Source organism: Mus caroli, unplaced genomic scaffold (genome assembly GCF_978045245.1).
Source record: "Mus caroli unplaced genomic scaffold, Mus_caroli_1 scaffold_5, whole genome shotgun sequence".
NCBI lineage: Eukaryota > Metazoa > Chordata > Mammalia > Rodentia > Muridae > Mus > Mus caroli.
Window position 1 is genome coordinate 35617391 of NW_028227260.1, and position 144179 is coordinate 35761569.

Below are 144179 nucleotides of genomic sequence, written 5' to 3' on the forward strand. Positions count from 1 at the left end.
TATTGGTGTTGCAGCTGTTATAGTGGTTATTTCTGTCCTCTGGACAGTAATGAAGATTTAGCCTGCAAGAGGAAGCTCTTCAGTAACATTTCCAAATAAAACTAGAAGAAATACCAATAGCGAGTGATGTAGAAATGAGAGCACAGAAGCACAATTACTATGAAATCCTGGAAATGATCATAACCCCTAAAATGTAACTGCTGAAACTTGAGACAATGAAGTGACTGGAAAGCTGCACTGAGAATTCAAACTCTGTACAAAATAAGATTCAGTTGTTTCAAAGAAGGTACAAAGTAGCAGGTGAAGGAATGTAGCTAAGGAAATAGAGATGCAAACTAGAAACATAAATGAGAACATCAGCAAGAAACTGAATTTGAAAACAAAGAATAAAAATATTAGAACTAAAAAAATCAAAGAAAAAGCAGGTGGAAAAGTTCACCAGCAAACTGCACCACTTAATCTAATGAATATTGGGGCTGGAATAAAGATCCAAGGAAACTCTCCATTTAAACATTACTATCATACAAAGAAATAAATAATAATGTGAAACTCTGAGAAAACTTAGCTCAGGTTAGGACTTGCTCACAGCATGCTCACAGCCTTCAGCAAAATTATTATGATCAAACTAGTTTCCTATCAGTGCCAAGAGGAGCTTCAGGATACAGAAATCAATAGATGTAATTCAGTCCTTAGACATATTTAGAGGAGAGATTGAAGGATTATATGAAAAATGAAACAGTGGAAAAAAGTATGCTTGCTTTAAAAGGTCACATTCCCCAAAATGGAAGGATACACAGAAAAGGGCTTGAGAAAAGCTAGCGTTCTGCTTGTGACAGCAGTCCTGAAGTGTCTCAGAGCACACCTCAACATAAAATGGTTCTACATAACAAACTTGTAAAGCACATTATACTGAACTGTGAAAGCAGAAACCATTTTATCTAAAGTCAATGGATAAGAGACTAGGATCAGCTCTCTAAACCCCTGTATTCTGCTTGAAGGTTTTGCCTACAGCAGTAATGCAAAATGAGGAAGTAAATGGGCTATAAACATAAAGGAGAAGGTTAAATAATCTCTCTATGGGTAAATGATAAGCTACTACAGTTAAGAAGAGTACCAACAGTTGAGCACAAGCACTAAGATGTGCTTTAACACTTTCACCAAGAAAAGCAGTATGCACAGCAACATAAAAGTCTGTCCAGTTCATATTCACCAGAAACTTTGGTACTAGAAATTAAGCAGAAATGCAATCCCATGCAGTGTTTTCAAAAACTTAAAACACTTATAAAGAATCCAAACTAAGGGAGCTAAGTACTTGAACAGTGTAAACTTTAAAACACTGAAGAAACTCAAAAAGACATTGGCAGAGTGAAAGGCTTCCCACTACATAGAACAGCAAAACGACCGTGTTACTGAAAGTTACCTACAGAAGCAATGCAATGCCTTGCAAAATCCCAATTATATTTAGCTCAAAGGAACACAACGGCTCAAAATAAGTAGACAAGAACAAAAGACTGTAGGGAGCCAAGTCATCCCCCTGCAAAGGCAATGCTGGAGCAACCACAGCACCTGCTCTCAGGCTGCAGAGCCATAGAAACAAAAATGAATGTTATTACAAGAGACAGAGCTATGTGGACCCCCGTCAATAGAATAGATGACTCAGAAATAAAACTATACAGCCACGGCCACTTATGTTTTTTTTTAAGTATGCCAAAAATTTATATTGAAGAAAACTGTTTCAACAAACAGAGCTGGTTAAAGTGGATAAAGAAGCCGAGAGACCCTAATGCAGGATGAGATGTACTGAAACCTCTGTAACACTACATGAGGGAAAAGTTTAAGATATCAGCATATTAAAGCCTTTCTAAACCGGGACCCTTGGTGTCTAATCAGCTCAGAAAATAGCATGAACTGACAGATTGGAAAAACCAAAACAAATCAAAGCAACAAGAAATAAATAAATAAATTAATTAATTAATTAATACTGTACAAAAGTATTCCATATCTACACAGTTCAGTCCTTACTGTTCTAAAGGACCAAGTCATAAAATCCATCCTACCACGTTAATGTAGGTTGAGGTTGAACTTCAATACCTCGTGCCACAGTCGTTGAAGTGTCACCAAGTCCTTCTCAGGAATATAAATTCGTGAAGGCTATATGGAGAACCTTAAACGGGCAGTAGGAAAGGATTAGTCCCATGAGTGAAGTTCAGAGAAACCGTTTCCTCAAAACAAATGAGAGCAGATTCAGAACCATTGAGCGATCCATTCGGATCACAGATTAATCCTTCTACTCTGGCCATTCAGCCCCCAAACACGTTTAACTTATTTAAAGAGACTATTGTAGTTTACCCAAGCAGTTAAGTCCTCTGACTTCCCATGTCCTCCACTTTGGCAGCCCCTCGTTATCCGCGAGGCTTTCCCCATAGCAGGGGCACCATTGTCTTAATGGCAACTGCTCCTGTAACTGCCACGGCTGTAATTTAAAGAAGCAACTGGAGAATTCTCATTGGCTACTCAGCGTCAGCTGACTCGTCTCTAGATCCTTCCGCTAAGCCTCACCATGGGCCGCATTGACAGCACATTCAGAGTATGTGTCCGTCCACCTGCCAAGATAGTCTTAGATTTAAAACCAACCAACCAAACAACCAAAAACAGTTTCCCCTCAAACTTAAATAAATCTATGAGTGAGGCATAACCACCACCTAGCCACGGATTATTCCAGGAGTCAAGTTCAGATAACGCACCATCAGAATTAGTGGCCACTAAGTTTTTCTTTTGAACTCATGGATCACTTATTGGAAAAACAGAATTCTACCTTAGCATACTATTTTCTCTTAACAAAAACTTGCCAAGGTGCCTGCAGTCACACAATTTGGGATGCTGGAGAGATGATCTCTTCTTATTTGAAACAAAACTAAGCAGCAAAGAGACAAAATATTTACCAAAGGAAAACCACGAAGAATGACAACAGACAGTAGAAATAAACAAGGATTAAAAATACATGTTTTGATCTCTGTACAGAGAAACCATTATAATATTTTTATTTTTTAAGATATTTTCTTTATTTACATTTCAAATGTTATCCTCTTTCCTAGTTTCTCCTCAGAAACCCCCCTATTCACTTCCCCTTCCCCTTGCTCCCCGCCATTATAATATTTATATTGATATCTCAAGGAGAGAATATCTACTCATGTTAAAATATTGCTATCAATAAAGATAAAAACCCCTAATTACGTAATATCCAATTTTTACCCTAGAATGCTGATTTTACTCTTCTCTATTTTTTCTTTTTCACATTATCATGCAATTTACTCATATCCTACTATCTACTTTATTACAAATGTCCAAAATGAAAGAAAAAATGCTCTGAGCATTGTAGAATATTGAGTTTCAGCTCAAGAGGTTTGAGAGAGTAATCATTTGAGCAACCGAGTTAGAGGCCCTTCTAGTTATATTTTAGTAATGAATATTCTGTACCATTGTATGTATTAAGTATATAGTTTTCTGTTTATTTTGTGGGGACATAATATGAGGAGATTTTTTTTTTTGAATCTCAGAAGAATCTTTGTACTTTAGACTTTTAAAATGGTCTGAAGGTCATATTAGCCTCTTATCCCATGACGTCCCACAAGGTCATCCTCTGCTACATATGCAGCTGGAGCCATGGGTCCCTCCATGTGTATTCTTTGGTTGGTGGCTTAATCCCTGGAACTTCTGGGGGTACTGGTTAGTTAATATTGATGTTCCTCCTATGGGGCCTCAGACCCCTTCAGCTCCTTGGGTCCTTTGTCTAACTCCTTCATTGGGAACCCTGTGCTCTGTCTAATGGATGTCTCTGAGCATCCACTTCTGTATTTGTCAGGCACTGGCATAGCCTCTCAGGACACAGCTATATCAGTCTCCTGTCAGCAAACACTTGTAGGCATTCACAATAATGTATGGTTTTGTTGGTTCTTTATGGGATGGATCCCCAGGTGGGGCAGTCTCTGGATGGCCTTTCCTTCAGTCTCTGCTCCACACTTTGTCTCTGTAAGTCTTCCCATTGGTATTTTGTTCCCCCTTCTAACACTCTGGTCTTCCTTCTTCCTGAGCTTGGTGTGGTCTGTGAATTTTACCATGGGTATTCCTAGCTTTATTTCCTAATATCCACTTATCAGTGTCTCTGAGGTTTCTTAAGACCAGTTATCTATTCATCCACAATTTTGTGGAACATATTTTCTATTTCTTTTACCATGTTTTCTTTCCTCCTTAATAATTATTTTCCAGAGCCACGGTGTTTTCATTGTGTTCCAGATTTACTGGTTGCTTTGTTCCTTGTGTTCTGGTGGGTTTTTTGTTGTTGTTTGTTTTGTTTGATTTTGGTGTGTGTGTGTGTGTGTGTGTTTAAGTAATTTTGTTTGATTAAGTAATGATTTTTTTCTACCCTAATATATTCTTCACTATGAGATGTTTTGTTACTTTCAGACACACATAGACACACACACATACAAACACACATACACACACAAATTATTATTTTAGGTTGAGTTTACATCTCAGTTTCTATCTCAATTTTTTTTTCATGCATTGAACTTTTTCATTACCTTATTTAACTGTTTTTTTTTTCATTGTCTTCATTCAGACATTGGTTCCTATCATCTTTGAGTTCCTTGGAAATATTGAAAATTGCCATTTTGAAATTCTTATATACCAGCTATGTTGCTTAGAATATTAGTCTGTTAAGTGTTGATTTGAGAAAAATGTATATTGTCTTGGCTATTCATGCAGTTTCTGTTTTGCGACAGGATCTACTCATTTAGAGTTAGGATGCTTATGGTATTTCTTGGTGTATATTTCTTGTCTCAATTTTGGGGGTGAGTGTGTTTGGATACTTACTGTTATCCCACTTGTCAGTTTATCATCTAGCTGAATGACCCTTGGTTTTCATCACTGAGCTACTCTAGGGCTCTCGTTTCAGACTACACGTGATTTCTGCTTTGTATTGTGTTATTATCTATGTATTACTTATTTTTATATTGCTATGATAAAACACTGTGAAAACTGCAACTTGTAAATATAGATTATTTGGACTTATCATTCCAGAGGTACATGAATTCCTGGTTGGAGAATGAAGGGATGGCAGGTGAAAGTTCACATCTTGAACTGCATACATGAAACAGAGTGGATTCTGAATGGTACAAGTTCTTAAACTCATTCATCATAACTCTAGTGGCATACCTCCTGTTGGAGAGTGGTTCTGATGCTTTGATTCAATCAGGAATCTGTGTGTCCAAATGCTAAAGGTCCTTGTCCTCAATTGGTTTTTGATCAATCAGTATATTTGCCAGTGGCCAATGACTGGGCAAAGGAGATGGGATGGGACCCTTAGAGTTGAATGAAAAGGGAGCAGAGAGGAGGAGAAGGAGAAATTTCCATGAAGTGGTGGGATATGGATGGATGTAGGAGCTGCAGGAAATAAAGCCAATGAGCTATGTAAAAAATTGGATAAGTGACCAATGGCAATGTCCCCAATTGTGCCTGGGGTAGCAGGGGACAGTTTTGGAATGCCCAGGTTTGAAGTAGCCAAGGCATTTTAAAATTAACAGGCTTCTCTGTGTGTGTGTCTGTGTGTCTGTGTGTGTTTGTGTGTGTGTGTCTGTGTGTGTGTGTGTGTGTGTGTGTGTCTGTGTCTGTGTGTGTGTGTGTGTGTGTGTATGTTTATGTGTGTCTGTGTGTTCCATTTGAGTGTCCAGATACCTCCTGGATGGGTGCACACGTGATCTACCAGTAAGTACCCCAAATCTCCAGAACACCTCCTCCATTGAAATTATACCCACTAAGCCTCTGACAAAGAGTAGCACCAGCTTGGGATCAAGTATTTGTGACTAGAGAGGATGATTCTCATTCAAACCTAATAGATAAACAAGGAAACAGAGTGGGGTGGCTTTGAGTGTCTCCAACTGAGCTCCTGGGTTGGGCTCCAGGCATCTCCAGGGCCCAGACACTGCATGGTATCATCGGAATCTGGATCAGGGGATTCCTTCCTGGAGGTCCAACATTGACTCCAGGTTTTTATTTCATGCTGTTCCAGATTAGTTGAGTGAAATGGCTGACAGTTCAGGAAGGGAAGGTGCTGACTTGCCCTTGGATTCTGACCTGAAGTTTTTGTTTAGATTTTAAGTCTGACTCACAGCTATCCTAATGCAACTTCATGAGATAAATGGGATGACTGACAGATGATCAGGTGAGTAGGAAGGAACTTGGCTCAGGGGTCTCTCTATATAGTTCTGGGCCAGGATCCATGCATTGTCAGGGCCCATTACTGGTGGTTGGGTGAGCATTGGGCAGGGAAGTGGGGTTGAGGGATCTTTAATTACAATTCTGGATTGAGTTAATCTTGTGAGGCCCTATGGTAGATGGGGTGTATGACATGGACAAATGAACTGACCCAGAGCTCCTACCCAATGTTCTGGTTCAACTGTGTTTGGCATACTGGGTAGAGTGGTAGATAAGGGATCAGGAGCAAATTTCCCTATCTGTTCAGTTTCAATCTTAGGTACTACTAAGTTTAAGATGTGTGCAAATTTTTGAGTAGCATTTCAAGTGATTATATATTTTCATGTGGAGCTACTGGGAGGGCATGAGGGCCTAATTTATAACAGATCCCTAGAGAATCTACCTATTATACCTGATAGACCTGAATCCACTGACTCTGCAATTAAGGCTTTGAGGATGAATTTGCCACACTGTACTGATAAGGAATAGAATGGGAGGTAATGCAGATAGTAACTATTAGTTAAGATAACTAATACCCAACATATCGATCTGTTTCGTTCTCCTAGATTTTCTATTGTCACAAATCCTAAAAGTCATCTATGAATTCAGAACTCAGTAGATTACCAAGATCTCACTGAACTTCAGAGTCAGTAATATCTATGTCTGAATCTTATTATTTGCATGCTAACTCTACTGTGCATTCACCTAAATTAAAATTCCTGTTAGCAGTCAGACGGGTTACAATGTATCTTTCAAAAGCCAAGGAATTTTATGCTTATTGAAGAATGTGGTTCACTGGCAGGGGTTGAAGAGAACTGGTTCTCATACATTTCACAATGATTATAACTTTCTATGAAGACTTACATATAAGAGGTTAAGATTCAAGAGGGAAGAGCACGTTGGAAAAGTACCAAGTTCTGCAAAGCCAAGGACCACCTCGGTATGTAGTAGTACAAAAAACATTTGGTTAATAATGGTTAACAGAAACATTGTTCAGACTTAAGAACTCTGGCCTTTATTCCTTGTGGTGTTGTTCCAAGTGTGACTTGGATGTTCATAAAACATTATCAGCTGAAGAGCTGATTATCTGGAAGGGGCGTGGAAGAGAGGATTGAAAGAAGCCATAGTGCTTTCATTGAGTTGACTATGCATAGTAGTCCATAGTCATTTAATATTCATTATTTTATTTATTTATATTCTAGTCATTGCCCTCCCATCTCCACCCACAGTTCCTCATCCCCCGATGTTCATCCCACCAGATGTCCCGCTTCACTGGGGCCTCAAGTCTCTGGGGGATTAAGCATATCTACCAATGAGGTCAGACCAGGCAGCCTGTTGCTATATATGTGCCAGAGGACTTGGCCCGGGCCCTTTATGCTCCTATTTGGTGGTTCAGTCTCTGGGAACTTCCTGGGATCTGGGTTAGTGGAGACTGCCAGTCTTTCTATTGGGTCTCCCTTCCCTTCAGCTTCTTCAAGCCTACTCCTAATTCAACCATAGTGGTCCTGACTTCAGTCCAAGGGTTGGGTGTAAGTCTGTCTCAGTCAGCTACAGGAAGGGCCACTCAGAACAGCCACGTAGACTCCTGTCTGTAAGCACACCATAGTATCATCAGTAATAGTTTTGGTCCTTAGTGCCCCTCCCTGCCCCGGACATGAGATGGATCCCAAGATGGGTCAGTTATTGCTCCATCTTTCCTCCTGTCTCTTCTCCATTTTTGTCCCTGCAGTAAATTCTGGGTCAGAAATTTTGACTCTGGGTTAGTAATCCAGCCCATCCTATTGATGCCATCTCTATGTACTGGTGGTGGATTCTTTGAGTTCCCTGTCCCCTGTGTTGGGCATTTTGGCTAAGGTTACTCTCACTGAGTCCTGAGAGTCTCTCACTTTCTGACCCTTTGGTAATTTCTAGAAAGTCCCCCTAACTTACACCCTTTCGCCTGGACCTCTGGGCTTCTCTATTGCCACACACCCCTTCTCCATTACCTGTTTCTGTTCCTCCTTTCCCTTTCCCTCCACTCTCACACCCAGGTCCCTCCCTCCCTCTGCCTTCTCTGATTATTTCCTTCTCCCTTCTAAGTAGGATTGAAGCATCCTCACTTGAGCCATTCTGCTTGTTACATTTCTTATGATCTGTAGGTTGTATCCTAAACACTTTCTACATATTTCCTAGTATCCATTTCTCAGTGAGTACATACCATGCATTTCCATTTGAGTCTGAGTTACTTCATTCAGGATGACATTTTCTAGTTCCATCCATTTCTTGCAAAATTCATGATGTCCTTGTTTTTAGTAGCTGAGTAGTATTCCATTGTATAAATAAACCACATTTTCTGTATCCATTCTTTGGCCGAGGGACATCTGGGTTGTTTCCAGTTCTGGCTATTATAAATAAGGCTGCTATGAGCATGGTAGAGCATGTGTCCTTGGGTATGGTGGGGAGTATTTTAAGTATATATACTTAAGAGTGGTATAGCCCAGTCTTCAGAGAAAATTTCCAATTTTCTGAAGAACTTCCAGATTGATTTCCAGGCTGGTTGTTCCAGTTTGCAATTCCACTATCAGTGAAGAAATGTTCTTTATCCACATCCTTGCCAGCATCTGCTGTCAGTTGAGTTTTTCATCTTAGCATTCTAATTGGTAGGAGATGGAATCTCAGGGTCGTTTGCATTTGCATTTCTCTGTTGACTAAAAATTTTTAACATTTCTTTTTGTGCTTCTCTGCCATTGGAGATTTCTCTGTTGTGAATTTTCTGTTTAGCACTGTACCCCATTTTACATTTTTTGGAGATTACCTTCTTGAGTAATTTATATATTTGAATATTAGCTCTTTAACAGAAGTAGGGTTAGTGAAGATTTTTTTCCCAGTCTGAAGGTTGCTCATTTGTCCTATTGACTTTGTCTTTTGCCTTAGCCAATGAGTTCCAGGTTGTTTCCCTATTTCTATTCTATTACTTTTAGTGTATCTGATTTTATATTTAGGTTCCCTGATCCACTTGGACTTTACCTTTGTGCAAGGTGATGTGTATATATATATATATATATATATATATATATATATATATATATTCAGCCTATGAATGAATATATATATTCAGCCTATGAATGAATATATATATATATTCATTCATGAATATATATATGTATATATATATATATATATATATATATATATATATATTCAGCCTACATACAGCCAGTTAGACCAGCAACATTTATTGAAGATGCTTTCTTTGGTTCACTATAGGTTTTAGGCTTCTTTGTCAAACTTCAAGTGTCCATAGGTGTGTGGGTTACTTCTGGTTCTTCGATTATATTTAATTTTTTGTCCTGTCTGTCTCTGTACCAATAACCATGGTTTATTTTTTCTTAATCACTATTGCTTTATAGTTCAGCTTGAGTTCAGCTATTGTAATTTCCCCCTGGAAGTTCTTTTATTGTTGAGAATTGTTTTGGCTATCCTGTTTTGTTTTGTTTTTTTCCTATGAAGTTGAGAATTTCTTTTTCCATGTTTGTGAAGAATTGTGTTGGAATTTTGGTGAGGATTGCATTGAATCTGTAGATTGCTTTTGGTAAGATGGTTATTTTTACTATCTAAATCCTACCTATCCATGAACATGGGAGATCTTTCCGTCTTCTGAGGTCTTCTTCAATTTCTTTTTTCAGGGATTGGAAGTTCTTATCATATAGATCTTTTACTTGCCTGCTAAATTTGGCAAGATACTTTATACTATTTTTGTCTATTGTTAAGGGTGTTGTTTCTCTAATTTCTTTCTCTGCCTGCTTCTCATTCGTATAAAATGAGGATATTGATTAGTTTAAGTTAATTTTATGTCCTAGCACTTTGCTAAAGTTGTTTATCAGCTCTAGGAGTTGTCTGGGAAAATTTTGGAGCTCTATTATGTATACTCTCATATTATGTGCAAATAGTGATACTTTGACTTCTTCCTTTCCAATTTGTATCTCCTTGATCTCCTTTTGTTTTGTAATTGCTCTAGCTCGATCTTCAAGTACTATATTGAATAGATAGAGTATGGGCAACCTTGTCTTGTCCTGGATTTTAGTGGGATTGCTTCTAGTTTCTCTCCGTTTAAGTTGATGCTGGCTGTTGGTATTGTATATATTGCTTTTATTATGTTAAGTGTGTGTATGAATTCATGATCTCTACGTTCATAGACATTCTTACAAAATAATTTTAATTGGTACCTTGGTTGATAATGTTATATTGCTGTGAAAAGACATCATAACGGACACATATTAATTGGGACTTACATACAGTTTCAGTGGTTTAGGCATTGTCATTGTGGGGTGCTTTGGCTGCATGCTGGCAGACATGGTTTTGGAGAAGTTGCTGAGAGTTTTACATTCAGACCTTCAGTCAGTAAAAAGATAGAGAGAGACTGGGACGGGCTTGGGCTTTTGAGAGCCCAAAGTACACACTTTCTCTAATAAGAGCACACCTCCTACTCCTCTCAAATACTGCCATTTCCTGGTGACCAAACATTCAAATATATGAGCCTATGGAAGCCATTGTTATTCAAACTACCACAGTTAGTAAATAATGTATATTTGTAAATTATTTTTAATTAATTCTTTTTTATTAGATAATTTTATTTACATTTAAATGTTATCCATTTTCCTAGATTCCCCACTGAATATCCCCATCTCTTCTCCCTTCCCCCTGTTCTGCAACCCACCCAGAACCATTCCTGGTCCTGGCATTCCCCTATACTGGGGCACAGAACCTTCACAGGACCAAGGACCTCTCCTCGTATTGATGACCTACTGGGCCATCCTCTGCTACAGATATAGCTAGAGCAACAAGTTCTACCATGTATTTTCATTGATTGGTGGTATAGTTCCAAGGAGCTCTGAGGGTACTAGTTAGATCATATTGATGTTCCTTCTATGGGGCTTCAGTCCCCTTCAGCACCATGGGTATTTCTCTGGCTCCTTTATTGGAGACCTTGTACTTAGTCCAATGGATGACTGTGAGCATCCACTTCTGTATTTGCCAGGCACTGGCAGAGCCTCACAGGAGAAGCTATATCAGGCTCCTGTCAGCAGACTCTTGTTGGCATCTGCCTAGTGTCTGGGTTTGTTGGTTGTTTATGGGGTGGATCCCCAAGTGGAGCAGAGTATGGGTGGTCATTCCTTCAGGGTCTGCTCTGAACTTTGCCTCTGTAACTGGATCCATGGGTATTTTGTTCCCCACTCTAAGAAGGAATGAAGTATCCTACCTTTGATCTTCCTTCTACTTGAGTTTAATGTGTTTTGTAAATTGTGTCCTGGGTATTCTAAATTTCTGGGCAAATATCCCCTTATCAGTGAGTGAATATCATGTGTATTTTTTGTGAATGAGTTACTTCACTCAGGATGATATCCTCCAGATACTTCCCTTTCCCTAAGGATTTCATAAATTAATTGATTTTTAATAGCTGAGTAGTACTCCATTGTGTAAATGTACCACATTTTCTGTATCCATTCTTCTGTTGAGGGACATCTGTGTTCTTTCCAGCTTCTGGCTATTATAAATAAGGCTGCTATGAACATAGTGGAACATGTGTCCTCATTACAAGTTGGAACATCTTCTGGGTATATGCCCAGGAGTGGTATTGCTGGTTCTTAAGGTAGTACTATGCCCAATTTTCTGAGGAACCACCAAAATGATTTCCAGAGTTGTTGTGCCATTTTTCCCTCCCACCAGCAGTGAAAGAGTGTTCTGCTTGCTCCACATCCTTTCCAGCATGTGCTATCTCTTGTTTTTTCTATATTAGCCATTTTAATGGGTATAACAGGAATCTCAGAGATGTTTCATTTGCATTGCCCTGATGACTAAGGACTTTGAACACTTCTTTAAGTGCTTCTTGGCCATTTGAGATTCCTCTGTTGAGTACTGTGCACCATTTTTAAATTGGGCTATTTGGGTTGTTCATGTTTAACTTCCAGCTTATTTCCTGCGTCCATTTGCTTGGATTTGTGGGTGGATATTGTTTGAATTTGGATTGGTCTTGAAATATCGTGTTTTATCCATGTATGGTGATGGAGATTTTTGTTGGGTATAGTAATCTAGGTCATCTTGAAATATCTATATCTCGCTGTCTCAAGGTATGATGGTGGAGAGTATTCCAGGGTATATTAGTCTAGGTTGACACCTACGGTTTTTTATAGGTTACAAAATATCTTACTAGACCCTTATAGCTTTCAGAGTCTCTGTAGAGATATTGGATGGAATTATGATAGACCTGCCTATGTATGTTAACTGGCCTTATAACCATTTGCCCTGGGCCAGCTCCCTGTCATCTGCCCTATCCAACACTAACGTCCTAGGCAGCCACCCCATCTTGAAGAGACATGGTCTCAAAATGGCTCTGCATAAGACATTCATGGCTCCCTGCTATCTTCAGGAAAATGGACAGAATACTCAACTTCTGTCCCAGGCCTACTCTGGGTGTCTTGTCACTGCCCAGACCCCCAATCCCTTCCAAGGAAGACTCTGCAACCACAGGGAACTTCCTGTCCATTGGAAGACAAGACTGGCCAACTTGACCCATCAGTTCATGCCTGGGTAAAATAGTTTTCAGTCCTATGCTATTTCCTTTATCCTTGAATATGCAGGAAATGTTAACGTAGAAGATGGCAACCTCTGCACACAGGAATAATACCCTGTGACAAAGACACACAGACGAAGGAGACAACGGGCAGGTCATATATAGATGAGGAAGGGTGAGGAGTAGAGCCAGAAAAGGCCATTTTGGCAAGTTGCTAGTGCTTCCAGGGGACAGTCAGGTAAATAGTAGAGGCAAAGAGACCCCACTGAGAAGATTATCAGCTGGGCAGCAAGTATACAGGCACTGAGGAGGTAGCACTTTACTGCAGGGTCTTCAGAGAGTCAGTGTAGTTACTCTGGGATGGAGGAGGGTGCTGCAGAAGCCATGCTCAGAACAAGACAGGCTTCTAGCAACAGCCTTGTGGACTGATCTGGAGAACTCAGATATTTCAAGAAGCTACTAGTGGTTCCTGGAACACAAAAATTCCTTCGTGTGTATGCTTGCAAAGATGACAAGCATTGTCCTCCCAAACATCAAACAACATACAGTCATCAAATCCCCGCCTTCCATGCCCACTTTAAGGACAGAGGTGAAGTAACCTGCCCAGGACACCATAGCAGGTAAAAACCAAAGCCTCATTCATGGCTTTGTTCTCCACAAACAGTGACTTTCGCCTATAGAGTATGGGCTTAGTTTGGTTAGAGTGACATCACATTATTCACTGAAACTCAGGGACCAGCCAGGATAATGACTGGGCAGAGGATCCAAATGTGCCGTGTCCTTACAAACTTCGATGTTGTGGGACTAACTTACGTATGCAGACACTCACCCCTTACTTACTCATACCCACCCATTAACACAATACATTCAGCTCATTCAATAAATGTACTGTAGCCAGACTCATTTCTTGATCATTGCAGAGGATGCTGGAAAGTACACTGATATGCTTAGGCAGGAGCCTTTAGACAAAGACAGGTGAGAGAGAATCCCAGGGGTGGCTAAACTCAATGGAGGCATCTCTTATAGGCATGCTCAGAGGGCACTCCCATCTGGGTGGGGTGACCACTCTCTCCACCTTTCAGACCACTGCTTTCATTCACATGTGTCTCAGGGACACTAGAGACCCTTTAACTACCCATTTCCTGTGCTCCATATCCTGATTCCAAGGAGAAGATGATGTTGCCGGGTGATGTCACCTCACAAATTCATGTACAGTGATTCAACTGACCTGCATGCCGACCTAGATCCTGAGGCTCTGCTGGACTCTGTACCCCAGAGGCCTGCAGACAGGCAGGAAATAGTCAGAGAGCCTGGAGCCTCTCTTGGAGCTAAGGAAAACAGGGAATGGGACTATGACCTAAAAAGGAAGGCTGATACTCTAAGGCCAAGTTCTTATGACCAACAAACAGAGTGTCCCAGGCAATGGGTATATCAGGAGGTCAAAGGGAGCCCCACCGCTCTGAGAGTATAGAAATGTCGGGGACTTGCCTGACCATTCGTTCCCTGTAGTAATGGTAATCTGGTGATATATGGAGTAGTGGTTGGATCCCACAGATGCTAGGCACTTCCATCCTAGGAGTCTCTTGGCTTTATATCATTTTGGAAGATCTGTGTGATTCACAAACTGTAATCGTGGTGGACCGACTTAGAGTCTCATTTAAATGAGGCTTCAAGATCCATGGAAGCCAAGAAGTCCTGACTTCTGTCCAGGAAGGTCAATGGGAAATGGGAGACCTAGAAGGAAGTGGGGGTAGAGGATAGTGGAGGGGGCAGCACAGTTAGACTCTGAGCTATCTGTTGTTTAACCTACAAATGCTCAGACTGACCCCCCCACACACACACACACATAGAAAACGAGAGTACAGAGCAGGGCATGTCTTGCTCCTGAGCATAGATCCACCAGATTCCTTAATCCCATCACTTCCTACAGACTGATTTTCACATTCCTCAGACATGATCTGCTGGCTCAAGCCTCTTACCAGAAAGGAGTTGAGGAAATGCATGAAGGACCCCATTTTGGACTTCTGAGTTCAGATCCTGCACAGGGATTTGGATTTGCATTCTCCAGCTGTGCAGAACTATCTGAAAGGAGGCTAGTGAGTGAGGGATGGATGCGCAGAGCATTCCAGCTGTGCAGAACTATCTGAAAGGAGGCTAGTGAGTGAGGTATGGATGCACAGAGCGTTCCAGCTGTGCAGAACTATCTGAAAGGAGGCTAGTGAGTGAGGGATGGATGTGCAGAGCACTCCAGCTGTGCAGAACTATCTGGAAGTGGGCTAGTGAGTGAGGGATGGATGCGCAGAGCACACCAGCTGTGTAGAAGGATCTGAAAGGAGGCTAGTGAGTGAGGGATGGATGCACAGAGCACTCCAGCTGTGCAGAACTATCTGAAAGGAGGCTAGTGAGTGAGGGATGGATGCGCAGAGCATTCCAGCTGTGCAGAACTATCTGAAAGGAGGCTAGTGAGTGAGGGATGGATAAATAGAGCATTCCAGCTGTGTAGAACTATCTGAAAGGAGGCTAGTGAGTGAGGGATGGATGCACAGAGCGTTCCAGCTGTGCAGAACTATCTGAAAGGAGGCTAGTGAGTGAGGGATGGATGCACAGAGCGTTCCAGCTGTGCAGAACTATCTGAAAGGAGGCTAGTGAGTGAGGGATGGATGTGCAGAGCACTCCAGCTGTGCAGAAGGATCTGAAAGGAGGCTAGTGATTGAGGAATGGATGTGCAGAGCACTCCAGCTGTGCAGAACTATCTGAAAGTGGGCTAGTGAGTGAGGGATGGATGCGCAGAGCACACCAGCTGTGTAGAAGGATCTGAAAGGAGGCTAGTGAGTGAGGGATGGATGCACAGAGCACTCCAGCTGTGCAGAACTATCTGAAAGGAGGCTAGTGAGTGAGGGATGGATGCGCAGAGCATTCCAGCTGTGCAGAACTATCTGAAAGGAGGCTAGTGAGTGAGGGATGGATAAATAGAGCGTTCCAGCTGTGCAGAACTATCTGAAAGGAGGCTAGTGAGTGAGGGATGGATGCACAGAGCACTCCAGCTGTGCAGAACTATCTGGAAGTGGGCTAGTGAGTGAGGGATGGATGTGCAGAGCACTCCAGCTGTGCAGAAGGATTTGAAAGGAGGCTAGTGAGTGAGGGATGGATGCGCAGAGCATTCCAGCTGTGCAGAATCATCTGAAAGGTGCCTAGTGAGTGAGAGATGGATGCGCAGAGCATTCTTAAAGGTGGCTAGGTGAGGCAGGGACGGTATCCCTGGGTAACTGGTAGACCATGAGACTTGGCACTAGCAGATGCTTCCTGAGTCTTCTGCCCACAAGGAAGGGCTACTCCTCACATACAGCCCAGGCACAGTTGGCCTGATTCCTATGAGGGAAGACTGGGGCAATGTGGGAAGGAATCTCAGAGTTTCCAAGGGCTGCAGATTCAATAAGAAGTTGCTTTGCTCCCCTCCCCCCCCCCAGAGCCCCAAGGATGACTCTTCTTGGCTAGGTCCAAGTATGTCATCTTTATTAACATGTTGCAACTTCCTTCAATGCTCATGGTCACTTCCCATGATACCTCTTGCATGGAGGTGCAAGTCTTTGTGTGTGTGTGAGTATGTGTGTGTTAGTACTTGAGCTCTAGTTATTTTTGTCTTCCTTTCTCTTTTTTGATTTTTATTAGATATTTTCTTCATTTACATTTCAAATGGTATCTCCAAATCCCCCTATACCCTCCCCCATCCTGCTCCGCAACCCACGGACTCCCACTTCCTGGTCCTGGAAGAGTCCCACCTTTCTTGATCAGAGACACCTGAGATGAAGCACGAAGTAGAGAAACTCACACCAACACCACAGTTCTGTTGCTGGGTATCCTTGGGATTCAAATTCAACCTCACTGAGCAGTAGTTTCCCAGGACTGAAAATCTCCTGTGCTTCCAGGGTGATTTTGTGGTTTCTTGAGATAATGCATCAAAAGGAAAGGCAGAACCAACAAAGAACAGCTTCAGGACTGGGCAGATAAGCCAGTCTTCGGAGAAGGAGGCAAGGAGAGTGCTTATCAGACCATCAGCTGCCTGTGGTTACCATCCACTGTACTCCATGTTATTTTCTCAAAAATATTTGAAATTTTAAATCTCTTCTACATATGGGAGTTTCCCCCTGGGTTTCAGACTGTGTTTAAAGTAGCAGGTATGTTTTTCCTTATGTGAAGTGGTTCACAGATCAGCCCTAGCCTAAGGCTTACAGAGCACTGCAGAAGGAGTGGAAAGAATGCAAGGGATGTGAAATGTTATCTTCAGACTATCACACAGCCATTTTGAGCATGCTCTCACTCACAGCAGCTCTGGCGGTTGCCTTCACTGGTTAGGTACAAAGCTGGGCCTGCCAGCAGCAGGGCAGAGAATGAGGAACGGCTCCAGGGGGCTCTGCCCCTCCTGGGTGAATGTTGGCCAACTGAAAGATTCCGGGACTGGACACTCGTTGCTTGGGTTGTGTACCAGAAAATGCGCGCTCAGGTATTAATGGACAGTGCCAAACCTCTGACCACACAGAGAGATCTGGTCAAAAACAGAGGTTTTGTCTTGAAATAAAAAAGATGTGAATGCATGAATGTGGGAAAGTGACCTGTAAGGAGGAGGGGGATAAAAGGGGCTGTGGAGGCAAGATAGACAAGAAGCTTCAGCTTCTCCTGAAAGCACTCCTGCCACAGGAGGCGTGGTCTGCAAAGGGGCAGAGCAAGACTGCCACAGGAGGCGTGGTCTGCAAAGGGGCAGAGCAAGACTGCCACAGGAGTCCTGGTCTGCCAAGGGGCTGAGCTAGACTGCCAAATGAGGAGTGGTTGGTCTGCAAAGGGGCAGAGCAAGACTGCCACAGGAGGCGTGGTCTGCCAAGGGGCTGGGCTAGACTGCCACATGAGGAGTGGTTGGTCTGCAAAGGGGCTGAGATACACTGCCACAGGAGGCGTGGTCTGCAAAGGGGCAGAGCAAGACTGCCACAGGAGTCCTGGTCTGCCAAGGGGCTGAGCTAGACTGCCACAGGAGGAGTGGTTGGTCTGCAAAGGGGCAGAGCAAGACTACCACAGGAGGCGTGGTCTGCAAAGGGGCTGAGGTACACTGCCACAGGAGGCATGGTCTGCAAAGGGGCAGAGCAAGAATGCCACAGGAGGCGAGGTCTGCAAAGGGGCTGAGCAAGAACTGCACTGGGTCAGATACTCCACACACAGCACAGCCACCTCCCTAGAGATTGCCCACAACCAGGGAAAGTGGCTTCACTTACCACACTCACTGCAATTCTGGAGAACATTGGCAGCAAAGCCTTTTAGTCTTCATGACCCAGAACCCCCAAAGCCCTTCAGATAGCCCAACAATGACTGTCTCCGAGGATCTGCAGGCCCACACTCAGCAAACAGTTCCTCCTCAGAGTCCATCTGCATGCTTGCCTCAGGCTGGTGAACAAAGCCACGAAACTGCTCAATGCTTATCAAGGAAACCCACATTTCAAAGGCATGGGCGACTCACAGCACTGATTGAAAACTCTCACCACCCCTTTTCCCGGACAGAGACTGAGCAAGCACTGGCTCCTTTTCCTTGGAGAATCATCTCAAGTTCCTGGGGAGCAGTTGGGGACGAGGGGGCAGCTACCCCTTACCTGCCTTCTGATGAGAGGTGCAGCTGTTGCTTCCAGAGACAGTCTAATATGGGGCTTCCTCTTGAGGGGGTAAGGAGATCACAGCAGACCACCCCAGGCAGGATGCAGCTAGGGATATCCTGTGGCCTTCTATAGGGCTTCACCCCCAAATTCTGGCCTTCTAGGAAACTCTTTAACAGAGGAAAACTCTTAGAGGAGGTGCCCACACAACTCTGAACAATTAAACTCCATTCTACCTTCTAAGTTCACCCTCAACTAACAGTACAAGTCAACACACACCTTTGATTATAACTTTTCAATAGACTCTTTTTTGTTTGGTTGATTTTGTTGTTGTTGTTGTTGTTTTGTTGTTGTTTTGTTTTGTTTTCTTTTGTTTTGCTTTGTTTTGAGACAGGGTTTCTCTATATAGCCCTGTATGTCCTAGAATTCACTCTGTAGACCAGGCTGGCCTCGAACTCAGAAATCTGACTGCCTCTACCTCCCAAGTGCTGGAATTAAAGGCATGTGCGACCATCGACCAGCTACAACAGACAGGTTACATCTGGTGGAGAAACAAAGAATGTACCAGAAACCCTGCTGCAGAAGGTGGAGCGTGTGCTGCTGTGGATACGCGCTGTACATAAACTATATTGATTCAGGTGAGCCCACATGAGAACAAATCCTTGGGTGTGGTAATTGTATACATTCTGTGGAGGGCACTTTGGTTCCTGGGGAGAGAACTTTAATAAATGGCACTACACTCAACTAAAGCTATCTGGGCTAACAGGAGGGAATTCATTTGAGAGGATTATTTAAAGGGAGCAAGGAGGGATCCTTGTAGTGGGGACAGGTTGTAGCTTATTGGACGGGCAAGTAAGGAAGTGGGAAGAGACGCTGAAGTGTGGAAGGAGCACTGTAGAAGAAGAGGTCCATTGCAGTGGGCAGGGCTTGTGTAAGGTGGGGTCAGTGGCCTAGAACAGTGCTGTGACTCTGAGCTCCCTGGGGTTGCCAGCTGGAGGCCATTGTCCTATATAGATAGGTATTTAAAGGAAGAGTGTGGGGACCCTGGCATCAGGGATCTCAGGAGAGTATGGAAGAAGGATACGTTTCCCTCGGGAAGCCTCTTCTCAGGTGGCGTTGTGTGTGTAGCTCTCAGGATCCAGTGAGCCCCTTCTTAAGACCTGGAAGGAGAGATGGCTCAGAGTTGAGCTCATAGCCGTTTTCCTCTGATGAAGCATTGGGAAGGAGAGCTTCAGTTCATCTTCAGGGAATCTAAGTATTTTTACTTGTAGGGTCTGAGTCTACTATGGTGCCAGGTGGGAAGGGTTAGCAGTGTGCTGTAAGTCACACTGACAGAGTCTTTGTAGTCATTTGCCTGCAGAACACAGGGAAGGGTGAGTGTAGCCTCTCCTGTTTTCCTAGGCGTCTTAGGTGAAGGTTAAGACAAATGTACTGGGAAAAAGGCATAGACATTTGAAGGTGAAGAATGGATCTGTACTTCCTGGTTTATCTCAAACAAATAGCAACAGGTTACAGATTGTTCATAGCAAATGAAACCACACACTGACTTGATAATTCCTAATTGGGGAGTCCCTTGTAAGCTGCCAGGGGGAAAGGTTTCTATATATGTCAGCAAAACCAGAACCCATAAAGGAAGCTGGTGGGAGTAATGACAGATGAATTTATATTAGTACACAGAACTCTGAGAAAGTAGCAGAAAGGAAATTGAAAAGCCAAGAGAAGCACCGGGCAAAGAGACAGTGTGTATTGTTCATATCATGATGTTTCTGACATACAATGAACGGAGCTGTGTATGACATGCAATCTGATGGTGAGCTGCGGTGATGGACGCCGATAACAGCAACACTTGAAAACCAAGAAAGGCAGGAAGATCAAGAGCTGCTGGCTAGCTTGGATGATGGTGTGACCTTCTGTGAAACGAAAGTCCTAGGCCAAAGGAACAGGCAAGCAGCCCAGTTCAGCAAGAGAAACTTGGAAAAGCTGGTGGCCAAGGAATGTTTCCAATAGACCAAACCCAGTCTCTAGGAAGACAAAAGCATGTGTTCCAGCTGCTGAAATATGGCATTCTTCCTTGCCATGTGGTCCCTTCTACCCCAAGGCTGCTCACTCTGCCTATCTTTGCAGAGGACTCTCCTTTCACTCATGCAGACAGAATATGGAATAATGGCCGAGCTCCCCTTGAAGACAGTATTCTGCTACAGGGAGTGTTCAAGGTATAACCAAAGGGAAGTCTTCAAAAGGTAACCAAAGGGCAGAGTGTCCAAGAGGTAACCAAAGGGCATGTGTAATGTTCTTTGGCCATGTCCTCTCAAGTTTCCCTGAGGTAGAGATGTAATCCCAACACTTTGAAAACCGAGGCAGGGGGATCATGACTTTACAGAAATGGGAAGAACAGGAGACCAAGAGTGTCCCCACTGGTGTCACTAGTGATAGTAAAATGTCAGTGTCTCCAGGCACCAGCTGATTTAACCAAGAGTCAGGCACACAATGTGTCACTGGATAGTCATAAAGCACCAGGAAGCTGGCTATGTCTCTTTGTGTTGTGCCTAGGAGATAGTGCGGTGTCAGAATTCTTAGCAACCTACCTATGAATATACTGTGTGACCTTGGTCCAGCTATTCCACTCCTTGGCAGGCACATGTCCAAAAGATCCGACATCCTACCCCACAGATATTTGCTCAGCCATATTCCTTACCACTTGATTCACACTATCTAAGGCATGGTAACAACTTTAATGTCCTTCAGAAGATCCACAGACAATGATGATTTGGTCCTTGCACGCTAGTACTGAATACTGTTCAGCTGGAGAGAAAAATGAAATCATGAACTCTGCAGCCAAATGGTCTGAACTAGAAAAGAAAGGCATTGGGTGAGGTAGCCCAGACCCAGAAACATGAAAGCCACAGGTTCCCAATCGTCTGTGGTTCCTAACTCTAGAGCCTCGGATGTGAGTATATGTCTGGAGTTAGAGAAACCATGAAAGCAGAAAGGACCATAGTGCTGAACATGAGATATGAAAAGGAAACTAGAAAAAAATTAGGGCGCGCTTAAAGACGGAGCAGACATAAATAGCAATAAGGACACTTGAGATATACACAGTGCTCTTATTATTTTATATTTACAAAACATTTCATGTACACATGAACATACACATTCATTTTTAAATAAAATTCTTCCTCCAAGAGCCATAGACTGTTGAAAAATAAATGCACAGTACCAGGCATGAATAATCTCCTCTTGAGTGTTTGCTCAGAGGAGACCAGGAGACGGCCACAGACAATATGGTTGATCATCACTCCCCTTTTTTGCCTCCCAGAATTTAAGCAAAGCCCATATTGTTGAAGACACCTGGCACTTTGGACATAGGACTTTGAGGACCAAAGCTAGGTCTGACTAAAAGCATCCTCCTGTGGGTCTAGCTGACAAAGTATCAGAAGGTGCCGTGCAAGTATCCACGTGTAGAAAGCAATCACGCCAGCCTTGTTGCCTGTGAATCTTAACAATGACCAGCATTGTCCTAAATGTGCAATAGTGGCATTTAAACAGCATTGTCCTAAATGTGCAATGGTGGCATTTAAATCATGGGGAGAAGCAGCAATTGGACTGACAGCTTGGTCAATAGGAGACAGATCACATGTGGGACTACAGACCTAGCCAACTACTTGTGTCTAGTGAAGTTAGGCCCCATACAGGAGAACGTGCTACAGGCACCTTCTTGAACCAGGGTAATTCCTCACTGCTTTCCAAATACTTATAGCCACAGACAAGTGTTGATATGGCTACTCATTAAATATATCCTCTCTTCAGGTGATGGCAGCCAAAGACATGGCCCAGCAGGTCAGTGCACTGCAGCTCTTCCAGAAGACCTGCATTCAATGCCTGAGCTCCAATATGTTGGCAAATATCTCTGTGCGATTTCAGGAACAGGGGGGTCTGTCTCCCTCTACTGGATCTTTAGGGAACTGCATGCCCATGCACAGAGTACAGAGACCTTGGTCCAGGCCTAACACCTATGCACACAAAAACATAAAATAAAACAAAACCTAAACTAATTTTAAAATGAAACTTGTTTTTCTTTCACACAGAGACCATTGCTGAAATCTGTAGTACTCCTACCTCAGAGAAAATCTTTTTGTGGTTGCTCAGGCCAAACTGATACATCCACATACAACACAGCCCTAATATGCTAGGCACAGAGACCATAGTGGGAGAGGAGGCAGAAATTATAAGATACCAGGAAGGTCTGGTGCAAGATTGGGCCTTCTATCCATGTCAGGGAAGCTACACCCATGGCAACACTAAAAACACACAGCAGGTAAGAGGGAATAGAGATGACAGGACAGGGGTTGGAGAGAGGAGTGGGGGATGGTGCAATTCTCCTTTAATTAAACGAATTTAAAGACCTAAGTACAAGCAGCAGGGCCAGACCTAGAGAACACAACCTTGTGTGCAATAGAAAATACACACTTACATTGTGACTTCTGCCAGTCACAAGCAATGGCCATCCCCACCAGAACTAGCTGTTAGCAAGGGACAAACCCAAGAAGCACAGGGCAGGCAGCAGCTGACAGGAAGCATGGGGTTATTCCAAAGAGCCACACATTCTCCACTGTTTCTGCATGCAAGAGTTTCAATTCCACCAGATGGAGCCAAGAGGTCTCTCCCTTGGGTTTCTTGGGGAGACTGGGGTAGCTGGATACCTTGGGGGCAGAGAATCAGAGGAGAGAGCCTACACAGAATAGAGATACAGAAATACACAATGCCTTGAGACCTCCAAGCTCTCTCTGTGTAATGGAAGCCATCTTGGGGTCTCCAGAGAACACCCCTGATGTCCCTCAGTGCTGAGAATTGCCTCCCACTCAGGCAGCAAAGTGTATAAATACATGCTGGGAGTTGTGGGCACTCAACCAGAAGGTGAGGCAGGAAGAGGAGACCTCTAGCCTCCAGAGCAAGGGACACCACATATACATGCCAACCAGGCTTGAACTGGACTTGTGGAGAGCCAAGCTCATTCAGCAGCCTGGGCTCACTTCAACAAACTGTGTGAGACAGAGTAGCAGCCATTGCTTATAGTGAGAAAAAGTTTGTATGTAGAGATTCAGCATACCGTGAGCCATACTAAGGAAGGGATCTGTCTGTCAACAGATACACACTAGAGATGTGGGAACCAAGAAAACCACAGAGAAGAAACAGCTACCAATAGATTCGATAGAAAACCAAGTGTTAGATGACCACAGTGCATGACTGGATGGAGACTGTCAGCAGACACACACATTATCCTAAAAGGAACAAAATGAGAATTTCACTGAATTCTCAAGGTCTCTTTATGAGCTGCTGATCAGACTCCAAATCCAAGAATCACAGAGGCTGGTGGGTGGCTTGTGATGATGTGGTTTCTCTCCACGCAAGAAGCCAAGAGTTGTATATCCGCCTCCACCAAGGAAAAGGAAAGAGCTACTGGACTTAATAGGTAAAGAGTATTCTAAATCGCTCCATTTGCATCAGAGGAGGAAAGGAGGAAAATTAGAGATTCTTGGGGGTGGAATCAAGAAGCCTGGTGAACAAGTCATAGAGCACTGTGTTCACCACTGCAGTCCTGGAGTGGAGAAGAGAAAAACTACCAGGAAAGCATGCGTATGTTAGGTGTGTGTGTGTGTGTGTGTATGCATATGTTAGGTGTGTGTGTGTGCATGCATGTGTTAGGTTTGTGTATGTATACATGTATATGTTAGTTGTGTATGCATGCATATGTTAGGTGTGTGTGTATGCATGCATACGTTAGGTGTGTGTATGCATTCATATGTTAGGTGTGTGTATGTATGCATGTATATGTTAGGTGTGTACACATGCATATGTTAGGTGTGTGTGTATGCATACATATGTTAGGGGTGTGTGCATTTGTGTGTATGCATTCAGATGTTAGGTATATGTATGTATGCATGTATATGTTAGGTGTGTACGCATGCATATGTAGGGGTGTATGTGTAAATGCATGCATATGTTAGGGGTGTGTGTGTATGCATGCATATGTTAGGAGTGAGTGTGTGTGTTGTGTGTGCATATGTTAGGTGTGTGTGTGTATGCATTCATATGTTAGGTGTGTGTATGCATACATAGGTGTGTGTGTGCATGCATATGTTAGGTGTGTGTGTGTGTGTGTATTTTGCAGAAACAAATATAAGGAAGGGGTTTCAGAACACAGCATGTTTCCTTATTAACTGTCTGAGGGAGGCAGGGAGGGAAGGAGAGAGAGAGAGAGAGAGAGAGAGAGAGACAGAGAGAGAGAGAGAGAGAGAGAGAGAGAAAGAGAAAGAAAGAGGAGCAGCACTATGCTCTATGCTATAGGGGGCACATGGCCTGAATTCTGATAGGGGGAGGATACCTAGGCCATTTATAATCATGTGATTGTGCCTAAAATCTTTTCCATGATGACAATTTCCAATAATTTCTCATCACAGTCAAAAGGATATATAAATACAACATACAAATATTTATAAACATGTACACAAATTTCACATATACATATATATGGAGAATGAGACTCTTTCTCAAGCAGGAGTTGGAGAACTCTTTACCAGGTATTCCACTTAGTTACTGCTGTAGATTTAACTTAGTCTAGTCATTTGAGAGTGTCTCACTGTGGAAGTGCCCAGATCAGATTGCCCTGTAGCCATGTCTGTGAGAAATGATCTTGATTACTGATTGGTGTGGCAGAGCCTGTCCACTATGAAAGGTTCCATCACCAGCAGGTGGTTCTGCGCTGCATCAAACACAGCAGCTGGAGAAGCAATCTGCAAGCTGGTGAGCAGTATTATCCATACTGTCTGCTTCACTTCCTACCTCCTGCCTTGAGACCTGCCTTGACCTCCCTCCATGAGGAATTGTGGCCTTGGCCTTTAGGATGAAATGGACATTTTCCTCCCCAGGCTGGTTTTGGTCAGTGTCTCCTCACAGCACCAAAAAGCAAACTAGAACATTGGAGAAGGCCCTCTTCAAGATTATCGGGATCAGTTCTCTAGGCAGAAGGGATATTAAATAGAAACTTAGGTCTCAACAAGGAAAGGATTCATGGGAAATGGAATAGAAGAAGGTAAAAGAAAATAACACAGTAACTTAACTGCACTTAAAACTTAAATAGGAAGCAATGGAGACTCGCTGTTGGTACCTATGACAGTTGTTCTTCTCGGGGCTCATCTTTTCCAGAGAGTCTAAGTGGGGCATTCAGGTTCAGTGAGGAGACTCAGCTACAAGTGCAGGCAAACAATCATTACTTGGGTAACACAGGAGTTGTGGCCATGTTGCAGGAAGTGTGTCACCTTGTAGGTGGGCTTTGAGGATTCCTAGTGCTCAGGTTTCACTCAGTGTTGAGTGAGAGTCCCCTCCTGGCTGCCTGCAGAAGATAGTGTCCTGCTGCTGCTTTCAGAATGGTGCATAAGAGTCTCAGGGTACAGAAGAAGTCACCCAGAAATGCACACTTCAGGGCCCTGCAGTCTTGTGCAAGTGCAGGACTCCAGTGAATGAATACGTATCCATAAGGCTGTCTCACCTGGAGGGCATGTGTCCCATCAGCTCAGACATCAGAGGGAAGATACACCAGGATGTTGTATCCAGAAGTGCAGGTGCCCCATGCAGCAGTGCTTGGATATGTAAGCACCAGCCGTCCTCATCACACGTGCAGGCATTTCAAGGAGTGTCATTTGCAATTGCAGATGCAGCAACATGATTGACATTACTTGTTAGGTGCTCCAGGGTGACTTGCTTGGGAGCACAGGAGCAGGAGATAGGCTCAGCTGCAAGGGCAGATGCACCAGTGGTGATCATATGGGATGGAGCTGCACCAGGGACATTCCTTTGTGAATGCAAGTGAACTAGAGAGGAGAACTTGGAAATTCAGATGCTCCAAGAATACTTACTGTAGTTTGGTTTCTATTACTGTGTACACACACTATGACCAAGGCAACTGTTGTAAAGAAAGCATTTAACTGTAGCTGTCTTACAGTTTCAGAGGTTTAGTCCATTACCCTCATGATAGGAAGCACGGCTGCATGCAGGCAGACCTGGTGCGGGAGGAGCCAAGAGTTCTACATCTTGATCTAAAGGAAACTGTCTTCTGCAAGAGGCAGACAGGGGGAGGTTCCCATTCTATCCTGGGTGGAGTCTGAGCAGCAGGAGACCTCGAAGCCTACCTACATGGTGACATACTTCCTCCAACAAGGCCACACATATTGTATATTACAAAGCCACACCTCCTTCAGTTTAATCTGAAGGCATCTGTGTAACAACAGGAGATTCACTTCACACTATACAGAAGATGCTCTCAGCAGGAGATTCACTTCACACTATACAGAAGATGCTCTCAGCAGGAGATTCACTTCACACTATACAGAAGATGCTCTCAGCAGGAGATTCCCTTCACACTATACATAAGATGGTCTCAGCAGGAGATTCACTTCACACTATACAGAAGACGCTCTCAGCAGGAGATTCCCGTCACACTATACATAAGATGCTCTCAGCAGGAGATTCACCTCACACTATACAGAAGATGCTCTCAGCAGGAGATTCCCTTCACACTATACAGAAGATGCTCTCAGCAGGAGATTCACCTCACACTATACAGAAGATGCTCTCAGCAGGAGATTCACTTCACACTATACAGAAGATGCTCTCAGCAGTAGATTCACTTCACACTATACAGAAGATGCTCTCAGCAGGAGATTCACTTCACACTATACAGAAGATGCTCTCAGCAGGAGATTCACTTCACACTATACAGAAGATGCTCTCAGCAGGAGATTCACATCACACTATACAGAAGATGCTCTCAGCAGGAGATTCACTTCCCACTATACAAAAGATGCTCTCAGCAGGAGATTCACTTCACACTATACAGAAGATACTCTCAGCAGGAGATTCACTTCACACTATACAGAAGATGCTCTCAGCAGGAGATTCACTTCACACTATACAGAAGATGCTCTCAGCAGGAGATTCACTTCACACTATACAGAAGATGCTCTCAGCAGGAGATTCACTTCACACTATACAGAATATGCTCTCAGCAGGGGATTCACTTCACACTATACAGAAGATGGTGTCAGCAGGAGATTCACTTCACACTATACAGAAGATGCTCTCAGCAGGAGATTCCCTTCACACTATACAAAAGATGGTCTCAGCAGGAGATTCACTTCACACTATACAAAAGATGCTCTCAGCAGGAGATTCACTTCACACTATACAGAAGATACTCTCAGCAGGAGATTCACTTCACACTATACAGAAGACACTCTCAGCAGGAGATTCACTTCACACTATACAGAAGATACTCTCAGCAGGAGATTCACTTCACACTATACAAAAGATGCTCTCAGCAGGAGATTCACTTCACACTATACAAAAGATGCTCTCAGCAGGAGATTCACTTCACACTATACAGAAGATACACTCAGCAGGAGATTCACTTCACACTATACAGAAGACACTCTCAGCAGGAGATTCACTTCACACTATACAGAAGATGCTCTCACCAGGAGATTCACTTCACACTATACAGAAGATGCTCTCAGCAGGAGATTCACTTCATACTATACAGAAGATGGTGTCAGCAGGAGATTCACTTCACACTATACAAAAGATGCTCTCAGCAGGAGATTCACTTCATACTATACAGAAGATGGTGTCAGCAGTAGATTCCCTTCACACTATACAGAAGATGTTCTCAGCAGGAGATTCACTTCACACTATACAAAAGATGCTCTCAGCAGGAGATTCTCTTCACACTATACAAAAGATGCTCTCAGCAGGAGATTCTCTTCACACTATACAAAAGATGCTCTCAGCAGTAGATTCCCTTCACACTATACAGAAGATGTTCTCAGCAGGAGATTCACTTCACACTTTACAGAAGATGTTCTCAGCAGGAGATTCACTTCACACCATACAGAAGATGCTCTCAGCAGGAGATTCACTTCACACTATACAGAAAATGCTCTCAGCAGGAGATTCACTTCACACTATACAGAAGATGGTCTCAGCAGGAGATTCACTTCACACTATACAGAAGACACTCTCAGCAGGAGATTCACTTCACACTATACAGAAGATGGTGTCAGCAGGAGATTCACTTCACACTATACAGAAGATACTCTCAGCAGGAGATTCACTTCACACTATACAGAAGATGCTCTCAGCAGGAGATTCACTTCACATTATACAGAAGATGGTCTCAGCAGGAGATTCACTTCACACTATACAGAAGATGGTCTCAGCAGGAGATTCACTTCACACTATACAGAAGATGGTCTCAGCAGGAGGTTCACTTCACACTATACAGAAGACACTCTCAGCAGGAGATTCACTTCACACTATATAGAAGATGGTGTCAGCAGGAGATTCACTTCACACTATACAGAAGATACTCTCAGCAGGAGATTCACTTCACACTATACAGAAGATGCTCTCAGCAGGAGATTCACTTCACATTATACAGAAGATACTCTCAGCAGGAGATTCACTTCACACTATATAGAAGATGGTGTCAGCAGGAGATTCATTTCACACTCTGCAGATAATGGTTTTAGGAGACTAAGGAGAGGTAACTAACCTCGTGGCAGAGTTTAGAATATAAGAAACAGGATTAATGGTGTGTACCATCTCTGTACAGTATATAATAAACAGGATATTTGAGTGAAGAGATAGCAGAAACAAAGTCAAGCTTTGGGCATAGGTAGCTATTCATAAATAATGCAGTCTCATAGTGATTATTTCAGGAACTTGGATGTTGGTGGAAAAGGCTGAGGTTTCATAGATCTGCAGGCAGTGGTCACTCTCTCCTTGAACATTACTGAGGAATGCCACAAAGGAAAAACCTCTGCTTCAGGCAATAACATCCAAAATAGGACATGCAAGAAGACAGAATAATCGGCACAGGACATACAACCTCCACACACAATACACACATCTTAAAAAATACAAAATTATGCTGATATAACACACACACACACACACACACACATGAGATCTGTCTTCCTGGCTTGCAAATGACCATCCTCATACTATGTTCTCACTGGGCTAGGCAGGAGGGTAGGGTATCCCAGTCTGTTACCAACTATAAACAATGACAGCAGCAGATCAGCATCCTAACCCCATGACTCATATAAGGTTATCAGCACCATAAAGACCAAAATAAAACCACGTTGGCTATTGATGCATTAGCACTTGGAATTGTATGTAATACTCTCAGGAATGTACTATGGAAAGATAGGTGAATTTTGTTGTATGAATATATATATATATATATATATATATATATATATATATGTGTGTGTGTGTGTGTGTGTGTGTATGTGTGTATGTGTGTGTGGGTGTGTGTTAAAATAACGATGCTACCAGTGTCCTATTAACATTCAAATATTTGAAAGGACCAATTACTTGAGGGCAGTGGTACAGGAGTTAACAGAATGTATAAATTGCTGCTCATGACAATGATAGGTTTTTGGGTTTTTGTTTGTTTGTTTATTTGTTTTTGTTTGGCTTTTGGTTTTTGGTTTTTGGTTTTTTTAGACAGGGTTTCTTTGTATAGCCCTGACTGTCCTGGAATTCACTTTGTTGACGAATCTGGCCTCAAACTCAGAAATCCACCGGCCACTGCCTCCCAAGTGCTGGGATTAAAGGTAAACAATTTCTTTAAGAATTGTTCCCATTTCCTTTAAATTTACCAATATATAAGAGAGCATGGAAATTTAGCTTCTTAATAAATAGCTGTGAGATTTCCTCCTCATGTCCTGCCTGTCTTCAGTGAAGGGAACTCAGCCAAGCAGCCAGCTAGACTGTCTTCATGTCAGCATGGATTCTACTGAACACTGCAAACACCCTGAGCTCATTACACAGTAAATAGAGCTGATTGTTGTCATAACACAGCTCTGCCATTAGAAGGCAATGCCACAGCAAATGCTCTTTCAAGACAGCTTGCCCTGGCACTTTGCCACCAGAGCCTTGTAGAACATTAGTGAGGTCTTTTTTTCCCCAGGCCACAGGGGGAGCACTTGTACTGATAGAACAATAGGCCTGTGAATTGTTCAAGCACTCCCTTCATTTATGTGAAGGTCTGCACTGAGAGTCACAAGCACAGTCCTTCATGTGTAGCTAGGGACGGGTCTTGATCAGAACAATCATCACCCTTTATATGCATAAACAGCAGCCAGATTGATCAGGTCCAAGTCCAAGTGCATTTCCTAGGCAGTCTCATCTGGGCATGAAGATGCCCCAGGGACTCTCACATGGAAGTTTAAATATGCTGATGAAACCTGGACAGAGGTGTTGATGGCCCTAGGAAGCCTCACCTGGAAGATTAGCTGCAGAAGGGAATCTCACATCCAGAGTGCATGGAGTCTCAGCTGTAAAGGAAACATCACCAGGAGGTCACATTGGAAAAGAATAAAGTTAAATCTGACATGCTTTTCAGGCTATTTCAGGCTGTAAACATGCACAAATGGGAGTTCTCGAGCACCACAATGACCCATGCAGCTCCAGATGCTCTGCTGACCCTGATAGCCAAAGACAGTAAACAGGTATGAGGCAGGTCCACCTGAGCTGCCAGACATTTACGTGAGTGCACACAGTCAGAGACTGTCCCAGGCAGAGTACAGGCAGTAATGATTTGGAGTTTCTATAGAGCTAAAGCAATTTGGGAGTGGGAAGTGGCCACCTATTCCAGTTTCAGAAGATGGTCTCAGCAGGAGATTCACTTCACACTATACAGAAGACACTCTCAGCAGGAGATTCACTTCACACTATACAGAAGATGGTGTCAGCAGGAGATTCACTTCACACTATACAGAAGATACTCTCAGCAGGAGATTCAGTTCACACTATACAGAAGATGCTCTCAGCAGGAGATTTACTTCACATTATACAGAAGATGCTCTCAGCAGGAGATTCACTTCACACTATACAGAAGATGGTCTCAGCAGGAGATTCAGTTCACACTATACAGCATGGGCACTATGACAGCCACGTGGTACCAAGGTCATCTTAATGAGAAGATTCCAGATGTAAGAAATGCTACATGCTGAAGTCAGAGCGAGCCAGATCTGGCACAAGAGATCTCAGAGGGGTGTCAATCACAGGTCAAATTCCTGTCTGATCTCTTCCTTCTTGGCCATATAGCCCTGGCATAGTCTTTACAGGGAGACATCTGGAGACCTGAGAGGCAAGCACCTGGTGCTGTGCTGTTTGATTAGCACCCAGAGGACCATGTGCCAAATCTCCAGCCCCACACTACATGCACTGACTTCCTTACATCTGGAACATAGTCAGGCATCCTCAAAGTCCTTAAGAAAGTCACTCCCTAATGTGCCAGCCTCCTCCCTAAAACAACCATGCAGAGTGACATTCATGGACCCTGTGATGCATACATACTCTCAGCCCAACAACTGTGTAGGCTGTCACATGGTGAATTGAATATGTCTCCAGGGAGTCCCTCCAGCTGCTGCTGAGCCAAGAAGGATAATTTCGTCCCTGACTAGACCACAGTATGTGCCTCAGCTCCTGGCATCTGAATGCCTGCCATGATGTGAATGACCTGTAGGAGGATCTTGGGAGTCCACTCACAACACTTTGTATACTGGCTTCTCTTTCTCTTGACTCACACCTGAAGAAAGAAGCCTTCCCATTTGAGAGACTCCCATGAACTAGTGTGTTTTGGAAAACAGTGCCTCCACACAAACATTTAAATATGATCACATACATGTATACACACAGACACACAAATACATGTACACATACATATGTACACACACGTGAACACACATGAACACATGCATACAGTACAGTCCTCTGCTGATTTTTTGCACACTACATCTTTTGGAAAGTGACAAGACTTCAATGTCTCCAGTGAAATGTCATTGCTTTTTCTTTAGCAATTTCTCATAGTGCATGCTGAGGGCTCTGTGAAGGGGCACAGTTCCTTCTAGACCTCTTTTTATCCCTTCAAGACAGCTGGCCTTATACAGGATCCTGCTGGCAATTCACTTGTATTGAGTTAAGGGTAAAGAGAATTCTCTGTGACCCTGGATGAATATAAGTAAGAGAATTCCTTTGTAGAGCAATGCTGGGAGCTTCTGGGACTGGAGCTGGTTGAAACAGGACACAGAAGAGGACTCTAGGGTTGCTTTAAAGTCTGAGGGTCTCCAGATGCTCTGGCTCTCTAACTATACTGAAATGCTAATGATAACTTCTAAAAAGTGCTACAAACTTCCTTGCTCTTTCTGAGGGTAAAAGGCTGCTGGTTTAGGTGATTAAAACCTGTAGCCTGACATAGGAAGATTGACTAATGCAGCCTTTGTTCAATCTCTGCAGAACTGCACAGCTCTAACATTCAACCTGCTAGTAGAAGTGGCTGGAAGAAAAAGGGACACATTGACAAGTGATTGAGCATTAATTACTAAGCTGTTAAATGTTTCCCATGAAAGCTCTCTAAGAGAAGGGGGCTAAAACGGAATGAATGAAAACGGGGTTAAGGGAAAATTCTTCTTCGCACTCCTATCGTTGTCCTGAGTACATAGACATCTTTCAGAATACATGATCACATGGTAAAAGTTCATCACAAGTTCAGACATGAAATTCTAATCATAAATTGAAATAGAAGTTCACAGCACTGAATGTTACATGCATATGCATTGGATTAGGAATAAATATTCATCACCTGTTGCAGCTCCACAGGTTCACTGAGAGTTAAAAACCAAATCTAAGTTATTAGTGAAGTTTTGTATAGATAAATTCAGTCAATATTTTATCTTCTGTCATAACACCTATAAATGTTACTTCCATTTTTATGATCTCTTCTTAATGGTTTTACAACCTCTTGGAATGTGAGCTGAGTAGGAGAAAATCTGGTTGCCATTTGTATTAGTTAGGGTTCTCTAGAGTCACAGAACTTATGGATAGTCTCTATATAGTAAAGGAATTTATTGATGACTGACAGTGTACAGTCCATTTCCCAACAATGGTTCAGTAAAGGAATTTATTGATGAAGTCCAATGCCCAACAATGGTTCAGTAGTAGCTGTGAATGAAAGTTCAAGGATCTAACAGTTACTCAGTCCCACACAACAAGCAGGCAAGGTAGCAAGAGCAAGACTTCCTTCATCTAATGTCCTTATAATGTCTCCAGCAGAAGGTGTAGCCCAGATTAATGGTGTGTTCCACCACACCTTTAATCCCAGATGACCTTGAACTCGGAGATTTAATCTTAAATGTCTATCTCCAAGTCTCCAGATAAGGGTCACTGGTGAGCCTTCCAATCTGGATTGTAGTTCATTCCAAATATAGTCACATTGACAAACAGCAATAGCCACTACACCATTTAAGAGCAATAAACTGGTGACAGAATGCTCATTGCTGTTTTGACTATCAGAAGACCATGTAATAGCAGTCCCACTAAAAAAGAGCTTAATAAATACTGATATAATTTTAGGATTTTTTATAGGATCATCGTGAAGAATTATGAAGTCATCTATTTGTCTATATAGCATCAATACATGACTGTACATCTTCGTAGTTCTGCAGAGATTTGCTCAAAATGGTGAGCTAATACCTAGTGGATGTTATATAGATAATAATAATAGGAATAGGTAATAATAACAGGAAAACATATTGATAGCAGGAATCTTTCCTAAAATAATTTTCTTCTAGATCTTGCCTATCATAGTCTTGTTTTAGATATTAATCTAAGACAAAGACATTTAGGGAAGATCATCTGCTAATTATTAGCATCTTGGCCCCTGACAGAGCAAATTGATGGTGAATAGAATAAACAGATGTGGCAGTGGGGAACAACAGCTCCTTTGAGAGCAGAGAGGAGAAACAACACCCTTGAATGGGAAAGGGTCTGTCTTCTGAGTGGGGAATGTTAAAGTACAGCCCAGAAAACCATAGAGACATCGCACAGACTTGAGATCTTGGCCATATGTAAGATCATGAAGGAGACTCAACTGGAAGGTCAAGTGAAGCATGGGTGTACATCTGGAATAGTATATGGGCCAAAGAGAATGACCTTATCAGTATGGTGGTGCCACCAAGGCTTTCCTAGATGGGAAGATGCCACATAGATTTAATGGCCAAAGTAGCCAGTGGGTCGATGTACATTTCAGGCAGATTTTGCAGTATCTTTGGAATCTCCAGGACTTGTAGATTTCCATGAAGGGCATTGTCATGACACCATAATCTATGAGCCCATTTAAAATAATGTTTGCAGGATAGGACAATATTTTTGCTCTACCTCAAATCATCTGCTAGATAATTACCTTGTGATGTTTTAGCCAGTTCAGAATTCCATACATCACTGACTCCACCTGTCCCAGGACCAGAAATATTTTTTAGATCACTACACCTGGGTTTTTCTCTATGAGTAATTAAAGTCCAGCCTTTCAGTTTTTGGTTTTGCAAAGTGCTGATTATGTGGGAGGAATTCATACTTGACTACTTTCAAATCTGCCCTAATACATGAATACCATACAATTCCCTATAGTAGTTAAGTCCCTAAAATCATTTGAGGTGTTGGGCAAGGAGTTGGTCTGGCTGCTCCTGAAAAAGTTTGCATACTCTTTCAGACCTTAAAAATCAATGCTATGTAAGGAGACAGATAGAATTAAGTTTCTGCAAGACCATCTAAGGGTGGATCGGTTGCAAAGAAAAAAAGGTAAAATTGGGTACCTGTTCAGTCTGCTAGCTCCGATGACTAACATGTGATCACCACAAACATAATGATTTGGCGACATGGTAATTTGGAGATTAAATTCCAAAGGTTTTCACTGACAACCATGGTGGGCACTGGTGTGGTTTGAACCCAGTTGTGTATGTTTTATAACAGAGATCAGCATACAACTTTATCAGAATTGTCAGAAATACACACATAGAGTTTAACATTGATGCAATGATATCCTGCCAATGTCCCAAGGAAGGAAAAATGAATTGTATGTTTATGGAGAGACAGGATGAGACTGGAGCACAACGATTAAAGAGGGAGGGGAGTGAAGGCCCTATGGTAGGGAAAACTAGCATTAAGCGTCATTTGAGGGTTCCCTTGGAAACTTACTACTGTAGAAGTTTCTGAAAATGTATAAGACATGAATCAAATTTAAGTGGAGTCATCAAAATAATGGAAGAGGCCATGTCTTAACTAGTTATCTTACATCAAAAGAAACCTGCAGTACTGGGAATGGAGTATATCTAGCTAAGTTTTAGCCAAAATATTCCATGGGCATGAAAAACAACCTAGGCTATTGTCAAAGCTACTCATTGTTCTCCACAATCTGATACTACTAAGGCTCAAACAGTTAAGTCCAGCAAGTGTCTAACTGGAGCCTTTACCTGTACTGTTAGTGTTCACCATAAGTACTCTGCTCTCTACCAGAGGAGAAATGCAAGTACCAGTCCATCTCTAAATCATGAAATCTAAAACAGTACCCTGTCTTTGTGCAACACGGGAATAAAAAATGGTGGAAAAAAGCAGCCGTTCTCTGACTGGAATTAATGTCCATTCCACTCTTAATTCCTTAGTAAAAACCGTGTCTCTCTCAGATATATCGGGTTGAGCTGGGGAAAGGACCATGCTACTGGGACTGATTTGGATTCACTTGTGACATGTGATGCAGGTTTGTGTCTTTATGATCTGGAGAGCTGCTATTAATCCTGTATTGGCTGTTATAGTTGTAGATGACTTTGGAAGACACCTGGTGATGTTTTCACATGTCCTAGGCTAAAGAAGTGGACCAGGGACCCCTGGTTAGAAATAGAAATAGAGACAGTTTGTTATGAAGAAAACACTCTGTGCGAGTGAGCTAGTGAGCAGGGAGACATCAAATGTTCAAAGATTCTGGTCCCCTTTCAGTGATGGGTATATCATCCCTCTCCCATTTGTATTTCCTTCTCATTCCTGCACAAGTTCCCCTTGATGTACAGGTGAGGCAGCCTTTTCAGTTCCTCTGCCCCGTGGATCCCCCACTGCTTCTCTTGATACTGTGTACTCCAGTCCCCACTCTCTTGCCATCTGGACCCTGGACTCTCTTGTGTTCTCCGTATCCATGTGTGAAGATTCTGCAATGTTGGTCCCTTTGAATCCTTTTTCCAGTTGTTGGGCACATGTTCATGTGACAGGACAGTTTTGATTTTGTAGGCAGCACGCTCCATCTGATTGCTTTTCACCATAGCATGGTCTGGCAACTCTCTGCGGGTAATTTAATCGTCAAGTCCGTGTTTGTAGTATGCAAGCTGTTTGTATTCATCTTGAGTCACTCATGCGCCAGCTGATGGTATTTCTGCTGTGTGCTGCTTGACAAAACACTGGGGTCCTGGGTTTATTGTGCGATGATGACTAACATTTTTTCTTACATGTTAATTGGAGCTAATTCCTTTTGGGAAATTCTCTTGTAAGTTTGAAGGCATGAAAAACACTCTATGCTATACTGGCACCCCCCAGGGAACAGTCCTGTTAATTTCTCCTTTTATTGTTTGAGAGTGTGCTCTGAATGAATTTAACTCTTTTATGTGACATTTGTGTATTAAGCTGTCTGTGTTAACTGACTTGATGCTGACTGCTATGCTGATGTTTGAAGCAATCTTCCTATTGGAGACTGATCCATATGTGCATTCCCTGGACACCAAGGAGAAGAGATAACTTCTCTTTTCAGCCCACTATGGGAGACTGTAATGAGCAGAGATTTAACAGTACTGTCAGGAGTGGTCTGGCCCCAGGATATCATAGAGAATCACATCAGAATGCTACACAAACATCATGTCTGGATATGATCTCCAACAGTTCACTTGGGAGATGCACATAAAGTTTAGTCACTGAGATACTCCATACCTCCGGCTTCAAGGACTTCCTAAGGAACACAAGAAGGAAGGTCTTACCCAATGGTGGCCTTCTGGAATGGAATCCCCATCAATCATCATGTGATGCTTTTCTGTAATAGGTCACATTACCATTAACTTTTGCTTAAGCCACCAAAATGACCCGCTGACCTTTATGTGTCTCTAGAAATCTCCAAAATCACGAATGTCTGTACACCCTGGCCATTTTAGTGCATTATTCTAGATTTATTTATTTTATTTGCATAGGTGTTTGCCTACATGCATGTTTATGTACCATGTCACCCCTGCCCTTTCCCTCAGAGGCCAGGGTCTGGTGTTAGATCCCTACAAGTAGGGTTTGAGATGGGTATGAGGTCCATGTGTGTGCTAAGCATCAAACCCAAGTCCCCTGGAAGAACAGCCAGTGCTCTTAGTTTCTACTGACTGTTTAAAGTTACCACCACTCTAAAATTACTCTGACATGCCTACTTAGATTATTCCTGACATGTCTGTTCAAGACAATGCTAAGTGGAATTCCAGGAATACTGCTACTCTGTCCTCTTGTTGTTGGTGGTGTTTGTTTTTCCTCTCCAAGGTCATTGTCTTGGTCAGGTCAAACTGAAAAGTGAACACCAAAATACCTTGAGCCCCCTCATGGTGTACCCAGGTTTAGCACTTTCAAAGGTTAAACCTGGAAGTTTAGGCTGAGAGCTAAAATCCAGAGTCACTCTGGGTTTCCAAAGCAGGGAACCACATGAATGCTAGCAAATGAAAACAGAAGCTGATTATCTCATTCCAACAGACAGAATTAGGATTTTACTAACTTTTCTCTCACCAGGTCTGTCTATACTGTCTTTGGATGCTATGTCTTCACTTCTTATACCCTACTAGAAACTGGCCAGGGTTGGATCAATGTGTAAAGTCACTGCCCTGAGGCTGAAAACCTGAGTTCAATACCCTGCACCCATATGTTGTTAAGTTGGCACCACTCCCTGCACGGTGACCTTTACCTCCCGTGTTTGAGCATGCAGCACAAGCACAGCTAAACAAGTGTAAGAAAAATGACTTTGAATAAGATCATGTTCTCTGTACATGATCTGGTTTTGATCTGTCATCTTGCCATGAGCTATATTTGTCTTTGAAGTCCAACTGCAATTGAGAAAATGTCCCTGTCCAACTGTAGGCAAGTCTCTGGAGGCATTTTCATGATTGACAGTTGATGTGGGGGTGTCTTACTCACTCTGGAAGAGGCCATCCTTGGACAGGTGGTTCTCTGTGGTGTTACACCAGAATGAGCACTTTATGAGGAGGAATCTGGGTTCCTCCATGAGCTCTGCTTCAGGGTTCACTTTCTGGTGACTGCCCTGCTGGAGTTCCTGCCCTAATGTCCAGTGACCTGCCAGTTGTGAATGAAAATAAACCTACTCCTTTCCAAGTAGGAAATTTCCTTGTCCTACTGACCAGGGATGTCAGAGCGAAACTCAGGATGTTCCCCTCCTTCTAAGTGAGCACTCCTCCTTGAAGGATATGTAAGGGAAGGAAGGCATGACTGAGGCTCCTGTGGAGACACTGACCTGCAGGGATAACCTCTGAAACTGATCTGGGATTTCATGGTAAAATGGGCATGTATCCACTCCCTATTTTACACCTTTTCTTAAAGAATTTTAGAGGCTGTACGTTGTTTGTGTGTGTGTGTCTGTGTGTGTGTGTGTCTCTGTGTGTGTCTGTGTGGTTTAAGGGAAAGCTATTTCTGTATGATTATGGGAATGGAATCAGCCTCTGGGTGTGGCTTGCAACAGGACCTTGTGAACAGCTCTATGAAGGAATGTTACTTACTGTCCCTAAGAGTTAGTTCAGCTGGGCCTGTCAGTCACCTGGCAATGGGACAAACCTTCCAGCAGGCTCATTTTCCTGAAGCCATGCTGAGGACATAAGAACAGTTACCCTCTAACGTGATGTTGTGTCTGTTGCTCTCAGAAAACCCACCCTTGACAGCTGCCAAGATCCACTGCCTGCCTCCCCTGGAGTTTGCCCCTCTAAATTGAATAAAATATGTCGTTGAGCTTCCTTCTGACTCCATTTCTCAGTTAATTTATTAACAAGTCTGAGATCTCAAAACAGGGAACTCCGATTTCCTCAGTACCAATTGATATCCAACACAAGGGTCCCCACAGGTGTAAATGCTGGCATGAACGCTGCTCTTTAGGAGGGTACACAGGTGGAAAGGATGCTAGCCGAATGCTATTCTTAGTGGAATTGTTAGAATAGTCTAAATAACCTGGTATCATGCCTAATGTTATTGACTTCTAGTCATGGTTTGAAAACACATTATAATAAAAACTAACTGAAGATGAGTTTTAACCAGTCAAGGTATCAGAGTTTCGCATGCTTTCCAAAGTGTGAGAGAGCAGACACTTCCATATTGTCTTGTAGGGAATATAACTTTTCAGTGTGCTCTATGATGCAAACTATTAATATAAAATACAGATTTTTATGATTTGGAAAGAACACCTTAAATGTTCTATTATAGACAATTGTTTACACGGTGTACCGCTGTAGAAATAGAAAGCATGGCAATGGAACTAAATTCCCATACTTTGAGCTCTGGTGGGATGTCCTGGATCTCTTTGTTGACATAAAACTCAAACAGGAAAATTTGACAGCATTTAAAATGGTGCGGTACAAACCCAGTCTCATGTAAGTGTGGTCAAGTAAAGAGCTGACACAGCTTATCAACTGTGTGAAAGAAAACCCCAGATAAGAAGCCATAAATACACAGTCTCCTGTGGCCTTAAGCACAAGACTCCTGCAAGGAGCCTCCATGTTCACAGTCTGGAGGACAGGTTGGAATGTCAGTTCTACAGAGATTGGAACGTCCTAGGTTCAGAGGCCAGCTCTCATGGGCAGGTTTTCAACCTCAGAAACAGCCATTCCTTGCCACACGCTGCATCTGAACTTGCCTCTTAGAATAAAAGCTTTGTAGAAGCTATTAACTTTGAACTAACATCTTGGAATAAGAAACAAAACCCCCCTAGAAGCTATCAACATAGCAGACTACTAGTTGTCACCAGAACACCAGCTTAGGATGTCATCAGATAATGATTTAGACACATATAAACCTTCTCCCACCTCTATGTATCTGTTTCTGTGGTTACCCACCAATGTAGTTTAAACTTGCCTTGATTTATGACTTTATTTCTTTGTGTTGTAAGCATGCACACACACACACACACACACACACACACACACACACACACACACACACACACACACACACGCTCCCCCCAAGCTGTAATCATATACAGACAGACAGACAGACAGACACACACACACAACATACACACACACAATACACACATGACACTGTTTCTTCTCCAGAACACGGAATTTGAGATAAGGTAGATATGTGTTTCCATGCCATGGTCATGCATAATTCTCCAGCACTAAATACTCTTTAATCCCTTTAAGGTGAGACCTGTGTTTGCTTTAAAGTAATGATAACAACAGCAACAATAACCAGGAAACTCTTTGACTTCCAGTAGTATAGAAAGTTTTATTCAATACAGAAAATGACCTTAAGTTCTCCCCAGAGGCCACCATGCACCCCTCTCTCAATGTTTTGAACAAGGTCCCTTCCTTCCATCCAGTATTGCTGTTGTCTTCTGGTGCACATCAGGGCTGTACCACAAGGTGGCACTAAGACACAAGAAGCTTAGTGTTCATAAAGATCTAAAGAATAATCTAGGTGTTGGGGATGTATGTACTGGGTGGCAGAATTCTCTTCTTGTATGGACTCAGTAACAGCAAAAATGTTCTGGCATAGGAGTGTCCCTATGTAGCATAGACTTTGTTGAGGTTTTATGTTGTCCACACCCCAGACATGAACATATAATGATTCCTTAAAAACCCAAGTTAACCGGGCATGGTACTGCACACTTTTAATTGAAACACTCATGATACATAAGTAGGCAGATCTTTGAAGAACCTGAGGGCAGCCTTTTGTCTATAGCAAATTCCAGGCCACTGAGGGCATAGTAAGACTCTGTCTAAAAATTCAGTTTATAAACCTTAGTGCAAAATTTAATTATTCTCAAAACCCCAATAGGTGTAAGGCAAGACCATTCGGTCAGGTCTCCACTGCAGTAAGAATTATCTAATACTAATTGCTTATAAGGAGAAAAGAGACACCTTTGCTCCTAGTGTGCAAACCTCCAGTCCTGAAATGTTTGACTCTGTGGCTTTTGGTTTTGCACCATTTGGTTTGAGTGCACAATAGAGCAAAACTCTCTCTCATGGTTAGGGAGCATAGGCTAAAAGAGGCAGGACAGGGTCCCTACGCCCTTCCCTTCAAAAGCACACGTCTGATGTCATAGGGCTCTGGCAAGGCCTTGTCTATGACAAGTAAGGATACCTTGTTTACCTTCTTCCAGAAGTGTTACCTTGACAACAGAGATTCAACAAATAGATCATTGGAGAATATCCAAGGTTCAATCCCATATATATGCTAGAGTTGTTTATGCTGAGTGTCCACATTACAAAAGGCTAGGTGTTCCTGGAGACCCTTGGGAAAAGGCAGCCTGTGTCAGGGAACACAGGAGGAGAGTGAGAGCAGATAGAGATGCTCACTCGGGACCTGGCAGCTGTGTGCAGAATATACTAGAGAGGAAGAGACTCGGAATGATTGCAGAAATTTGGAGCAACCTGTGAAAGGGTGGGATGTTGGAGAACAAGCACTCTACTGCCAGGGAGAAATCTCTGTCCTGTGCAGAGCTCACTCTGCGCCTGAACCAGGGAACGGAATGCAGGTTTGGGGATCATCAGCAAACAGATCTGTGGTAATGTGCCCGGAGATTTACTGCTCAGAACTGCTGTTACAGTCAACAAACCATTTTTTTAGATATTTAACTGGAAACAACTTACAGGATTCAGCTGTGATGCCACCTAGTGGCCAGAGTCAGAATTTTACCTCTGAGAGGCTGCACAGCTGACTGTAGCCTGGACAGAGACCAAGAGAAGGAACATGTAGGGATGGTATCAGTATGAGCTTTAGGAATGTTTTCAATCACTAGAAGGGTTCGCTTTTGACCATCCATTTCTAGGACATTTAGCCTGAACGGGCAAGCCGAGCACTTTCTGTAATGAGAGAACGTGTACTTGGTAATGTATGATGCTAGAGGAGACACTATCACAGACTCAAACAGGACGGCATGTGCGCAGTCATGCTAACAAAACATTTTTAATGCATTTTGTTCCTCCACAGCACTGAATACAACGAATGCTTTTTCAATGGTCTGTTTATCCAAAATATTTGTGTTAATCTACTCACAATTTTGTGACTTTTTAAATTGTGAAATTATGATTTTCTTGACTACAGAAGTTTACAAACCTGATAAAATGATCTCTTAGAGTGAAATCATTTTCTCAGAGGCCCAGTTCCCTCCTCCTGAGTCAAATGTGATTCTTTCCCTGGAATGACACACAGTCTTCTGATACAGTGTTTTAGTCTACACAGAGTTATGTCTTCCACATATCCAACCCGTCTTCCATTAGTAGAACCATAGCAAACATCAAAGTTATTCTTCTCAATTTAATATTCTCACAATTCATCTGTAACTCACCAGTGTTTGTGTTTTGACATAGTAAAAATGTTGTATGAACTGCATGATAATATTACTTCCTACCCTCCCTGTTAGTGACTGAATCTCAGAGATAACAGACAATAACCCAGGAGTTAGAATACTCTTGCATGTATGTTTCCCTTGTTTGATACAATCCAATGTTATTATACTGTTTGGATGTAGTTTTAATTTCCAATAATATTACTACTGTGACATAGAACTTATAAATTGATTTCTTTAGAAAAATTTCATACTACCTGAAGGGAGATTTACTAGTAGTTCCTACAGCTGTGATTCCTTTCAGAGCCCAGAGTGAAGGGAAACCCGAAAAAGCTTTTCAGGAGGTGGGGGAGTGTGTGAGTTCCAGTTTCTCCAAAGTCTTGAGACATGTCAAGAAATTAATAAAGACACCCGCCAGCTACCCACAACACCCGCCACAGGATCTTAAGACTTCTGGTGAGTGGAACACAGCTTCTGCTCCAATCCAATTGCGCGGGGGACCTGAGACTGCATTAGTTAGGGAACCAGAAACCGGCCTGAGTAGGGCCACAGGCCTCATCCAGCGGGATCAGCACCAGGGGAGCTAGAGCGCAGGGTCAGCTGACACCCGCCAGCTACCCACGAACCCCGCCACAGGATTTTGAGACTGCTGGTGAGTGGAACACAGCTTCTGCTCCAGTCCAATCGCGCGGGACCTGAGACTGCTCTGGTTGGGGAGGCAGAAATCCGGCCTACATAGGGCCACAAGCCTCTTCCGGTCAGAAAAGCACCTGGGAAGCTAGGGCGCAGGGTCGGCAGACACTCGCCAGCTACCCACAACACCCTCCACAGGATCTTAAGACTTCTGGAGAGTGGAACACAGCTTCTGCTCCAATCCAATTGCGCGCGGGACCTGAGACTGCATTAGTTAGGGAAGCAGAAAACCGGCCTGAGTAGGACCACAGGCCTCTTCCTGCTGGACCAGCACCGGGGTACCACCAGCTACCCATGACCCCAGCCACAGGATTTTGAGACTGCTGGTGAGTGGAACACAGCTTCTGCTCCAATCTTTAAACAGTGACAACGACAACAACTAACCCCAGAGATTATCAGATGGCGAAAGGTAAACGTAAGAATCTTACTAACAGAAACCAAGACCACTCACCATCATCAGAACCCAGCACTCCCACTTCGCCCAGTCCAGGGCACCCCAACACACCGGAAAAGCTAGACACGGATCTAAAAGCATATCTCCTGATGATGATAGAGGACTTCAAGAAGGACTTTAATAACACACTTAAAGAAATACAAAGGAACACTGGTAAACAGGTAGAAGACAATAAAGAGGAAGCACAAAAATCCCTTAAAGAATTGCAGGAGAACACTGCTAAAGAGTTACAAATCCTTAAAGAAAAACAGGATAACATAATCAAACAGGTAGAAGTCATTACAGAAAAACAGGAAAACACATCCAAACAGATGATGGAAATGAACAAAACCATACTAGACCTAAAAAGGGAAGTAGACACAATAAAGAAAACCCAAAATGAGGCAACACTGGAGATAGAAACCCTAGGAAAGAAATCTGGAACCATAGGTACCAGCATCAGCAACAGAATACAAGAGATGGAAGAGAGAATCTCAGGTGCAGAAGATTTCATAGAGAACATCGGCACAACAATCAAGGAAAATGTAAAATGCAAAAAGATCCTAACTCAAAACATCCAAGAAATACAGGACACAATGAGAAGACCAAACCTACGGATAATAGGAGTGGATGAGAATGAAGATTTTCAACTCAAAGGACCAGCAAACATCTTCAACAAAATTATAGAAGAAAACTTCCCAAATCTAAAGAAAGAGATGCCCATGAACATACAAGAAGCCTACAGAACTCCAAATAGACTGGACCAGAAAAGAAATACCTCCTGACACATAATAATCAGAACAACAAATGCTCTAAATAAAGATAGAATACTAAAAGCAGTAAGAGAAAAAGGCCAAGTAACATATAAAGGCAAGCCTATCAGAATTACACCAGATTTTTCACCAGAGACTATGAGAGCCAGAAGATCCTGGACGGATGTTATACAGACACTAAAAGAACACAAATTCCAGCCCAGGCTACTATACCCAGCCAAACTCTCAATTAACATAGATGGAGAAACCAAAGTATTCCACGACAAAACCAAATTCACACATTATCTCTCCACGAATCCAGCCCTTCAAAGGATAATAACAGAAAAAAAAAACCAATACAAGGACAGGAACCACGCCCTAGAAACAACAAGAAGGTAATCCCTCAACAAACCTAAAAGAAGACAGCCACAAGAACAGAATGCCAACTTTAACAACAAAAATAACAGGAAACAACAATTACTTTTCCTTAATATCTCTTAATATCAATGGACTCAACTCCCCGATAAAAAGACATAGACTAACAAACTGGCTACACAAACAAGACCCAACATTTTGCTGCTTACAGGAAACTCATCTCAGAGAAAAAGATAGACACTACCTCAGAATGAAAGGCTGGAAAACAATTTTCCAAGCAAATGGTATGAAGAAACAAGCTGGAGTAGCCATTCTAATATCCGATAAGATTGACTTCCAAACCAAAGTCATCAAAAAAGACAGGGAGGGACACTTCATACTCATCAAAGGTAAAATCCTCCAAGAGGAACTATCAATCCTGAATATCTATGCTCCAAATACAAAGGCAGCCACATTCATTAAAGAAACTTTAGTAAATCTCAAAGCACACATTGCACCTCATACAATAATAGTGGGAGACTTCAACACACCACTTTTACCAATGGACAGATCATGGAAACAGAAACTAAACAGGGACACAGTGAAACTAACAGAAATTATGAATCAAATGGATTTGGCAGATATCTACAGAACATTCTATCCTAAAACAAAAGGATATACCTTCTTCTCAGCACCTCATGGTACCTTCTCTAAAATTGACCACATAATTGGTCACAAAACAGGCCTCAACAGATACAAAAATATTGAAATTGTCCCATGCATCCTATCAGATCACCATGGACTAAGGCTGATCTTCAATAACAAAATAAATAATAGAAAGCCAACCTTCACATGGAAACTGAACAACACTCTTCTCAATGATACCTTGGTCAAGGAAGGAATAAAGAAAGAAATTAAGAACTTTTTAGAGTTCAATGAAAATGAAGCCACAACATACCCAAACTTATGGGACACAATGAAAGCATTTCTAAGAGGAAAACTCATAGCTCTGAGTGCCTCCAAAAGGAAACTAGAGAGAGCACACATTAGCAGCTTGACAACATACCTAAAAGCACTAGAACAAAAGGAAGCAAATTCACCCAAGAGGAGTAGACGGCAGGAAATAATCAAACTCAGGGGCGAAATCAACCAAGTGGAAACAAGAAAAACTATTCAAAGAATCAACCAATCAAGGAGCTGGTTCTTTGAGAAAATCAACAAGATAGATAAACCCTTAGCCAGACTCACTAGAGGGCACAGGGAAAGCATCCTAATTAACAAAATCAGAAATGAAAAAGGAGACATAACAACAGATCCTGAAGACATCCAAAACACCATCAGATCCTTCTACCAAAGGCTATACTCAACATAACTGGAAAACCTGGATGAAATGGAGAAGTTCCTAGACAGATACCAGGTACCAAAGTTGAATCAAGATCAGGTTAATGATCTAAACAGCCCTATATCCCCCAAAGAAATAGAAGCAGTCATTAATAGTCTCCCAACTAAAAAAAGCCCAGGACCAGATGGGTTTAGTGCAGAGTTCTATCAGACCTTCAAAGAAGATCTAATCCCAGTTCTTCACAAACTATTCCACAAAATAGAAACAGAAGGTACTCTACCCAACTCATTCTATGAAGCCACAATTACTCTGATACCTAAACCACAAAAAGACCCAACAAAGATAGAAAACTTCAGACCAATATCCCTTATGAATATTGATGCAAAAATCCTCAATAAAGTTCTTGCTAACCGAATCCAAGAACACATCAAAACAATCATCCATCCTGACCAAGTAGGTTTCATCCCAGGGATGCAGGGATGGTTCAATATACGGAAATCCATCAACGTAATCCAGTATATAAACAAACTCAAAGACAAAAACCACATGGTCATCTCGTTAGATGCGGAAAAAGCATTTGACAAGATCCAACACCCATTCATGATAAAAGTCTTGGAAAGATCAGGAATTCAAGGCCCATACCTAAACATGATAAAAGCAATCTACAGCAAACCAGTAGCCAACATCAAAGTAAATGGTCAGAAGCTTGAAGCAATCCCTCTAAAATCAGGGACTAGACAAGGCTGTCCACTTTCTCCATACCTATTCAACATTGTTCTTGAAGTCCTAGCCAGAGCAATTCGACAACAAAAGGAGGTCAAAGGGATACAAATTGGAAAAGATGAAGTCAAAATATCACTCTTTGCAGATGATATGATAGTATATATAAGTGACCCTAAAAATTCCACCAGAGAACTCCTAAGCCTGATAAACAGCTTCGGTGAAGTAGCTGGATATAAAATTAACTCAAACAAACCAATGGCCTTTCTCTACACAAAGAATAAACAGGCTGAGAAAGAAATTAGGGAAACAACACCCTTCTCAATAGTCACAAATAATATAAAATATCTTGGCGTGACTCTAACCAAGGAAGTGAAAGATCTGTATAATAAAAACTTCAAGTCTCTGAAGAAAGAAATTATAGAAGATCTCAGAAGATGGAAAGATCTCCCATGCTCATGGATTGGCAGGATCAACATTGTAAAAATGGCTATCTTGCCAAAAGCAATCTACATATTCAATGCAATCCCCATCAAAATTCCAAATCAATTCTTCAACGAATTAGAAAGTGCAATCTGCAAATTCATCTGGAATAACAAAAAACCTAGGATAGCAAAAACTCTTCTCAAGCATAAAAGAACCTCTGGTGGAATCACCATGCCGGACCTAAAGCTCTACTACAGAGCAATTGTGATAAAAACTGCATGGTACTGGTATAGTGACAGACAAATAGACCAATGGAATAGAATCGAAGACCCAGAAATGAACCCACACACCTTCGGTCACTTGATCTTCAACAAGGGAGCTAAAACCATCCAGTGGAAGAAAGACAGCATTTTCAACAAATGGTGCTGGCACAACTGGTTGTTAACATGTAGAAGAATGCGAATCGATCCATTCCTATCTCCTTGTACTAAGGTCAAGTCTAAGTGGATCAAGGAACTTCACATAAAACCAGAGACACTGAAACTTATAGAGGAGAAAGTGGGGAAAAGACTTGAAGATATGGGCACAGGGGAAAATTTCCTGAATAGAACAGTAATGGCTTGTGCTGTAAGATCGAGAATTGACAAGTGGGACCTCATGAAACTACAAAGCTTCTGCAAGGCTAAAGACACCATCAATAAGACAAAAAAACCACCAACAGATTGGGAAAGGATCTTCACCTATCCTAAATCAGATAAGGGACTAATATCCAATATATATAAAGAACTCAAGAAGGTGGACTCCAGAAAGTCAAATAACCCCATTAAAAAATGGGGCTCAGAACTGAACAAAGAATTCTCACCTGAGGAATACCGAATGGCAGAGAAGCACCTGAAAAAATGTTCAACATCAGGGAAATGCAAATCAAAACAACCCTGAGATTCCACCTCACACCAGTCAGAATGGCTAAGATCAAAAATTCAGGTGACAGCAGATGCTGGCGAGGATGTGGAGAAAGAGGAACACTTCTCCATTGTTGGTGGGATTGCAAGCTTGTACAACCACTCTGGAAATCAGTCTGGCGGTTCCTCAGAATATTGGACATAGTACTACCGGAGGATCCAGCAATACCTCTCCTGGGCATATATCCAGAAGATGTCCCAACCGGTAAAAAGGACACATGCTCCACTATGTTCATAGCAGCCCTATTTATAATAGCCAGAAGCTGGAAAGAACCCAGATGTCCCTCAACAGAGGAATGGATACAGAAATTATGGTACATTTACACAATGGAGTACTACTCAGCTATTAAAAAGAATGAATTTATGAAATTCCTAGCCAAATGGATGGACCTGGAGGGCATCATCTTGAGTGAAGTAACACAATCACAAAAGAACTCACACAATATGTATTCACTGATAAGTGGATATTAGCCCAAAACTTAGGATACCCAAGATATAAGATACAATTTGCTAAACGCATGAAACTCAAGAAGAATGAAGACCAAAGTGTGGACACTGTGCACCTTCTTAGAATTGGGAACAAAACACCCAGGGAAGGAGTTACAGAGACAATGTTCGTAGCTGTGATGAAAGGATGGACCATTTAGAGACTGCTGTATCCAGGGATCCATCCCATAATCAGCTTCTAAACGCTGACACCATTGCATACACTAGCAAGATTTTGCTGAAAGGACCCAAATATAGCTGTCTCTTGTGAGACGATGCCGGGGCCTAGAAAACACAGGAGTGGATGTTCACAGTCAGCTATTGGATGTATCACAGGGCTCCCAATGGAGAAGCTAGAGAAAGTAACCAAGGAGCTAAAGGGATCTGCAACCCTATTGTTGGAACAACATGATGTACTAACCAGAACCCCGGAGCTCTTGTCTCTAGCTGCATATGTATCGAAAGATGGCCTAGTCGGCCATCAATGGAAAGAAAGGCCCATTGGACTTGCAAACTTTATATGCCCCAATATAGGGGAATGCCAGGGCCAAAAGAATGGGAATGGGTGGGTAGGGAAGTGGGGGGCGCTATGGGGGACTTTTGGGATAGCATTGGAAATGTAATTGAGGGAAATATGTAATAAAAATATTAAAAATTAAAAAAAAAATTAATAAAAACCACAATTTAAATGGAGAAGAGTAAAAAGTCCAGAATCTTATGTTAATAAGGTATCAAAAAACCCACATTTTTCTAACGTGTTAAATTTGCCCCAAATCAGCACCTCATTCTGATAATCTTAACTAGTACTGACTTGAAGTCCTGCTGACCACGTGACGTCCATTTCTTATTGTTTCTCCTAAGGAGAACACAGATAGGTACACTAAAGCACCATGTCATTGGATGTCTGGAATTCAGTGTTTTGGAACCAAGTTTCTGAGTCTTGGGTTCATGGCAAGGGCTCCTTCACATACTGCCTCTGAGGAAACCAAAGTAAAGATCACAAAATAAGAGCATGGCTGATTGAGTCTATGACCCTGATTGGCACATTCTGCAACAGATCACACTTGATAAACAAAACACAGGGTTTACTTAATTGCTGCTCCCTCACAGCATGGGATGCTGGAGGTAAATTCAACACATCCATAATCCCCAGTACCTGACTCCTCAGCCCTTTTAGTACCAAAGCAACATCACATCAGGACCTCAGCCACCTGCTGCCTACTGAAATCATTAGAGAGTAACTGACATCATCTACTTCACAGATTTCCATTCTTTTCATGAAATTAGGCTCAAGTTCTCAACCCTTATACAATAAAACGTAATAAAACTTCCTATAAAATACCTCCCTAAAATAGAATATTTTTAGCTGTATAGTGTAAGCATTGCATACCTTAACCAGTAAACTACTATGTACAAATAGAAGTTGCCCATTGTATGTGGTAATGCCTTCTCCTGTATATGAAACCATGCAATCTGCTGCTGAACTCCATAGATTAGAACACTCAGTACCTCACATGATGCTACAGAGAGTGAAAGTTACAACACCGGATGGGAGAAAGTGTTTGTAAACCATATGTCTAATATAGTGAGTGTCTGACAGGGTCTCTAACAGGCCCAGACCATTGCAAACATGGTGCCTGCAAGTCCTCCACTCTCCTTCTCCCCGGCTAAATCATTAGATTACATTTATTTATTAGTATAACATTTATCTGTTTGTACACGGAATTATTTACTTATTTTATGTATATAAGTATACTGCAGCTGTCTTCAGACACAGAAGAGGGCATCTGATCCCATTACTGATGGTTGTAAGACACCATGTGCTGCTGGGAATTGAACTCAGGACCTCTGGAAGGGCAGTCAGTGCTCTTAACAAGTGAGTCATCTCTCCAGCACTAGATTACATTCTTATCATTAGGCACCAAGGTCTGTTCCCTTATTTGGACACCTTCCTATTCCTAATGCATTCCTGAGTCTCATCCCTAGGGTCTGGCTGTCAATCACTAAGGTCTAGCAATCAAATGTCATTATTGGGTACACTGATTAAAATGCCCAGTCAGGACATACAAACCTATCTTAGCACAGACTTCCCCATTTTCTGCTCACAAACTGCTCCCAATAAGACACCTGCTATTTTTGCCTAATTCAGAGGCAGCCCTCCGCCCCCTGCCTGCCCCCTTTCCAGTCAATGAATGCCCTTTGTGCTGAGATTTTTGTGTCTGGTTGTGTCTGCTCCGAGGTCCCTTTCCATGTCAATATCCAGAATGTGTAAACAAATTATCAACAGTGAAGAAATTATTTTAGGGTTGTTTTTTGGGGGGGAGGTGTGAGGGGTACAGGATGGCTCAAGCCATTTTATCCAGAGGGTTGAGTGTGGAGAGAGGGATTGGAGGGACTCATGCAATCAGACATCCTTGTAGGGAGAGATGTCAAAGATTATGGAGCTGTCATCTCCCCATTGTGATCACATTTGGCCCAGACCACCAACGTGATTTTAAAAATATGGATGAAGGACTCAGTTACACATTTCTATAAGATATTAAAACGACCAATAAGTACATGAAAAGTCAGTATCATTCAGAGAAGTGAATGTCCAAACTGCAGTGTGCTTGGCCTCAGACCCCGATTTTGCTATTACATAGAAATAAAAATAAAAACCAAGAGCTCCTTTCAACATTCGTGCAGCACCTAAAAGGTTGAGATTATGCAAACAGAATAAGGTATGGTCACCAAGGACAGAAGTTCTCAATTATAACGTGAATAAGTTCTGCAGGTCTAATGTATAGTATAGGGGTGGTGACAGTTGGAAAAAGTGATCTGCATTATACTCAAAATTTGTTAAGACATCAGGAATATATTCCTGTCACAAAGAGCTAGCTCTATGGTTCAATGGATGTGGTCAGTAGCTCTGATGAGATAATCATTTCACTATGTATACATACATCACAGCAACTCTCGACATCACTTATACGGATACATTTCTACTCATTTTTTATACAGCAATGAAACTGAGAAATAAAACAGTGATTGAATATTAATTACCATCAGGCTACACATTGTGACTGGCCTGCCTTGCAATTCCTAACCAGGGCACAGAACAACAGGCGAAGTGCCTGTACTGAAATGTGTGCTCATCCTTTCAAATACTCTCTGTGTTCACATCACCCAGATGAAGTTAACTTCCTATCCATGCCTTTGTACAGGTGAAAACTTGAAAAATGGAGGCCAAAAGGACCTCTAAAATTCGTGACTACACTGTCAGTGAGGGAAAGAAATTGAGATTGTATTCAGTCCACTGTTCTGAACTGTGGGAAAATGTCCTGAACTTACTGAGTATTGAAAAATGGGTTGACAAAGGAATGCACATTAAAAGTAACTGTCAGTATATGGCTGAATTTAAAGCTAGAGAGAAACAAGATTGCCCCCTTGGAAGAAAATAACAACAACAAAAAAGAAAACAAAACAGCAACATCAAAAGACAAATCTAAAACACCTTTGCAATTGGGGGACAGAAGTGGAGTTGAAGTTCCTGGGACATTTAGGATCTCAACAGAGAGTCAAGTAATCCATTTTTGATCTTGTATCTTTATAGACAGAAAGAAAAACAGAGAGACAGACACACACATTGAGACACAGCGAGAGACTGGGAGACAGAGAGAGAGAGACTTTGAGAGACAGAGAATGAGAGGGCATGAGCAAGAGTGACTGAGAGATAAAGAGCAAGAGAGTGAGAGAGAATGAGAGAAAGTGAGTACAAGAGGGACAGAGACAGAAAAGACCCAAGTCTGCAGATGTAGATGGCAGAGGATAAAGGGGCTGAAAAAAGGAGAGAAGACAAGAATCAGAACAGATTCAAAGAGCACTACCAAAACGAACAGTGATTGGAACCCAGAGACAGGGAATACTAAGGTAGGCACAAAATTTGGGAAAAGCTACACATCTAGCATTTGACCTGAGCAATGGTAAGATTTTTTGAGAGAGACCTCGTTGACTGTCCTGGAACTCTGTATATAAACCATGGAAAGAGAGAACTGGCATAGATGTGCCTGCCTCTGCCTATTGTGTACTGGGATTAAAGTTGAGCCACAAAGCCCTGCAGGAAGCTATTTTAAAAAATACTTCTGCTGAGTTGATGGCTAGGCAACTCTAAAGGGTAACATCTCTATGTGCAGGTTTCACTCTGGGAACCCAGGGCAAATATGTAAGAGGGCTACCTTGTAAAAAAGATTTTCTCATACACTTGTATGTATACATGTGAGTGTTTGTGCTAGAAACTGAAACTAAGGTGTTTCATTTTTATCACTTCTTCACCTTATTTTGAGACAGGGTCTCATCCTGAATCTGCAGCTCTCTATTTTTGCTGCAGTGCCTAGCAAATGGGTCCTGGTGTCAACCTGTCCATATCAGTCAGCGCTGGAGACTCAGGGACACACTACCATGAGAAAAGAACTGGAGGGAAGGTAATGGGGATATATTCACTTCAAACATATTATATCCATGTACACATACCAAATAAAATGTCAAAACAGGGACCCATGCACCCAGAAACTCCACCCAACCTGTGGAATGAATTTCTTCTGTTCTGGTGCCCTGAGCAGACCTTGGGCTCAAACTCCACAGCCAGTCCCACAACACCCAGAGGAAGCTGCACTCCCAGGTGCTCAAACATGCCCAGGATCATAGGATCATAGGTAAGGAGGACACAACATCTGCACCAACACCGGAAGTAACTGTGACCAGTGGGACCCAGGCACCCAGGAACTCTCCCTGACCAATGGCACGGGTTCCTGCTGGCCTGGGGCAGTGTCCTGACCAGTCCTTGGGAGCTAACTCCGAAGCCAGTCCCACAACATCCTGCAGCCACACCTGACATCCTGACGTCAATCCCTCAAAGTCACATGGCAGAAAGATAGAACCAACTCCTGCAAGTTGTCTTCTGAACTCCACATATGTACATGTGCCACATGCACAAGTTTAAAAGAAATATCTTTTAAATAAATGGTACATTCTTGCGTACTAAATGTGACAAATTATTGAAACGCGTTGATAGATGGTACAATCACAGACACACAGACACAGACACAGACACACACACACACACATACACACACACACACACTTAAATCACCACTCAAAAAATAGATTTAATTATGGAATTTTCAAAAACTTATTTTTCATTTTTATAGGAAATCACAGTGAAAAGACTGACCTTTTAGAGACCTCGGACTTTTAATGTACTGAAAAACTTAAAGACTGGTATTTAAAAAAAATCATACTCTGTTTGATATATATATATATATATATATATATATATATATATATATATATATATATATATTGGGGATAAATAAAAGTTATAGTTTAATAGTTATGTGTGTCAAGTTGACAAGGGTCAACTGTACTTCTAGTCTTTTATCAACCTGACACCAAATTAGAGATGGAGGAAGAACTACCTCCATCAGATTGGCCTGTGTGCAACTTTGTAGGGCATTTTCTTGGTTAAGAGTTGGTGAAGGAGGGCCCAGGCTACTATGAGCAACTGGGCCAAGTTGTATGAGACAAGGAGCTAAGCAAGCCACAAAAGGCCACTAAACAGCTTTCTTCCATCTTTTCCTGACTCTGCTCCTGTTCAAGTTCCTGCCTTCCTCCAATGATGGGCTGGGACTGGGACTGTAAGCCAAACACACCTTTTGCTCCCTGGATCTGTTTTATAACAGTCCCTTAGGTTAGATTTCAAATCTATTGAAAACAACATATCGAGAACATTGTCATATAATAGGAATTCCCTAGAATACCATACACATTGTCAGTACAACAATGAATACAAATTTTCTCTTCATTTTGGGGTGTGTTTTTCACATCAGGGTACAGTCCCTGACAAAACCATGGCAGCAAGGATGGATGGAGGACAGGGCAAAACAGTGCCAATATGGACCGAGTTGCATCTTCCCCAGTGCTGTGATCGTGTTATCACACAAGTGAGGATTGCACTGCTGAGAGCATAAGAATCCCACTTATTCGAGAATATATAATAAGAGTCAGATGGGAAAAAGTAAAAACGAAAAACCAAAGTTCAAAGAAATAGATAAGGTTAATTTCAAATAACAACATTTTATTTAATACAAAGTTCTAAAACCATGCAATTTTAAAATTGGAAACAATGTAAGGGAAATTGGTCATTACAGTGGCATTTTATTGGATCTTTAAAGTTTTGTGCACTATCCCATGATGCAAGTATTACAAAAAACATGAACAAAACTAAATGTTGTATACAAGGGAAATATGACAAAAATTATAGCATATTTTAATATGTTTTCCTTACTAATTTATAAATACAATCTCTTTCCACCAAAGAAAAATTAATAAAACATGTTAACTGCCTTGACAGTTTTCTTATTGTGTTAAGCATATAAATTATAGTTTGACTTATCTGTCAGTATTACTACTAAAAACAAAATTCTATTACTTTTTGTCTATGGTCAGACTGCAACTGAGTATGACTTCACTTTAAAAGTAAAAAAAAAAAAAAGATACAAGTGATTGTTTTTACTAAGTCATTTCAGCAGAAAAACATTATGTTTAAGTTGATACTTCTGTTCTTTTTGTTACTCAGTACTTTAAATGTGGTCATTTTGGCATTTCAATATGTGAAAGGGACAAGTGCTATTTGTTATCTTTACCATGCCTTTGCAATGCAGTCTGTTGTCTCAAGAAATTAACAATACAAGTAAGATCTTTTTGTTTCCATGTTGGTGGGAGGGGGAAGATACATATGCTTCGGTATATGCATGTGGGAGCAGGGCATTGCTATCTGGTATTTTCTTAAACCACTCTTAAACATATTTTCTGAGGCAGGAGCTTTCATTGAACCCTGAATCCACTAATTTGTTAGACTGTCTGGTTGTGTAACTAAGGCTCTTCATTCCTCCACCCTTTAAGTACTGGAGTTACAAATGTAGACTTTGGTTCTCAGCTTTTTACAAGTATGCTAGGCATCAGAGCACTTGTGTGCTTGTGTGGGAAGCAGCTGGATAAATAAGGCATTTCCTTAGCTCTGTGTAAATTGCTAATTACTGATGTGGCATACATCATTTCTAAGTAAGTCTAGGATATGCAAACTGAATTCTTAATTATGTCATATTTTAGAGAATGAAGTATGTTGGACTCAGTATCCACAGGTGGCTAGTATGTATTGTATCAAATGAGGGATATCTATCTATCTATCTATCTATCTATCTATCTATCTATCTATCTATCTATATACATATATATATATCTCACACACACACATATATATATATGTGCAATGATTTATATTGATAAATGTACAGTGTCAAGAGATCTAGAGGAAATAGGGGAAATATTGTGGCCAGGATCCTAAACACTACCACAAAATTTATGGGACAAAGGCTGGATATTCAGCTGAAGACTTCATGGTGAGTGTGGAAACTTTACAATGGGCTTACATCAAGGAAGTAGGTCATTGTATTTATGTTCTTGAGGGGGTTTATCTAAATCTCAGAACCTGTGCTATCTTCTTTCCTGGTCCACTGGTAAATCCTGATAGTTTTCCATAAGCAACCCCAAACAGCCTAAACTAACTTATGGGATGATAACAGTCTTCAAACGCCACTGCCATTTTCACAAACACAGACAGGAAAGGCTGTCATTGTCTTGATTTGTGTGATGTACCCACAAGCAAACCAAACAGGATGGCCAGGGATATAGCATTGCAGGACCTGATCGTCCTGAAAATATAAATGCCACTGGTGTCAGTAATCTGGCAATAGTGACAAGAAATACTCAGAAGAAACTCTTGAAGTCTCTCAGTTTTTGCTAAGTTATTCTCTATAGGATTCAGCTACAAACCTATCCTTCCTAAGTGCAATTCTGTACAATGTAAGAGCCTTATAGATTGAGTCTATGGGTCCAGGAAATAACATTTAGTACTTAAACGGTACATATCAGTTTAAAAATGCATTGGACTGTGACATTTACTAACAGTAAGTAATCCACTTCATGTCCTCTCTCCGTGCAAGTTCTAGCATTGCTTTCACTTGTAGTTGTACAATGGCAAGTTTCTGTCTGTCTAAACTGCCCTGAAAATGCCATCTTTCATAGCAATGTACAGGAACAGGATAAATCACATATTTTAGTTCCATCATGGGTGTTAAATGATGCATGATATTCACAAGCATAGGCATGGTGATGGGGTTAGAAGCAAATCCCAGCACACGGAGATGGGTGCATCTAATCAGGGCAGGGATAAGAGCAGAGATTGCAGAATCATTTATAAGGCAATGATTTATCTCCAGATGCTGAAGAGTACCAGAGAGATTTGACAGAACAGTGTGAAAGGGCCCAAAGTCATCCCAATGCATCAGGTTGTTACTAAGATTTAATAGTTTTAGGTGAGTGACATGAGGACTCTGGGACATAAATTTGATGTCTCTGTATGAAAGACCACAGAATGGCAGCCACAAGATATCCAAGCCAGGCGGTAAGACTCTGTAGGGAGAAACAAAAATACATCCTGGAGAATGATGATTGAATTAGGAAAACTATACTGTTATATCTAGAATAAAACTCAATGTGTCACCATGTTTAGTTCACTTAATAGTTTGGGGGACGCTGAGAAAGACAGTTTTCTTGTTTTTTCCTTTCTTCTTTCTTGTTTTTTTTTTTTTGAGACAGGATATTATTATGTAGCTATAGCTATCCTTGATCTATATAGACCATGATAGCCTTGAACTCAGAATATGCCTGCCTTTGTCTCCCAAGTGCTTAGATTAAAAGCATGTGCCAGCAGGCCCAGTTGAAAGTTTAGTTTTCAGCACTGAAATTCAATTTCTTTTCAACTTAAAAACATGTACAATATATTATACCAGATGATTCTAAGAAATGTTAAAAAAATTAATCCACGGAGTATTTACAATAATATCCATTGTAGATTTTTTGTTCTCCTTTTTAGTGGGGAGGAATGAGAAAGAGCAGGCAACTGAAAATTCCCTTTGGGCCAGTACCTAACTAACAACTTCTACTTTCATGGTCTTTACCTTGGAGATTATAGATCAGCAAAGTAATCTGACGTTATGAACTATGGACATCTGTAGATTATGTACAACAGTGCAGTGGCAAAAAATGTCTTTCTACATCTCAATTCCTCTCCCTTCTCCTCTCCCTCCTGTCTAGAGTGCTTGTGATTTTTTTCACCTTTATAGTTCTGCACTTAACATTAGTATCTATACATTGCTGGTTGCTTAATTTTTGTAATCCTGTCTTTCTCCAGTTTCACATTCTCAGCAGTGATGGAAGTGGAAAGCATAAAAGGTTTTGAGTTGTTTAGAAATACCCAAGAGTGCTTTCTATCCTGTCTCAATAGACTGTACAGGAAGCCCAGGGACCTACCCCAAACTCTTTTTTCTGATTTATTTATTATTATATCTAGGTACACTGTAGCTGTCTTCAGATGCACCAGAATAGAGAGTCAGATCTCTTTACAGATGGTTGTGAGGCACAATGGGCTTGCTGGGATTTGAACTCAGGACCTTAGGAAGAGCAGTCAGTGCTCTTAACCACTGATCCATCTCTCCAGCCCTACCCCAAACTCTTACCTGAGCACTCTGTTCAGATGATTTTTGAGGTGGAATGAAGAGAAGCTGAGTTCCTTAAGGTGTTCCATACGCTGCAAGTGACTGAGAAAATTTTTAAAGACTTTCCCTCTCAGAGATCTAAAAGTCACATTAGATAGAGTCAGGCTTTCTAGGTGGCCCATCTGGCACAGGATGCTGGTGATATCACTCAGTGAACCTCTATCAACTGACAACTGATCAACACATTGGAGATCAAGAAATTTCAGGGTGTATTTGCATTTACGCAGTTTTTCAATTTGCAAATCTCGACAGCACACGTGCAAAAACCCCAAACTCTCTTCAATTTTTCGCATAAGCAAAATCCAAAAATCCTTTTCAATTAAGGAGCTATCAAGGAAAAGATCCAATATTAGTTCTACAGGCCTGGGTAAGAGAGTCTTACACCCTGAATTTATGAAACAAAGCTGTCTTTCAATTTTTGTGATAGAGGAGTCAGAATAAGTACAAGAATGAAAACACGAAGGTGATTTGGTGCTGACTTGAGGGCACGTGATCCTACATTTTGTGTCTTGCCTTAAATCTAGGATCCTCAATTTAGGTCTCCTGTAAGGATAAGAGGAGATAGAATATATGAGAAATAGCAAATGATAATGAAACCTAGTAGCATCAATGATGGTATATAAAAATGACACAAGGATGACAAATCCTTGTATCCACAGCTGGTACTTCTTATACTAATTACAAACATTCCTTTCCCATGACAATCCAACCTCCTTTCTCCCATTTTTTTATATACCTCAAACTGTCTCCAGTCTTAAATTTCCTGTCTTTCCTCTATGTAATAACACCTGTTACATAAACCCATCAAGAGTACCCTCAATAGAATAGATTATATAACAAACATTGTAGACACCAGTTTTCAACTTAAGTGTTGAGACAACAGACTCACACATAAATCTTCAACATTCACTAGAAACGACTTCTGGGAGGGTAGTAGGCTATGGTATATCCTCCTGTGTCTTATCATGTCTTTACTAAAAAGTCTTACCAAAAAGCAGAAGTCTGTGCAGGACATACTGGAAGATTCTCAATAATGGCTTTTAGGAGTGCATGTTGAGGCCCCCGTATTCTCAATGACCCAATATGGAGACAGTAAAAGGGCCAAACTTTCACCATAGCACTCAATGTATTCTTATGCCCACCCTTGAAGGCAGCAATGAACAATGGAACAAAAAGCTCTCTTGGAATGTCCTCCAGAGCTTGGATTGCTGCAGACTCGTTGCTGAGCAGACTCTGTATAGCAAGATCCAACAGTCTGTTTGGGGTCTTTCTACCCATCTTTGTGAACCTGCACCAGGATGAGAGACAGTAGAAGTTCTGTGAAAATACAAACAGTGTTAGCAAAATAGAAAATATTTAAAGACTAAATGGTGAATCAGGTGGCCACTACTAGATAGTTCTACTGTAGACACAGACTAGAAATTGACTCATGAGTATAAAAGGTAATAGTAGCACAAAGTATGTGCTACTCTTTACCCCCTTGGAGAACATCTACTCCCTCACATGTGTATTGGACATGTGTATACGATAAAATAACATTAAAAGTGGGTCATAAATAAGCAGAAATCAGTTTTGGTCACTGAGTACAGAGCTCCCAGTATTCGTCTTCATAGAATACAGGCCATGATGAAATAAAAGATAAATCTGCACAAAAGTGGTACAATAGGAAATATTAAAACATCAAATTGTGCTTAAAGAGAAAAAAATGACACACTAGCCCATCTGTATCACTATATTTGTGGCAGATGAAGATACACCAAAAATGCACAAGATATACATGAAAGAAGATGGATAAAAACTTAAAGTTAAAAGAAAAAAAGAACTTAAAGTTTAACTTAAACATATTCAGAAAAACTACTCTAGTCAAAATTAAGCCTAAAGATGAAAAAAATACAGAAAAATCAAAGAATGGGATATTGTTTAGGGCAAAGACTTAAAAGGAACTGTTCAATATTTTGTGCCATATGTTGAAAAGTAAGAAATAGTCAATCTGATAATACAATACTGACTTCTAGGGCTTGAGAATGGTGCCAGGGGTTAGGGTGGAAAAAGAGAGATATGATTCATGTAAGCTAGAGCTAATATGAACATATCACAACGAATCTTTTTAAGTTGTATTATGAATACTTATTACAAATAATAAATAACAAATTAATATCAAATACGTGATATAGATGGCTTAAAACTGCTATCTCTGAAACACACAGACTGAGGGGAAGAAAAAGTCAATGTGGATATGAAAAACATTCAAGTTTGTTAATGATGAGAAAAGACACCAAAGGAGGGATTTTATAACAGAAAAGAGTCCAAATGCTCCTGCCTTTTACTTCTACTCCTGGAACAACAGCAACAGCAACAACAACAACAACAGCAAGAACAAACCCTCTAAAAGGCCTAGATAATACTGAAGAACAGAAAATGTCGTGATTACATAAGATAGACTATAAAAATGTAGTATTACGTGAATAAGAAAATGAAGGAAAATTCCAGGCAGAAACATTAAACCACCAGAAAATAAGATTATTGTTACTTATCACCTACCTTGTATGGCACTTTGCCACAGTACATATTATGTCACTGTTCTTAGATAAAATAACTTGATGACTAAGATAAATTTATCATATTTAAGAACAAAAATGTTATATTTCTTGAGACTTCAGGGATTCCAATTTCAGGAAGAGAGCATTTAAATAGCTATCAAAATATGTTCCATGTCTTTAAAAAGATGGTCTTTTGTTAGCGCTCAATGTGCAAGAGAGTTTAATTACAACCTACTAGTCACAAACTTTCTTATGTGCGAAAAGAAAAGTCAAACAGCCTTGAAACAAAGGAACTGGGCAGTCTCAGGAAGCAAAGTGACTGATTTCACACATTATAAACATTAGTGAAACATATTCAAGAATTTTCTGTTGGTGCTATATTACAAGGTCACTGCGTTCCCAGGATTATCTGAAAATATTCCAACATTTTGGTTTAAAATTTATTTGTGGATATGTCTGATATAATTTAATAAGGATTCTGGATTCCATTGTAAAGATTGTGGAGCAATGGTATTCAAATTTGACTTTTCCCTGAGAAACTCAATATTAAAAAACAAACAAACAAAAAACCAGTCCGCTCTGCATAAGTTGACATATAAATTTAATGCAATTTCAAAAATACCTACAAAATTTTATGGTGTTAGACAGCCTGATGGCAAAGTGCATAAGAATAGCTAAGAAGATGAGCCCTCTGGGCCACGCTAAGCCACCCTGAGCAACCTGCCAGTCTAGGGGGACCACCAATCTCCCTTCTCTCCCTGCCTCTCTTCCACCTCTACCAGACTCCTGAATCATACAGGTATGCTTCCCTTCCCCCACCCATCTTCCCTGCTGCCTGATCTCTCTAGGTAAAGCCAAACTGCCCTGAGCAGCCTGCCATCTTGGAGTGGGGGACCTCTATTCTCTAGCTGCCCTCCCCCTACCTCATCAGACTTAAGACTCCTAAACCATACAGTTTGGCTTCCCTTTCCCCACTCGTCTATCCTGCTCTGCCTGAGACCCATCATCCTTCCTGTCTGCATCTCCATCTTTCAGATGGAACCCCTGGCAGATCAATATGCTTGTTCATGGACACCAAAGTCAGCCCGTCTCACTGGAGGTCTGCCCTAGCCAGGGACACGGGATTGCAGGAGGATTGCTTGAACAAGGGACACAAGAGGTCTGCCCCAACAAGAGAAAGAATTTGACTAACACAGATACAGATACTTACAGCCAATCATGGACTGAGATTGAAAACTTAGGGAAGGAGTGAAGTGACAACCGCATAAGGAGATCAACAGAATCAATTAACCTGGCCCCAGGGAGCTCCCAGAGACTAAGCCACCAACCAAAGAGCATACAAGGGCTGGTTGGTGGACCCTGGCATGTATACAACAGAAGAGGAGCTTGTCTGGCCTCAGTGGAAGAGGATGTGCCTAACTCTGTAGATCCTTGATGTCCCAGGGAAGGGTGATGCAAAGGGTGGGGACATGTAAGGTAGTTGTGAGGTGGGTGGGTGGCATGGGTAGGGGAACTCCCTCTCCGAGGTAAAAGGTAGGGGAGATGGGGTAAAAAAAAAAAAAAAAACACTGGGGGGAGAGATGTGGAAGATGGGCAACATTTGAGATGTAAATAAATAAAAACATTTTTATATAAAAAAGAATAGCTAAGAAGAAAGAAGACACCAGAGTAGGGATTTCTGATACCATAATAAGAAAGCATAAACTCTGTGGACAACTGTAATTACAGCATCTTGTCACTGTTACAGGAATAGACAAATAGTTTAATAAAGTAGGATAGAATTCCTAGAAATAGAAGTCAACACACCAATGGACAGTGATGCTTAATAAAAGCAGTGGGCTGAAGAGATGGCTCAGCAGTAGTTAGTGTACTGGCTATCTATTGAAGGGCACAAATTCAATTCCTTGCAACCATCCATAACTCCAATTCCAGGGGATCTGATGCCCTCTTTTGTCTACTGTGAGAATTTCACAAATGTGCTACACAGACATACAGGCAGGCAATACCCCATACACATAAAAAATAATATAAATAAAGAAATAAAGGTGATATGGACAAACCACTAGAGGAAAGACAGACATGCAATGTGCAGAATGATACTTGTAAATCCAAGACACATGCCATGTGTAAAAGTAGATGAAAATTTAAAGACTTAACCAAAATGTTGAATTACACAGCTTCTTGAAGAAAACATGACAGGTATTCTTTAAGCTTACTATAGTGAAGTTTTTTTTTGTTTGTTTGTTTTGTTTTTTTGTTTTTGGTTTTTTTTGCAGTCTTCTTTATTATTAAATATTTTCTTTTTTTGAGAAAAATTTTAAAATTTTTTTATTACATATTTTCCTCAATTACATTTCCAATGCTATCCCAAAAGTCTCCCCATACCCTCCCCCCCACTTCCCTACCTACCCATTCCCATTTTATGGCCCTGGCGTTCCCCTGTACTGGGGCATATAAAGTTTGCAAGTCCAATGGGCCTCTCTTTCCAGTGATGGCCGACTAGGTCATCTTTTGATACATATGCAGCTAGAGTCAAGAGCTCTGGGGTACTGGTTAGTTCATAATGTTGTACCTACAGGGTTGCAAATCTCTTTAGCTCCTTGAATACTTTCTCTAGCTCCTCCATTGGGGGCCCTGTGATCCATCCAATAGCTGACTGTGAGCATCCACTTCTGTGTTTGCTAGGCCCCGGCCTAGTCTCACAAGAGACAGCTATATCCTGGTCCGTTCAGCAAACGCTTGCTAGTGTATGCAAGGGTGTCATCGTTTGGAGGCTAATTATGGGATGGATCCCTGGATATGGCAGTCTCTAGATGGTCCATCAAGTGAAGGGATTTTTAAATGGCACTCAAATTTCAGAGGTAATGAAAAGAAGCAATATGCAATCTGACCAAACAAAAAACAATGTATTAAAAAATATCAAATGCAAGAATTTCAAAAGGTAGTTTACAGATTAAAATGATGTTGTAGTGTAACATAACAGACCAGTGGAAATTATGTTTCTTATACAGAAAATTCAAAAACTAAGGAAACAAAGGACAAAAAGATATAGAAATGAAGAAAAGATACAGATTAACAGTTCAAACAAGGAGGAGAGAGGGAGCCTCCATGGGGGAAGATGGATGATGAACACATGGCCAGGAGAAAGAGTAAGTACCTGGGGTTCCACTGAGGAGGTAGCTATGCCAGCAATTAGAAGAATAGATTAGGAATTACAGCCCAGTAATTGTCAAATCCAAATTAAATAACATAGTCTGAGTCTCAGTTATTTATAAGCTATTAGGGAATAAGCTTAAATTCGTTGCTCTACATGTTTCAAGGCCAAGAAAGGAATGATTTGTGCTTTAAAAAGATAGTATTGGATCCTTCTGGTTTCTGTCTGTGATCCTGTGCCACAGCACTCCATACCCAATTGGATACCTCCTGGAGAGAGCTGGTATCTCCAGAGAGACAATACACCTGTGAGCACAGGTAAGGCCAACACTTCTGTTCAAATTCCTGGCCCAGGAGGGATCCACCCATAGCCATCAGAACACAGGAACCAAGTAACAGCAGGTTTTCTTTTGCACCCCGAAGCTGACCCTGTGCCACAGCTCTCCATACCCACATTCCTCCCAGAGAGAACTTGTCTCCCAGGAGTACTGACACACAGGGTTGCAAGAGGTATAAGCCACAGTCAGAGACAGCAAGACCAGGTAACACCAGAGATAAACAGATGGTGAGTGGCAAGGGCAAGAACATAAGCAACAGAAACCAAGGCTTCTTGGCATCATCAGAACCTAGGTCTCCCACCACAGTGAGCCCTGGATACCCCAACACACGAGAAAAGAATCTGATTCAAAATCTCATCTCATGATGATGATAGAGGACTGTTAGAAGGACATAAATAACTCCCTTAAAGAAATACAGGAGACACAGGTAAACAGCTAGTTTACATTAAACAGGAAACAAAAAAAATCCCTTAGTGTATTACAGGAAAACACACCAAAGAGGTGAAGGAATTGAACAAAACCATTCAGGATCTAAAATTGGAAAAAGAAACAAAGGAAGACCACTCTGGAAATCGAAAACCTAGGAAGGAGATCAGGAGTTATAGATGCAAGCATAACCAACAGAATACAAAAACTAGAAGAGAGAATCTCAGGTGCAGAAGATGCCATAGAAAACATTGACACAACAGTTGAAGAAAATGCCAAATGCAAAAAGCTGCTAACTCAAAACATCCAGGAAATATGGGACACAATGAGAAGGCCAAACCTACGGATCACAAGTATAGAAGAGGAAGAAGATTCCAATTACAGAATACTTTCCTAACATAAAGAAAGAGATGCCCATGAACATACAAGAGGCCTACAGAACTCCAAATAGTTTGGACCAGAAAAGAAATTCCTCCTGTCACCTAATAATCAAAACACCAAATGCATTAAACAAAGACAGAATATTAAAAGCAGTAAGGAATAGAAGGTCAACTAACATATAAAGGCAGACTTTTCAGAATTACACCAGACTTCTCACCAGAGACTATGAAAGCCAGAATATCCTGGGCAGATGCCATACAGACCCCAAGAGAACAAAAATGCCAGCTCAGGCTACTCTACCCAGCAAAACTCTCAACTACCATAGACAGAGAAAACAAGATATTCCTTGACAAAACCAAATATACACAATATCTCTCTACAAATCCAGTCCTACAAAGGATAATAGGTGTAAAACACCGATACAAGGAAGGAAACTTCTCCCTAGAAAAAGCAAGAAGTTAATCTTCTTTCAACAAACCCAAAAGAAGATAGCCACACAAACATCAAAATAGCATCCAAAATAACAGCAAGCAACAATCACTATTCCTTAATGCCTCTTAGCATCAATGGACCCAATTTTCCAATAAAAAGACATAGAATAACAGACTGGATATGTAATCAGGACCCAGCATTATACTACATACAGGAAACGCACCTCAAAGTCAAAGAAGAACACTTCCTTAGAATAAAGGGCTGGAAAACAATTGTCCTAGCAAATGGTCCCAAGAAACAAGCTGGAGTAGCCATTTTAATAGCAAATAAAAGCAACTTTTAACCAAAAGTTATCAAAAAAGGATAAGGAAGGACACTTCATTCTTATGAAAGCACACATCTACCAAGAAAACTCTCAATTCTGAACATCTATGCTCCAAGTGAAGGGCACTCACATTCATAAAAGAGACTTTGCTAAAACTCAAAGCACACATTGCACCTCACACAATAATAATTGGAGACTTTGACACCCCACTCTCAGCAATGGACAGGTCATGGGAACACAAACTAAACAGAGACACACTGAAACTAACAGAAGTTACAAAACAAATGGATTTAACAGATATCTAAAGAACATTTCATCCTAAAACAAACGGATATGCCTTCTTTTAAGCACCTCATGGTACCTTCTCTAAATTGACCATATACTCAGTCACAAAACAGGCCTCAACAGACATAAAAATATTGAAACAATCCCATGTACCCTATCAGATGAACACAGACTAAGGCTGGTCTTCAATAACAACATAAATAATAGAAAGTCTACATACCTGTGGAAACTGAACAACACTCTACTCAATGATAACTTGAGCAAGGAAGAAATAATGATCAAAAGAATATAAACTGGAAGGGAAGAAGTTAAAATATCACTATTTTCAGATGATATGATAGTATATATATAAGTGACCCCAAAAATTCTACCAGAGAACCCTTAAACCTGATAAACAGCTTCAGTACAGTTGCTGGATATAAAATTAATTCAAACATATCAGTGGTCTTTCTCTAAACAAAGGATAAAGAGGCTGAGAAAGAAATTAGGGAAACAACACTGTTCACACTAGTCACAAATAATATAATATATCTTGGTGTGACTCTAAGGAAGGGAAAGATCTGTATGATAAGAACTTCAGGTCTCTGAAGAAAGAAATCTAAGAAAATCTCAGAAGATGGAAAGATCTCCCATGATCATGGATTGGCAGGGTTAACATAGTTAAAATGGGTATCTTGCCAAAAGCAATCTACAGATTCAATGCAATCCCCATTAAAATTCCAACTCAATTCTTCACAGAGTTAGAAAGGGCAATTTGCAAATTCATCTGGAATAACAAAAATCCTAAGATAGCAAAAAACTATTCTCAACAATAAAAGAACTTCTGGTGGAATCACTATGCCTTACATCAAGCTGTACTACAGAGCATTGTGATAAAAATTGCATGGTAGTGGTACAGCGACAGACAGGTAGACCAATGGAATAGAATTGAAGACACAGACCTCAACCCACACTCCTATGGTCACTTGCTCTAAGACAAGGGAACTAAAACCATCCAGTGGAAAAAATACAGCATTTTTAACAAATGGTACTGGCACAACTGGTGGTTATCATCTAGAAGAATGCGAACTGATCAATTCCTATCTCCTTGTACTAAGGTCAAATCTAAGTGGAGCAAGGAACTCCACATAAAACCAGAGACACTGAAACTTATAGAAGAGAAAGTCGGGAAAAGCATTGAAGATATGGGCACAGGGGAAAAATTGACAGTACACATACACACACACACACACACACACACACACACACACACACACACACACATATCATAGACCTCAGATATTGGGACAGAGAAATATGCCAGCAGATGAATGCTTATGCAGCCAAGAGTAAAAAGGGCAAAAGACCTAAGGGACAACAGCCTAGAGTATATTGGCAGGACAATTTTACAGATTTTAAGCTAGGAAAATATGGTTACAAATACTTTCTAGTGTTTGTAGATACTTTCTCTGGATAGCTTCAGGCTTTCCCCATCAAGAGGGAAACAGCTACTATGGCAGCTAAGAAGATATTAGAGGAAATTTTCCAGAGGTTCAGAGTGCCCAAGGTAATTGAATAGGACAACAGTCCTGCTTTTGTTTCTAAGGTAAGACAGGGATTGACAGAGATATTGAGGACTATTTGGAAGCTCTGTTGTGTATAACATCCCCAGAACTCAAAGCAGGTAGAGAGAATAAATTGAACCTTAACAGAGACCTTGACTAATTTGACCTTAGAGACTGGCTCAGACTTGGTGGTACTTCCTTCCCTTGTCCCTGTTCCAAGCACTGAACACCCTCTTGCATTTTAATCTGACCCCTTTTGAGATCCTGTTTCATACCCCAGCTCCTTTGGTGTCCACTGGGCCCTCCCTGGAGGTATCCCAACTCACTGATAGGAACCTCTTCTTGAAGCTCCAATACAGCATGAGATTCGGCCCAAAATGACTGCCTTAAATCCTCCAGGGATGCCAGTCCCCTCACGATTGCCAGACTGGTGACTGGATTTATATAAGGAGGCATTGGGTACAGTCACTGGGACTCCAGTGGAAGGGACCCTTCCTGGCACTGCTAACCACTCCCACAGCCCTCAATGTGGACAGTATTTCTGCCTGGGTGAATGCTTCCTATGTGAAACCTGCAAACACCCTGCACCTTAGAGAGAGACCCCTGCTGGATGGTACAGAAGATGGACAATATGCTCAAGCTCAAGATAACTTGATCTTGATCACGACAGCCTTGTGGTTCCTGTGGATTCTGTTTGCTTACCCTATCCTATGTGACCTTCCGCCAAACCTGTTAGAGCACTCATTGTCTCCATTCTCTTGGGATTGAGGGCAGCCAGGGAAGCTACCAGGACCTCCACTTTGGTCTTACAGTCTGAGGGCAGCCATTGATTTAGATATAGAGAGAATAGAAACTTTCATCGGTCACATTAAAGAATCATTGTCTTCATTATCAGAAGTAGTACTACAGAATAGGAGGGGATTAGGCTCTACTTTTCCTCCAGCAAGGAGGGCTAGGTGCTTGCTGACTCAGCTGAGGAGTGTTGCTTTTATATAGACCATTCTGGGGTTGTTAAAGATTCTATGGCAAAGGACAAAGAGGGACTATTCAAGAGAATGAGAGAAAGGGAAGGAGCCCAAGGATGGTTTGAGTCTTGGTTTAACAGCTCCCCCTGGTTTATTACATGGATTTCTGCATTGTTAGGACCCCCTGATCATTTTGTTTCTGATTCTGACCTTTGGCCCTTACATTCTAAATCTCTTAGCTGCTTTCATTAAAGATCGTATAGGTAAGTACAGTTGATGGTCCTGAAACAAAAATATCAAGAGCAGTAGAGAGGACAGGGATATGAGCTGCATGGCTATCCACAATAGCTTCAGGATTAAAGCAAGCACAAGAAAAAGTGGAAAATGAAGAGGTCAGCTCACAGCAGATGGAAAAATTTATCACACCCCTCCCCTCCTAGAAGAGACAGGACAGAGAGCACACAGATACCCCTTTCCTCCTGGAAGAGGCAGGTCAGAGTGCATGTAGACAGGAATGAAGAGGTAATTAAGCCCCTACTACCTCATTCCCTAAAGACCAATCAGTTTAAAGGGTACACTGTTCCACCAATCATACTGTGCCTAGTTGCTGATGTTCTATTTCGCCCTGGAAACCATATAAAAACTTGCCAAAAATGCTGCTTGGGGTCACCACCTGTCTTTGGGTGCAGGATGACAACCCCAGCGTGCTGAAACAAAAAAAAAATCATCTTGCTTTTGTATCAATCCCTGGTTCCATGTTGTTCACTCTGGGCATCCCTGGTAAGCTAAGGCTTATCAGAGTCTTAGAGAGGCAGATGGACTAAGAAGTTCAAGGTGTTCACAACCATACAGTGGGTTAAAAATTCACTTTGCTGCAGGCTATCATACCTTTAAAATTACAAATCTATATAAACAAATAAAAGAGAAGTCAGGGTAAGGAAAATTAGACTATTGAAATGGACAAGCATTAAAACACCAGGAAGGGGTAGGACAAGTAAAAGTCATTGAGACACAGAAAGGTGATTCATCCAAGAGTAGCAAGCTCTCAAAACTCCAAAACTAGTTCCATGGTGGGGGTAGTTGGTTTGAGGAAAATTCACTTCCAAATATAATGTGCTTCTGATAAAAACAAAACAGAACAAGATGGACACTCTGGCCCCGAAGGTAAGCCCATGATTCTCATAAGCATTAACTCAATCTCAGGAATGTAGGGACAGTGAAGCTGCAGTTGGCACTAGTCAAAATAAAGAAAAAAACTTGTTTCCTGTTTTTAGTGTTTCAGAGGTGCAATCTTGAGAGAGACTAATTGTTCAGGGCAAAATACTCTGGTAAATAAGAAACCAAGAACAATTGCAAAATGAGGACTCGAGAGAGGCTGCCAGACTGGCTTTGTGGGAGACACCTGTAGAAGGCAATGATGAGGTTTGGAGAATGACAGACAAGGACACGCTGAAAACATTGCCAGCAGCAGACCTTCATGAGCCACAGCTCAGATGCCATATCACCAGTGTGTCAACGAGTAAACCCCACCACCAGGTAACACCTTAGGACTCATATAATCCCATGCTTGAGACCACGCAGCAGCTCTACGTGTAGTGCCACTTACCTTCAGTAAGGGTCAAGATTGCAGAAACTTGAGATTCTCGAGTTCCCGACCCACGAAGGCCTTAGGCTGCAGCAGCCTCCTTCCTCTCACAGATGCTCTACTGTTGGGTGAGATATGAGTTCAGTGAGACCCAAATTCCAACACGAATCTCGGTGCTCTCTTTCCTTCCCCTAGTCTGTACTCTTTATTTTATAGTTCATTATTACTTCTACTTTTAAAATAGAACACTTTTATTAATTACTTGAAAATTTCATACATGCATGCAATCTATTCTGTTCATATTTGACACCAGTCCTGCCCACAAATCTTAGATATACCCCACCTCTAAACTCCTCGCAACTCTATGTGCTCCTTTTCTTAGCCATTGGGTACAATTAAAACTTCTACTTTTAACCAAATTGAGTTTAAACTTCACAGTTTACTGTCCAATAATAATAATTTCTGTCAGTATCTACTTCATATTTGTTGGGGCACATTCGCTGGCTTTAATTCTTTCTCTGTGTTTCTTTATATAGTTTAGTTAGCTACTACAGTGGCCTCTTTTCTTCTTTTTTGGATTTGAGAATGAGCCCTCCACTGTGAGAAAGGTAAACTTGAAGATATCACATCCAAAATAGTATAGAAGTCATAACACAAAAATATAACAATTATGGAAAACTGGGCAAATGAATACAAATACTCATACACCATTTAAAAAAATACTGAAGTGTTTAAAATGCTGAACAAATAGTTTGATGGAATACTTGAGGGGGCTAGAGGGATGGCTCAGCAGTTAAAATCACTGGCTGCTCCTCTAGAAGAAATTGGTTCAACTCCCAGCACCTATATAGCAGTACTGTAGAACTGTCTGAAACTCTACTCCCAGGGTATCTGACACCCCCATACAGGTGCACATGCACGCAAAACACCAAATGCACATAAATAAAATTACATCAATTATTAAAACAGGAAAGTATACTTGAAAAAAGTTCAGGAACGTTCACACATATGAACGAAATGAAGAAATCAACTCAGAACATGTGTGTATAGGGGAGAAACATAGATGAGAAAGTCATGATGGGTTTAAAAGAAAACAAGCAGAAATTCTGAAATTCCAATCGATAAAAACCACAGAGCCTGTCACTACTAAGTTAAGCTTTGAAGAAAAGTTGAAAGAAATTTCACAATTATAAATGAATAAAGAAAAAAACCTCTTTAGCACAAGGCTCTGGAATATGACCAGAAGACAAAATGTAACCTGAAGGTATAGAAAATACAGTCGCTTAAATTATACCAGAAAATTTCCTGATGCTACAGAAAGAAATGAACTTTAATCACAAGAGGCACTTAAACTCTAAAACAGGCATGACAAGAAAATAATTTTTGTACTATGTATTAGGAATAAAATGTAAGGCTATATAACCATGGATATTATACTAAGTTTAAAGAACAAAGACACAACATTAAAAGCTGAAAAAAAGCCATCTACTTCACTTAAAAATGAAGACCAAACCTAATAACAGCAGTCTTCTTGGCAGAAACGGAAAAGCCTTGAAAATAGCAAATGATGTAATTTAAGCATTAAAGTACATAAAAGTCAAGAGCCATTATAACTAGGAGTTATATCCTAAAACCAATGAACAAATAAAGATTTTCCTGATAGCATAACCTATATATGCTACTAAGCCAGCATATAAGAAATGCATTTAAAGAAATACATACAAGAGAGGAATAAATACAGTGTTAATTGTGAGGAAGCAAGAGACTCCTCAAATTTCATGATCATATAAGATAAAGACTGTAGAAAAAGCTCTACAATTCTGTAAACCATCATGTGTCCAGTACAATGGGGGTGGGGGGATAGCAAGGACAATTGAATAAACCATGAAATAAACAAAAGATTTCCCTGAATGAAAAAGGCTCTCAATAATAATCTTAAATACAACAGTTCTAAATAATGAATTTAAGATATAAACTCGCTGACTGCATTTCAGATATGCATAGATGGTTGCTGCCTGGAGGAAATCAACCTTTTTGGTCAAAAAAGTAAAAACTGAAAATGAAAGGGCTGAATTTAAAATACTAGGTTATTGGAAGCAGGAAACAACCAGGACTATGCTCCCATCTGATAAAGTAGATGTCAAGTCAAAACAAATTTTTCAGAAGACACAGACTGCCAATAAATATTAATAAAGAAAAGAACCCACCAATATGCTATTATCAATATAAATATGTAAGCACTGAATATTGATGTATATAAAACAAACAATCCTGTAGCTACTCAGTGTGTGATGACAATATCCAAATCTTGTAAAATGATAAATAAGACAAACATAAATTTGACAGTATACTGTAGACACAATTCACTATTGATCAAATAGAGTTAGATATTATGCTGGTTTAGTTTTTGTCAAATTAACAAAAGCTAGGGTAATATGAGAAGAAGGAACTCAGGAGTTGCCTCCATCACACTGCCTATAGGCAAGGCTTTGGAACATGTTTTTGATGAGTGATTGATGTGTGAGGGCCTGCCCAGCTCTCTGATGGAGAAGCCACTCTTGGGCAGGTAGTCCTGGATTGTATAAAAAGGCATTTGAGTAAGCCAGGAGAAACAAGCCAGTAAGCATCCTTTCTTCATGGTCTTGCCTCCAGGTTCCCGCCTTGACTTCCCTGGATGATGGACTTAAAAGCTAGAAGGTGAAATAAACGCTTTCCTCCTCACATTCCTTTTGGTTGTGGTGTTCATCACAAGACAGCAAACCAGAAAAAAATCTCTATAGAATACTCAATAGCTACATAATACACAGCTTCTCAACAGCTCATGGGATATTCCATGATATAGATGATAATTTAGGTCAATAAGCAGGTAAAATATATTTAAAATTAAAATAATATATTTTTGATCTCGTTTGATCAGAAAGCAGTAAAACTATAAATCCCCATAAAGAAAAATTGCAGAAATGAAACAATTTAAATAAAATTAAACATTACACCCTAGAGATCAATAGCTCTGTGAAGAAATCAGGGAGGATTTTGAAAATTCCTGCTATCAGTTTAGGGGAGTATAAGGAATTCCACAAGCAATATATGCTATTGCCATTACCCACAGCTGACTACCGGGACTTAAAGTTATGACCCTATTTTGGTAGACACCACACATTTCAGGCACAGGAATTAGAGGAACTGAGCTTGAAACAGCCTTCAGCTCACTTCCCTAAGGATGAGTTCTCATTCAATGTTGTACACAATGTGAGGGAGAAAAGCAATCAATAGTCAGAATTAGCCTTAGGCTTATTGTGTTAGTTACACTTCTATTGCTGAGAAGAGGCACCATGGCCAAGGAAAAATATAAGACCATTTAATACGGGGTTTGCTTAGAGTTCCGAGGTTTAGTCCATAACCATTAAGGGGAGGAGTATGGTGACAGGCAGGCAGGTATGGTTGTTGGAGGAGTAGCTGAAAGCTTACTTCCTGATCTGCAGGCAGGAGGAAGATAGAAAGTGAGAACATGACTGGCACTGGCTTTTGAAACCTCAAAACTCACTCCCCAGTGACACAAGTCTCCTTTAACAAGGCCGCACCTCCTAATCCTTCCTAAACACTCTACCAACAGGGAACCAAATACTCATATACTTGAGTCTATGGGGGCTATTCTCATTCTAACCCCTACATTCCATTCCCTGGCTCCCATAGGCCTGGAGCCATATCATAATGCAAAATACATTCAGTCAAACTTCAAAAGCCTCCACAATCTAAAGACGGCTTAAAGGTAGAGGAGAGGGCCTAAAGATTTTATTTTTCCTGAGACTCAATGTGATCTCTGAACAGTAACCATTGTAAATTCAAAACCCAAAACTCAAATCACATACTTCTAACATATAATGTCACAAAATATACATTACTATTCCAAAAGAGAGGAGGAATGGGACATGGTGAGGAAATACTGGCTCAAAGAAAGAATGAAACTTAGCAGTAAAAATTCGCTATCTCTGTGTCTGATGTTAAAGGGCTTATTAGATGGATGGATCTTTTATATCCCACAATTCCACATGTTGTTGACTACATCATCAGCTTTCCTTAAGGATGCAGCAAGCTTCCAAACCTTCTTTCTGCTCATATTTTCCTTCATAAAACCGCAGCCACATGGCTTAAGCTAACAACTACTGCTTGCTTGGGCTAAAATCTGCCCTCTCCATGACTTACATTTGCATAAGCTGTGACTTACTAACAGTTTCTGATAGTATGCCCTGGCTACAGAAGACAAAAAAAGCCCTGCTGACTTGTCTTGCTGCCATAGCTTAATTGTTATCTGTCAACCAAACTCATATCTCAAATGAAAAGGGTAAAAATTGTAGGAACCAATATTCATAAGTTGTAGACTAAAATAAAATGGTGTTTTTAATAAGAATGGCCTCCTATAGAATCATAAATTTTAATACTTGGTCTACAATTAGTAGAACTATTTGGGAAAGATTAAGAGGTTTGCCCTTCTTGGCGTGTCATTGGCTTTGAGGATTCAAAACCCCATGCCAGACCCAGTCTCAGTTTCTGTCTCTTCTTTCCCCCTCTCTCTGCCTGCAAATTTCAGATGTGAGCTATCAGATAATCCTCCAGCTCCATGCCTGTCTTTCTGCCTACTGCTGCCACACTCCTTACTATGATGATCATAAACTAACCCTTTGAAACTATAAGCAAGGCCCCAATTAAGTGATTTTCTTTTATACTGTCTTGATCATAGGGTCTCGTCATAACAATAGAAAAGAAACTAAGAAGTGGGTACCAGAGAATGCTATACTGCTGTGACACGCCTGACCATGCTATTTATGGATAGAACTTGTACCTTGGTGTTTTCAATTAGGAAAGTGGTTAAACTCTTTATGTGAGGATCAATGGGAATCTTAGTAGAAACTTGAAAGAGAAAAATAGTCTCAGCTGGAGAGGTTTGAGAGGGTAACAATAGCAACAGGCCTAGAGACCACACTTAAGATGTTTTGGCAAAGAATGTGGCTGCTTTTTGCTCTTGTCCAAATAACCTGCCGGAGGCTAAATTGAGGAGTGTTAGACTAGTAGTGTTGACAGAGGAGATTTCAAGACAACCCAGTATTTTCTGTCATGTTATTAGTGATCTCTCTTATGCAGATGAACACAGCTCTTTTCATGGCGATAGCATGCTGTTTTGTTGCTATCGTTCTATGATATAATTTGAAAGCAGCTAATATTTACTCACTGGTTCTTGACTGTAGAAGGTCTGTCCCTCTTAATTGTCTTCTTCAATTTCTTCACTGGAATAAAAATTAGATTGTCCAAATTAGATCCTAGAACAATAGAAACAAAAATAGCATGTTAGTGCCAAAAAAGGAGATGTCCAAGTTGCTAGAAGGGAATAAATATCCCAGAAATAATACTATACATCCACAATCACCTGATTTGTGGGAAAAAGTGCCCAAATATACAATGACAGAATAGAAAACCTTTTTAAACAAAAAGAGCTAATGAAACTAGCTATGTAAATGTGGAGAGATAAACTCATATCCCTGTCTCTAATTACAAAAATCAATTTAGAATGAATGAAAAGTCCTAATGTAAGATGCAACATCTTGAAACTTTTTAAAGAATAAGTACAAGGCAAACAGTTTTAAGGCACAGGCATAGTAAAGCTTCCCTAAGATACATTCTGGAAACAGCTCAGGAAACAATAGAAGCTACTGACAAATTAAATTGGATGAAATGAAAAATATTTGCAGAGCAATAGAAACAACAATGTGTCAAGAAACAGGACGGGAATATTATTTTCTAGCTATAAACATTTTATAGAGAATTCATATACACTTTAAAGAACCTAAAACATTCAGTATCAAATATAGAAGCTGCCACACTGGTAAATAACAAATTAACTAAACTTGGCTCGAGAGAAGAAATATAAATAGTTAATAAATGTACTCATAAATGCTTAACTTCCTTAGCCCTAATAAAACTGATAATCAAAAGTACATTTGTGATGCTAAATAACAAAAAATGCTAGTGATGATGTGGGATAAAGGAACTCTTATATAATGCTGGTGAAAATATGGAAATCCTTATTGAGGCTCCTGTAGAAAAGGAAATCTAGAAGTATTTTACTCTCCAGGCATAGCATCCTAAGAAATCTAAAAGAACACACCATAGAAATACCTGCACATTCACTTTTCTGATGTTGCTTTTTACAATAATCCAGGAGTGAATTCATCCTAGAACTCTATCAACTGTGTACAGATTCTAGAAGTAAGGTGTATGCATGCACTGGAGTTAAGACCAAGTGGGAAAGAGAAACAAAATGGTGGCATTTGTAGGAAAAATACATAGGAGTAAGAACCAGCCTGGTGTGGTGGCTCACGCCTTTAATCCCAGCACTCGGGAGGCAGAGGCAGGCAGATTTCTGAGTTTGAGGCCAGCCTGGTCTACAAAGTGAGTTCCAGGACAGCCAGGGCTATACAGAGAAACCCTGTCTCAAAAAAAAAAAAAAAAAAAAAAAAAAAGAACAACAACAACGAGAAAGAATCATCAGGTTACTCAAAAATCCTCCAGATTTAGGAGATAAATATTACATACTTTCTCTAAGGAAAAACTTAGATTTAATATATATTCATACTTGCACAAAAATATGCAATAAGAGCAACATAGAGTCTGTTTGAAGTAAGGAGAATAATGAAGGAGTGGGCACTGATAGAGAACAGGAGCAAAGGAGCAGAAAGTACATACTGGAAATGTAATACTATAACAACACAATGTATAATTTTTTAAAAGGATGAACCCACAGCAACTTGAAAAAAATTCTTACCAATCCTCTTCAAATGTTTCAGGCTTATATGGCAGAATGGGACTATGGAGAAATGACAACTAAATTCAGCCAAGTCTTGTGAATGGCGTTCTGAAATACAAAGGGAATCGATTAGAATAACATATATGCAGCACTAATTGGAGTCAGTGGAGTATCAAAAGAAAAAAAAAAGACATGCAGACAAAGTTTGGAAGAGGACATGCTAGAGAGGGAATGTGGGAAGAATTGGAGAGAAGAAATGTGGGGTGAATATGATCATATTTCATTGCATCCATATATAAAATTCTCCATAGGGAAAATTTATAATAAAATAAAAAACACTGAAAAATTAAAATGAAATCTATAATAAGTTGTACTTCAATGCTAATCTCCTAGATTTGGTATTTGTAAAATGTCCATAGTAGAGATATCTGAGAGAACATATTTTAGAACCCTAAAATTATTTTTTAAAGCTTTAAAGATAAAAGTCAGTCATGGAAGAAAATACCTGCAACACTTACTCTCAGAATGCAGAGATAAAAGATCACAAAGTTGATGACCAGTCACAGCAGGGCACTGAAAAAAATTCAAAATGCCTTGGAAATGAAATCACACTTATCTCCAACAGGTAAATGAACAGATATTTGTACTAGACACAAAAGTATTTTAAAATATAAATTAAATAAACTAAAAGGGAAATGAATAAATTATCTCCACTGCTCACTTTTCTACTATTTTAAAAAGCATGTCATATAAAACTAGTAAGACTAAGAGGCAAAGGAAGAAAAAAATTGTTTTTTGTTTTTGTTTCTTCCTTTGTCTTTGTGATAAGGCTTCACCATGTACCCATACTGACTCAATGGAAAAAAAATAGTGGATTTGTGAGTTTTTAATTTGTTTCTTGGTTAGTTTTTCCTCTTGGAGGAAAGAGTTTATTTTAATTTACAAGTTAATCAGGGCAGGAACACAAGGTCTTACCATAAACCCAGGCTGATGCAAAGCATTAAAAAAATTAAAAAAAAAAGGTGTTCTGTATTTAAAAAAAAAATGGTGTTCTGTAGGTTTTGGTTTTATTTATTTATTTGGGTGCGGTTTTTCTTTTTCTCCCCCTCCACCACCACCAGGCCCCCTAAGGCTTCACTGTGGAAATAGACTCAAGTAAAAGATGAAAAAAATAGTTTTTTTGTTTTTTTGTTTGTTTTTGAGACAAGGCCTAACTCTCTACCCAGGCTGTGACAAAACGCGAAATCCACTTGCTTCAGCCACCAGTACACCATCACACCTGGACTAAAATAAATCTTTGAAGAAGAGGTGAAACGATGTGTGGAATATTTTAAATAGAGAATGTGAAGAGATTGGTCACAAAATGAAGTGACGCACACCTCAGGAACCAATACCTCTACACAGTAACACAAAATTGACCTTCGAGCATCCAAGGCGGAACCCGTAAAAACCTGTAAGATTGATAAGTCCCAAAACCCCGTGTCTATGTCCTTCATCCCAAATAAGTTCAATTTAAAAAGAAATGTCTGTCATTTACCTCAGTGAGAGGGTCGGGAGAATCTTCTGACTTTTCCGGCACCTTTGTCGCACGGCAGCAGCTTATTTCTAGTCAAGAGATCCTCAAAAGCGGAGAGTGAGAAAGCACGCGCAAGCGCAAGGGCGCGGGTCCTCAAAAGCCCCTCTGAGGACCCCAAGGGTTCCTTTTCAAACTTAGCGCTCTGACTGGGGGATTCCTATTGGCTTAGCTTGGGTCAGCTGACCTCTCTCCACCTCAGCTCCGTGCGGTTCTCCAGGCTACGAGGCCCTGTCCTGACTGGCAAATCACGTTTAGGTACCTACGCATCTGCCTACATCTTTTTTCAAGAAAAGTTAAGTGGAATATATGAGTATGACTTAAGCACTGCCTGACTTTCTCCCAAGCGAGATTTCAAACTCTGAGAACTAAGGTCACATCTAGCGGACAAAAGAGCAGAAGTTTTTAGCTGGTGGTGGCTCACGCCATTAAACCCAGCACTGGGGAGGCAGAGGCAGGAGGATTTCTGAGTTCGAGGCCAGTCTGGTCTACAGCGTGAGCTCCAGGACAGCCAGGGCTAAACAGAGAAACCCTGTCTCAAAAACAAAAATTAAAAAAAAAAAAAAAGAGAGAGACAGAGAGAATGAGAATACGTTTTTGACTTAAAAACCAGGCCATTGAAGGAGAGATGGTTCAGAACACTAGTTCCTGGGAACTCAGTGCCTTCTTCTGACCTCCATGAACACCAGGCAAAACACTCATATATGTAAAATAAATATGTCTAAAAAGTTTTAAAACACAGACAAAAAAGTTATCCTTATTTCTAAAATTTTGGCAAATGGTTTTTATTTACAGCATTTTTTCATGGCTGGAAACACAGTCATTTTATTTATCTTAAATTTGTTAATATAGTCAAACAAAACGGGGTGTTTTATTATACAGTGTTGATAGATTCAATTTGCTAATGTTTTATTGAGGAGTTTTACAACTACATACAAAAACACTTCCTTTTTCTTTTTTTTTTTTTTTTTCTGACAGTGTTGTCTGGGTTGGCACAGACAGTCTTGGTGTCAAAATAAAATAGAAAGTGGATCATATTTATATCCTTGAAAATGTTATGCAAAGTAGATTTATTTCATCTTTAAATTTTGTTGGAATTCACCCACGTTTATTACTATGAACCCAGAAATTATCACTATTGCTTTGAACAGCTTTTAAACTATTATTATCTTTAATTGCTTGAAATCTAATAAAAATTTCCATTCTTTCATGGTTATTGATTGTATCTTTCAAAGAATTGTCAGGTGTGTCTAGTTTTCACATGAAACCACTATTAATAACAAAACCACTGTTAAAATAACCAACATCTTATAAAGTACATTTGAGAACATATTTGACATTATTGATAGGAAATATATAAATATATCATACAACAAAATAAGGAGGCAATGAGTAGTTTAAAAGGGCCAAACTTGAAAGGATATTTCTTCAAAGACAATGAAAAAGCATATCATGTGCTCAATATTTGTAACTATCAGGGAAATGCAAATGAAAATGACAAAGAACCCAAAGTCTTCACATTCATTGATGACTATTACCCTTTCCTAAGAGTGGGACTTTAAAATTACATATTCACCCTGGATCAACTTGTGTCATTTAATAAAGAAATATATTTAGGAAATACATATACTCATATAACAAAATCTAATTTAAAAATGACTGTTGAATTTTGAAGGCCGCAAAGAGAGGCATATGGAACAATTTGGAAGAAGGAAACGAAATGAGAAAATGATATAATTATAATTTCACAAATACAATAAATAATAAATAAACTTTACTTTCTTATATATCTAGTAATTTCATATGTACATCCTCAAAGGTATTGGAAGAAGAAACTTGAACAAGTATTTGCAAGGCAATAGGCATGTCAATATTATTCATAATAATACAAACATGGAACTAAGTCAATTTTCACTGTACATATGAGTGGATAAGCAAACAATGACATGTTCTATTAGGAGAATGCTGTTTGTTCTAAAATGGAGTGACAGCATAGTAAATACAAAATGAATAAAACTTGAAATTTTGTGCTAGAGAAATAATATGACACAAAAATACAAATGCACTGTTCCATTCATAGGATATAGTTAAAATAGTAAATTAATTGATATAGAATCATAGTCACTAGAATTTTAGCAGACAGGAGAATGTGAAATTGATGGTCAATGGCAAAGCAACACTTGGAAATGAAAAAAAAAAAGCTGTGAAGGTTGATTTTTACTCACTTTTCATAATAATATAAATTCTTTTAGTGCCACTGAACTGTAAATTAAAAATGGATGACATTATGAATTTTATGTAATGATATCTTTACTATGCTAGAAAAACGTGTAGTACTCTCCAACTCAGGTCTCAGTACAAAATTTTCGCTGAAGAAATGATATATCACTTGAGGAAAGGAGGGAACTAGAATGATGGGAGGAAAAAAAGGACAGAAGCACCCCAATTGTAGGTAAGGCTTTACATTCATTTTTATTTTAATTCAGCTGTGGGGGCCCACACTTACCCCTACACAGCATTTCTTGGATACAGCCAAGGCTCTTCTGTCCTCCTTTGGAAGGCTACCTAGACTGATAGGGTACAGTCATTTTGATTTTTGAATGGAGCTTTAAGGGATCTATGGTTCCCTTTGTCATAACATTCCTTCTTCCTCATTCTAGCAAGAAAGTGATCAGAAAAATAATTAAGCACTCCTTGTACTATGTGTCCTTCTAGCCCTGTCACTAAACAATTATGTTTATAATGACAGATAAGACCTCAAGGGACACTTAATTAGCCATCATTTACCACTTGAGTGAGAACATTCTCTGATGAATTCCTGGGGAGCCACCACACATCTCCTAACCTATGTTAATAGTGTCATGATGCCCTGTTTCAGAACAGGGTCCTGATCAACATCTCATCTCCAACATAAAAAGCTATCCAGAACAGAAATAGAGGGCAGAATTTGAAAGAGAGTGCAATGAGAGTACATGGAAGAGATGGCAAGATAAAAAAAAAAACTATATTTCAATTTCAGAATATCAAAATATATTTTCAAATCCCATCATAAACTATACCGTGTACATTGCTTTATTCTACCTTTAAAGTTTGTCTGCTGTGGTATCATAGATTCTGACAGAATATACACAAAGGAATATCAGGTGTTTCTGAGACTGTTGACTGTGGAAAAAACTATCTTGAAAATAGATTTATGAGAAAATATGTGGAGGAATTTTAGGTTTATGGTGAAAAGATTCCCACCTCCAGATCCTCTTGACTTAGCCTACAGAGAGGAAGATGATAGGTATCTCAACCATCCCCACCCGAAAAGTTTTCTCTGTCAAGAGTTCCTGCTGGGAGTCACATGGACATGTTTTTCCTACAAGCAGGATCAGTTGCTGCACCTTCATGCCTCTCCCATTTGTAAACTCTCTTTTATTGGATGCTTACTAGTATGATGATGTTGGGTGGCATTTCCCCTAATTTCCTACTAGGCTTCATTTTAAGTAATCTCTCTCTCTCTCTCTCTCTCTCTCTCTCTCTCTCTCTCTCTCTCTCTCTCTCTCTCTCTCTCTCTCTCTGTGTGTGTGTGTGTGTGTGTGTGTGTGTGTGTGTGTGTGTGTGTAAAGAGGTAGAAAGAATAGAAGAACCAGAGGAGATGAGGACACATGAAATCAAAGCCTTCAAAAATCGATAATATCAATATCAATGCACATATGAACTTACGGAGACTGGGACAATATACAAAGATACTGCACAGTCTGGACCAGGTCCAGTGTGTATATATTATGACTTTCAGTTTAGTGTTTTTTAAAGGATTCCTGAGTGTGTGACCAAGTGGTTCACTGGTTCTTATGCCTTTTCTCAAGCGATTTTCTTTCTGTTTACTTGCTTTATCCAATTCCAATATGTTAGGATTTCTTTTATCTTATTTTATTATCCTTTAGAAGCCTGTTTGGCTTGTAAAGGGAGACAGAAAGGGATCTGGATGGGAGGGAAGGTAGGGAAGGATATGTAAGGAGGTGAAGGAGGGAAAAACAGAATATACTATTTGAAATAAGAAATTTATTTTCAAGGAAAGAGAAAACAATTCAAAAGAATTTGTGTGTGTGTGTGTGTGTAAAATAAAATTAGAACACGTCATTCTCTAGCCTCCATACAGCCACTACAGTGGTGAACTCACTGAAACTATAGCTGACTGCACACAGTCCAGCAGTCAGCCATCAGTCAGTCCAGAGCAGAGGATGAGTTCATGGAGCCTCCACTCTATTTCTGTTTTATTTTTTTTTGGGGGGGGGGTTTCGAGACAGGGTTTTTCTCTATAGTCCTGGCTGTCCTGGAACTCATTTTGTAGACCAGGCTGGCCTCGAACTCAGAAATCTGCCTGCCTCTGCCTCCCGAGTGCTGGGATTAAAGGCGTGCGCCACCACGCCCAGCTTCTGCTCTATTTCTGAAGTGCAGGTGATTTGGGCAAAAGAGAATTATTGTCTTCAGTTGTTTACCCACTGCTGAACCCACAAGACTCCTCTGCAAACCTTTAAAGCCATGACCCTCAGATGATTCAGACTGATTTCAAGAGTTCACAGAATGAAATAGTCATGGATATGAAAATGAGATCAGGGCAAGGAAGGGTGGAGAGAAGAGCTGGGGAGAAAGTGGTTACTATGATTGCTTACATGTGTGGTACTGCTAAAAGCTTAATTCATGAAAGATTTTAAGGGTAAATAGCCATAAATGAAGACAGTCCATGTCAATCTCAGGTCTTAAGTACACACACACACACACACACAGAGGTCTCAAGTACACACACACACAAATACATACACACACACAGGGTCCAAGTACACACACACACACACAAATACACACACAGGTCTCAAGTACACACACACACACACACACACACACACACACTCACATATACATGTATGAATATGTCCACATAATAAAAAACCACTAAGGTAAGTTACTTCGTTGAAGCATCCATGTCTTTAGTTATGCTTTACTCATTCCCAAGTTCTTATTTTTAATAAACTCCAACTCTGGCTTAAAAAACAATTAAAAAATAATCTCATGGAGAGGGCTGGAGAAATGTCACAGTGAATTAAGTACTTGTAGCATAAGTATGAAGATCTGAGTTGGCATCCCCTGCTTTCATGTAAAAACCTAGCTTGGCAGTGAATGCCTGAAATAGCAGAACTTGAAGGCAGAGACAAAATGATCAGGGGGTCCTATGGTCCAACGAGTCTAGCTAAGTGGTCTGTTCTAGACTCAGCAAGCAACTCTGTCTCATGCAATAGAGAGGAGAATGACTGAGAAATAGACCTTGAGGTGATCTCTTCCATGACGCAAGTGTGTGTATGTGTGTATCATCCATCCATCCATCCATCCATCCATCCATCCATCCATCCATGCATCCATGCATCCATCCATCCATCCATCCATCCATCCATCCATCCATGCATTCAATAAACAAGCAAACCCTGCAGAATCAAGCCTTGTGGGGAAAATGTACTAGAATCAACATCACTCTGTGTTTCTTTGACATAGAAGACCTTGGATGTAGATTAGCACTTAATTCTTGAGGAGGGATATTCTTAGGAATTCCTTTCTACTTGCCCCTGGAAGCACTGCATGTGTGGCTGCTCTGTCACATATGTCAGAGACCGCAGAAGAGAGGTTCAGTTTTCTCACTTATGAATATCTGAATGATTAGTAGCCTAACAATGCCTGAAAAAAGTGAGCTTGAGCTGACCACCAGTCTGGCACCATGCAGGCCCTGTCGGTTTTCCAGTATTGGGAGCAAACCTGAGACTAGAAGAGCCTCCCCTGAATCTGAGGGTCCTGAGTAGGAGTGAGAGTGAGACAGATGACCCTTGCCTTGGGACACTCTGGTGGGCCAGTAGAGGAGCAAGCAGATCACCTCCAGTTCTGCACAACCCAGGCCTGCGGATGGGTAGACCAGGTCCCAAATGACCCCTGTCTGATGCCACAATTCGGGAGCAAGATATAGCACTCCTGGCCACTCCCTAGACAACACCAGACACTAGGACCTCGGGTGCTTCTCAGAGGATCAAGTAAGTGGTGGAGAAATGGAAGAGAAATAGAAGGATGTGGGCATAATGAAGAGAGGCAGAACTGGAGACATGAAAATGGTGAGGAATGGTTTGATATGAGTGCCCGTAATTCCACCTGGGACCATGGTGGGGTCCTGGGCCAGTGCTTCCACTGAGAACCACACCTCAGTCTGTACCCTGAAGCAGTAGGGGTCTGTTACCACCAAAGTCCAGATGGATGTCCCTGATCTGTGCTGTCACAGGGGGAAATACTGATGTCTGAGGCATTTGCAGAACAGGCCCAAGCCCTTGCCTGGGCATTCTAGAAGAGCTGACCCTGGTTGTAGAAGAGCAGAGAGCTAACCCCTAGCCAGCTACAGTACTCGAATGGCTGTGCACATTGCTGAAGTTGTAGGTGAGACAGGCCCCAAGGATAGACAGGAGTGAAAGGAGGCCCTACCACTTGTCTCCCATGCAGTGGCATGGATGAAGGAGAGATACACTCCTTCCTCCTTACCCTGTCCCTCAGCAGCTGCATCATTTAGTAGAGCCGGCCCTGCACCTCAACTGTGCAGCACAGTAGAGCTGGCCCTTGATGTGAGGATTGTGGGTGAGCTAGCCCCCAGGGTATGAGTGTGGGAGAGTCAGCCCTCCTCCTGTTCCTAGTTCCTTGGCACCTATGGCCCCGAGGTCATGAGTGGTAGAACTGGCCTTAGCCCTCACTGGCTGCAACACTCCAGCTGGCTGCAACAGCCAGCTCAGATACCTCTCAAGCCCAGATCCAGGGCTTTGAGGTGGCCTACCTCAACAACTACTACATCACTGAACTTCTGAAGTGCACAAATTAGCTAGTCCTACAGATCCAAAACTTTGTTGACATAAAACTCAAACAGGAAAATTTGACAACATTTAAAATGGTGCGGTATAAACCCAGTCTCATGTAAGTGTGGTCAAGTAAAGAGCTGACACAGCTTATCAACTGTGTGAAAGAAACCCCAGATAAGAAGCCATAAATACACAGTCTCCTGTGGCCTTAAGCACAAGACTCCTGCAAGGAGCCTCCATGTTCACAGGCTGGAGGGCAGGTTGGAATGTCAGTTCTGCAGAGATTGGAACTTCCTAGGTTCAGAGGCCACATATCATGGGCAGGTTTTCAACCTCAGAAACAGCCATTCCTTGCCACACGCTGCATCTGAACTTGCCTCTTAGAATAAAAGGTTCGTAGAAGCTATTTACTTTGAACTAACATCTTGGAAAAATAAACAAACCCCCCTAGAAGCTATCAACATAGCAGACCACTAGCTGTCAAATGAACATCAGCTTAGGATGTCAACAGATAATGATTTAGACATATATGAACCTTCTCCCACCTCTATGTATTTGCTTCTCCGGTTACCAACCAATGTAGTCTAAATTTGCCTTGATTTATGACTTTATTTCTTTATGCTGTAAGCATGCACACACAGACACACACACACATACACATTCACACACACACACATACACACTCAAGCTGTAATCATAGACAGACAGAGACATACACACACACACACACAACATACACACACACACACAATACACACATGACACAGTTTCTTTTCCAGAACAGGGAATTTGAGATAAGGTAGATATGTGTTTCCATGCCATGGTCATGCATAATGCTCCAGCACTAAATACTCTTTAATCCCTTTAAGGTGAGACCTGTGTTTGCTTTAAAGTAATGATAACAACAGCAACAATAACCAGGAAACTCTTTCACTTCCAGTAGTATAGAAAGTTTTATTCAATACAGAAAATGACCTTAAGTTCTCCCCAGAGGCCACCATGTTCCCCTCTCTCAATGTTTTGAACAAGGTCCCTTCCTTCCATCCAGTATTGCTGTTGTCTTCTGGTGCACATCAGGGCTGTACCACAAGGTGGCACTAAGACACAAGAAGCTTAGTGTTCATAAAGATCTAAAGAATAATCTAGGTGTTGGGGATGTATGTACTGGGTAGCAGAATTCTCTTCTTGCATGGACTCAGTAACAGCAAAAATGTTCTGGCATAGGAGTGTCCATCAGTAGCATAGACTTTGTGGAGCACGCTTTTACAAACTCAGGGTTTATGTTGTCCACACCCCAGACATGAACGTATAATGATTCCTTAAAAACCCAAGTTAACCGGGCATGATACTGCACAATTTTAATTGAAACACTCACCATACATAAGTAGGCAGATTTTTGAAGAACCTGAGGGCAGCCTTTCGTCTATAGCAAATTCCAGGCCACTGAAGACTCTGTCTAAAAATTCAGTTCATAAACCTTAGTGCAAAATTTAATTATTCTCAAAACCCCAATAGGTGTAAGGCAAGACCATTCGGTCAGGTCTCCACTGCAGTAAGAATTATCTAATCCTAATTGCTTCTAAGGAGAAAAGACACACCTTTGCTCCTAGTGTGCAAACCTCCAGTCCTGAACGGTTTGACTCTGTGGCTTTTGATTTTGCACCATTTGGTTTGAGTGCACAATAGAGCAAAACTCTCTCTCATGGTTAGGGAGCATAGGCTAAAAGAGGCAGGACAGGGTCCCTACGCCCTTCCCTTCAAAAGCACACGTCTGATGTCATAGGGCTCTGGCAAAGCCTTGCCTATGACAAGTAAAGATACCTTGTTTACCTTCTTCCAGAAGTGTTACCTTGACAACAGAGATTCAACAAATAGATCATTGGAGAATATCCAAGGTTCAATCCCATATATATGCTAGAGTTGTTTATGCTGAGTGTCCACATTACAAAAGGCTAGGTGTTCCGGGAGACCCTTGGGAAAAGGCAGCCTGTGTCAGGGAACACAGGAGGAGAGTGAGCCGATAGAGATGCTCCCTCGGGACCTGGCAGCTGTGTGCAGAATATACTAGAGAGGAAGAGACTCGGAATGATTGCAGAAATTTGGAGCAACCTGTGAAAGGGTGGGATGTTGGAGAACAAGCACTCTACTGCCTGGGAGAAATCTCTGTCATGTGCAGAGCTCACTCTGCGCCTGAACCAGGGAACGGAATGCAGGTTTGGGGATCATCAGCAAACAGATCTGTGGTAATGTGCCCGGAGATTTACTGCTCAGAACCGCTGTTACAGTGAACAAACCATTTTTTTAGATATTTAACTGGAACCAACTTACAGGACTCAGCTGTGATGCCACCTAGTGGCCAGAGTCAGAATTTTACCTCTGAGAGGCTGCACAGCTGACTGTAGCCTGGACAGAGACCAAGAGAAGGAACAAGTAGGGATGGTATCAGTCTGAGCTTTAGGAATGTTTTCAATCACTAGAAGGGTTTGCTTTTGACCATCCATTTCTAGGACATTTAGCTTCAACGGGCAAGCCGAGCACTTTCTGTAATGAGAGAACGTGTACTTGGTAATGTATGATGCTAGAGGAGACACTATCACAGGCTCAAACAGGAGGGCATGTGCGCAGTCATGCTAACAAAACATTTTTAATGCATTTTGTTCCTCCACAGCACTGAATACAACGAATGCTTTTTCAATGGTCTGTTTATCCAAAATATTTGTGTTAATCTACTCACAATTTTGTGACTTTTTAAATTGTGAAATTATTATTTGCTTGACTACAGAAGTTTAAAAACCTGATAAAATGATCTCTTAGAGTGAAGTCATTTTCTCAGAGTCCCAGTTCCATCCTCCTGAGTCAAATGAGATTCTTTCCCTGGAATGACACACAGTCTTCTGATACAGTGTTGTAGTCTACACAGAGTTATGTCTTCCACATATCCAACCCGTCTTCCATTAGTAGAACCATAGCAAACATCAAAGTTATTCTTTTCCATTTAATATTCTCACAATTCATCTGTAACTCACCAGTGTTTGTGTTTTGACATAGTAAAAATGTTGTATGAACTACATGATAAAATTACCTCCTCTCCTCCCTGTTAGTGACTGAATCTCAGAGATAACAGACAATAACCCAGGAGTTAGAATACTCTTGCATGTATGTTTCCCTTGTTTGATACAATCCAATGTTATTATACTGTTTGGATGTAGTTTTAATTTCCAATAATATTACTACTGTGACATAGAACTTATAAGTTGATTTCTTTAGAAAAATTTCATACTACCTGAAGGGAGATTTACTAGTAGTTCCTACAGCTGTGATTCCTTTCAGAGCCCAGAGTGAAGGGAAACCCGAAAAAGCTTTACAGGAGGTGGGGGTGTGGGTGAGCTCCAGTTTCTCCAAAGTCTTGAGACATGTCAAGAAATTAATAAAAACCACAATTTAAATGGAGAAGAGTAAAAAGTCCAGAATCTTATGTTAATAAGGTATCAAAAAACCCACATTTTTCTAACGTGTTAAATTTGCCCCAAATCAGCACCTCATTCTGATAATCTTAACTAGTACTGACTTGAAGTCCTGCTGACCACGTGACGTCCATTTCTTATTGTTTCTCCTAAGGAGAGCACAGATAGGTACACTAAAGCACCATGTCATTGGATGTCTGGAATTCAGTGTTTTGGAACCAAGTTTCTGAGTCTTGGGTTCATGGCAAGGGCTCCTTCACATACTGCCTCTGAGGAAACCAAAGTAAAGATCACAAAATAAGAGCATGGCTGATTGAGTCTATGACCCTGATTGGCACATTCTGCAACAGATCACACTTGATAAACAAAACACAGGGTTTGCTTAATTGCTGCTCCCTCACAGCATGGGATGCTGGAGGTAAATTCAACACATCCATAATCCCCAGTACCTGACTCCTCAGCCCTTTCAGTACCAAAGCAACATCACATCAGGACCTCAGCCACCTGCTGCCTACTGAAATCATTAGAGTGTAACTGACATCATCTACTTCACAGATTTCCATTCTTTTCATGAAATTAGGCTCAAGTTCTCAACCCTTATACAAGAAAACGTAATAAAACTTCCTATAAAAAAACTCCCTAAAATAGTAGAATATTTTTAGCTGTATAGTGTAAGCATTGCATACCTTAACCATGTAAACTACTATGTACAAATGGAAGTTGCCCATTGTATGTGGTAATGCCTTCTCCTGTATATGAAACCATGCAATCTGCTTCTGAACTCCATAGATTAGAACACTCAGTACCTCACATGATGCTACAGAGAGTGAAAGTTACAACACCCGATGGGAGAAAGTGTTTGTAAACCATATGTCTAATATAGTGAGTGTCTGACAGGGTCTCTAACAGGCCCAGACCATTGCAAACATGGTGCCTGCAAGTCCTCCACTCTCCTTCTCCCCGGCTAAATCATTAGATTACATTTATTTATTAGTATAACGTTTATCTGTTTGTACACGGAATTATTTACTTACTTTATGTATATAAGTATACTGCAGCTGTCTTCAGACAGAGAAGAGGGCATCCGATCCCATTACTGATGGTTGTAAGACACCATGTGCTGCTGGGAATTGAACTCAGGACCTCTGGAAGGGCAGTCAGTGCTCTTAACAAGTGAGTCATCTCTCCAGCACTAGATTACATTCTTATCATTAGGCACCAAGGTCTGTTCCCTTATTTGGACACCTTCCTATTCCTAATGCATTCCTGAGTCTCATCCCTAGGGTCTGGCTGTCAATCACTAAGGTCTAGCAATCAAATGTCATTATTGGGTACACTGATTAAAATGCCCAGTCAGGACATACAAACCTATCTTAGCACAGACTTCCCCATTTTCTGCTCACAAACTGCTCCCAATGAGACACCTGCTGTTTTTGCCTAATTCAGAGGCAGCCCTCCTCCCCCTGCCTGCCCCCTTTCCAGTCAATGAATGGCCTTTGTGCTGAGAATTTTGTGTCTGGTTGTGTCTGCTCCGAGGTCCCTTTTCATGTCAATATCCAGAATGTGTAAACAAAGTATCAACAGTGAAGAAATTATTTTATGGTTGTTTTTATGGGGGAGGTGTGAGGGGTACAGGATGGCTCAAGCCATTTTATCCAGAGGGTTGAGTGTGGAGAGAGGGATTGGAGGGACTCATGCAATCAGACATCCTTGTAGGGAGAGATGTCAAAGATTATGGAGCTGCCATCTCCCCATTGTGATCACATTTGGCCCAGACCACCAACGTGATTTTAAAAATATGGATGAAGGACTCAGTTACACATTTCTATAAGATATTAAAACGACCAATAAGTACATGAAAAGACAGTATCATTCAGAGAAGTGAATGTCCAAACTGCACTGTGCTTGGCCTCAGACCCCGATTTTGCTATTACATAGAAATAAAAATAAAAACCAAGAGCTCCTTTCAACATTCGTGCAGCACCTAAAAGGTTGAGAGTATGCAAACAGAATAAGGTATAGTCACCAAGGACAGAAGTTCTCAATTATAACGTGAATAAGTTCTGCAGGTCTAATGTATAGTATAGGGGTGGTGACAGTTGGAAAAAGTGATCTGCATTATACTCAAAATTTGTTAAGACATCAGGAATATATTCCTGTCACAAAGAGCTAGCTCTATGGTTCAATGGATGTGGTCAGTAGCTCTGATGAGATAATCATTTCACTAGGTATACATACATCACAGCAACTCTCGACATCACTTATACGGATACATTTCTACTCATTTTTATACAGCAATGAAACTGAGAAATAAAACAGTGATTGAATATTAATTACCATCAGGCTACACATTGTGACTGGCCTGCCTTGCAATTCCTAACCAGGGCACAGAACAACAGGCAAAGTTCCTGTACTGAAATGTGTGCTCATCCTTGTCAAATACTCTCTGTGTTCACATCACCCAGGTGAAGTTAACTTCCTATCCATGCCTTTTTACAGGTGAAAACTTGAAAAATGGAGGCCAAAAGGACCTCTAAAATTCGTGACTACACTGTCAGTGAGGGAAAGAAATTGAGGTTGTATTCAGTCCACTGTTCTGAACTGTGGGAAAATGTCCTGAACTTACTGAGTATTGAAAAATGGGTTGACAAAGGAATGCACATTAAAAGTAACTGTCAGTATATGGCTGAATTTAAAGCTAGAGAGAAACAAGATTGCCCCCTTGGAAGAAAATAACAACAACAAAAAACAAAACAAAACAGCAACATCAAAAGACAAATCTAAAACACCTTTGCAATTGGGGGACAGAAGTGGAGTTGAGAGTTCCTGGGACATTTAGGATCTCAACAGAGAGTCAAGTAATCCATTTTTGATCTTGTATCTTTATAGACAGAAAGAAAAACAGAGAGACAGACACACACATTGAGACACAGCGAGAGACTGGGAGACAGAGAGAGAGAGACTTTGAGAGACAGAGAATGAGAGGGCATGAGCAAGAGTGACTGAGAGATAAAGAGCAAGAGAGTGAGAGAGAATGAGAGAAAGTGAGTACAAGAGGGACAGAGACAGAAAAGACCCAAGTCTGCAGATGTAGATGGCAGAGGATAAAGGGGCTGAAAAAAGGAGAGAAGACAAGAATCAGAACAGATTCAAAGAGCACTACCAAAACGAACAGTGATTGGAACCCAGAGACAGGGAATACTAAGGTAGGCACAAAATTTGGGAAAAGCTACACATCTAGCATTTGACCTGAGCAATGGTAAGATTTTTTGAGAGAGACCTCGTTGACTGTCCTGGAACTCTGTATATAAACCATGGAAAGAGAGAACTGGCATAGATGTGCCTGCCTCTGCCTATTGTGTACTGGGATTAAAGTTGAGCCACAAAGCCCTGCAGGAAGCTATTTTAAAAAATACTTCTGCTGAGTTGATGGCTAGGCAACTCTAAAGGGTAACATCTCTATGTGCAGGTTTCACTCTGGGAACCCAGGGCAAATATATAAGAGGGCTACCTTGTAAAAAAGATTTTCTCATACACTTGTATGTATACATGTGAGTGTTTGTGCTAGAAACTGAAACTAAGGTGTTTCATTTTTATCACTTCTTCACCTTATTTTGAGACAGGGTCTCATCCTGAATCTGCAGCTCTCTATTTTTGCTGCAGTGCCTAGCAAATGGGTCCTGGGGTCAACCTGTCCATATCAGTCAGCGCTGGAGACTCAGGGACACACTACCATGAGAAAAGAACTGGAGGGAAGGTAATGGGGATATATTCACTTCAAACATATTATATCCATGTACACATACCAAATAAAATGTCAAAACAGGGACCCATGCACCCAGAAACTCCACCCAACCAGTGGAATGAATTTCTTCTGTTCTGGTGCCCTGAGCAGACCTTGGGCTCGAACTCCACAGCCAGTCCCACAACACCCAGAGGAAGCTGCATTCCCAGGTGCCCAAACATGCCCAGGATCATAGGATCATAGGTAAGGAGGACACAACATCTGCACCAACACCGGAAGTAACTGTGACCAGTGGGACCCAGGCACCCAGGAACTCTCCCTGACCAGTGGCACGGGTTCCTGCTGGCCTGGGGCAGTGTCCTGACCAGTCCTTGGGAGCTAACTCCGAAGCCAGTCCCACAACATCCTGCAGCCACACCTGACATCCTGACGTCAATCCCTCAAAGTCACATGGCAGAAAGATAGAACCAACTCCTGCAAGTTGTCTTCTGAACTCCACATATGTACGTGTGCCACATGCACAAGTTTAAAAGAAATATCTTTTAAATAAATGGTACTTTCTTGCGTACTAAATGTGACAAATTATTGAAACGCATTGATAGATGGTACAATCACAGACACACACACACACACACACACTTAAATCACCACTCAAAAAATAGATTTAATTATGGAATTTTCAAAAACTTATTATTCATTTTTATAGGAAATCACAGTGAAAAGACTGACCTTTTAGAGACCTCGGACTTTTAATGTACTGAAAAAGTTAAAGACTGGTATTTTAAAAAAATCATACTCTGTTTGATTGATATATATATATATATCATATATATATCAATATATATATCAATATATATATATATATATATATATATATATATTGGGGATAAATAAAAGTTATAGTTTAATAGTTATGTGTGTCAAGTTGACAAGGGTCAACTGTACTTCTAGTCTTTTATCAACCGGACACCAAATTAGAGATGGAGGAAGAACTACCTCCATCAGATTGGCCTGTGTGCAACTTTGTAGGGCATTTTCTTGGTTAAGAGTTGGTGAAGGAGGGCCCAGGCTACTATGAGCAACTGGGCCAAGTTGTATGAGACAAGGAGCTAAGCAAGCCACAAAAGCCCACTAAACAGTTTTCTTCCATCTTTTCCTGCCTCTGCTCCTGTTCAAGTTCCTGCCTTCCTCCAATGATGGGCTGAGACTGGGACTGTAAGCCAAACACACCTTTTCCTCCCTGGACCTGTTTTATAACAGTCACTAAGGTTAGATTTCAAATCTATTGAAAACAACATATCGAGAACATTGTCATATAATAGGAATTCCCTAGAATACCATACACATTGTCAGTACAACAATGAATACAAATTCTCTCTTCATTTTGGGGTGTGTTTTTCACATCAGGGTACAGTCCCTGACAAAACCATGGCACCAAGGATGGATGGAGGACAGGGCAAAACCGTGCCAATATGGACCGAGTTGCATCTTCCCCAGTGCTGTGATCGTGTTATCACACAAGTGAGGATTGCACTGCTGAGAGCATAAGAATCCCACTTATTCGAGAATATATAATAAGAGTCAGATGGGAAAAAGTAAAAACGAAAAACCAAAGTTCAAAGAAACAGATAAGGTTAATTTCAAATAACAACATTTTATTTAATACAAAGTTCTAAAACCATGCAATTTTAAAATTGGAAACAATGTAAGGGAAATTGGTCATTACAGTGGCATTTCATTGGATCTTTAAAGTTTTGTGCACTATCCCATGATGCAAGCATTACAAAAAACATGAACAAAATTAAATGTTGTATACAAGGGAAATATGACAAAATTTTATAGCATATTTTAATATGTTTTCCTTACTAATTTATAAATACAATCTCTTTCCACCAAAGAAAAATTAATAAAACATGTTAACTGCCTTGACAGTTTTCTTATTGTGTTAAGCATATAAATTATAGTTTGACTTATCTGTCAGTATTACTACTAAAAACAAAATTCTATTACTTTTTGTCTATGGTCAGACTGCAACTGAGTATGACTTCACTTTAATAGTAAAAAAAAAAAAAGATACAAGTGATTGCTTTTACTAAGTTATTTCAGCAGAAAAACATTATGTTTAAGTTGTTACTTCCGTTCTTTTTGTTACTCAGTACTTTAAATGTGGTCATTTTGGCATTTCAATATGTGAAAGGGACAAGTGCTATTTGCTATCTTTACCATGCCTTTGTAATGCAGTGTGTTGTCTCAAGAAACTAACAATACAAGTAAGATCTTTTTGTTTCCATGTTGGTGGGAGGGGGAAGATACATATGCTTCAGTATATGCATGTGGGAGCAGGGCATTGCTATCTGGTATTTTCTTAAACCACTCTTAAACATATTTTCTGAGGCAGGAGCTTTCATTGAACCCTGAACCCACTAATTTGTTAGACTGTCTGGTTGTGTAACTAAGGCTCTTCATTCCTCCACCCTTTAAGTACTGGAGTTACAAATGTAGACTTTGGTGCTCAACTTTTTACAAGTATGCTAGGCATCAGAGCACTGGTGTGCTTGTGTGGGAAGCAGCTGGATAAATAAGGCATTTCCTTAGCCCTGTGTAAATTGCTAATTACTGATGTGGCATACATCATTTCTAAGTAAGTCTAGGATATGAAAAACTGAATTCTTAATTATGTCATATTTTAGAGAATGAAGTATGTTGGACTCAGTATCCACAGGTGGCTAATATGTATTGTATCAAATGAGGGATATATATCTATCTATATATATATCTATATCTATACATATATATATATATATATCTCACACACACACACACACACATATATATATATATATATATATATATATATATATATATGTGCAATGATTTATATTGATAAATGTACAGTGTCAAGAGATCTAGAGGAAATAGGGGAAATATTGTGGCCAGGATCCTAAACACTACCACAAAATTTATGGGACAAAGGCTGGATATTCAGCTGAAGACTTCATGGTGAGAGTGAAAACTTTACAATGGGCTTACATCAAGGAAGTAGGTCATTGTATTTATGTTCTTGAGGGGGTTTATCTAAATCTTAGAACCTGTGCTATCTTCTTTCCTGGTCCACTGGTAAATCCTAATAGTTTTCCATAAGCAACCCCAAACAGCCTAAACTAACTTATGGGATGATAACAGTCTTCAAACGCCACTGCCATTTTCACAAACACAGACAGGAAAGGCTGTCATTGTCTTGATTTGTGTGATGTACCCACAAGCAAACCAAACAGGATGGCCAGGGATATAGCATTGCAGGACCTGATCGTCCTGAAAATATAAATGCCACTGGTGTCAGTAATCTGGCAATAGTGACAAGAAATACTCAGAAGAAACTCTTGAAGTCTCTCAGTTTTTGCTAAGTTATTCTCTATAGGATTCAGCTACAAACCTATCCTTCCTAAGTGCAATTCTGTACAATGTAAGAGCCTTATAGATTGAGTCTATGGGTCCAGGAAATAACATTTAGTACTTAAACGGTACATATCAGTTTAAAAATGCATTGGACTGTGACATTTACTAACAGTAAGTAATCCACTTCATGTCCTCTCTCCGTGCAAGTTCTAGCATTGCTTTCACTTGTAGTTGTACAATGGCAAGTTTCTGTCTGTCTAAACTGCCCTGAAAATGCCATCTTTCAAAGCAATGTACAGGAACAGGATAAATCACATATTTTAGCTCCATCATGGGTGTTAAATGATGCATGATATTCACAAGCATAGGCATGGTGATGGGGTTAGAAGCAAATCCCAGCACACGGAGATGGGTGCATCTAATCAGGGCAGGGATAAGAGCAGAGATTGCAGAATCATTTATAAGGCAATGATTTATCTCCAGATGCTGAAGAGTACCAGAGAGATTTGACAGAACAGTGTGAAAGGGCCCAAAGTCATCCCAATGCATCAGGTTGTTACTAAGATTTAATAGTTTTAGGTGAGTGACATGAGGACTCTGGGACATAAATTTGATGTCTCTGTATGAAAGACCACAGAATGGCAGCCACAAGATATCCAAGCCAGGCGGTAAGACTCTGTAGGGAGAAACAAAAATACATCCTGGAGAATGATGATTGAATTAGGAAAACTATACTGTTATATCTAGAATAAAACTGTCAATGTGTCACCATGTTTACTTCACTTAATAGTTTGGGGGACGCTGAGAAAGACAGTTTTCCTGTTTTTTCCTTTCTTCTTTCTTGTTTTTTTTTTTTTTTGAGACAGGATATTATTATGTAGCTATAGCTATCCTTGATCTATATAGACCATGATAGCCTTGAACTCAGAATATGCCTGCCTTTGTCTCCCAAGTGCTTAGATTAAAAGCATGTGCCAGCAGGCCCAGTTGAAAGTTTAGTTTTCAGCACTGAAATTAAATTTCTTTTCAACTTAAAAACATGTACAATATATTATACCAGATGATTCTAAGAAATGTTAAAAAAATTAATCCACGGAGTATTTACAATAATATCCATTGTAGATTTTTTGTTCTCCTTTTTAGTGGGGAGGAATGAGAAAGAGCAGGCAACTGAAAATTCCCTTTGGGCCAGTACCTAACTAACAACTTCTACTTTCATGGTCTTTACCTTGGAGATTATAGATCAGCAAAGTAATCTGACGTTATGAACTATGGACATCTGTAGATTATGTACAACAGTGCAGTGGCAAAAAATGCCTTTCTACATCTCAATTCCTCTCCCTTCTCCTCTCCCTCCTGTCTAGAGGGCTAGTGATTTTTTTCACCTTTATAGTTCTGCACTTACAATAGTATCTGTACATTGCTGGTTGCTTAATTTTTGTAATCCTGTCTTTCTCCAGTTTCACATTCTCAGAAGTGATGGAGGTGGAAAGCATAAAAGGTTTTGAGTTGTTTAGGAATATCCAAGAATGCTTTCTATCCTGTCTCAATAGACTGTACAGGAAGCCCAGGGACCTACCCCAAACTCTTTTTTATGATTCATTTATTATTATATCTAGGTACACTGTAGCTGTCTTCAGATGCACCAGAAGAGAGAGTCAGATCTCTTTACAGATGGTTGTGAGGCACAATGTGCTTGCTGGGATTTGAACTCAGGACCTTAGGAAGAGCAGTCGGTGCTCTTAACCACTGATCCATCTCTCCAGCCCTACCCCAAACTCTTACCTGAGCAATCTGTTCAGATGATTTTTGAGGTGGAATGAAGAGAATCTGAGTTCCTTAAGGTGTTCCATACGCTGCAAGTGACTGAGAAAATTTTTAAAGACTTTCCCTCTCAGAGATCTAAAAGTCACATTAGATAGAGTCAGGCTTTCTAGGTGGCCCATCTGGCACAGGATGCTGGTGATATCACTCAGTGAGCCTCTATCAACTGACAACTGATCAACACATTGGAGATCAAGAAATTTCAGGGTGTATTTGCATTTACGCAGTTTTTCAATTTGCAAATCTCGACAGCACACGTGCAAAAACCCCAAACTCTCTTCAATTTTTCGCATAAGCAAAATCCAAAAATCCTTTTCAATTAAGGAGCTATCAAGGAAAAGATCCAATATTAGTTCTACAGGCCTGGGTAAGAGAGTCTTACACCCCGAATTTATGAAACAAAGCTGTCTTTCAATTTTTGTGATAGAGGAGTCAGAATAAGTACAAGAATGAAAACACGAAGGTGATTTGGTGCTGACTTGAGGGCACGTGATCCTACATTTTGTGTCTTGCCTTAAATCTAGGATCCTCAATTTAGGTCTCCTGTAAGGATAAGAGGAGATAGAATATATGAGAAATAGCAAATGATAATGAAACCTAGTAGCATCAATGATGGTATATAAAAATGACACAAGGATGACAAATCCTTGTATCCACAGCTGGTACTTCTTATACTAATTACAAACATTCCTTTCCCATGACAATCCAACCTCCTTTCTCCCATTTTTTTATATACCTCAAACTGTCTCCAGTCTTAAATTTCCTGTCTTTCCTCTATGTAATAACACCTGTTACATAAACCCATCAAGAGTACCCTCAATAGAATAGATTATATAACAAACATTGTAGACACCAGTTTTCAACTTAAGTGTTGGGACAACAGACTCACACATAAATCTTCAACATGCACTAGAAACGACTTCTGGGAGGGTAGTAGGCTATGGTATATCCTCCTGTGTCTTATCATGTCTTTACTAAAAAGTCTTACCAAAAAGCAGAAGTCTGTGCAGGACATACTGGAAGATTCTCAATAATGGCTTTTAGGAGTGCATGTTGAGGCCCCCGTATTCTCAATGACCCAATATGGAGACAGTAAAAGGGCCAAACTTTCACCATAGCACTCAATGTATTCTTATGCCCACCCTTGAAGGCAGCAATGAACAATGGAACAAAAAGCTCTCTTGGAATGTCCTCCAGAGCTTGGATTGCTGCAGACTCGTTGCTGAGCAGACTCTGTATAGCAAGATCCAACAGTCTGTTTGGGGTCTTTCTACCCATCTTTGTGAACCTGCACCAGGATGAGAGACAGTAGAAGTTCTGTGAAAATACAAACAGTGTTAGCAAAATAGAAAATATTTAAAGACTAAATGGTGAATCAGGTGGCCACTACTAGATAGTTCTACTGTAGACACAGACTAGAAATTGACTCATGAGTATAAAAGGTAATAGTAGCACAAAGTATGTGCTACTCTTTACCCCCTTGGAGAACATCTACTCCCTCACATGTGTATTGGACATGTGTATACGATAAAATAACATTAAAAGTGGGTCATAAATAAGCAGAAATCAGTTTTGGTCACTGAGTACAGAGCTCCCAGTATTCGTCTTCATAGAATACAGGCCATGATGAAATAAAAGATAAATCTGCACAAAAGTGGTACAATAGGAAATATTAAAACATCAAATTGTGCTTAAAGAGAAAAAAATGACACACTAGCCCATCTGTATCACTATATTTGTGGCAGATGAAGATACACCAAAAATGCACAAGATACACATGAAAGAAGATGGATAAAAACTTAAAGTTAAAAGAAAAAAAGAACTTAAAGTTTAACTTAAACATATTCAAAAAAACTACTCTAGTCAAAATTAAGCCTAAAGATGAAAAAAAATACAGAAAAATCAAAGAATGGGATATTGTTTAGGGAAAAGACTTAAAAGGAACTGTTCAATATTTTGTGCCATATGTTGAAAAATAAGAAATAGTCAATCTGATAATACAATACTGACTTCTAGGGCTTGAGAATGGTGCCAGGGGTTAGGGTGGAAAAAGAGAGATATGATTCATGTAAGCTAGAGCTAATATGAACATATCACAACGAATCTTTTTAAGTTGTATTATGAATACTTATTACAAATAATAAATAACAAATTAATATCAAATACGTGATATAGATGGCTTAAAACTGCTATCTCTGAAACACACAGACTGAGGGGAAGAAAAAGTCAATGTGGATATGAAAAACATTCAAGTTTGTTAATGATGAGAAAAGACACCAAAGGAGGGATTTTATAACAGAAAAGAGTCCAAATGCTCCTGCCTTTTTCTTCTACTCCTGGAACAACAGCAACAACAACAACAACAACAACAACAGCAAGAACAAACCCTCTAAAAGGCCTAGATAACACTGAAGAACAGAAAATGTCGTGATTACATAAGATAGACTATAAAAATGTAGTATTACGTGAATAAGAAAATGAAGGAAAATTCCAGGCAGAAACATTAAACCACCAGAAAATAAGATTATTGTTACTTATCACCTACCTTGTATGGCACTTTGCCACAGTACATATTATGTCACTGTTCTTAGATAAAATAACTTGATGACTAAGATAAATTTATCATATTTAAGAACAAAAATGTTATATTTCTTGAGACTTCAGGGATTCCAATTTCAGGAAGAGAGCATTTAAATAGCTATCAAAATATGTTCCATGTCTTTAAAAAGATGGGCTTTTGTTAGCGCTCAATGTGCAAGAGAGTTTAATTACAACCTACTAGTCACAAACTTTCTTATGTGCGAAAAGAAAAGTCAAACAGCCTTGAAACAAAGGAACTGGGCAGTCTCAGGAAGCAAAGTGACTGATTTCACACATTATAAACATTAGTAAAACATATTCAAGAATTTTCTGTTGGTGCTATGTTACAAGGTCACTGCGTTCCCAGGATTATCTGAAAATATTCCAACATTTTGGTTTAAAATTTATTTGTGGATATGTCTGATATAATTTAATAAGGATTCTGGATTCCATTGTAAAGATTGTGGAGCAATGGTATTCAAATTTGACTTTTCCCTGAGAAACTCAACATTAAAAAACAACAACAACAAAAAAAAACCAGTCCGCTCTGCATAAGTTGACATATAAATTTAATGCAATTTCAAAAATACCTACAAAATTTTATGGTGTTAGTCTGATGGCAAAGTGCATAAGAATAGCTAAGAAGATGAGTCCTCTGGGCCACGCTAAGCCACCCTGAGCAACCTGCCAGTCTAGGGGGACCACCAATCTCCCTTCTCTCCCTGCCTCTCTTCCACCTCTACCAGACTCCTGAATCATACAGGTATGCTTCACTTCCCCCACCCATCTTCCCTGCTGCCTGATCTCTCTAGGTAAAGCCAAACTGCCCTGAGCAGCCTGCCATCTTGGAGTGGGGGACCTCTATTCTCTAGCTGCCCTCCCCCTACCTCATCAGACTTAAGACTCCTAAACCATACAGTTTGGCTTCCCTTTCCCCACTCGTCTATCCTGCTCTGCCTGAGACCCATCATCCTTCCTGTCTGCATCTCCATCTTTCAGATGGAACCCCTGGCAGATCAATATGCTTGCTCTTGGACACCAAAGTCAGCCCATCTCACTGGAGGTCTGCCCTAGCCAGGGACACCGGATTGCAGGAGGATTGCTTGAACAAGGGACACAAGAGGTCTGCCCCAACAAGAGAAAGAATTTGACTAACACAGATACAGATACTTACAGCCAATCATGGACTGAGATTGAAAACTTAGGGAAGGAGTGAAGTGACAACCGCATAAGGAGATCAACAGAGTCAATTAACCTGGCCCCAGGGAGCTCCCAGAGACTAAGCCACCAACCAAAGAGCATACAAGGGCTGGTTGGTGGCCCCTGGCATGTATACAACAGAAGAGGAGCTTGTCTGGCCTCAGTGGAAGAGGATGTGCCTAACTCTGTAGATCCTTGATGTCCCAGGGAAGGGTGATGCAAAGGGTGGGGACATGTAAGGTGGTTGTGAGGTGGGTGGGTGGCATGGGTAGGGGAACTCCCTCTCCGAGGTAAAAGGTAGGGGAGATGGGGTAAAAAAAAAACACTGGGGGGAGAGATGTGGAAGGTGGGCAACATTTGAGATGTAAATAAATAAAAACTTTTTTTATATAAAAAAGAATAGCTAAGAAGAAAGAAGACACCAGAGTAGGGATTTCTGATACCATAATAAGAAAGCATAAACTCTGTGGACAACTGTAATTACAGCATCTTGTCACTGTTACAGGAATCGACAAATAGTTTAATAAAGTAGGATAGAATTCCTAGAAATAGAAGTCAACACACCAATGGACAGTGATGCTTAATAAAAGCAGTGGGCTGAAGAGATGGCTCAGCAGTAGTTAGTGTACTGGCTATCTATTCAAGGGCACAAATTCAATTCCTTGCAACCATCCATAACTCCAATTCCAGGGGATCTGATGCCCTCTTTTGGCTACTGTGAGAATTTCACAAATGTGCTACACAGACATACAGGCAGGCAATACCCCATACACATAAAAAATAATATAAATAAAGAAATAAAGGTGATATGGACAAACCACTAGAGGAAAGACAGACATGCAATGTGCAGAATGATACTTGTAAATCCAAGACACATGCCATGTGTAAAAGTAGATGAAAATTTAAAGACTTAACCAAAATGTTGAATTACACAGTTTCTTGAAGAAAACATGACAGGTATTCTTTAAGCTTACTATAGTGAAGTTTTTTGTTTGTTTGTTTGTTTTGTTTTTTTGTTTTTGGTTTTTTTTGCAGTCTTCTTTATTATTAGATATTTTCTTTTTTTGAGAAAAATTTTTAAATTTTTTTATTACATATTTTCCTCAATTACATTTCCAATGCTATCCCAAAAGTCTCCCCATACCCTCCCCCCACTTCCCTACCTACCCATTCCCATTTTTTGGCCCTGGCGTTCCCCTGTACTGGGGCATATAAAGTTTGCAAGTCCAATGGGCCTCTCTTTCCAGTGATGGCCGACTAGGTCATCTTTTGATACATATGCAGCTAGAGTCAAGAGCTCTGGGATACTGGTTAGTTCATAATGTTGTACCTACAGGGTTGCACATCTCTTTAGCTCCTTGAATACTTTCTCTAGCTCCTCCATTGGGGGCCCTGTGATCCATCCAATAGCTGACTGTGAGCATCCACTTCTGTGTTTGCTAGGCCCCGGCCTAGTCTCACAAGAGACAGCTATATCCTGGTCCATTCAGCAAACGCTTGCTAGTGTATGCAAGGGTGTCATCGTTTGGAGGCTAATTGTGGGGTGGATCCCTGGATATGGCAGTCTCTAGATGGTCCATCAAGTGAAGGATTTTTAAATGGCACTCAAATTTCAGAGGTAATGAAAAGAAGCAATATGCAATCTGACCAAACAAAAAACAATGTATTAAAAAATATCAAATGCAAGAATTTCAAAAAGGTAGTTTACAGATTAAAATGATGTCGTAGTGTAACATAACAGACCAGTGGAAATTATGTTTCTTATACAGAAAATTCAAAAACTAAGGAAACAAAGGACAAAAAGATATAGAAATGAAGAAAAGATACAGATTAACAGTTCAAACAAGGAGGAGAGAGGGAGCCTCCATGGGGGAAGATGGATGATGAACACATGGCCAGGAGAAAGAGTAAGTACCTGGGGTTCCACTGAGGAGGTAGCTATGCCAGCAATTAGAAGAATAGATTAGGAATTACAGCCCAGTAATTGTCAAATCCAAATTAAATAACATAGTCTGAGTCTCAGTTATTTATAAGCTATTAGGGAATAAGCTTAAATTCGTTGCTCTACATGTTTCAAGGCCAAGAAAGGAATGATTTGTGCTTTAAAAAGATAGTATTGGATCCTTCTGGTTTCTGTCTGTGATCCTGTGCCACAGCACTCCATACCCAATTGGATACCTCCTGGAGAGAGCTGGTATCTCCAGAGAGACAATACACCTGTGAGCACAGGTAAGGCCAACACTTCTGTTCAAATTCCTGGCCCAGGAGGGATCCACCCATAGCCATCAGAACACAGGAACCAAGTAACAGCAGGTTTTCTTTTGCACCCCGAAGCTGACCCTGTGCCACAGCTCTCCATACCCACATTCCTCCCAGAGAGAACTTGTCTCCCAGGAGTACTGACACACAGGGTTGCAAGAGGTATAAGCCACAGTCAGAGACAGCAAGACCAGGTAACACCAGAGATAAACAGATGGTGAGTGGCAAGGGCAAGAACATAAGCAACAGAAACCAAGGCTTCTTGGCATCATCAGAACCTAGGTCTCCCACCACAGTGAGCCCTGGATACCCCAACACACGAGAAAAGAATCTGATTCAAAATCTCATCTCATGATGATGATAGAGGACTGTTAGAAGGACATAAATAACTCCCTTAAAGAAATACAGGAGACACAGGTAAACAGCTAGTTTACATTAAACAGGAAACAAAAAAAATCCCTTAGTGTATTACAGGAAAACACACCAAAGAGGTGAAGGAATTGAACAAAACCATTCAGGATCTAAAATTGGAAAAAGAAACAAAGGAAGACCACTCTGGAAATCGAAAACCTAGGAAGGAGATCAGGAGTTATAGATGCAAGCATAACCAACAGAATACAAAAACTAGAAGAGAGAATCTCAGGTGCAGAAGATGCCATAGAAAACATTGACACAACAGTTGAAGAAAATGCCAAATGCAAAAAGCTGCTAACTCAAAACATCCAGGAAATATGGGACACAATGAGAAGGCCAAACCTACGGATCACAAGTATAGAAGAGGAAGAAGATTCCAATTACAGAATACTTTCCTAACATAAAGAAAGAGATGCCCATGAACATACAAGAGGCCTACAGAACTCCAAATAGTTTGGACCAGAAAAGAAATTCCTCCTGTCACCTAATAATCAAAACACCAAATGCATTAAACAAAGACAGAATATTAAAAGCAGTAAGGAATAGAAGGTCAACTAACATATAAAGGCAGACTTTTCAGAATTACACCAGACTTCTCACCAGAGACTATGAAAGCCAGAATATCCTGGGCAGATGCCATACAGACCCCAAGAGAACAAAAATGCCAGCTCAGGCTACTCTACCCAGCAAAACTCTCAACTACCATAGACAGAGAAAACAAGATATTCCTTGACAAAACCAAATATACACAATATCTCTCTACAAATCCAGTCCTACAAAGGATAATAGGTGTAAAACACCGATACAAGGAAGGAAACTTCTCCCTAGAAAAAGCAAGAAGTTAATCTTCTTTCAACAAACCCAAAAGAAGATAGCCACACAAACATCAAAATAGCATCCAAAATAACAGCAAGCAACAATCACTATTCCTTAATGCCTCTTAGCATCAATGGACCCAATTTTCCAATAAAAAGACATAGAATAACAGACTGGATATGTAATCAGGACCCAGCATTATACTACATACAGGAAACGCACCTCAAAGTCAAAGAAGAACACTTCCTTAGAATAAAGGGCTGGAAAACAATTGTCCTAGCAAATGGTCCCAAGAAACAAGCTGGAGTAGCCATTTTAATAGCAAATAAAAGCAACTTTTAACCAAAAGTTATCAAAAAAGGATAAGGAAGGACACTTCATTCTTATGAAAGCACACATCTACCAAGAAAACTCTCAATTCTGAACATCTATGCTCCAAGTGAAGGGCACTCACATTCATAAAAGAGACTTTGCTAAAACTCAAAGCACACATTGCACCTCACACAATAATAATTGGAGACTTTGACACCCCACTCTCAGCAATGGACAGGTCATGGGAACACAAACTAAACAGAGACACACTGAAACTAACAGAAGTTACAAAACAAATGGATTTAACAGATATCTAAAGAACATTTCATCCTAAAACAAACGGATATGCCTTCTTTTAAGCACCTCATGGTACCTTCTCTAAATTGACCATATACTCAGTCACAAAACAGGCCTCAACAGACATAAAAATATTGAAACAATCCCATGTACCCTATCAGATGAACACAGACTAAGGCTGGTCTTCAATAACAACATAAATAATAGAAAGTCTACATACCTGTGGAAACTGAACAACACTCTACTCAATGATAACTTGAGCAAGGAAGAAATAATGATCAAAAGAATATAAACTGGAAGGGAAGAAGTTAAAATATCACTATTTTCAGATGATATGATAGTATATATATAAGTGACCCCAAAAATTCTACCAGAGAACCCTTAAACCTGATAAACAGCTTCAGTACAGTTGCTGGATATAAAATTAATTCAAACATATCAGTGGTCTTTCTCTAAACAAAGGATAAAGAGGCTGAGAAAGAAATTAGGGAAACAACACTGTTCACACTAGTCACAAATAATATAATATATCTTGGTGTGACTCTAAGGAAGGGAAAGATCTGTATGATAAGAACTTCAGGTCTCTGAAGAAAGAAATCTAAGAAAATCTCAGAAGATGGAAAGATCTCCCATGATCATGGATTGGCAGGGTTAACATAGTTAAAATGGGTATCTTGCCAAAAGCAATCTACAGATTCAATGCAATCCCCATTAAAATTCCAACTCAATTCTTCACAGAGTTAGAAAGGGCAATTTGCAAATTCATCTGGAATAACAAAAATCCTAAGATAGCAAAAAACTATTCTCAACAATAAAAGAACTTCTGGTGGAATCACTATGCCTTACATCAAGCTGTACTACAGAGCATTGTGATAAAAATTGCATGGTAGTGGTACAGCGACAGACAGGTAGACCAATGGAATAGAATTGAAGACACAGACCTCAACCCACACTCCTATGGTCACTTGCTCTAAGACAAGGGAACTAAAACCATCCAGTGGAAAAAATACAGCATTTTTAACAAATGGTACTGGCACAACTGGTGGTTATCATCTAGAAGAATGCGAACTGATCAATTCCTATCTCCTTGTACTAAGGTCAAATCTAAGTGGAGCAAGGAACTCCACATAAAACCAGAGACACTGAAACTTATAGAAGAGAAAGTCGGGAAAAGCATTGAAGATATGGGCACAGGGGAAAAATTGACAGTACACATACACACACACACACACACACACACACACACACACACACACACACACACACACACACATATCATAGACCTCAGATATTGGGACAGAGAAATATGCCAGCAGATGAATGCTTATGCAGCCAAGAGTAAAAAGGGCAAAAGACCTAAGGGACAACAGCCTAGAGTATATTGGCAGGACAATTTTACAGATTTTAAGCTAGGAAAATATGGTTACAAATACTTTCTAGTGTTTGTAGATACTTTCTCTGGATAGCTTCAGGCTTTCCCCATCAAGAGGGAAACAGCTACTATGGCAGCTAAGAAGATATTAGAGGAAATTTTCCAGAGGTTCAGAGTGCCCAAGGTAATTGAATAGGACAACAGTCCTGCTTTTGTTTCTAAGGTAAGACAGGGATTGACAGAGATATTGAGGACTATTTGGAAGCTCTGTTGTGCATAACATCCCCAGAACTCAAAGCAGGTAGAGAGAATAAATTGAACCTTAACAGAGACCTTGACTAATTTGACCTTAGAGACTGGCTCAGACTTGGTGGTACTTCCTTCCCTTGTCCCTGTTCCAAGCACTGAACACCCTCTTGCATTTTAATCTGACCCCTTTTGAGATCCTGTTTCATACCCCAGCTCCTTTGGTGTCCACTGGGCCCTCCCTGGAGGTATCCCAACTCACTGATAGGAACCTCTTCTTGAAGCTCCAATACAGCATGAGATTCGGCCCAAAATGACTGCCTTAAATCCTCCAGGGATGCCAGTCCCCTCACGATTGCCAGACTGGTGACTGGATTTATATAAGGAGGCATTGGGTACAGTCACTGGGACTCCAGTGGAAGGGACCCTTCCTGGCACTGCTAACCACTCCCACAGCCCTCAAGGTGGACAGTATTTCTGCCTGGGTGAATGCTTCCTATGTGAAACCTGCAAACACCCTGCACCTTAGAGAGAGACCCCTGCTGGATGGTACAGAAGATGGACAATATGCTCAAGCTCAAGATAACTTGATCTTGATCACGACAGCCTTGTGGTTCCTGTGGATTCTGTTTGCTTACCCTATCCTATGTGACCTTCCGCCAAACCTGTTAGAGCACTCATTGTCTCCATTCTCTTGGGATTGAGGGCAGCCAGGGAAGCTACCAGGACCTCCACTTTGGTCTTACAGTCTGAGGGCAGCCATTGATTTAGATATAGAGAGAATAGAAACTTTCATCGGTCACATTAAAGAATCATTGTCTTCATTATCAGAAGTAGTACTACAGAATAGGAGGGGATTAGGCTCTACTTTTCCTCCAGCAAGGAGGGCTAGGTGCTTGCTGACTCAGCTGAGGAGTGTTGCTTTTATATAGACCATTCTGGGGTTGTTAAAGATTCTATGGCAAAGGACAAAGAGGGACTATTCAAGAGAATGAGAGAAAGGGAAGGAGCCCAAGGATGGTTTGAGTCTTGGTTTAACAGCTCCCCCTGGTTTATTACATGGATTTCTGCTTTGTTAGGACCCCCTGATCATTTTGTTTCTGATTCTGACCTTTGCCCTTTACACTCTAAATCTCTTAGCTTCTTTCATTAAAGATCGTATAGGTATGTACAGTTGATGGTCCTGAAACAAAAATATCAAGAGCAGTACAGAGGACAGGGATATGAGCTGCATGGCTATCCACAATAGCTTCAGGATTAAAGCAAGCACAAGAAAAAGTGGAAAATGAAGAGGTCAGCTCACAGCAGATGGAAAAATTTATCACACCCCTCCCCTCCTAGAAGAGACAGGACAGAGAGCACACAGATACCCCTTTCCTCCTGGAAGAGGCAGGTCAGAGTGCATGTAGGCAGGAATGAAGAGGTAATTAACCCCTACTACCTCATTCCCTAAAGACCAATCAGTTTAAAGGGTACACTGTTCCACCAATCGTACTGTGCCTAGTTGCTGATGCTCTATTTTGCCCTGGAAACGATATAAAAACTTGCCAAAAATGCTGCTTGGGGTCACCACCTGTCTTTCTCTGCAGGATGACGACCCCAGCATGCTGAAACAAAAAAAAAATTCCTCTTGCTTTTGTATCAATCCCTGGTTCCATGTTGTTCACTCTGGGCATCCCTGGTAAGCTAAGGCTTATCAGAGTCTTACAGAAGCAGATGGACTAAGAAGTTCAAGGTGTTCACAACCATACAGTGGGTTAAAAATTCACTTTGCTGCAGGCTATCATACCTTTAAAATTACAAATCTATATAAACAAATAAAAGAGAAGTCAGGGTAAGGAAAATTAGACTATTGAAATGGACAAGCATTAAAACACCAGGAAGGGGTAGGACAAGTAAAAGTCATTGAGACACAGAAAGGTGATTCATCCAAGAGTAGCAAGCTCTCAAAACTCCAAAACTAGTTCCATGGTGGGGGTAGTTGGTTTGAGGAAAATTCACTTCCAAATATAATGTGCTTCTGATAAAAACAAAACAGAACAAGATGGACACTCTGGACCCAAAGTTAAGCCCATGATTCTCATAAGCATTAACTCAATCTCAGAAATGTAGGGACAGTGAAGCTGCAGTTGGCACTAGTCAAAATAAAGAAAAAAAAAACTTATGTTTCCTGTTTTTAGTGTTTCAGAGGTGCAATCTTGAGAGAGGCTAATTGTTTGGGGCAAAACACTCTGGTAAATAAGAAACCAAGAACAATTGCAAAATGAGGACTCGAGAGAGGCTGCCAGACTGGCTTTGTGGGAGACACCTGTAGAAGGCAGTGATGAGGTTTGGAGAATGACAGACAAGGACACGCTGAAATCATTGCCAGCAGCAGACCCTCATGAGCCACAGCTCAGATGCCATACCACCAGTGTGTCAACGAGTAAACCCCACCACCAGGTAACACCTTAGGACTCATATAATCCCATGCTTGAGACCACGCAGCAGCTCTACGTGTAGTGCCACTTACCTTCAGTAAGGGTCAAGATTGCAGAAACTTGAGATTCTCGAGTTCCCGACCCACGAAGGCCTTAGGCTGCAGCAGCCTCCTTCCTCTCACAGATGCTCTACTGTTGGGTGAGATATGAGTTCAGTGAGACCCAAATTCCAACACGAATCTCGGTGCTCTCTTTCCTTCCCCTAGTCTGTACTCTTTATTTTATAGTTCATTATTACTTCTACTTTTAAAATAGAACACTTTTATTAATTACTTGAAAATTTCATACATGCATGCAATCTATTCTGTTCATATTTGACACCAGTCCTGCCCACAAATCTTAGATATACCCCACCTCTAAACTCCTCGCAACTCTATGTGCTCCTTTTCTTAGCCATTGGGTACAATTAAAACTTCTACTTTTAACCAAATTGAGTTTAAACTTCACAGTTTACTGTCCAATAATAATAATTTCTGTCAGTATCTACTTCATATTTGTTGGGGCACATTCGCTGGCTTTAATTCTTTCTCTGTGTTTCTTTATATAGTTTAGTTAGCTACTACAGTGGCCTCTTTTCTTCTTTTTTGGATTTGAGAATGAGCCCTCCACTGTGAGAAAGGTAAACTTGAAGATATCACATCCAAAATAGTATAGAAGTCATAACACAAAAATATAACAATTATGGAAAACTGGGCAAATGAATACAAATACTCATACACCATTTAAAAAAATACTGAAGTGTTTAAAATGCTGAACAAATAGTTTGACGGAATACTTGAGGGGGCTAGAGGGATGGCTCAGCAGTTAAAATCACTGGCTGCTCCTCTAGAAGAAATTGGTTCAACTCCCAGCACCTATATAGCAGTACTGTAGAACTGTCTGAAACTCTACTCCCAGGGTATCTGACACCCCCATACAGGTGCACATGCACGCAAAACACCAAATGCACATAAATAAAATTACATCAATTATTAAAACAGGAAAGTATACTTGAAAAAAGTTCAGGAACGTTCACACATATGAACGAAATGAAGAAATCAACTCAGAACATGTGTGTATAGGGGAGAAACATAGATGAGAAAGTCATGATGGGTTTAAAAGAAAACAAGCAGAAATTCTGAAATTCCAATCGATAAAAACCACAGAGCCTGTCACTACTAAGTTAAGCTTTGAAGAAAAGTTGAAAGAAATTTCACAATTATAAATGAATAAAGAAAAAAACCTCTTTAGCACAAGGCTCTGGAATATGACCAGAAGACAAAATGTAACCTGAAGGTATAGAAAATATAGTCGCTTAAATTATACCAGAAAATTTCCTGATGCTACAGAAAGAAATGAACTTTAATCACAAGAGGCACTTAAACTCTAAAACAGGCATGACAAGAAAATAATTTTTGTACTATGTATTAGGAATAAAATGTAAGGCTATATAACCATGGATATTATACTAAGTTTAAAGAACAAAGACACAACATTAAAAGCTGAAAAAAAAGCCATCTACTTCACTTAAAAATGAAGACCAAACCTAATAACAGCAGTCTTCTTGGCAGAAACGGAAAAGCCTTGAAAATAGCAAATGATGTAATTTAAGCATTAAAGTACATAAAAGTCAAGAGCCATTATAACTAGGAGTTATATCCTAAAACCAATGAACAAATAAAGATTTTCCTGATAGCATAACCTATATATGCTACTAAGCCAGCATATAAGAAATGCATTTAAAGAAATACATACAAGAGAGGAATAAATACAGTGTTAATTGTGAGGAAGCAAGAGACTCCTCAAATTTCATGATCATATAAGATAAAGACTGTAGAAAAAGCTCTACAATTCTGTAAACCATCATGTGTCCAGTACAATGGGGGTGGGGGGATAGCAAGGACAATTGAATAAACCATGAAATAAACAAAAGATTTCCCTGAATGAAAAAGGCTCTCAATAATAATCTTAAATACAACAGTTCTAAATAATGAATTTAAGATATAAACTCGCTGACTGCATTTCAGATATGCATAGATGGTTGCTGCCTAGAGGAAATCAACCTTTTTGGTCAAAAAAGTAAAAACTGAAAATGAAAGGGCTGAATTTAAAATACTAGGTTATTGGAAGCAGGAAACAACCAGGACTATGCTCCCATCTGATAAAGTAGATGTCAAGTCAAAACAAATTTTTCAGAAGACACAGACTGCCAATAAATATTAATAAAGAAAAGAACCCACCAATATGCTATTATCAATATAAATATGTAAGCACTGAATATTGATGTATATAATATAAAACAAACAATCCTGTAGCTACTCAGTGTGTGATGACAATATCCAAATCTTGTAAAATGATAAATAAGACAAACATAAATTTGACAGTATACTGTAGACACAATTCACTATTGATCAAATAGAGTTAGATATTATGCTGGTTTAGTTTTTGTCAAATTAACAAAAGCTAGGGTAATATGAGAAGAAGGAACTCAGGAGTTGCCACCATCACACTGCCTATAGGCAAGGCTTTGGAACATGTTTTTGATGAGTGATTGATGTGTGAGGGCCTGCCCAGCTCTCTGATGGAGAAGCCACTCTTGGGCAGGTAGTCCTGGATTGTATAAAAAGGCATTTGAGTAAGCCAGGAGAAACAAGCCAGTAAGCATCCTTTCTTCATGGTCTTGCCTCCAGGTTCCCGCCTTGACTTCCCTGGATGATGGACTTAAAAGCTAGAAGGTGAAATAAACGCTTTCCTCCTCACATTCCTTTTGGTTGTGGTGTTCATCACAAGACAGCAAACCAGAAAAAAATCTCTATAGAATACTCAATAGCTACATAATACACAGCTTCTCAACAGCTCATGGGATATTCCATGATATAGATGATAATTTAGGTCAATAAGCAGGTAAAATATATTTAAAATTAAAATAATATATTTTTGATCTCGTTTGATCAGAAAGCAGTAAAACTATAAATCCCCATAAAGAAAAATTGCAGAAATGAAACAATTTAAATAAAATTAAACATTACACCCTAGAGATCAATAGCTCTGTGAAGAAATCAGGGAGGATTTTGAAAATTCCTGCTATCAGTTTAGGGGAGTATAAGGAATTCCACAAGCAATATATGCTATTGCCATTACCCACAGCTGACTACCGGGACTTAAAGTTATGACCCTATTTTGGTAGACACCACACATTTCAGGCACAGGAATTAGAGGAACTGAGCTTGAAACAGCCTTCAGCTCACTTCCCTAAGGATGAGTTCTCATTCAATGTTGTACACAATGTGAGGGAGAAAAGCAATCAATAGTCAGAATTAGCCTTAGGCTTATTGTGTTAGTTACACTTCTATTGCTGAGAAGAGGCACCATGGCCAAGGAAAAATATAAGACCATTTAATACGGGGTTTGCTTAGAGTTCCGAGGTTTAGTCCATAACCATTAAGGGGAGGAGTATGGTGACAGGCAGGCAGGTATGGTTGTTGGAGGAGTAGCTGAAAGCTTACTTCCTGATCTGCAGGCAGGAGGAAGATAGAAAGTGAGAACATGACTGGCACTGGCTTTTGAAACCTCAAAACTCACTCCCCAGTGACACAAGTCTCCTTTAACAAGGCCGCACCTCCTAATCCTTCCTAAACACTCTACCAACAGGGAACCAAATACTCATATACTTGAGTCTATGGGGGCTATTCTCATTCTAACCCCTACATTCCATTCCCTGGCTCCCATAGGCCTGGAGCCATATCATAATGCAAAATACATTCAGTCAAACTTCAAAAGCCTCCACAATCTAAAGACGGCTTAAAGGTAGAGGAGAGGGCCTAAAGATTTTATTTTTCCTGAGACTCAATGTGATCTCTGAACAGTAACCATTGTAAATTCAAAACCCAAAACTCAAATCACATACTTCTAACATATAATGTCACAAAATATACATTACTATTCCAAAAGAGAGGAGGAATGGGACATGGTGAGGAAATACTGGCTCAAAGAAAGAATGAAACTTAGCAGTAAAAATTCGCTATCTCTGTGTCTGATGTTAAAGGGCTTATTAGATGGATGGATCTTTTATATCCCACAATTCCACATGTTGTTGACTACATCATCAGCTTTCCTTAAGGATGCAGCAAGCTTCCAAACCTTCTTTCTGCTCATATTTTCCTTCATAAAACCGCAGCCACATGGCTTAAGCTAACAACTACTGCTTGCTTGGGCTAAAATCTGCCCTCTCCATGACTTACATTTGCATAAGCTGTGACTTACTAACAGTTTCTGATAGTATGCCCTGGCTACAGAAGACAAAAAAAGCCCTGCTGACTTGTCTTGCTGCCATAGCTTAATTGTTATCTGTCAACCAAACTCATATCTCAAATGAAAAGGGTAAAAATTGTAGGAACCAATATTCATAAGTTGTAGACTAAAATAAAATGGTGTTTTTAATAAGAATGGCCTCCTATAGAATCATAAATTTTAATACTTGGTCTACAATTAGTAGAACTATTTGGGAAAGATTAAGAGGTTTGCCCTTCTTGGCGTGTCATTGGCTTTGAGGATTCAAAACCCCATGCCAGACCCAGTCTCAGTTTCTGTCTCTTCTTTCCCCCTCTCTCTGCCTGCAAATTTCAGATGTGAGCTATCAGATAATCCTCCAGCTCCATGCCTGTCTTTCTGCCTACTGCTGCCACACTCCTTACTATGATGATCATAAACTAACCCTTTGAAACTATAAGCAAGGCCCCAATTAAGTGATTTTCTTTTATACTGTCTTGATCATAGGGTCTCGTCATAACAATAGAAAAGAAACTAAGAAGTGGGTACCAGAGAATGCTATACTGCTGTGACACGCCTGACCATGCTATTTATGGATAGAACTTGTACCTTGGTGTTTTCAATTAGGAAAGTGGTTAAACTCTTTATGTGAGGATCAATGGGAATCTTAGTAGAAACTTGAAAGAGAAAAATAGTCTCAGCTGGAGAGGTTTGAGAGGGTAACAATAGCAACAGGCCTAGAGACCACACTTAAGATGTTTTGGCAAAGAATGTGGCTGCTTTTTGCTCTTGTCCAAATAACCTGCCGGAGGCTAAATTGAGGAGTGTTAGACTAGTAGTGTTGACAGAGGAGATTTCAAGACAACCCAGTATTTTCTGTCATGTTATTAGTGATCTCTCTTATGCAGATGAACACAGCTCTTTTCATGGCGATAGCATGCTGTTTTGTTGCTATCGTTCTATGATATAATTTGAAAGCAGCTAATATTTACTCACTGGTTCTTGACTGTAGAAGGTCTGTCCCTCTTAATTGTCTTCTTCAATTTCTTCACTGGAATAAAAATTAGATTGTCCAAATTAGATCCTAGAACAATAGAAACAAAAATAGCATGTTAGTGCCAAAAAAGGAGATGTCCAAGTTGCTAGAAGAGAATAAATATCCCAGAAATAATACTATACATCCACAATCACCTGATTTGTGGGAAAAAGTGCCCAAATATACAATGACAGAATAGAAAACCTTTTTAAACAAAAAGAGCTAATGAAACTAGCTATGTAAATGTGGAGAGATAAACTCATATCCCTGTCTCTAATTACAAAAATCAATTTAGAATGAATGAAAAGTCCTAATGTAAGATGCAACATCTTGAAACTTTTTAAAGAATAAGTACAAGGCAAACAGTTTTAAGGCACAGGCATAGTAAAGCTTCCCTAAGATACATTCTGGAAACAGCTCAGGAAACAATAGAAGCTACTGACAAATTAAATTGGATGAAATGAAAAATATTTGCAGAGCAATAGAAACAACAATGTGTCAAGAAACAGGACGGGAATATTATTTTCTAGCTATAAACATTTTATAGAGAATTCATATACACTTTAAAGAACCTAAAACATTCAGTATCAAATATAGAAGCTGCCACACTGGTAAATAACAAATTAACTAAACTTGGCTCGAGAGAAGAAATATAAATAGTTAATAAATGTACTCATAAATGCTTAACTTCCTTAGCCCTAATAAAACTGATAATCAAAAGTACATTTGTGATGCTAAATAACAAAAAATGCTAGTGATGATGTGGGATAAAGGAACTCTTATATAATGCTGGTGAAAATATGGAAATCCTTATTGAGGCTCCTGTAGAAAAGGAAATCTAGAAGTATTTTACTCTCCAGGCATAGCATCCTAAGAAATCTAAAAGAACACACCATAGAAATACCTGCACATTCACTTTTCTGATGTTGCTTTTTACAATAATCCAGGAGTGAATTCATCCTAGAACTCTATCAACTGTGTACAGATTCTAGAAGTAAGGTGTATGCATGCACTGGAGTTAAGACCAAGTGGGAAAGAGAAACAAAATGGTGGCATTTGTAGGAAAAATACATAGGAGTAAGAACCAGCCTGGTGTGGTGGCTCACGCCTTTAATCCCAGCACTCGGGAGGCAGAGGCAGGCAGATTTCTGAGTTTGAGGCCAGCCTGGTCTACAAAGTGAGTTCCAGGACAGCCAGGGCTATACAGAGAAACCCTGTCTCAAAAAAAAAAAAAAAAAAAAAAAAAAAAAAGAACAACAACAACGAGAAAGAATCATCAGGTTACTCAAAAATCCTCCAGATTTAGGAGATAAATATTACATACTTTCTCTAAGGAAAAACTTAGATTTAATATATATTCATACTTGCACAAAAATATGCAATAAGAGCAACATAGAGTCTGTTTGAAGTAAGGAGAATAATGAAGGAGTGGGCACTGATAGAGAACAGGAGCAAAGGAGCAGAAAGTACATACTGGAAATGTAATACTATAACAACACAATGTATAATTTTTTAAAAGGATGAACCCACAGCAACTTGAAAAAAATTCTTACCAATCCTCTTCAAATGTTTCAGGCTTATATGGCAGAATGGGACTATGGAGAAATGACAACTAAATTCAGCCAAGTCTTGTGAATGGCGTTCTGAAATACAAAGGGAATCGATTAGAATAACATATATGCAGCACTAATTGGAGTCAGTGGAGTATCAAAAGAAAAAAAAAAGACATGCAGACAAAGTTTGGAAGAGGACATGCTAGAGAGGGAATGTGGGAAGAATTGGAGAGAAGAAATGTGGGGTGAATATGATCATATTTCATTGCATCCATATATAAAATTCTCCATAGGGAAAATTTATAATAAAATAAAAAACACTGAAAAATTAAAATGAAATCTATAATAAGTTGTACTTCAATGCTAATCTCCTAGATTTGGTATTTGTAAAATGTCCATAGTAGAGATATCTGAGAGAACATATTTTAGAACCCTAAAATTATTTTTTAAAGCTTTAAAGATAAAAGTCAGTCATGGAAGAAAATACCTGCAACACTTACTCTCAGAATGCAGAGATAAAAGATCACAAAGTTGATGACCAGTCACAGCAGGGCACTGAAAAAAATTCAAAATGCCTTGGAAATGAAATCACACTTATCTCCAACAGGTAAATGAACAGATATTTGTACTAGACACAAAAGTATTTTAAAATATAAATTAAATAAACTAAAAGGGAAATGAATAAATTATCTCCACTGCTCACTTTTCTACTATTTTAAAAAGCATGTCATATAAAACTAGTAAGACTAAGAGGCAAAGGAAGAAAAAAATTGTTTTTTGTTTTTGTTTCTTCCTTTGTCTTTGTGATAAGGCTTCACCATGTACCCATACTGACTCAATGGAAAAAAAATAGTGGATTTGTGAGTTTTTAATTTGTTTCTTGGTTAGTTTTTCCTCTTGGAGGAAAGAGTTTATTTTAATTTACAAGTTAATCAGGGCAGGAACACAAGGTCTTACCATAAACCCAGGCTGATGCAAAGCATTAAAAAAATTAAAAAAAAAGGTGTTCTGTATTTAAAAAAAAAATGGTGTTCTGTAGGTTTTGGTTTTATTTATTTATTTGGGTGCGGTTTTTCTTTTTCTCCCCCTCCACCACCACCAGGCCCCCTAAGGCTTCACTGTGGAAATAGACTCAAGTAAAAGATGAAAAAAATAGTTTTTTTGTTTTTTTGTTTGTTTTTGAGACAAGGCCTAACTCTCTACCCAGGCTGTGACAAAACGCGAAATCCACTTGCTTCAGCCACCAGTACACCATCACACCTGGACTAAAATAAATCTTTGAAGAAGAGGTGAAACGATGTGTGGAATATTTTAAATAGAGAATGTGAAGAGATTGGTCACAAAATGAAGTGACGCACACCTCAGGAACCAATACCTCTACACAGTAACACAAAATTGACCTTCGAGCATCCAAGGCGGAACCCGTAAAAACCTGTAAGATTGATAAGTCCCAAAACCCCGTGTCTATGTCCTTCATCCCAAATAAGTTCAATTTAAAAAGAAATGTCTGTCATTTACCTCAGTGAGAGGGTCGGGAGAATCTTCTGACTTTTCCGGCACCTTTGTCGCACGGCAGCAGCTTATTTCTAGTCAAGAGATCCTCAAAAGCGGAGAGTGAGAAAGCACGCGCAAGCGCAAGGGCGCGGGTCCTCAAAAGCCCCTCTGAGGACCCCAAGGGTTCCTTTTCAAACTTAGCGCTCTGACTGGGGGATTCCTATTGGCTTAGCTTGGGTCAGCTGACCTCTCTCCACCTCAGCTCCGTGCGGTTCTCCAGGCTACGAGGCCCTGTCCTGACTGGCAAATCACGTTTAGGTACCTACGCATCTGCCTACATCTTTTTTCAAGAAAAGTTAAGTGGAATATATGAGTATGACTTAAGCACTGCCTGACTTTCTCCCAAGCGAGATTTCAAACTCTGAGAACTAAGGTCACATCTAGCGGACAAAAGAGCAGAAGTTTTTAGCTGGTGGTGGCTCACGCCATTAAACCCAGCACTGGGGAGGCAGAGGCAGGAGGATTTCTGAGTTCGAGGCCAGTCTGGTCTACAGCGTGAGCTCCAGGACAGCCAGGGCTAAACAGAGAAACCCTGTCTCAAAAACAAAAATTAAAAAAAAAAAAAAAGAGAGAGACAGAGAGAATGAGAATACGTTTTTGACTTAAAAACCAGGCCATTGAAGGAGAGATGGTTCAGAACACTAGTTCCTGGGAACTCAGTGCCTTCTTCTGACCTCCATGAACACCAGGCAAAACACTCATATATGTAAAATAAATATGTCTAAAAAGTTTTAAAACACAGACAAAAAAGTTATCCTTATTTCTAAAATTTTGGCAAATGGTTTTTATTTACAGCATTTTTTCATGGCTGGAAACACAGTCATTTTATTTATCTTAAATTTGTTAATATAGTCAAACAAAACGGGGTGTTTTATTATACAGTGTTGATAGATTCAATTTGCTAATGTTTTATTGAGGAGTTTTACAACTACATACAAAAACACTTCCTTTTTCTTTTTTTTTTTTTTTTTCTGACAGTGTTGTCTGGGTTGGCACAGACAGTCTTGGTGTCAAAATAAAATAGAAAGTGGATCATATTTATATCCTTGAAAATGTTATGCAAAGTAGATTTATTTCATCTTTAAATTTTGTTGGAATTCACCCACGTTTATTACTATGAACCCAGAAATTATCACTATTGTTTTGAACAGCTTTTAAACTATTATTATCTTTAATTGCTTGAAATCTAATAAAAATTTCCATTCTTTCATGGTTATTGATTGTATCTTTCAAAGAATTGTCAGGTGTGTCTAGTTTTCACATGAAACCACTATTAATAACAAAACCACTGTTAAAATAACCAACATCTTATAAAGTACATTTGAGAACATATTTGACATTATTGATAGGAAATATATAAATATATCATACAACAAAATAAGGAGGCAATGAGTAGTTTAAAAGGGCCAAACTTGAAAGGATATTTCTTCAAAGACAATGAAAAAGCATATCATGTGCTCAATATTTGTAACTATCAGGGAAATGCAAATGAAAATGACAAAGAACCCAAAGTCTTCACATTCATTGATGACTATTACCCTTTCCTAAGAGTGGGACTTTAAAATTACATATTCACCCTGGATCAACTTGTGTCATTTAATAAAGAAATATATTTAGGAAATACATATACTCATATAACAAAATCTAATTTAAAAATGACTGTTGAATTTTGAAGGCCGCAAAGAGAGGCATATGGAACAATTTGGAAGAAGGAAACGAAATGAGAAAATGATATAATTATAATTTCACAAATACAATAAATAATAAATAAACTTTACTTTCTTATATATCTAGTAATTTCATATGTACATCCTCAAAGGTATTGGAAGAAGAAACTTGAACAAGTATTTGCAAGGCAATAGGCATGTCAATATTATTCATAATAATACAAACATGGAACTAAGTCAATTTTCACTGTACATATGAGTGGATAAGCAAACAATGACATGTTCTATTAGGAGAATGCTGTTTGTTCTAAAATGGAGTGACAGCATAGTAAATACAAAATGAATAAAACTTGAAATTTTGTGCTAGAGAAATAATATGACACAAAAATACAAATGCACTGTTCCATTCATAGGATATAGTTAAAATAGTAAATTAATTGATATAGAATCATAGTCACTAGAATTTTAGCAGACAGGAGAATGTGAAATTGATGGTCAATGGCAAAGCAACACTTGGAAATGAAAAAAAAAAGCTGTGAAGGTTGATTTTTACTCACTTTTCATAATAATATAAATTCTTTTAGTGCCACTGAACTGTAAATTAAAAATGGATGACATTATGAATTTTATGTAATGATATCTTTACTATGCTAGAAAAACGTGTAGTACTCTCCAACTCAGGTCTCAGTACAAAATTTTCGCTGAAGAAATGATATATCACTTGAGGAAAGGAGGGAACTAGAATGATGGGAGGAAAAAAAGGACAGAAGCACCCCAATTGTAGGTAAGGCTTTACATTCATTTTTATTTTAATTCAGCTGTGGGGGCCCACACTTACCCCTACACAGCATTTCTTGGATACAGCCAAGGCTCTTCTGTCCTCCTTTGGAAGGCTACCTAGACTGATATGGTACAGTCATTTTGATTTTTGAATGGAGCTTTAAGGGATCTATGGTTCCCTTTGTCATAACATTCCTTCTTCCTCATTCTAGCAAGAAAGTGAGCAGAAAAATAATTAAGCACTCATTGTACTATGTGTCCTTCTAGCCCTGTCACTAAACAATTATGTTTATAATGACAGATAAGACCTCAAGGGACACTTAATTAGCCATCATTTACCACTTGAGTGAGAACATTCTCTGCTGAATTCCTGGGGAGCCACCACACATCTCCTAACCTATGTTAATAGTGTCATGCTGCCCTGTTTCAGAACAGGGTCCTGATCAACATCTCATCTCCAACATAAAAAGCTATCCAGAACAGAAATAGAGGGCAGAATTTGAAAGAGAGTGCAATGAGAGTACATGGAAGAGATGGCAAGATAAAAAAACATTATATTTCAATTTCAGAATATCAAAATATATTTTCAAATCCCATCATAAACTATACCGTGTACATTGCTTTATTCTACCTTTAAAGTTTGTCTGCTGTGGTATCATAGATTCTGACAGAATATACACAAAGGACTATCAGGTGTTTCTGAGACTGTTGACTGTGGAAAAAACTATCTTGAAAATAGATTCATGAGAAAATATGTGGAGGAATTTTAGGTTTATGGTGAAAAGATTCCCACCTCCAGATCCTCTTGACTTAGCCTACAGAGAGGAAGATGATAGGTATCTCAACCATCCCCACCCGAAAAGTTTTCTCTGTCAAGAGTTCCTGCTGGGAGTCACATGGACATGTTTTTCCTACAAGCAGGATCAGTTGCTGCACCTTCATGCCTCTCCCATTTGTAAACTCTCTTTTATTGGATGCTTACTAGTATGATGATGTTGGGTGGCATTTCCCCTAATTTCCTACTAGGCTTCATTTTAAGTAATCTCTCTCTCTCTCTCTCTCTCTCTCTCTCTCTCTCTCTCTCTCTCTCTCTGTGTGTGTGTGTGTGTGTGTGTGTGTGTAGTGGTTTCCAGACAGTGAGTGCTCTAATTTTTCTTGCCCAGTTCCACAAGGCATCCAAATATTGCTATAAATTTGTGATTGTATGTGAGAGAATTGCCTTTTCTACCTCTTCTACTGCTAAAGGATATGTAGACATGACGCTTTCATAGTTTTCCATTCATAGTTTTACTCACTTTCTCAGGTAATGAATAGAAACTTGTGGTTTTGAGGTGATAAAATTTACCAAATATATTTGATTTTTAAATGCAAATATTAAGGACAAGAGATGAGCACTCACTGACTTTTCGGCAGAAATGCCACATTTCTTCCTGCAGGCTTGTATCAGTTAATCTCCTTCTGATCTCCCAATTTCTTCCCCAATTCTATTATGATCATCTAGTAGAGGTCACTTGATAAACATCCAGAAAATAAATGGGGCCTCCTATGTTTCTGGAGATTCTGATTTTGTGTGTGTGTGTGTGTGTGTGTACACATATATACATATGTAGCCATAGTAGATCATACTTTAAAAATTAAAATACTCAGTTAATCTATCCTAACTCACTTGTCTAGTATTCATTATTTTTTGTGTTATACACAGGTCTATATATACAGGCTTCACCTGGAAAAGCTAGCTGGGCCATCAATGAGATTCAGTCTCTTCCAGCTATTTGGGGAATTTGAGAAACATTATGATTGTATAGTTTGTCCTGGCTGCCTTGATACAGTGAGCAATTTGTTTTTCTATTTAACAATATTGTGGACACAAGTCTTTATTTTAGAAGTTTCTTATCCATGAGATTATCTTATGGGGGAAGTATAGCAGCACCGGGTTGCTAACATGTTTATCATTTATTTATATGCATGTGGTAAGTATGTATGCCATTCTGCATATGTGGAGGTCAAAGGACAACTTGGAGGAATTTGTTCTGTTCTACCAAGAGAGATCCAGAGGTTGAACTCATCTCATAAAGCCTGTCAAGATTTAAGTCATTTTTATCTACTGAGCTATCTGCCAACTGCAGGCTGCTAATGAGATATGCTTTAGAAAACACTCATGGAAGGAGTCACAGAGACAAAGTTTGGAGCTGAGACGAAAGGATGGACTATCTAGAGACTGCCATATCCGGGGATCCATCCCATAATCAGCTTCCAAACGCTGACACCATTGTATACACTAGCAAGATTTTCCTGAAAGGACCCAGATAGAGCTGTCTCTTGTGAGACTATGCTGGGGCCTAGCAAAACCAAAAGTGGATGCTCACAGTCAGCTATTGGATGGATCACAGGGCCCCCAATAGAGGAGGTGGAGAAAGTACCCAAGGAGCTAAAGGGACCTGCAATCCTATAGGTGGAACAACAATATGAACTAACCAGTACCCCCTCAGAGCTCGTGTCTCTAGCTGCATATGAATCAGAAGATTGCCTAGGCGATCATCAGTGGAAAGAGAGGCCCATTGGTCATGGAAACTTTATATGCCTCAGTACAGGGGAACGTCAGGGCCAAGAAGTGGGAGTGGGTGGGTGGGGGAGTGGGTGGGGGAGCGTGTGGGGTACTTTTGGGATAGCATTGGAAATGTAAATGAAATATAACCCAATTAAAAATAAGAAATACTGTTGGGAATAAAAAACAAAATCCATCCCATAATCAGCCACCAAACCCAGACACTATTGCACATGCCAGCAGGATTTTGCTGAAAGGACCCTGATTTAGCTGTCTCGAGTGAGGCTATGCCATTGTGAAGCAAATACAGAAGTGGATGCTCATAGTCATCTATAGGATGGCACACAGGGTCCCCAATGGAGGAGCTAGAGAAAACACCCAAGGAGCTGAAGGGATCTGCAATATGAACTAACCAGTACCCCTGGAGCTCGTGTCTCTAGCTGCATATGTATTAGAAGATGGCCTAGTAGGCCATCACTGGGAATAGAGGCCCATTGGTCTTGCAAACTTTATATGCCTCAGTACAGAAAAATGCCAGGGCCAAGAAGTGGGAGTGGGTAGGTAGAGGAGCGGGCGGGAGGGTATAGAGAAAACTTGGGATAGCATTTGAACTGTAAATAACGAGAATATCTAATAAAAAATACTGCTGGGGATAAAGGTGTCTATATTATTTGTGACTATTGAGAAGCGTGTTGTTTCCCTAATTTCTTTCTCAGTCTGTTTATCCTTTGTGTACAGAACAGTCATTGACTTGTTCGAGTTAATTTTATATCCAGATACTTCACTGAACCTGTTTATCAGGTTTAGGAGATCTCTGGTGGAATTTTTAGGGTCACTTATATATACTATCATATCATCTGCAAAAAGTGATATTTTGACTTCTCCTTTCCAATTTGTATCCCCTTGATTTCCTTTTGTTGTCTAATTGTTCTGGCTAGGACTTCAAGTCCAATGTTGAATAGGTAGGGAGATAGTGGGCAGCCTTGTCTAGTCCCCAATTTTAGGGGGATTGCTTCCAGCTTCTCAACATTTACTTTGATGTTGGCTACTGGTTTGCTGTAGATTGCTTTTATCATGTTTAGGTATGGGCCTTGAATTCCTGATCTTTCCAAGACTTTTATCATGAATGGGTGTTGGATTTTGTCAAATGCTTTCTTCCCATCTAAAGAGATGGGCAGAGAAAGTGGAGAAAAGCCTCGAAGATATGGGCATAGGGGAACAATTCCTGAATAGATCAGCAATGGCTTGTGCTGTAAGATCAAGAATCGACAAATGGGACCTCATAAACTTGCAAAGCTTGTGTAAGGGAAAAAAAACTGTCAATAAGACAAAAAGGTCACCAACAGATTGGGAAAGGATCTTTACCTATTCTAAATCAGATAGGGGATTAATATCCAATATATATAAAGAACTCAAGAAGGTGGACTCCAGAAAAACAAATAACCCCAGTCAAAAAATGGGGCTCAGTGCTAAACAAAGATTTCTCACCTGAGAAATACCATATGGCTGAGAAGCAGCTGAAAAAATGTTCAGCATCCTTAATCATCAGGGAAATGAAAATCAAAACAACCCTGAGATTCCACCTCACACCAGTCAGAATGTCTAAAATCAAAAATTCAGGTGACAGTAGATGCTGGCGAGGATATGGAGAAAGAGGAACACTCCTCCAATGTTGGTGGGATTGCAAGCTTGTACAACCACTCTGGAAATCAGTCTGGACGGTTCCTCAAAAAATTGTACATAGTACTATCAGAGGATCCCGCAATACCTCTCCTGGGCATATATCCAGAAGATGTTCCAACCAGTAAGAAGGACACATGCTCTAATATGTTCATAGCAGCCTTATTCATAATAGCCAGAAGCTGGAAAGTACCCAGATGCCCCTCAACAAAGGAATGGTTACAGAAAGTGTGGTACTTTACACAATGGAGTTCTACTCAGCTATTATAAAGAATGAATTTATGAAATCCTAGGCAAATGGATGGACCTGGAGGGCATCATCGTGAGTGAGGTAACTCAAACACAAAAGAACTCACATGATATGTACTCACTGATAAGTGGATATTAGCCCAGAAACATAGAATACCTGAGATATAAGACAATTTGTGAAACATGTGAAACTCAAGAAGAAAGAAGACCAAAGTGTGGATACTTTGCCCCTTCTTAGAATTGGGAACAAAACACCCATGGAAGGAGTTTCAGAGACAAAGTTTGGAGCTGAGACAAAAGGAAGGACCATCTAGAGACTGCCATACCCGGGGATCCATCCCATAATCAGCCTCCAAACGCTGACAACATTGCACACACTGGCAAGATTTTGCTGAAAGGACCCTGATATAGCTGTCTCTTGTGAGACTATGCCGGGGCCTAGCAAAAACAGAAGTGGTTGCTCACAGTCACCTATTGGATGGATCACAGGGCCCCCAATGGAGAAGTTAGAGAAAGTACCCAAGGAGCTGGGGGAATCTGCAATTCTATAAGGTGGAACAACAATATGAACAAACCAGTACCCACCCCACCCCCCCAGAGCTCATGTCTCTAGCTGCATATGTAGCAGAAGATGGCCTAGTTGGCCATCAGTGGAAAGAGAGGCCCATTGGTTGTGCAAACTTCATATGCCTCAGTACATGGGAAAGCCAGGGCCAAGAAGTGGGAGTGGGTAGGTGGAGGAGACGTTATGGGAGGGTGTGGGGGACTTTTGGGATAGCATTGGAAATGTAAATGAAATAAATAAATAATAATAATAAAATCAACAAAAATTATCTTGTCTATAATAAATGCAGGCACAGGGGATAGAGTAGAGACTGAGTGAGTGGTCAGTCAATAACCAGCTTAACTTAAGACCCATCGCATGGGCAAGCACCAATCCCACACTATTGATGATACTCCGTTAAGCGTTCAGAGAGGAGTCTAACATAACTATCCTCTGAGAGACTCCACCCAGCAGCTGACTCAGAATGACTCAGTCATCTATAGCCAGACAGTGGATTAAGCTTGGAAACCCTTAGGAAATTAAAGGAGGAAGAATTGAGGTCTCTAAGAGGATAGAAACTATACAGGAAGACCAACAGAGTCAGCTAACCTGGAACTTTGGGGCTCTCAGAGTCTGAACCACCAACCAAAGGACATACACAGGCTGGACCTAGTCCTCCCTACACATATGTATCAGAAGTGCAGCTTGGTCTTCATGTGGGTCCTGAACAACTGGAGCCGGGGTTATCCCAAAAGCTGTTGCCTGTATGTGGGATATGTTCTTCTAGAGGGGCTGTCTTGTCAGGCCTTTGTGGAAAAGGATGTGTCTAGCCCCACAGAGACTTGATGTGCCAGGGTGGTGGTAGTGGTGGGATACCCAAAGGTGCTGCTACTCTCTCAGAGGAGAAGGGGAGGGGGCTGTTGGAAGGATGGTGGGATGGGTGACCTGAGGTGGCAGTGAGCAGGATATAAGTTAAATAAATTAAAATGTTTAAAAACCAAAACAATAAAAAATTATCTAACAAATGTAACTGCATAGGTAAAATAAATAGAGATGACTAATGGTCCAATATTTTCCTTTGGGACAATTACTATAAGTTTTTAAATTTAGAATTTTAAATCTGATCTTAAGGACAAGACATGCATTAGTATCCAGTTTTTGTTCATAATGTCATCTTATTTGTCCTCATTCCACTTCTAATTTAACAACCTGGTCCATAATTTTTGAGGGCATACACTAACTTTAAGAGATGGTTGTTCCTGATTCCCAGAGTTGTTGTACAAGTTTACAATCCCACCAAAAAAGGAGGAATGTTCCTCTTTCTCCACATCCTCACCAGCATCTGCTGTCACCTGAATTTTTTTTTTATCTTGGCTATTCTGACTGGTGTGAGGTGGAATCTCGGGTTGTTTTGGTTTCCATTTCCCTGATGACTAAGGATTTTGAACATTTCTTTAGGTACTTCTCGGTCATTCAAGTTTCCTCAACTGGAAATTCTTTGTTTTGTTCTGTACCCCATTTTTTAAAAGTGAACACATCTGCATCCATGTAACAGTTTTTAGTTTTTTAAAAAAGGTTTATTTATTATTATACATCAGTACACTTTAGCTGTCTCCAGACATGGCAGAAGATGGCATCAGATCTCATTACGGGTGGTTGTGAGCCATCATGTGGTTACTGGGAATTGAATTCAGGATCTTTGGAAGAGTAGTCAGTGCTCTTACCCACTGGGCCATCTTGCCAGCCCCTGTACAGCATTTTTGATAGGGTCATTTAATTCTCTGGAGTCAAACTTCTTGAGTTCTTTGTATATATTGGACACTAGCCCTCCTTTGGATATAGGATTGATAAGTCATTCTTAGTATTTTTGTGACAGTGCCAGTAGAAAGTCAATACATCATTTTACCTCTAATATCAACATCTCTCAGCTCATGAGTTTTTTATGCACTTAAAAGAAATGACTATCCAATCCTTATAACTTGAGTAATTCCCCAGGGAACTCACACAGTGGAAAGAGATGGCTGTTTCCCATATAGTATCTGAGGCATTGTCATCAAAGGAAATTACAAAAATAATAAATAAATAAATAAATAAATAAATAAATAAATAAATAAATCATGAGCAGCTAAAAAATCCGAATGGAATAATCTACTTCAGGGACATCTGCAGCAGCTAGTTGGGATATCATCATTTAATCTTGGGAAGAAGTATTCCCATGGGGAGGCATAATTCAAGTTGAAGGCCTGTCCTGCATTTGGAAAAGTTAATACTATGTCTTAGTAATCTCCCTTACTGCAAAATATAAAATAAAATCTTGTTTCTGTTTAGGAAAAAAAAGATATGGTTGCTCCTAGTCCAGGATACATTTTTCCTATTGAACAATTGCTCCACCTTTGGATAAGAATAACTTATGTCTGTGCTTTTAAAGGCTATTTATGTATGCATAAACATACAGAAATAAAAATATTTTGAGACTTTTAAGAGTATCTTACAACTATGGCTTGTATAAAAACAAACAAATGAACAAATAGATGTTTCAAGATCCAATAAAGGGCCTCCTTCAGCTGTGTTAACCTAAAATGATCACAGTGAGACTTATTAAATATAATACTTCTTTCCAAAAGGAGACGAACAAGACATCTTAGCTAGTGTTATACATAAAAAAGGTTTAAAAGGGAAGATTTTTCTACATGGCTATAACACATCCTCATGCATAGCGAGTAATAGCTCTTAAGTGTGACTGCGTCAGAGTCTCCCTCTTCAGCAGTAATACCTTACCAATTCTCTAAAAGTAAGCCTCAATAAACCCATTTGTTCTCCAGGATGAATTTCAATGAATTTGAACTTTTGTCTGCCATTGGGATCTTATGACCAGGGGATAGGTATTAGTATCCTCAGTTCCTTAGGGAAAAACTTCTCATCTGTTAATGCTATTGTGTTGTATGGGATTAATACATTTTTCTAAAAATTTTATAAGTATGTAAAAATGGATGTTACTTTAATAAAGAAGTATTTATATGTGTAAAGATTAAGATTGTTGATGTTTCTAGAATGGAAAAGAAAATTAGAATACTTATTCAACTCATAAAAAGGATAAACCTTAGGGATGATGTGTATATATTTAAAATTTCTAAGCTCAAAGATCTACAATTACACTAATTGGGTATAATGTGTGTCTAACCAAAGTTTATTTAGAAATGCCTACCCATTAAAATGTTGTACAGTAGTTAAAATTCCAGACTGATGTAACCCTAATTGGGCGTTTAAAAACCATATTGGGAGACCTATACTAATATGGTCAAGGAGACTAAAAGAATAGTTTCTCCCTTGCCCTCTAAGGCCAATCAGGTCCTAGGGGACTGTCAACCATCCCTAGAAAAGTTCTGTAAGTGTGGAAAGTCACTTGTTGTCTCTTTAAAAGACACACTGGATACCCCATACAATGAATCCTAACCAGTATCCAATCTACAAAGAGGAGAGGCAACACAGAGGGAAGATTTCCCCAGTGATTCCAGATGAAGCCTGGTTCTGCTACTTGTACAATTACATTTCATCTTACTAAACAAAACTAATGTTAACAAATTTTCACATTAATTTTGTCTCTTAATGTTCTCCACAAGGTTGTAATAGAGAGGAGCCAGTGGCTGATTCTGAGCTCATGCTGGCCAATGAAAACATGTTCAAATCTCTCCCAGAAAACCAATCACCATACAAGAACACTTGCTCAGCACAGTTCATAGCAGTTTTATTCATAATAGCTAAAATTAGAAACAACCTAGATGTCTCACAGCTGAAAAGTATATAAAGAAAATATGGTACATGTTGTCATGGATAACATTGACAAAAATAATCTGTATTGCTTACACACTGACAAAACTTGCTCAGAGTCCTTTAGGTGGATTTTTGTCCCATGTTCTCTTTCTCTAATAAGGACACGATTGCCTGAAGTAGTTTCATAGCTATACTCTCAGTAACTGTTTTCCTCTGGGTTCTCTAGAGTAACAGAAGGTGTAGAATGAATATCTCTTCTCTCTGTCTGTCTGTCTGTCTCTCTCTCTCTCTGTCTCTCTCTGTCTCTCCTCTCTCCCTCTCTCTTTCTCTCTTTCTTTTTCCTCCCTCTCCCCTCTGTCTCTCTCTCTCTCTCTCTCTCTCTCTATATATATATATATATATATATATATATATATATATATATATATACACACGTGTGTGTGTGTGTGTGTGTGTGTGTGTAAAGAGGTAGAAAGAATGGAAGAACCAGAGGGGATGAGGACACATGAAATCAAAGCCTTCAAAAATCTATAATATCAATGCACATATGAACTTAGGGAGACTGAGGCAACATACAAAGACTCTGCACAGTCTGGACCAGGTCCCCTGTGTATATATTATGACTTTCAGTTTAGTGGTTTTTAAAGGATTCCTGAGTGTGTGACCAAGTGGTTCACTGGTTCTTATGCCTTTTCTCAAACGATTTTCTTTCTGTTTACTTGCTTTATCCAATTCCAATATGTTAGGATTTCTTTTATCTTATTTTATTATCCTTTAGAAGCCTGTTTGGTTTGTAAAGGGAGACAGAAAGGGATCTGGATGGGAGGGAAGGTAGGGAAGGATATGTAAGGAGGTGAAGGAGGGAAAAACAGAATATACTATTTGAAATAAGAAATTTATTTTCAAGGAAAGAGAAAACAATTCAAAAGAATTTGTGTGTGTGTGTGTGTAAAATAAAATTAGAACACGTCATTCTCTAGCCTCCATACAGCCACTAAGGTGGTGAACTCACTGAAACTATAGCTGACTTCACACAGTTCAGCAGTCAGCCATCAGTCAGTCCAGAGCAGAGGATGAGTTCATGGAGCCTCTGCTCTATTTCTGAAGTGCAGGTGATTTGGGCAAAGGAGAATTATTGTCTTCAGTTGTTTAACCACTGCTGAACCCACAAGACTCCTCTGCAAACCTTTAAAGCCATGACCCTCAGATGATTCAGACTGATTTCAAGAGTTCACAGAATGAAATAGTCATGGATATGAAAATGAGATCAGGGCAAGGAAGGGAGGATAGAGGAGCTGGGGTGAAAGTGGTTACTATGATTGCTTACATGTGTGGTATTGCTAAAAGCTTAATTCATGAAAGATTTTAAGGGTAAATAACCATAAATGAAGACAGTCCATGTCAATCCCAGGTCCCAAGTACACACACACACACACACACACACACACACACACACATACACACAAGTCTCAAGTACACACACACACACAAATACACACACACACACAGGTCCCAAGTACACACACACACACACACACACACACACACACATACACACAAGTCTCAAGTACACACACACACACAAATACACACACACACACAGGTCCCAAGTACACACACACACACACACACACACACACACATACACACTCACATATACATGTATGAATATGTCCACATAATAAAAAAACACTAAGGTAAGTTACTTCGTTGAAGCATCCATGTCTTTAGTTATGCTTTACTCATTCCCAAGTGCTTATTTTTAATAAACTCCAACTCTGGCTTAAAAAACAATTAAAAAATAATCTCGTGGAGAGGGCTGGAGAAATGTCACAGTGAATTAAGTACTTGTAGCATAAGTATGAAGATCTGAGTTGGCATCCCCTGTTTTCATGTAAAAACCTAGCTTGGCAGTGAATGCCTGAAATAGCAGAACTTGAAGGCAGAGACAAAGATCAGGGGGTCCTATGGTCCAATGAGTCTAGCTAAGTGGTCTGTTCTAGACTCAGCAAGCAACTCTGTCTCATGCAATAGAGAGGGGAATGACTGAGAAATAGACCTTGAGGTGATCTCTTCCATGACGCAAGTGTGTGTATGTGTGTATCATCCATCCATCCATCCATCCATCCATCCATCCATCCATCCATCCATCCATCCATGCATGCATCCATCCATCCAATCCATCCATCCATACATACATACATGCATGCATGCATTCAATAAACAAGCAAACCCTGCAGAATCTAGCCTTGTGGGGAAAATGTACTAGAATCAACATCACTCTGTGTTTCTTTGAGATAGAAGACCTTGGATGTAGATTAGCACTTAATTCTTGAGGTGGGATATTCTTAGGAATTCCTTTCTACTTGCCCCTAGAAGCACTGCATGTGTGGCTGCTCTGTCACATATGTCAGAGACCACAGAAGAGAGGTTCAGTTTTCTCACTTATGAATATCTGAATGATTAGTAGCCTAACAATGCCTGAAAAAAGTGAGGTTGAGCTGACCACCAGTCTGGCACCATGCAGGCCCTGTCGGTTTTCCAGTATTGGGAGCAAACCTGAGACTAGAAGAGCCTCCCCTGAATCTGAGGGTCCTGAGTAGGAGTGAGGCTGAGACAGATGACCCTTGCCTTGGGGCACGCTGTTGGGCCAGTAGAGGAGCAAGCAGATCACCTCCAGTTCTGCACAACCCAGGCCTGCAGAGGGTAGACCAGGTCCCAAATGACCCCTGTCTGATGCCACAATTCGGGAGCAAGATATAGCACTCCTGGCCACTCCCTAGACAACACCAGACACTAGGACCTCGGGTGCTTCTCAGAGGATCAAGTAAGTGGTGGAGAAATGGAAGAGAAATAGAAGGATGTGGGCATAATGAAGAGAGGCAGAACTGGAGACATGAAAATGGTGAGGAATGGTTTGATATGAGTGCCAGTAATTCCACCTGGGACCATGGTGGGGTCCTGGGCCAGTGCTTCCACTGAGAACCACACCTCAGTCTATACCCTGAAGCAGTAGGGGTCTGTTACCACCAAAGTCCAGATGGATGTCCCTGATCTGTGCTGTCACCGGGGGAAATACTGATGTCTGAGGCATTTGCAGAACAGGCCCAAGCCCTCACCTGGGCATTCTAGAAGAGCTGACCCTGGTTGTAGAAGAGCAGAAGAGCTAACCCCTAGACAGCTACAGTACTCGAGTAGCTGTGCACATTGCTGAAGTTGTAGGTGAGACAGGCCTCAAGGATAGACAGGAATGAAAGCAGGCCCTACCAATTGTCTCCCATGCAGTGGCATGGATGAAGGAGAGATACACTCCTTCCTCCTTACCCTGTCCCTCAGCAGCTGCATCATTCAGTAGAGCCGGCCCTGAACCTCAACTGTGCAGCACAGTAGAGCTGGCCCTTGATGTGAGGATTGTGGGTGAGCTGGCCCCCAGGGTATGAGTGTGGGAGAGTCAGCCCTCCTCCTGTTCCTAGTTCCTTGGCACCTATGGCCCCGAGGTCATGAGTGGTAGAACTGGCCTTAGCCCTCACTGGCTGCAACACTCCAGTTGGCTGCAACAGCCAGCTCAGATACCTCTCAAGCCCAGATCCAGGGCTTTGAGGTGGCCTACCTCAACAACTACTACATCACTGAACTTCTGAAGTGCACAAAGTAGCTAGTCCTACAGATCCAAAACTAGAAGATCTCCATGACACAAGGCTACAACAGGATATCCAAGAGTCCAAATGAGGTCCCATATCAACAGAGTAGCAGAAATCAGAGGACTCATATGAGACCAACAAGTCATTGCAATTAATATTTGCAAGCAAAGTTGCCTGGACAAAAGTGTATACTGTGGGACACATTGATACACTCTGGCTTCCAAATGGAGATTTTTTTTTTAATATGTTGGAGAGAGGTTGCAAGTCTGGAATGTGGGTCTGTGGGGAAGGGGAGATGAGTGGGATTGCATTGCATGATGTGAAATTCACAAAGAACCAAGAAAAGGTTTCAGAAATGTTTTAATCATCCCTGAGGATAGATAATCTTCAAATTAAATGAAAGCAAGGAATTGAGAATAACATATGTTATGCCCAGAAATTGTATAGAATCACATTGGAAAGAAGAAAACCTAAAGAAAATATTAAATGAATCCCATGGACTTAAATTTAGTAACATTTTACTTAATCAAAGATGACAAAATAATGTGATGTTAAGAAGACAACATTATAAAACATTTGCTTGTTACATTGATATTTGAATAAATTTTAAAATTCTACATTTTAATATATAAGCAATATGAAAGAGATGAATGTAATTGATTCTCCATTCTTGTTTTGAGTCTTTCAAAAGCTTTGTTAACAAATCATATGCCAGAATTTTGTATGTGGCTTTTGTTTAAATTTCTTCTTGAACTTGATAATCTTTTAACACATAAATGTAATCAACACAAATGTTAATTTTCCAGATAAATTTTAGTGCTCTGTATCTCTAAAATATAGTTCAGTATCATCTTGACATGTGAGAACTGTTAACAAAATTCTGTAGCTTTTAACCACAGTTTTATTTAGTTGATCTGAAATCCAGTATAATTTCAAACTTAAAGCAATATAGACACACTGGTGCTTCTGTTATTCTTATTAGATATTTAAATGCAGAAAGGTTTATTCATAAAAACACTGCATAAATGATTTTTTCATTAAACTTGTATGTCATTTAAATGCAGTGATGTTGACATATCAGGATTGACAGGAACAAACTAAATTTTATACACTTTTTCTACGTTTTAGCAATGTAGTGTACTAACTTTTCAATACATTAACAAAAATAGCATACTAATTAATAGGTTTATATGTTTTTTTCACACTACATCTTGAGAAAACTACACTTTTCTATTTATGGTAATCGTATTTCAACTATAAACAGCTCCATGCATAATGCATTTGCTACACAATATTATGGCAAATGTGTAAAGTTCAATAGAAAAAAATCAGAATATCAAACTGAGTCAGGTATACCACGAAGGAACTAGTGGTCAAAGAAAAAATATCTAAAGAAGTAATAGTCAGACTTGTGGCTGGACTCCTAACTGTCTTTCCAAGTTCATATTGGTCTCAAGCTGATGGTTCCATGGCAGGCAGTTGAAATCTTTGAGCAGGCTAGTTCAAGGATGCAAGTCAATGTAATCACACTCCTGATGGCTGTGTGGGGACTCAGAGCTCTCTCTCTCCTCCCTGGCCTCCTGAGTTGAAAGGAACTCCCTCTGTCAAAACTCCTAATCATATGCTGTCTCACCAAAGTTCCAAAGGAGTGGAGTCAAACAATCTTAGTGAGACGTCTAAAACAAAGAAACAAAGTTCTCTTCCCTTCCAGTCTGTTATACCAGGCATTTTGCACCAGGCCAGATGGTAGACATCAAACAGATGTGAGATCTTGCCTCCAAGATGGTAATATTGAATCCCTGAATCCTGCTGACGAGATCCAAAACTATAAAGTCCGTTTTGCATTGAAGAGAATATGTATTAAGAGCAGGGAAGATGAAGCTTGGGGTCTAAGTGTGTAAAACACCTTCCAAGTGGCTTTATCAACCGAAAAACCAGAGAAATATTCAGTCTATGAGTTTTTTGAGGCAGAAACTTGTCTTTTCATTCTTGCTGTCTACAATAATATCCCAAAATAATCCTCACTCAATCAACATGAAATATAAATTGAACCACTTAATGGTAGTAGTTACAGATATTTTTTTGTCACTGTTAAATCCAGGTGGTTTCCTTTAAACAACTGAAGACAGCTGAAAGATAGAAGCTTAAAACAACTTATGCAATAAAAATGTTGGTTTCAATAGCCACCTGTCTCCAAAATCACATCCAGGAAAAGTTCTATTGTCACAACTGGCACTAAGTACGCACACAGGTAAATCTCAGTGAGGACAGGGTGTTGTTAGTATTTTATAAGAAAACTTTCCCATATTAAAATTTTAGTTGGTAAGATGAAATGCTATCCACAGCAATAGCTGAGAGACACATAGGTACTCTCAAAGTTCTCTATCTTCTTGTAAATTATTCTCTATAGAAATCTGTTACATACCTATACTTCTTAACTGTATTTTCCTACAACATAAGAACCTTTTATATTCTGACTATGGGATTAAGAAAAAAGTTAACACTTAAAGGAAACATATCAGGTTGAAATTGTGTTCGACTGCATAATTTAATCAGAGTAAGTGATCCAATTCATATCACTCCTTTCTGCCTCCTGTAGCATTAATCTCAATTGTGTCTTCACATCTTCAACCTTCTGTCTATCTAAACTGCCTTGAAAATACCTCCTCCCATAGCAATGGACAGGGATGGGATAAATCACATATTTAAGCTCCTTCAATGGTGTTAATAGCTCCAGAATTCTCATGAGCATTCCCATGGTAATTGGATTTGAAGAAAAGCGAAACACTCGAAGTTGAGAACAGCTGGTTAGGGCTGGGATAAGAACAGAGATTGTAGAATCTGTTAAAAAGCAATGATTAATTTCCAGATGCTGCAAGGTGCTAGAAACATTCTGCAGGAGATAATAGAATGGCTCACAATCTTCCCAATATATTGGATTGTTGCTGATATTCAGCAACTTTAAATGATTGGCTTGAGGGCACTCAGAGAGGAACTTGAAGTCACTGTAAGAAAGTCCACAGAATGGCAGATACAAGAATTCCAAAGCAGCAGATAGTACTCTGTAGGGAGGAAACACAAAAGTTCTTCTGAAAAATGAGGACCAGGTGAGGAGAACAATATTCATGAACCTAGAACAAACTGTTTTAAGCTTATAGTGTATTAGCACGTAATGATGTGATCTTTCACACACTTAATAGACTTGTGAGTCTGTAAAAGACAATTTAACACTCTCACTTATAATATTTTAACCTTTACAAGGTGTACAATATGTTGTTATAGGGTCCTGTGAAGACTTAGTGAAAACATTATCTACTTTGTAATTACAGCACGATAAAGTGTGGAACTAGTTCGCCTGCTTGGAACAGATAGGACAGAAGGAGCAACCAACTGGAAGCTCCCTTTCGCCAGTCCATAAATGGCAGCCTCCACCTGCACAGCCTGAACCTTGGAGATAGCAGATTAGGAAAATCATCTGACATCAGCCTATGGGTATATGGCTATAGTACATGCACCAGTGCCACAACATAAAGTCTTGCTTTCAGTTCCTCCTCTCTTGACTGCTAGAGAAGGACTGCATGCATATTTTCTCCTTTATATTTCTGGATTGAGCACAGTTCCTGGCCATGCTTAGCTGGATAAGGTTTTTGAAAGCCTGTTTTTCTCTTCAAGTATAGAAAGATGGCCTTTCCTGGTTGTTTTTAAACTCCCAGCATTACCCATGCTGAGGTAGGAGACATGATTATGGAAAGCTTAAGAGTATCTAAGAATTCTTTCTCTTATCGTAAAACCTGGATGTTAATTTAAACCCAGTATCTATCCCAAGCCCTTACCTCAGGACATTTTCAAGATGATCTGTGAGGCAGAATGAAGACAAGCTGAGCTCCTTCAGGTGATCCATACGACTCAATTGGGTGATAAAATTTCTAAACGTTCTCCCATTCAAAGATCTACAAGCGATTTCAGACAGGCTAAGTTTGTCCAGTTGTACTACACGAGATAATAGGTTGGTGACTTCAGTAAGTGGAGACTCATCAATTGCCAGGTGATGAACACATTTCAGATCCAGATGGCTTAATGCATGTCTGCATTCACACAAATTATTAATTTGCAAATCTCTGCAGCACAGATGCAGAGAGCCTAGGCTCTGCTCTACTTTATTCAGAAGCAAAGCAAAAAACTCCCTTTCCCTCAAAGTACCATCAAGGGAAATGTCCACTATTAATTCCATAGGCAACTTAGAGGGCTGAGCCTCAGACTTGGAACTTGAAAGACCCTCCTGGCCTTCAACTTTGAAGATAGAGTGCTCAGAGTGAGCACAAGAATGAAAGCAAATTGTCGATTTAGTAGTGATCTCAGGACATACGGTCTTGCAGCCAGCATCCTGCCTTAAATCTAGGATCCTCAGCTTAGGGCTCCTGTAGGTTAAAAAGAAAAAAGAACAAAACAAAACAAAACAAAGCAAAAACAAAACAGACAAAAAACAGAGGATCTGAGGGGTGGCAAACATCAATATAACCAAGCAGGAACAATAGTAGTATAATGTCGTGACAAAATAATATTTTCCTCTATCATTTCATATACTACATACCAGCACAACATTCCTATGCAAATACTTTATCCTTTCCTATTTTCTATAGCATCTAATGCTCACAAATCTTGCTCACCTGTTTCTTTGCAATGTCTCCATTTTGTACAGCTATCAATAGTAGCCTCGCTCACCTCTATTACACAATTAAAACCCTCCGTAAGACATCAGAGTTTCTAAGGTAATCTCAACTGACAGACCAGCCACCTCACATGCATTTTCAGCAGTTGCTATTACTAACTGTGGACGATAGAACAGCATAACTAACTGCTGTGCTCTTGGAACAGGCTCCTTTATAAGGTTTTGCTATCTTACCATGTGTGAAATACACACATTCTTACTGAAGTGCTGAGTTCTTGGAAGAAACATCTGAAGACCCCTTTGTGTACTTAATGTTCTCATGTGGAGACAGAAAAGGGCCAAAGCTTTACATTGCTCTCAGGGTCTCAGAAATCCCATCCATGGAGGCAGCAGTGAGCAGAACAAAACTGACCTTGGGATTTCCTAAACTTCATGGATTACTGTGGGTTCACAAAAATCAAATCACTGTATTCTTGGTCTACACTTCAGTTTTTATTTGTATTTCTCTTCCATGTGCATTGGAGTTTATCCTGTATGTGGGTATCAGATCCTGTAGAACTGAAGTTACAGTTTTGAGCTGCATTATGGGTCCTGGAAATTGGACTTCTCTGTAATAAGAGCTATTGCTCTTAAGTGCTAAACTATCTCTGTAGCTCTTCGTCTACACTTTTTACATAGACTTACTGCCAATAACTCCTTCCCATGAAAAGTAAAGAACACTGGTTTTTCCATTTTTCTTCGCAAATCCTCAGCAATCTTAACATTCATATCTTTGTTTAATGCAAATAATAGCATACTTCAAACCCACCAATAGTTCCCTCAATCACTTACATGCCATATTCAACACTATAAGACAGTTGTGTTAAGGTGACCTCACGTGCTGGACTAACCGTCCTGTAAACTTTTTCACTATTTGCATATACTACATCTGAGAGGATAGCAGATAGAGGCATATTCTTCTGTGTCTTACTATCTCTCTATTATACCAGGTCTTACCTAGTAGCTGAGTTCAGGGCAGGGAGGAATTGAAGACTCTCAACCAAGGCTTCCAGGAGTTCACACTGGGGTTCCTGCACACTTAGTGCCCCAATGTGGAGACAGGCAAAGGGCCAAGCCTTCACAATTGCTGTCAGTATATTCTTGTGTCTACCCGTGAAGGCAGCAGTGAACAAAGGGACAAAAAGCTCCCCTGGGATCTCCTCCAGGGCTTGGATTGCTGCATGCTCATTACTCATTAAACTCTGTGTAGCAAGATCCAATAGTGTGGGTGGGTCCTTGGTGTCCATCTTAAGGAACCTACATTTTCAGTGAGAAACATTTAGAAAACATGACAAATATCCACAGTATTTTATTTGCAACCATTGTTAGCAACATAGATAACTATCTGTATAATATATAGGCAATAAAACATCTACTTCTAGAGACATCTCCTTGTAGGGCATAGAAATTGGTTTGTGAGTATATTAAGGTCTATTTGTCCATGAATATACATACAACCCTTTTTCATATGTATGTATACATAAATATGTCTGTGTGTAATAAAATGCCAATAGAAATGATCACTAGGTTATCAGAAGACAATTTTGTTCACTTTGTTACCTGACTTCTGATAGTTTATCTCAAAAGTACACAAGCCATCACAAAAATCGTTGATGGGCAAATCCAGACAAAAGTGATACCATCATTACCTTGAAAATAGAAAATACTAAAACATTAAGTTACCTGTGATTCTGAGAAAGCAAAATGAAACACATAATCAAAATATTCACCACTCTTCCCTTTAATACCAAAACAATGAACTTACTGTAAAGAGTTGTCCAGAGACCTCCACAGAGCTCTTTGACATACACCCAACTTGTGCTGAAACACATACCATGCAAACACACAAACTGTAGTTTAAAAATAAATCAGTATCATAGGAACATATAAAACTGAAATATCACGTTAAGAAAAGACCTTAAGTTTTCATTAACTTCTTCTCTCACACAGACTGTCTCCTGCTGGGTAGGATAAGAACACACTAAGATGAAACCCCCAACACTAAACTCAGTGCCCCCTCCTTCCAAACTCAACTCTTAAAAACACATGCATGATCTTCATCCCTGAGCATGGAGAGCCTCTGGGGAGAGGGAGAACCTGCCACCCCTACAGGTATAAAAACTATGAATACATAGCAGAGATTCATGGGACACATGCACACACATCAGACAGACAGACAGACAGACACACACACACACACACACAGAGAGAGAGAGAGAGAGAGAGAGAGAGAGAGAGAGAGAGAGAGAGAGAGAGAGAGAGCATAATGAAAGCCCCTAAAAGGAACTGTGTTAAACAACTGATCTATGAGTGGTCAGGGATCAGCACGAATGCAAAAGTTAATAAAGATGAGATAAACCACTGTAAATCTTCAGTTGGAACACTCCAACCTAGAAATAAGCATCTCTATATGATAGACCCTTTAGAAAATATTTTGCCCATTGTATTTTATTCTTTTCTTTCTGCTATCCATTTATATCGTCTAAAATGTACATTTTTTTCAAATTTATTTATTTTTAATTTGTTTTCTACACCCCATATTACATTCCCTGCCCCTCATCCACCCTCTGACTGCCCTACATCACATACATCCACCCCACTCCACCACTTCTCCACGTGGATGCCCCTACCCCTACCCCACCTGACCTCTAAATTCCCTGGGGCCTCCAGGCTCTTGAGGGTTAGGTGCATCATCTCTGAATGGACACAAAACCAGAAGTCCTCTACTCTATGAGTGTTGGGGGCCTCATATTATCTGTGTGTTTGGTGGTCCAGTGCTTGGGAGATCTCAGGGTTCCAGATAAATTGAGTCTGAGTGTCCTCCTGCAGGGTCGCCCTTCTACTCAGCTTCTTTCAGTCTTCTCTAATTCATCAACAGGGTTAGGCCACTTCTGTCTATTGGTTGGGTGCAAATAACTGCATCTGACTCTTTCAGCTGCTTGTTGGGTCTTCTTAATGGCAGTCATGATAGGCCCCTTTTTGTTAGCACTCCATAGCCTCAGTAAGAGTGTCTGGCATTTTAAACCTTCTAGTTTTTATTTCAGTCTTTACATTTACCTAGTTTTGTTCACACATATCTTCTGATTCATGCAGTCTTTCCCTCTTTCCCCTCCTCTTTCTTTTTTTTTTAAAGATTTATTTATTTATTATATGTAAGTATACTGTAGCTGTCTTCAGACACTCCAGAAGAGGGCGCCAGATCATGTTACGGATGGTTATTAGCCACCAATGTGGTTGCTGGGAATTGAACTCTGGACCTTCCGAAGAGCAGTCGGGTGCTCTTACCCACTGAGCCATCTCACCAGCCACTCCCCTCCTCTTTCTAACATGCTTCCATTTTCTTCTACACTTTCCTTTCCCTTATTCAGCATTGCTTCTTCTTAGGTTCCTCCACCCACCTAATTAACTTCATTCATTTACTATTTCCAGTTTGACCCACATTCAGTTTTAACTTTATGGCTCACCGCACACTAGTTTTGTACTTTCTGCTATATTCTCATTTGAGCTGTGGTAGTTAGATTTAATCAACTTCCTGTCTATTACAGTCATGGTCTGTATTGGTGTTACAGCTATTATAGTGGTTATTTCTGTCCTCTGGACAGTAATGAAGTTTTAGCCTGTAAGAGGAAGCTGTTCAGTAACATTTCCAAATAAAACTAGAAGAAATACCAATAGCAAGTGACGTAGAAATGAGAGCACAGAAGCACAATTACTATGAAATCCTGGAAATGATCATAACCCCTAAAATGTAACTGCTGAAACTTGAGACAATGAAGTGACTGGAAAGCTGCACTGAGAATTCAAACTCTGTACAAAATAAGATTCAGTTGTTTCAAAGAAGGTACAAAGTAGCAGGTGAAGGAATGTAGCTAAGGAAATAGAGATGCAAACTAGAAACATAAATGAGAACATCAGCAAGAAACTGAATTTGAAAACAAAGAATAAAAATATTAGAACTAAAAAAATCAAAGAAAAAGCCGGTGGAAAAGTTCACCAGCAAACTGCACCACTTAATCTAATGAATATTGGGGCTGGAATAAAGATCCAAGGAAACTCTCTATTTAAACATTACTATCATACAAAGAAATAAATAATAATGTGAAACTCTGAGAAAACTTAGCTCAGGTTAGGACTTGCTCACAGCCTTCAGCAAAATTATTATGATCAAACTAGTTTCCTATCAGTGCCAAGAGGAGCTTCAGGATACAGAAATCAATAGAGGTAATACAGTCCTTAGACATATTTAGAGGAGAGATTGAAGGATTATATGAAAAATGAAACAGTGGAAAAAACTACGCTTGCTTTAAAAGGTCACATTCCCCAAAATGGAAGGATACACAGAAAAGGGCTTGAGAAAAGCTAGCGTTCTGCTTGTGACAGCAGCCCTGAAGTGTCTCAGAGCACACCTCAACATAAAATGGTTCTACATAACAAACTTGTAAAGCACATTATACTGAACTGTGAAAGCAGAAACCATTTTATCTAAAGTCAATGGATAAGAGACTAGGATCAGCTCTCTAAACCCCTGTATTCTGCTTGAAGGTTTTGCCTACAGCAGCAATGCAAAATGAGGAAGTAAATGGGCTATAAACATAAAGGAGAAGGTTAAATAATCTCTCTATGGGTAAATGATAAGCTCTTACACTTAAGAAGAGTACCAACAGTTGAGCACAAGCACTAAGATGTGCTTTAACACTTTCACCAAGAAAAGCAGTATGCACAGCAACATAAAAGTCTGTCCAGTTCATATTCACCAGAAACTTTGGTACTAGAAATTAAGCAGGAATGCAATCCCATGCAGTGTTTTCAAAAACTTAAAACACTTATAAAGAATCCAAACTAAGGGAGCTAAGTACTTGAACAGTGTAAACTTTAAAACACTGAAGAAACTCAAAAAGACATTGGCAGAGTGAAAGGCTTCCCACTACATAGAACAGCAAAACGACCGTGTTACTGAAAGTTACCTACAGAAGCAATGCAATGCCTTGCAAAATCCCAATTATATTTACCTCAAAGGAACACAACGGCTCAAAATAAGGAGACAACAACAAAAGACTGTAGGGAGCCAAGTCATCCCCCTGCAAAGGCAATGCTGGAGCAACCACAGCACCTGCTCTCAGGCTGCAGAGCCATAGAAACAAAAATGAATGTTATTACAAGAGACAGAGCTATGTGGACCCCCGTCAATAGAATAGATGACTCAGAAATAAAACTATACAGCCACGGCCACTTATGTTTTTTTTTTAAGTATGCCAAAAATTTATATTGAAGAAAACTGTTTCAACAAACAGAGCTGGTTAAAGTGGATAAAGAAGCCGAGAGACCCTAATGCAGGATGAGATGTACTGAAACCTCTGTAACACTACATGAGGGAAAAGTTTAAGAAATCAGCATATTAAAGCCTTTCTAAACGGGGACCCTTGGTGTCTAATCAGCTCAGAAAATAGCATGAACTGACAAATGGGAAAAAACAAAACAAAGCAATAAGAAAATAAATAAATAAATAAATAAATAAATACTTTACAAAGGTACTCCATATCTACACAGTTCAGTCCTTACTGTTCTAAAGGACCAAGTCATAAAATCCATCCTACCACGTTAATGTAGGTTGAGGTAGAACTTCAATACCTCGTGCCACAGTCGTTGAAGTGTCACCAAGTCCTTCTCAGGAATATAAATTCGTGAAGAGCAGGTTAAAGGCTATATGGAGAACCTTAAACGGGCAGTAGGAAAGGATTAGTCCCATGAGTGAAGTTCAGAGAAACCGTTTCCTCAAAACAAATGAGAGCAGATTCAGAACCATTGAGCGATCCATTCGGATCACAGATTAATCTTTCTACCCTGGCCATTCAGCCCGC

The 144179-nt window shown here is 40.1% G+C and overlaps 3 protein-coding genes and 2 pseudogenes across 4 annotated transcripts; 2 read left to right on the plus strand and 3 right to left on the minus strand.

The window, feature by feature from the left end:
- Positions 1–56430: 56430 nt before the first annotated feature.
- On the minus strand, positions 56431–79124 carry LOC147004568 (melanoma antigen preferentially expressed in tumors-like). 2 transcript variants are annotated; one of them, XM_085837598.1, is made up of 8 exons: positions 79042–79124; positions 78023–78077; positions 77523–77612; positions 75933–76020; positions 70727–70826; positions 59720–60019; positions 58693–59274; positions 56431–57586 (listed from the first exon to the last, which is right to left on the minus strand). In XM_085837598.1, the coding sequence occupies exons 6-8, from the start codon at positions 60007–60009 to the stop codon at positions 57076–57078; spliced, it is 1383 nt and encodes a 460-aa protein (XP_085693724.1). In that variant the 5' UTR covers positions 60010–60019; positions 70727–70826; positions 75933–76020; positions 77523–77612; positions 78023–78077; positions 79042–79124; the 3' UTR covers positions 56431–57075. The 2 variants fall into 2 exon arrangements, with proteins under 2 accessions (XP_085693724.1, XP_085693725.1); XM_085837599.1 differs by lacking the exon at positions 78023–78077.
- A 5549-nt stretch (positions 79125–84673) lies between these two features.
- On the plus strand, positions 84674–84787 carry LOC147004569 (small nucleolar RNA SNORA17; annotated as a pseudogene).
- Positions 84788–96065: 11278 nt separating this feature from the next.
- On the minus strand, positions 96066–118783 carry LOC147004570 (melanoma antigen preferentially expressed in tumors-like). The gene is made up of 8 exons (XM_085837600.1): positions 118701–118783; positions 117683–117737; positions 117183–117272; positions 115590–115677; positions 110378–110477; positions 99358–99657; positions 98331–98912; positions 96066–97221 (listed from the first exon to the last, which is right to left on the minus strand). Exons 6-8 carry the CDS (start codon positions 99645–99647, stop codon positions 96711–96713), a joined length of 1383 nt encoding a protein of 460 aa, XP_085693726.1. The 5' UTR covers positions 99648–99657; positions 110378–110477; positions 115590–115677; positions 117183–117272; positions 117683–117737; positions 118701–118783; the 3' UTR covers positions 96066–96710.
- A 13554-nt stretch (positions 118784–132337) lies between these two features.
- LOC147004571 (small nucleolar RNA SNORA17) lies at positions 132338–132451 on the plus strand (annotated as a pseudogene).
- Positions 132452–136099: 3648 nt separating this feature from the next.
- Positions 136100–139571, minus strand: LOC147004572 (melanoma antigen preferentially expressed in tumors-like). The gene is made up of 3 exons (XM_085837601.1): positions 139279–139571; positions 137447–138031; positions 136100–136675 (listed from the first exon to the last, which is right to left on the minus strand). Exons 1-3 carry the CDS (start codon positions 139566–139568, stop codon positions 136162–136164), a joined length of 1389 nt encoding a protein of 462 aa, XP_085693727.1. The 5' UTR covers positions 139569–139571; the 3' UTR covers positions 136100–136161.
- Positions 139572–144179: the final 4608 nt, after the last annotated feature.

Bases quoted from the DNA above. Each gene is read 5' to 3' on its own strand.
- LOC147004568 (XM_085837599.1), bottom strand. From the start codon at position 60,009: ATGGGTAGAAAGACCCCAAACAGACTGTTGGATCTTGCTATACAGAGT. The intron at 59,275-59,719 runs GTAAGACTTTTT...TTATCCTTACAG, and splicing joins GCACAGACTTCTGCTTTTTG to GAGACCTAAATTGAGGATCC. The intron at 57,587-58,692 runs GTAAGAGTTTGG...TTCTCCCTACAG, and splicing joins CATCTGAACAGAGTGCTCAG to AGTCTTACCGCCTGGCTTGG.
- LOC147004570 (XM_085837600.1), bottom strand. From the start codon at position 99,647: ATGGGTAGAAAGACCCCAAACAGACTGTTGGATCTTGCTATACAGAGT. The intron at 98,913-99,357 runs GTAAGACTTTTT...TTATCCTTACAG, and splicing joins GCACAGACTTCTGCTTTTTG to GAGACCTAAATTGAGGATCC. The intron at 97,222-98,330 runs GTAAGAGTTTGG...TTCTCCCTACAG, and splicing joins CATCTGAACAGATTGCTCAG to AGTCTTACCGCCTGGCTTGG.
- LOC147004572 (XM_085837601.1), bottom strand. From the start codon at position 139,568: ATGGACACCAAGGACCCACCCACACTATTGGATCTTGCTACACAGAGT. The intron at 138,032-139,278 runs GTAAGACCTGGT...TTTAACCTACAG, and splicing joins GCCCTGAACTCAGCTACTAG to GAGCCCTAAGCTGAGGATCC. The intron at 136,676-137,446 runs GTAAGGGCTTGG...TCCTCCCTACAG, and splicing joins CATCTTGAAAATGTCCTGAG to AGTACTATCTGCTGCTTTGG.